Source organism: Eretmochelys imbricata, chromosome 11, assembly GCF_965152235.1.
Source record: "Eretmochelys imbricata isolate rEreImb1 chromosome 11, rEreImb1.hap1, whole genome shotgun sequence".
Taxonomy (NCBI): domain Eukaryota; kingdom Metazoa; phylum Chordata; order Testudines; family Cheloniidae; genus Eretmochelys; species Eretmochelys imbricata.
The window spans coordinates 80,672,685-80,816,863 of NC_135582.1; the positions used below are offsets into that span (position 1 = coordinate 80,672,685).

At 47.9% G+C, this 144,179-nt stretch overlaps 1 protein-coding gene across 8 annotated transcripts; it reads left to right on the forward strand.

The window, feature by feature from the left end:
* The first annotated feature begins 33,859 nt into the window (after window positions 1-33,859).
* On the forward strand, window positions 33,860-94,643 carry PCBP3 (poly(rC) binding protein 3). Of its 8 annotated transcripts, none has more exons than XM_077829868.1 (13): window positions 33,860-33,928; window positions 37,437-37,460; window positions 38,652-38,684; window positions 39,321-39,437; window positions 47,322-47,453; window positions 47,965-48,093; window positions 50,909-51,052; window positions 60,065-60,106; window positions 73,557-73,635; window positions 74,554-74,613; window positions 80,103-80,155; window positions 91,215-91,384; window positions 94,607-94,643. In XM_077829868.1, exons 1-13 carry the CDS (start codon window positions 33,860-33,862, stop codon window positions 94,641-94,643), a joined length of 1,089 nt encoding a protein of 362 aa, XP_077685994.1. The 8 variants fall into 8 exon arrangements, with proteins under 8 accessions (XP_077685994.1, XP_077685995.1, XP_077685998.1 ...); XM_077829869.1 differs by having other exon boundaries at window positions 73,560-73,635; XM_077829872.1 differs by having other exon boundaries at window positions 50,909-50,983.
* The last annotated feature ends 49,536 nt before the right edge of the window (window positions 94,644-144,179 follow it).

Sequence of the window (144,179 nt, forward strand, 5' to 3'; positions counted from 1 at the left end):
GGCTAAAGACCCTCGCCTCTTCGAGACGGATTGGGAGAACCAGTTTCTGGTCACTCTGTCTAGCTAAACCGTTGTTCCCGTAGGGAAGAGTCATTCAAATGTGGTGGCCCCTTGACAGCACTCTCCTTTGGGGCAGATACCCAGGCACCAGGTCCCCTAACACCAGAGGGATGTTACAATCCTGCATGGCACTTACGGGATATAGTGAAGGTCACCATCTAAGCAGCACTCAAAATGAAGGCTGAAATACAACATGGCTTTCAAAGACCCAGACTGGGGACACAGATATAAACCTTGACTTGTCAAGTGAACAAACAGTACTTTGGCAACTGTTGCAAGATGTTCAGCGGCATGAGGAATGGGATGGTGAATAATACAGAGACTATTACCATAGCATTGTACAGAGCAATGGTGCAGCCTCGCCTGGCATACTGGTCACGCCATCTCGCAATGGGTAGCGCAGAACTAGCGGGGTTCAGAGAAGGGCAACAGGAAGCATCAAGGGCCTGAAGAAACTCTCCTATGGAGAGAAATGGAAAAGCTGGATTGCTACATTAAATAACAGAAGTATCCAGAGTTATCACAGTTAGTACGAAGAAAGAGAGGTTGGGAAGGGATAAAACCCTTGTGCTTCAGGGTTTAAGCCAATGCCTAACTAGTAGAAACCAGGGCGAGAGCGAATGTGGGGGCTAAAGTGCTGCAGCAGGTTCTTACATGTTCCTCCAAGGCCCCGGGTTCTGACCACTGTCAGAGACAGGCCGTGGGATTATATGGACCTTGGATCTGATCCTGTCCGGTAATTCCTAGGATCCAGTGGAAAATGAATTTCTCTTATGGATCTTTTCATGTGGAGAAACTGGCCCCTTTCAAAACCCATAATCCAGTGAGTCTCGGCACAGGGTTGGAATAGTTTTTGATTGTGTCTCAGACATCTCTAGCTAAGGGCAGGTGAGCACCTTCCACGGAATCAGTTTCCTGCTAAGTAACCTGCTGAGGGGAGCTGTGGGATGTCGTCTTTTTTTATTTTCCTAAATTCCCCAACGCAGAAACCCCTCCCCACAATCCCCATTTTCTGAGTCCCCATGTGAATTTTCTTTTTTCTTTCTGTCCCTGCTTATTCCGTAAACATTTGCTCTCCTGGGAGAGATAAAATGAGAAGATCCAACTCGACGTGCACTGTCTTCTGGGTGTGATTGCTCCACCATTGTTCGCCTGGGGCAGGCCCTGGCTCTATGGCTAATCCCACAGGTTCCAGGGGGGCTCCTTGTACAATCCGGCATGAGAAAGGGCGGCAGACGTGGGCCCAGCACCAGCTCAGCGCTCTTGGCAGGTAGAGTTTGGTCAGCTCAGGCTTTGCTTGGTTCTTGTGCTAGTTTCCTGGTCGATGTAGGAGCAGTAACAGCCTTCCAGAAATTCAGGCTTGTTGGTTAGAGGAAGATTTGGTGTATGCTCATGATGGGCATTAGTGAGAGGAAGACAGCAAGTGAGCTGCATATGGAGGGATTCTGCTAAGCATAGCAAAGATTTTTAAAAGTGAAAAACCAGCAATGCACTTTTAAACTGTGGTTATGGTCTGTATCCAGCTCGGTTGGCGCTTGTCATCTTCCATGGTATTAATAACGGTAAGCCAATGTGCGCATTGTGTCCCCTCCATGACACAAGCACAGGGCACGTTCTTGGGATGGAGCCCTCCATAGCTCCTGCTATCCCTGCTAGTGTGGGGGAGCTGGAGGGCCACAGCATCAGTGCTGGGTGAGATCTGAGGCTGGGGTATCTGGTGCATCAGTGAATTAGCCACGGTCCATGGAATCATCTCTTCCAGAGCCAAGAGATTTCCCAACAGAAATCCATGTGGAGATCTGTTAGTTCCCTCTGGGTTCCCTCCGTGAGTCTGGTGCACAGTTAGCATGCAACCCAGCCCACAGCTGCACAGCTCCTGCAAGTGTCGAGGGAAGGGAAGTGGAGCTATGCAGAAGACACCAGCCATGCAGGGCTGCTCCTGCTTCAGTGGTTCTAGGGAATTCCCAGCTTCCAGGGAGGCTTTCCCTGCCTGTCTAGCCCTGCCTTCTCCAATGGTTTTCTTGGCACAAGGTGACAATAGCCCAATATTATTCTAGGAATATCCCTCATACAGTAGTGTTTTGTGGCTTGACTTCAGTTGGACAATAGCAAATGTTTGTTTTCATTAAAATTTTTAGTGGAAAATGTTTATTTTTCATAAAAAAAACCCTGAACATGTGACAAAAACGTGTGATCTTTGACTATTAGGAGTAAATAGGCCCAATGGCCTGTGATGGGATGTTAGATGGGGTGGGATCTGAGTTACTACAGAGAATTCTTTCCTGGGTGTCTGGCTGGTGAGTCTTGCCCACATGCTCAGGGTTTAGCTAATCACCATATTTGGGGTCGGGAAGGAATTTTCCTCCTGGGCAGATTGGCAGAGGCCCTGGGGGTTTTTCGCTTTCCCCTGTAGCGTGGGACACGGGTCACTTGCTGGAGGATTCTCTGCACCTTGAAGTCTTTAACCCACAATTTGAGGACTTCAATAGCTCAGACATAGGTTAGGGTTTGTTACAGGAGGAGGTGGCTGAGATTCTGTGGCCTGCATTGTGCAGGAGGTCAGACTAGACGATCATAATGGTCCCTTCTGACCTTAAAGTCTATGATTCTAGGATTCTAAAAACTAAAAAAAATACAGAGGAAAATCAGACACTTTCCGTGAAAAATTTCATTTAGTCAAAACCCCAATTTTCCATCAGAAAACCAGATTACTGGTTCTGTGGATGAAGGGAAAGCAGTGGATGTATTGTTTCTTGACTTTAGCAAAGCTTTTGACACGGTCTCCCACAGTATTCTTGTCAGCAAGTTAAGGAAGTATGGGCTGGATGAATGCACTATAGGGTGGGTAGAAAGCTGGCTAGATTGTCGGGCTCAACGGGTAGTGATCAATGGCTCCATGTCTAGTTGGCAGCCGGTGTCAAGTGGAGTGCCCCAGGGGTCGGTCCTGGGGCCGGTTTTGTTCAATATCTTCATAAATGATCTGGAGGATGGTGTGGATTGCACTCTCAGCAAATTTGCGGACGATACTAAACTGGGAGGAGTGGTAGATACGCTGGAGGGGAGGGATAGGATACAGAAGGACCTAGACAAATTGGAGGATTGGGCCAAAAGAAATCTGATGAGGTTCAATAAGGATAAGTGCAGGGTCCTGCACTTAGGACGGAAGAATCCCATGCACAGCTACAGACTAGGGACCGAATGGCTAGGCAGCAGTTCTGCGGAAAAGGACCTAGGGGTGACAGTGGACGAGAAGCTGGATATGAGTCAGCAGTGTGCCCTTGTTGCCAAGAAGGCCAATGGCATTTTGGGATGTATACGTAGGGGCATAGCGAGCAGATCGAGGGACGTGATCGTCCCCCTCTATTCGACATTGGTGAGGCCTCATCTGGAGTACTGTGTCCAGTTTTGGGCCCCACACTACAAGAAGGATGTGGATAAATTGGAGAGAGTCCAGCGAAGGGCAACAAAAATGATTAGGGGTCTAGAACACATGACTTATGAGGAGAGGCTGAGGGAGCTGGGATTGTTTAGCCTGCAGAAGAGAAGAATGAGGGGGGATTTGATAGCTGCTTTCAACTACCTGAAAGGGGGTTCCAAAGAGGATGGCTCTAGACTGTTCTCAATGGTAGCAGATGACAGAACGAGGAGTAATGGTCTCAAGTTGCAGTGGGGGAGGTTTAGATTGGATATTAGGAAAAACTTTTTCACTAAGAGGGTGGTGAAACACTGGAATGCGTTGCCTAGGGAGGTGGTGGAATCTCCTTCCTTGGAAGTTTTTAAGGTCAGGCTTGACAAAGCCCTGGCTGGGATGATTTAACTGGGAATTGGTCCTGCTTCAAGCAGGGGGTTGGACTAGATGACCTTCAGGGGTCCCTTCCAACCCTGATATTCTATGATTCTATGATGATTCTATGAGAAAAAGAAATCTTGATGGAAAATTTTCTCCCAGTCCCACTCTCAGTGCAACTGTAAGTCCCTGGAAAGCACTGAGATCCATCCTATGGAGATAGGTGCTGTGGGAAGGGATTCGCAGAAGTGGGAATGATAGCTGGAAACCATCTTTGAAGCATGAAGATGGCTAGTGTTTCATTTTTTCAAACCTTCCAAATGAATTGAGTATGAGGATTTGGAAATAGGCCCCCAATGGACCTCAGGTTAGTCATCCTGATGGGGAGGAGGCAGGGCCAGGATAGATACCCACTGCTCATGTAAATGAATCCCACATCTCCAAAACCACCTTTGCTCTGAGCACCTGGGTATCTCCTGTCTCCAAGCTGCATGCAGATTCATGCAATCCTGGGTCTGCAGTGAGAGCTGGGCAGCTTCCATGGGAGCAGAGAAGATTCTTGGGTCCCTGGCATATATGTTTATAAAAACAAACAAATGTTTGGGGGCAGGGGTTGATGGGAGCCTGAGACCCACTGTCTCCCTCCCCTACTGCCCTGGGGTGGTTTCTTTGGCATGATGGGACCTGTCATTTCCTGGCTGACAATCCTGTGTCAGAGCTGCAACCAAGGGCACCATCTTGCATGGCCCTTGCTCTTCAGTGGATGGTGCTCAGCTGTGGAGAGCGCTGGCCCCGGAGGAACCACACTGTCCTTCGGTGTCTGTGCCCTACACAGCAGTCAGGAGAGGTGAGGAGCCAAAATGACTGCTCTAGGGAGGGGGCAAGATTACAGTGGCCATCTTCAAGAGGAGATCACCCCATGCTGTCAGCACAGGTAAGGCCAGGATTTGTCTCTGTGATATTTAGATGCTATATTGATGATGATGATGATGATGATGATGATGATGATGATTGATGGTATATACCCTGGTAGCAGGTTGCTACCGTGTGCACAGCTATGCTGCTTATTTTCCTAGCACCCTGAATACTGATTATAAAACTATTGTTTTCCTCTTGATAGATTCCCTGCAGAATTCACTCTCCCTTTTTAACCTGGGAGTTATTTTGTCCCTTGCAGTATTGTTTCCAGGGCTGCTTGTGGGATTGAAAAGGCAAATACGATCCCAAGGAATTATCTCTACATTAGGCACAATATACAAGCCTTGTAGAGGCAGGATACATACACGCTGAACAGTCAAAAGCCCTGCCCAAGCAGGTGACCATGGGTGGCTGTGTTCTGTCCCCACCTCTGGTTCCTTGCTAACCCAAAGAGAAACCACTGCACCAGGTCCCCTATAACTGCAGGCTGGGGTTTATGGGTCAGGCTGTAGTCCGGGCACCCTGCATTGTAACCTACATACATCCTGCCCTCCTTCTCCCCAGCCCCCATGCAGATAATGTGTGTCCTTGCAGGAACAGTCTGGACAAGAGAGGATGGGGATGAAGTGTAGCACTGGGGCTAGGGTGGCCAGACAGTGGGCATCCAGTGGGCCAGATCTCGGTCCCATTGACGTCAATGTCAGCTTTGTTACTGACTTCCTTGGGCCAGGTTTTGGCCCATGAAAACTGCTTTTATAATGTGAATGGGCATCTCTCCAAACTCAGCCTGGGCCCGGATCTAGCCCATTTATATTCACTGTAAATTGGAGCTGATGGCTGGGCACCACTCCCCACTACCTTGCAAGACACAAACAGGCTGAGCACTGGGACCCCTTTCTAAATGCAGCCACTGGAAGCCTGCTCTGATTTCACACAAAAGGGCATTCCCGGCTGTGACCAGAGAAATACTGCCTTTATCAGACGGATGCTCTGTCTCTGACTGTGCTGCACTGAGGATGGCAGTAGATTTACGCTGCTTTACACAGCTGGGCTTCGCGTTCAAGAGTCTCTGCAAGGGAACACTGCCTGCCAGGAGGAGATGGAGAAGAGCCAAGAGGGCTGCTCAGTCACGGCAGCATGGGATGGGCATCAGTGTTCTGCGGAGATGGCTGGATCCAGTGCGAGGAGACGGCAAAGTACATCAGGCTTTAGTGTCTGTTGCAAGCTAAACCCCAAAGAAGGCCTTAAGGCAAGGTGTGACTCTAGGCTGTGCACATGTATAATGAAGATGGGCTAGAGTTTTGTACCAGTGAAACCCACTCGGTCCTGTTAACGAAGGACTGTGCCTTCCTCCCAGTGCTGCGCTTGGAGTTATGCCCCCGAGGATACAATTTATCACGAGGTCCTGTAGGAAAGTACAACCTCTAATAAACTCTGTCAGTTTCTGCTAGCCTGGCCCACACACACGCCGATGTGGGTACCGAGCTGTTAAACGCAATACGTCAAAGTGGCCGTGTCCCTTCCCAAGCCTTTCCTCGGATGGTCGCATTCGGGGAGGCAGCGGCAGCTGCAGCTGGCTCGCTCTGCTGCCATCGTGCTGTCTCTGAAAGGAGACTCCTGAGGAGCACCTGCCACTCACGCTGGAATCCACTGCAGGGGTGTTGTGCCATTGAGGCAAAAGCATAAATAATTACAGCACTGCAGGGCTCCTGCACCAGCCTCGCCGGGCCCAAGCAGCCCTATTGGACTGATCTCATCCTCTCTCAGTTCCGTCCTTTCAAAGGACACCAGGGGCTTGTTTGCTTAAATAGCTTTTAATATATTTTCACTTTTAAAGTTCTAGACCTTTGTGTCTCCAATGGACCCTGTCCATTTCACATTGCAAGGACATGAGGCTTTTCCTTCCCTGCATTTCTTATAGCGCTGCCCGCCACCCAGTTATTTTTGTTTACTTCTTTTTGGGGGCCCCAGTGTCACTTTGGATCAGGGAGCACGTGCAGTGCTCTGGCAATAGTGTTTTCATAAGTGTTAGGGCCAGTGGGGGCCATTCTGATCCTCCAGTCTGACCCTCTGTGATCCTGCATCCATCCCGCTGCCCGGGCTCTGTGTGTGTGTGTGTGTATTTGTTGCTAAAGGGAGGTATCTCCTGAAAAGTGACTTGTAACAATGGCATGGTAGGGCCCCATGTTTGCCCCTCCGTGACGTCCTCTCCAGGGAAACGAAAAGCTGTTTTTTCACTTCTGGCCCCGCAAAGCCAGCCTGGGATCCGCTGCTTACCCATGTCCCCGGTGCCTGGCACGCCGTCACCAGCGACCAGGGTTCTGCCACGTGAATGGCGTTGGCTATTCTCTGCTGCTGGACGTGCCCCACACCTCTCCGCAGCGGTGGTGGCTTGGCTGTGCCAGAGAGCATGCCGAGTTCTTTCAGCCGGGAGAGGCAGCAGACGTGACCAGGTTCCGCTCCGGTCACGGAGGGACGTACCAGTGGCACAGTGCTGGGGTGTGCCGTTGTGGCCCAGCATGTGGGAAGAGGTGGTGTGGCACTGCACTATCCCGCAGGAGCTCGGAGGGACAGGACGCCCTGGCACACATGGACAGCCTGATGCCCCTGCGGATAGCTCCTCCCTCATGGCCTGGTGCAGGGGGAAGGCAGGGCCATGCATCACTCCCTGCCTGGGCATCTGCCCCACCCTCTTAAGGGGGCTTGCACCCCAGGGAGCAGCAAGGGGTAGTCCCTTGAGCACAGGGGCCGTAATTCATTATTCTCACTTCGCAGTGCCATAAAGGCCAGGGGAACCCAGCACACAATGAATGTTTTTACTATAACTGGACTCTAGGAGCCTCTTGTTTGTGTAAAAAATCCCTTTGTTCCCCACCAGAGTCGCACGCTGGCAGCTGCCACACTAGGCAGCTCAGGATTACGTGTGCCCATTGAACCGAGACAACAAGGACGTCTGAACAGAGTACGGCATAGGCACGTGGCATTGGCATTAGGCAGAACAAGATCACTTGGGGTAGCTCAGCAGGGCCACATTCTGGCTTACAAGCAGGAGTGGCATAATGACTTTCCCTCAATGGAAAACACCATAAGAAATGTGTGCTGTGCTCTGTAAGACAGCATGGAAAGGAGAGCCCACCCCTAGGCCCTGCGGGATGGGTGCAGAGAGGAGACCCTGGCCCTAGGTTCTGAGGGACGGATGTGGAGAGGAGACGGTGGCCCTAGGCCCTGCAAGATGCATATGGAGAGGGGACCCCGGCCCTAAGTTCCGAGGGACGGGCATGGAAAGTAGACTGCAGCCATAGGGCCTGCGGGAAGCATGTGCTGGGGGCTACCCCAGCCCTAGGCCCTACAGCTGTTTGGATTTTATCTCACCAGTGACACAGAAAGATTCTATGTGGAGGCTGATAGCTGGTCCATACTGAGAGATACTGGGTTTATGTGGTCAGTGTCTTCCAGCATCAGTGGTTTGCCCATCTCCTGTGGGGCTGTAGGCAGTGGTTCATGCAGGCACCTTTTCTTAACTCTGACCCCACAACTCAACCGTCTTTCATGCTGGCAAGACACCTTTGCTGGGCTGCTGCTGAGAGGGGTCTTGCTGTCCTCGAGAATAGACCTGAGCTAGAGCAGCTGTCCCTCGGAGCAGCGCACTGCTGTACCCTGGCTCTGCTCCCTCTGCCCTTGAGCTGACCTGGGCCCCTTCTCCTTGACCGACACCAGCCCCCGATTGTGGTGCAGCAAGGTCTCTCCAGGCTCTCCTGCTTTGTGCCCCCATTGGGACGGGGTGAGGAGAGCCCTCAGACCCCAGCAGGAAGGGAGCAGAGCCTTTCCTCATTCCCCATGAGGGGAGGGATAGAGCTGTTCCCATCTCCTGCCTTCCCCAGCAGGCATCCTCAGTGGACCCCGGGCTGCCTCTCCCTGACTTTGGGGCTCTTTGGGGAACAATGCCCGGCCCCCTCTTGAGCCCCCTGCAAGAGGGAAGGACAGTCTCCTCTGCCCCAGAAGGCAACCCAGGGAAGGGGCATTGGCCACTGGGCTCCCCAGGAAGACTTCACTTGTAAGAGGGGGTGCCAGGATCTGCCAGGGCCGGGGGCTGGGGAGCTGGCATAGCCGCTCTCCCCTCTCCTCCTTGCCCTGGCTACAGAGCAAGCTCTTCCCCTAGCCCTGACAGGCCAAGCCTTACACCACAGCTCTCAGCACAAACGTCGCACTTCACCCAGAGCCCATTCATTTTACAACCCCCAGGATACTCGAAAGCTAATGGGAAAGGCTCGTAAAACCTCCGGTTCCAGGAGGCTCCTCCCTCTGCACAGCATCCCCTAGTCGGGGCCAACAGGCCAGTCCCAGGGCTGGTCACTTTCTTGATTAAATGAATGTTACATCAAAACAAAATAAGGATGGGGGATCTGCCCACCTTCCTCCCTTCTCCTCCTCTGTCCTATGCACTGTCCTCTAGTTAAGGTTGCATCAAGCCATCTGTTTGAATGCTGACTTTTCTAAGTCCTCTACAATTGACATGTTTTTGGGATTGCTTTGAAATGAGGTATGCCTCAGGAGGGCGCCAGGTTGGGGAAGTGAGCCAAATGGGGAGTCACCTGAGCCAGGACTTCTGGAGATACAAGACAGTTCAAAAAAAGTTTCTAGGTGGGGTGCTTTTTTTTTTTTGGTGAAGAGCCGGAGATCAAACTGTTGATATGATGCCTTTCCAGATGGTCTCAATCGGTCGCGTTTTAACCAAGGTAGTGTATGGCACCCATTAAACCTTTGAGAGACCCAAACTGAGAACGGTGTCAGAAAATGTACATGTTTACATTGTAAATACGTCAATGTAGAAAAATAGCTAGAAGATTTCCAGTCCCACCATTTTATATGCTCTTTGTGCTCTGTGTGACAAAGATGGCAATTTCCTGCAATATCCTTGGGAGAATTTACTGAATTAAGTTTAAATATCATTGGGTCCACTGTATTAAATGAATTGTTTGTGTTATTGTGGGCTGGGATTGTGTGTAACCTCTGGAAGGGGGAGATGTTATGTGACAGATGTGAGACCTGGGAGTTCAAATGACTGTACTGAACATTGTGCCGGACAAGAATGGACTCTTCGAACAAGATGTGGGAAGTGGTTTTCCTGGGGAATATCTAGCGACAGGTGAAATGCAAATTCTCCACCTGTGGCTATGCCAAAACCCAGCCTTTTGAAGCTATGCCCTGAGGAGAGGGGCATTGTCTGCTGATCGCCTGTTACATGAGGCCAAAATCAAAGGCCCAAGTTGAATAGGAAAGACTGAACTATTTGTAGTTGTTGGTGTCAGTTATGAACTTGTAGCCATGGGAGTTGCTGCAGAGCCCAAGGTTGGAGTTGGGGGTGACCTCTGGTATGCTTTGTCGCATGCACGTTGGTTCTTTTCTTGTGTTTTGTTTTCTCTGTAATGCTTTCACTTTAAGAATAAATGTGCTTGCTCATAAAGAGCTGTGTGGTAACTTATAACTGCTGGCAGTCATGCTGTTCATAGCCACCGGAGAAAAACCAAAGTGTAGATGCTGGCATTTTAGGCAATCTAGCTTGCTGGGAATATCACAATGTAGGTAGGGAACTGTGCAGCCCAGAAAACCATGTGTCAGAAAGGAGAGAGATGCAAGTCTCTGCCCAAGAGCGGTGATGGCTGAGGAGGCGGAAACCTTTAGGCGCGTGCCCTGGGTGGACCATGAGGGGAAATGCAGGTGCTGTTCCCCATAACTGTGACACTCTGAACTCTGACGATTATTCAGAGTACTTGGTGTGCTGCCTGAGGGTGTGATGATGCTACTAGCCAGGATGGGCCGGGACGGTGTCCCTAGCCGCTGTTTGCCAGAAGCTGGGAATCTGCGACAGGAAATGGATCACTTGAGGATGACCTGTTCTGTTCATTCCCTTTGGGGCACCTGCCATTGGCCACTGTCGGTAGAGAGGATACTGGGCCAGATGGACCTTTGGTCTGACCCAGTCTGGCCGTTCTTATGTTCTTATTTCCGATCTTTCGTAAGCCTGCTGCATGATCCTTAGAGTTGTTTCCTACTGTCTTGTTTTCTGATTGGCATTGTTAGGGAGATGGCACACCTTTTCCCCAAGTTACAGGGAAGCAACCATTGCTGCTCTTCGTCTCTTGCCTGTTCCCTGAGCGTATGAGTTCTGAAGTGCCTCTGTCCTGTGCTGAATGCTGTCCCTGAGAAGGAACTGAGATCACTCACATAACTCTGCAGGAGTCCCAATGCGTCAGTATTGACACTTGCTTTCATTTGCTGAGGAATTGCACAGTTAATTACTTCTACTAAGCCTGACTGCTAAGGCCCTGAAAGTGAAAGAGAGATCAGAAGCTGGCATTTTGTTTCTAGTGGTGTCTACGTGTGAGATACTTGCAATCAATCCTCCAAAACCTTAATGCGTAGATAAACATTTCTTCATAGTTTTAATAAATTATCTACTAAGGAGGACTTAAATGCATTCATTGTTGTGTGACTGGTTAAAACTTGGCAGTGGATTTAATGAATGACTGGAGCTCTGTGATCTGCCGAGTGTCCCGTCAGACCTTCCTAACCAGTTAGCACTACATAGGGCAGTGGCTTGTAAACCAAGTTATTAAGATGTGCGGAGCAGTTGTAGCCATGCGGGTGCCAGGATATTAGAGAGGCAAGGAGGGTGAGGTAATTGCTTTTATTGGACCAGTTTCCCCTGGTGAGAGGAACAAGCATTCAAGCCACACAGACCTGAAGAAGAACTCTCTAAATTAATAAAATGATATTCCTGAAAATGCTAGAATTATCAGTATTCCCCAGCTTCTTACACACATGAGAAAACTGGAAAAATGAATGGATACAAATAATGCTTGCTTGCAGTTTACTCTTTTAGTCAGATTAAGTTATTGTTCTGCCCTAATTACATTCTCCATCCAATAATTAGCATGAATAGTTGCAGCTCCATTCAGATTCGTTAGCATGAAAGATCAGTACTATGGGACAATTATTTTAACTCAGTTGGATGTTCCAGTCACACTGTGGGCTGTTTTTGATAAAAGGGGCTATTAATACCAGGTGACATAGAGGGCTTGATGATGGTTTCATTGGCGCCGGTTTAACATTTCTCATCAGAATCAGGCCCAGTATTTGGCAAACCTCCGTGCTGGTAGAAATCCATCGATGCCCGGGAGGGAGCATTTACTTGCAAAATGATGACTGGAACGTTGACATTTTTCAGGATCACTTCCAATACTGTTGTCCCCTAGACTAGACAATGTAATCACAGCAAATAGACCCAAAGGATCTGGGGTAATGGAGACCAGTAAAGCAGTAAAGTACATGGCATAAAGCACTGTCTATCCACCTGCTAAGAAATGCTTCCATTCCTTTAGCTACACATAGTAGGTTATATTCTGCTGTCCCAATTGCTATGGTAATCAGTGTATTTCAGATGTCTTGCAGTATTCTGAGGCATGGTACCACAGTACTCAGACTGTTGGGGATGGCTAACTAGGATTTTCTACGGCTGTCCAGTTCTCTGTAGCTGAGCTGAGATTGTTGCTTGATCCACCCAGTGTATCTTCACTGTTCACAACAGCAAGCAGAAGGTTGTGTTGCCTCCTATCATTTCTGCTCTCGAGAGGTGAAATCTGTCATTATTTACATGAGTAAATAATGGTGAAGCTGCACAAAATGGTATTTCTGCCCTTTGCTTCAGTCTTTATCGGTCAGGCTACATTCAAGTTACAAAAGTAGGGAGGGGCTCTTTGAAACTTGTGAAATTTAGAATAAAGGTTACTGCAAAAAAAAAAAAAAAAAGAGAAAGAAAAAGGCTGAAGATCCCAAAAGGAGGGTTGTGAATTGCTTAAACCAAACTGATGCTTGCATGTTATAGTCTTCTGGAAAAAAAATCCGTGGGCCAAATTCAGTCCCCAGGTGTACACACAAAACACCCAGTGAAACAGCTGAAGATGTCCTACATCGAAGGGCAAAGCTTTATCCCAGATGTGACTGTCTGAGGTAGCTTTGGCGGCATGATTTACATTATAAGCGCTCCCCCTGTCTATCCTCTTTCCCTCTCCCTGCTCCCACGTACACCTCAGGCAAGGGAACTTTCAGCTGCCTTAAAGCTGGCAGTGCCAGCTTCTGCCCCAACTTCCCACCCCCCACATCCTTGTAAGGGGTGTGTCAGGGCTAGGAGACAGCAGGGCAGAGCTCCACTCTGCCAGCCTCAGCGGACATGAGCTGGAGCAGCCTTTTAGATCATGTCAGGGCCAGGGCCTGTGAAGACCGGCCCATAGAATGAGGGCGTTATAACTGGCCCCCTGGTGGCCTGCTCGAGTTCCTATACTACGCAGGTCTTGATCACGGGACAGACTCTTGTTCTCAGAATGCAGTCAGACTAAAGCCAGGTGAACCACAAAAGGTTCAGAGATCTGGTTTATAAAGAAACCCGAAAGCGTAGATGCCAGGTGGAGCAAAGATCTTATGGGAATTGGTTTTTAATGTGATTTCCAGAACTTACTGCTTTGGGTCAGGCTAACAAAATAATAATGGGGCTATAAAAGATAGATAGAAACACTATTTCTGGGACTAGATAATAAAGTCAGGCTGACTTTGAATAACTGTAGGAAAATATTATTTGGTTCTAGAAAACAAAGAAAAAGAGAGCATTCCCAATAGTTGGGACGAGCAAGGAAAAGGCATAATGTTAAAGGAGAGGAAGAGAAGAAGGATAAGAAGATTTTAAGACAAGGAACCAAGGGAGCAAACACGAGAGTGGCAGAGTAGTGGTAAGAGGGGAAAGGTAGAGAGGACTGGTTCAGATGATGGCATTAAACATCAAGTACAGTTGAAGAAGTAGATGGTAAAGTGAAGAAAAGAAGGTGGGGGGGGGGAAGGGAGAGAGAGAAATGCAAACTGTGAAGGAGAGCAGTATTAGACACACTGCATGAATTTGAACCGACTGAAGTGTCTGAAGAGAGGATTTCAGATCGCCATTGTAGAAATTGAAGTAATTGGCTTTCATCCAAAAGGACATGGAGATGAGATAGGCTGAAACAGCGTTACGGCTATACAAGAGTGAGGGAGGAAAGGTGGGATGTAATTGCTTGTCAGCAGAGATACAGTGCCAAGAGGGAAGTACAAAGAGACAAGAGTTGGTGACTGAGACGAGAGCCTTCGGAGACACCCACCAAAGGAGCAAGGAAGATTCTCATTGCAGGATACTTTAAATGATCAATCAGATGAGAAGCAGGAAAATCACTGGCATGCAGAACCCAGAAAAACGTTGTGTGTGCTGAGGCAATGAAGAGGTGGGGTGTAATGAATGCCACAGTGGCTGATGGGCCAAGCAACAAAATGGAGAGAAGTGAGGCCTTTGGATTTTGCTCCATGATGTCTTGAATAACTGTAGTGAGGGCTGTGTGGATGACGTGAGTGAAGTATGGGTTTGAAAGGCCCAGGCCACCAAGCCATGGAGGATGGAATCGGACCAGTGAACAGCCTATTCCGAGATCTGAGAATGGAAGAGAGGAAGGCAATTGGGTAAGCATTGGAATAAGGATTTGTAAGGAGAGAATAATGGAGCTAGAAGGACTGGAGTTGAGGGAACAAGTATGTTCCTGTGTTCTTGCTCCAAACTGTAGTGATGAAGAGCTCTTAAAAAAATCAGCAAGATTAACGTTGGTAAAATAAACTGTTTTTCTTAAAAACCACTGCACCTTTTCGCTCACACTTCCCAACCTGAATCAGAGACCAACTATAGGAAATGTCAGCCTGAATAGTTAAAGTTTGCCAAGATCAGAAATAATTGAAAACACAGAGTTATAATGGGAAGTGTTTGGCAACTTTTAGATAGGTCTTGCTACCTCTCTGCCTAGAGCATAGCACATTCTAACAACATAATTTTGTTAATTGTGGATATATTTCTATGCACAGAGTCCCTATTACAGGGATTAATAGATGTTTATCTTTTGTCACAGCAATCTTTTCTTCCTGCTCCTTCCATCTCCAGCCTGATCATGATATTCTGTATTGACGTCATAATCCTGAAATTTCTGCATCTAGTCCTTCCCAGCTGCTAACAGGCATTGCTGAAAATTACAGGATTAGGTCTTAATGGCAGGCTCAAGCTTCAGGGAGAAATGAGGAGAGAGCAAGAGAGAAAGCTCTTACTTAAGCCCCCAAAATCCCCAGTCAAGAGGAGAACTGGAGTATGTAAAATGCAGAAAAAACAAAAGCTATCCTCTCTCCACCTTATTTTTCTGAACACTTGGTTAGATGCCCAAAAAGCCGCAATGCCATGACTGAGGAAGAAGGCCGAACTGGTTTAGAGGGGAAATGAACGCAGCTATAAAAATGATACATATTATTATAATATAATTATATATACTACATATAATTATTAATAATGCAATAAAGGCAGACATGATAAATACAGGTTTCAGAGTAGCAGCCATGTTAGTCTGTATTCCCAAAAAGAAAAGGAGTACTTGTGGCACCTTAGAGACTAACAAATTTATTTGAGCATGAGCTTTCGTGAGCTACAGCTCGCTTCATCGGATGCATTCAGTGGAAAATACAGTGGGGAGATTTATATACATAGAGAACACCCATTGTTTTATATATAGAGAGAACACCCATTGTTTCATGTTCTCTATGTATATAAGTCTCCCCACTGTATTTTCCACTGAATGCATCCGATGAAGTGGGCTGTAGCTCACGAAAGCTTATGCTCAAATAAATTTGTTAGTCTCTAAGGTGGCAGAAGTACTCTTTTTCTTTTCATGATAAATACATATTTCTCTTATGTATTTGGTAATAAACAGATGGTATAATCCTATCACATGATAACAGTCTTTCCTTTCCACTGTATCTCAGGAGGATGTTAAACCACACCTGCTAAAGTTAGACATTTTAAAATCAGCAGGTGCATATAACTTGCGTCAAAGAGTTTTTAAGAAGCTGGCTCAGGAGCTCGCTGGACCATTAATGTTGATTTTCAATGGGTCTTGGAGCACCGGGGAAGTTCCAGAAGACTGGAAGAAAGCTAATGTGCCAATATTTATAAGGGTCAATGGGATGACCAGATAATTATAGGCCAGTCAGCTTGACATCAATCCTAGGCAAAATAATGAAGTGGCTGATATGGGACTGGATTCATGACGAATTAAAGGAGAGTAATATAACGAATGCAAATCAACATGGGTGTATAGAAAATAGAGCCTCTCAAACTAACTTGATATCTTTTTTGATGAGATTATGAGTTTGGTTGGTAAAGGTAATAGTGCTGATGTAATACACTTAGACTTTTGTAAGGCGTTTGATTTGGTACCTCGTGACACTTTGATTAAAAAAACTAGACAGATATAAACGAACATGGCACACATTAAGTGGATTAAATGCTTGCTAACTGATAGGTCTCAAAATGTAACTGTAAATGGTGAGTTGTCATTGAGAAGGCATGTTGTCAGTGGGGTTTCCAGGGGGGTTCCACAGGGTTTAGTTTTTGGCCCTTTGCTAATTAATGTTCTTATTAATGACCTGGAAGAAAACATAAAATCATCACTGATAAAGTTTTCAGAGGACGCAAAATTAGGAGGAGTGGTAAATAACGAAGAGGTCAGGTCATTGATAAGAGCAAGCTGGATCTCTTGGTATGCTGGATGCAAGCAAACAATGTGTTTTAATATGGCTAAATTGAAATGTAAAGTGTCATAGAGTTTAAGGCCAGAAGGGATCACCCGATCATCTAGTCTGACCTCCGTCCCCAACAACTGAAATGAAACCGAAGTATCACAGCCCACAGGAGACTAGACTGTGCTGGGCCGCAGGCAGAGAATAGGAAGGACCAACATGCGCTGGTAGTTATTTTTTCAAACAAGGAACATGTAAGAACAAAGAATGTAGGCCACACTTACATAATCAGGGACTCTACCCTGGAAAGCAGTGACTCTGAAAAGATTTGGGGGTTATGGTGGATAATCAGCTGAACATGAGTTTCCAGTACGATGCTGTAGCCAAAGGGGCTAGTGCAATCCTTGGCTGCATAAACAGGGGAATCTCAAGTAGGAATTGAGATTATTTTACGTCTCTGTCAGCTCTGTTGTGACCACTGCTGGCATATTGTGTCCAGTTGTAGTGCCCAAAATTCAAGAGGATGTTGATAAATTGGAGAGGAGTCAGAGCAGAGCCATAAGAATGATTAAAGGACTAGAAAATGTCTTATAGTGATAGACTCGAGGAGCACTGTCTATTTAGTTTAACAAAGAGAAGGTTAAGGGATGACTTTATCACAGTCTGTAAGTACCTACATGGGGAAGAAATATTTGATAATGGGCTCTTAAACCTAGCAGGCAAAAATATAAAGTAATCCAATGCCTGGAAGTTGAAGCTAGACAAATTCAGACTGGAAATAAGGTGGAATCTTTTAACAGTGAAGGTAATTAACCATTGGAACAATTTACCAAGGATCATGATGGATTCTCTACCACTGGCAATGTTTAAATAAAGACAGGATTTTTTTCTAAAAGATCTGCTCTTGGAATTGTTTTGGGGAAGTTCTCTGGCCTGGGCTATACAGCAGGTCAGACTAGATGATCACAATGGTCCCTTCTGGCCTTGGAATCTATGACGCTGAGTCTCTGGGAGATATCAGGTTTCAGAGTAGCAGCCGTGTTAGTCTGTATTCGCAGAAAGACTGAATGCATCCGATGAAGTGAGCTGTAGCTCACAAAAGCTTATGCTCAAATAAATTTGTCAGTCTCTAAGGTGCCACAAGTCCTCCTTTTCCTTTTGGGAGATATCAAGATTTTGGTCTTAATAACACTGAGGATGTGCTAAATAGTTGGAAGTATTTAAACATTCTTTCCTGCCTTTCCCCCTCACCACCAAAAATGCAATCTTGAGCAGTGAATTTGCCTGGTGTGAGACTATTTCCGCCAAATGAAATTGAGAGACAGTTTGCAGCCAGCCCTGCCACACACATTGTGGTGCACAGAATGGCTGAGGCAGTGGGAGTCGAGCACGCTCATCCAGAGGAAGCTATTGGCCAGCATTTTCCAACTTGCCTGACCCACAGTGGGGATTTAAACCCAGGCCTCCCACATGAGTACACTAACTGTGGGGCTTTTGGGGTATTGCAGGCGAGAACCCCGCCCTCCTCAGTTTTGTGAATGGTGCGTAAGTCCCCTTGTGAATCTAGCCTGAAAAATTGAAATGATTCATTTTGACATTTCCAAATGATTTATTCTTTTTTATTCAACTGCAACAATTTGCCTAAATCGACATAATTTTGGCAAATGTTTTGGGTTGACCTGAATCTGCATTTTTTGGAGAAAAAAGGTTTTGGATGAAAATTTTGCCCAGCTCTAGGTTAAAGGCCTAATTTTAAGCAACCAAGTTTGATATTTTTGGCCTGTAGTACCGAATCCTGGTCTGTTGAAGTATATAGGAATTTTGCCATTGGTTTTGGCCAAGGATTGGGCCCACTGTGTCCACCTTTCGTAGCTTAACTCCACAGTTCTGAAATGCTGAGGAGCCTATGAAGTTTACAAGATGTTTTCATAGGGTTTTGGTTTTGGGGACCTTTTTAAGCTGCACTCAGGAAATTGCAGTTTGAGTTTTCTTTAGGATTGATAAAAGCTACCAACATTTATCATGTTATGGCAGATGTGACGAGACCACTCCTTCTTGGTAAAATTTGACTAAGGGCTGGTTGAAAATTTTCCATCACAACTTTTTGTCAATGGAAAATTGAGTTTTTAATGAAACAAAATGTTTGCATTAAATGTGTCTGCTTTCTGCAGAAAATTCCATCTGAAAAAGTAAAAAAAATTCAGCAGAAAAGGAAAAAATTTGATTAAAACCTGAAAACATTTGACTGAAAATCATCTTTTTTAAAATTTGAAAATGCCATCACAATAGCTTATAGGAGTTGTACTTCAGATTCCTCATGACCCCTTTCCCTCTATAGGCTGGGTGCCCTGGCTGGACTACAGTTCCCATGATACATTGCAGCTGGGGACTCCCATGATGCACCATGACAGCTCTGCAAGGAGGGACCATAGTGCTTTATGAGAGATGTCATCCAGCCAGAGACCTCAGCCCAAAGAGGAGAATGGAGACCTGAGGCACCCAAAGTGCAACTCCCATCAGGCACTTTGGTAAAATTTCTGAATGGAATTTTTTAATTTTAGCTAAAATTGTTTGGTTTTCTTCTAAAAATTTTCATTTTTTGATTTTTTGCCAAGAACCTGAAATTTTTCACATAAAAACCTTCCATTTTCTGACCTATTCTAGTTCTAATCGTGAGAAAGTATTTCTGCTTTGGATCTGAGGAAATGAGCAAGATTTTGAACACTGTACAGGTCTGAAAAATGTTGTCAGCTCACTGCAATGGTAAAGAACTGGGATTTTTATTGATATTTTCACAAATCTCTGCACCGCAGTGGATGACTTTATTCCCACAAAGAAGGATCTGAGGAAAGAAATGTCTCTCAGCTCTGCTTGCCGACAAGAAGGGAGCGGTAATGCTGAGGGATTCTTTTCACCTCACTGGTTTCACCACGACAATGCACCCTGACAAGGACCGTCAGACCTAGTTAATCCAGCTCAGTGTGTGCTTTCAATATAAACTCCTCCAAACTCTGTAGCTGAATGAATCAATGGACCATGCATGTTCCGGGAGGTAGTGTCGTCCAGTGGTAAGTGTGGGCAAGTAGGGTTCAGAACTCCTGGCTTCTGCTTCTCACAGCTCTGGGGCAGACTGTAGCCTCCTGTGGCAGGGGCCCCGGCTGAGGAAAACTCCATGAGATTACCATTGTCATGTTTTCTCCAAATTATTCCATTGGGGCAGGGGGGTTGTCTCACCAAAGAAGGAGCAGAGGTTCAGACCCTGAGACCCGCAGCTCCCCTGACATATAGGAGATAAAGGACCAAACATGCAGAGCCCCCATGCCACGGCCTTGGCTCTGGGGTCCATGCTCTTCTTCCAGCTGCCTGGTTCCAAAGGAGGAAGGTGCTTTCAGAGCGCCATGCAGTGCCTTCTCCATGGTGTGATAAGTCAGCTCGCTCCCTTCCTGGGATTCGGTTTGATGGGCCAACATAAACTGACTGCATCTCTCTATCGGGCCTCTTGCCATCGTCTCCCGCGCTCTGCTCCTCACCCCGCAGCGCGTGGGAGCAGGGTGGTGAATCTATTCCTCTGCAGAATGTGACTTAATGGGGGCTGCACGTAGGTGGAAAGGAAACTACAGGCCAAGTCTTGCACAGTCGTACCTGCACGAACTGATGGGGTCTACTTCTGGTCTCAGGGCTGTGGTCCATGCAGGGATGTCCCGTTCCCCACTAGAAATAGTGGTGGCGAGGCTAGTCCCCTCCTGGGTCGGCACTCCCCCCTTTCCTGGGACCCTGTGGAGGGCTTTCGAAAGAGAGCTGGCCAAGCTGAGCTGCTGGTGGAGAGGCAGCGAGGGGGACATGTGACTTACCGGGGTACAATCCAGACTAATGAGTGCTATGATATACCTGTACCCTGGTATATCATGGGGGACCTACCCATCTTTGTCCAAGGGGCTCTGTCAGAGCTCCCCAGGCTAACAACAGTGCACACCAAGGCCTGGGATAGGCCTGGTGCCTGGGTGAAGTTTTAAACATAACTTTAGGCCTGGGGATGGCCAGGGGATGGGGCTAGGTCTGTGGCTGACAGGGACAGGGACGTGGCAGCTGGAGCCACAGCAGGTGTGGGGTAAGGCTAGGACTGAGGGTGATAAGTAGAAGTCATGGCTTTGGGACGTGAGTGGGGCCTGGCGCCCCGGGGCAGGGAAAGGCCAATGAGAGCCTGTGCTGTGCGGGGAGGGTGGGGGGCTAGGGGTGCCCCACCTGGGGCTGGGCGTGGGAGGATCATGCCCGGAAACGGCAGTACCAGATGTGCACGGAGAGGGAGTGCTGCCTGCAAACTGTGGCTAGGGGTATGGCCGAAGCATGACAGCGTGTGGCTGGAGGAGGGGGTATGTGTGTGTGGGGGGGGGAATAACACAAAGCCACCATCTGCTGTAACAACAGGTTAAAATAGCTCTAATTCTGAAAAACTAAATGGCAGCCTTTCTCCCGAAGCTGTATGGGAACCGATGGCACCCAGCACTCCTCTCTTCAGTAGTATAGTGATGTAAGCTGAGGTCCAGGCCTGCCCTGCACTGTGCGTTTACCTTCTGTATGGTGTTAGCACACGATGTGCTTCTGGGGCAGGGGCTGGCTACAGCAGCCTGCACCGAACTCCACTATCATGGGTGTGCAGAGGACCACGTTCTGCAGGGTATCTCAAGAGTACAACAGGGCTCCAAATTGGTTCAGCTGGGTTTGAAGCCTGAGGACTCATTGCGTCCTGACTTACACTGTGTGGTTCATTTCATTTTTAAGGCCTGAGATGTCCGAGGATTTGCTAGCGTGCAACTAATGCACCCAGTGACTCAAAATGAGCGTGCCAAAGGAGATGGGCTGGTGCAGTTGTACATATAGGGAGCATGGGAGAGTGCTGGTAGGTACCGAATCTGTTCAGCACTTCCATGCAGAGCCTTTATAAGTGTTGACAAAAGATCAAACACAAGAGCAAGACACGCTCGCCTAGAGGGCTCTCCGCAGTCTCCTAGTGGCTGCACTCTGAATGCCGGAAATGTGGCCCTAATGCTGGTTTTGCTAGCCAAGGTGCTGGAGCAATCGAGGCGAGCCTCAAACACAGTGTCCAGCCCTGCAAAACCTTGCTCACATTAACAGCCCTCCTGGACTCATGTAATTTCCTGTGGTAGAAGGTCACAGACTGCAGGGATGGTCCCTGCTTAAGGGCCTGATCCAAAGCCCACTGGAGTCACTAATAATCTCCTCGACTTCAATAGAGATGTACTTAAAATTAGAGCTGGTAACACAGAATGGCCATTTGCTTTCACAATTTTGAAGGAAACAAAACAATTTTCATTTCATTTGATTTTTTGTGTGTGTGGATTTTCCAAATGTTCGTTTAAGTGAGTTGAAGCCAACGCACAGAAAATGGCCTGGAATCATTTAATCAAACATGAGAAAATTTTGAACCACACAAACATTTTTCATAAAAACAACCCACGTGGTTCTAACAAGCATTTTTTAAAAGTAACAATCCAAAAATCATAAAACCCTTTTCAAGGAGAAATCTGCAACCAGCTGCAGTTAAAATAGGCAATGCCCTTTCCGAGTCAGGTTGCTGTCAAGCCTTTGTGCTCCAAAATAAAGATGGTGTTCAGTGCAGGCTAAGGCTAAACCCGGGCAGTGACCAATGCAGATTCAGACACCCGTAGCGTGACTCAGAACCCTGCCTTCACTTTGCCATTCAGCTGACTATGCAAATAGACACATCCGTGCCCAACAGGAAACTACTTCTGCAAGTTAGGGGGGGAAATTGTACCAATCAGACGCTCTCTGCTCCCTTCCAATGTATATCTTGTTCCTGTACTAGACACGGTAGCTTTGTTGCACGTCTGACATGTGAACCAAACGGAATGATGTTTTGTGGAGCGCAGATCAAAATGCTTCATTTTGCGCCTCCTTCTGTCCCCTGTGTCTTCCCAATGGAGAGGGTGGCGGGGAATCCTGAACATTGGTTTGGTTTTATATCAGAATAGGTTTTCACTTTCATTTCAATTGATTTTTAATGTAATTTACTTATATTTATAATTCTTTTAATAGAATGTTTCATTACAAAAACTAATTTCCCCAATACTAATTTCCCCCTACTGTTACTCACACCTTCTTGTCAGCAGCCTGAAATGGGCTACCCTCATTACTACTACAAAAGTGATTTTCCCTCCCTGTTAATTGAATTGTCTCGTTAGCACTGACTCCTCACTTAGTAAGGCAACTCCCATCTTTTCATGTACTATGTATATATATATACCTGTATTTTCCACTCCATGCATCTGATGAAGTGGGTTCTAGCTTATGCCCAAATAAATGTGCTAGTCTCTAAGGTGCCACAAGGACTCCTTATTGTTTTTGCTGATACAGACTAACACGGCTCCCCCTCGGAAACCTTTGTTTGTCATGTTTTATTTCCAAACATGATTTTTGAAATTTTGAAATAATCAAAAATTAAAAAAAATCACCCAAAGAAATTCCACCTCTAATGAAGCCAGTCAATCCAAAGTTGCAATGAAAGTGCAGAGAGAAGGGGGAGGGGAAATGCTTTCACTGTTTGGTTTTCTCTGTTCTCCCCTCTTTTCCTTCTGCTATGTCACTTTGCTGATCAGCTTTTCACAGGGTGGTCTTCTGTATATGTTTTTAAAAGAACACCTCCTTTTGGCAGTTTTTCTATCTGAAAAACAAGAAATGGATTTAAAACATGGATATTCTTTAACAAGAAGAAGAAAAGTGTGCCCAGCTCTCTGCCAGGGGCCATATTTGCTGCTCACTAGAGAAATGCATGCCGGGAACATGCCAAGTAAAAGCAAAAAAAAAAGAAAAAAAAAGAAAAAGATGTGGCTTTATTTTAACATGCATGAAGAGGTTCCTTATGTTTTGTCTGTGTCATTGGCAGAGGGAGGAACCACACCCTGGACTGCAAGGTTGTAATCATTTTTAGTAATGAGGCTCCCGCATGCCGTGCTCTGGTGGAACTAAGGGCTCCTCATGCGTGTGAAAGCACTGCCCCAGATTGCTTCCAGCATCCCTGCCCCACAGCGATGGATTGTGGCTCACACCGGGCCCAACCACCACCGCCCGATGGCCTCCAGCAGGACATGGGGGTACTGCCAGGGCCTTTCCCTCCTCCCCGCAGGAGTGATCCATATTCTCATTGGTGGATGCTGGATGCTTGCCCCAGGAGAGCCCTCTCTGGTGCCCAATGTTCAGTCAGCTGGGGAAAATCCCAATCTATGGTTGGCCATTGTAGGAAGGAGCTCATTCCCAGTGCCATTCCCAGCACACTCAGAAATTCCTTTATTGGGGAATTAGGTGGTTCAGGGTGCCAAGGAGCCAAGGAACAGTGCCTCCAACAGGAATGAGCCTTTGTGACTGATGGGCCCGCAGAACTTTCATAGCCAATCTACAGCAGAGGAAAACTTCAGCTAGATATGGCTCTTCAGTCTTTGGGCCGGATTTTGCCCCTCTGTAAACTGATGCAATGCCATTGACGTCAATGGAGGTGTACCTGCTTACCCGGGTCTGAATCTGGCCCCTTATCTTTTTGATCCATTGGACTGGACGTAATGGTATCTTTGGGGCCTTCAAGCAGAAAGACAAAGAAGCAATTTCAAGGCTTCTTTGAAATAAGCAGAAGATGATGGCCACTGAAGAGGAGGAGCTTTAAATGCCTCTCGCTCTTTTTGGGCAGGACATAGAATGCATTGTTTGGAATCACACAAAATAGCGTGTTGGGAAAATTGTTTTTAAGCCCTTTGTCTCTGGGGATAATTCCCAAATGGCGAAAGGCAGATAGATGAAGTTATTGCCTCGGCTGTACTATCCCCCACGTTTTTCAGGGAGTTTATGAACTCAGATATAAAGACTTACCTTTCACCAGAATGATTAAGAAAAGGCCAGTGTAGCTTTGCTGCTCATTGAAGCATGAAGCGTGTTTAATTTAATAACGCTGATAAGTCTTAAAGCCAGGAGCATTTGGCTAACACATGACCCACTTTTTCAATCAATTGGAAACATTTACATAACCGACTGATTCAGGGTTCTGCGTTTGTTGGCTATGGAGGAAGGAATAAAAAAACACCGTTAAAAAAAACAAATTGGTTACAGCTCAGATAAGTATCTCTGATAAGGATTTGCTAAACCATCCCTTGCATATGCAGTTCATACATTATGGTGTATATCTTGCAACTGAAAGATGGCAGATTCAATCAAACCTTTAAATCATAGAATCATAGACTATCAGGGTTAGAAGGGACCTCAGCAGGTCATCTAGTCCAACCGCCTTGCTCAAAGCAGGACCAATCAAGGATTGAACTCACAACCCTGGGTTTAGCAGGCCAATGCTCAAACCACTGAGCAATCCCTCCCCCCATGCGAATTGTGAACCAGACGTTCAGGGCTACATTGTGTTTTTCCTCTTGCCCTGTGCAAGGGTCGGCACATTGATGTTTTCCTGTTGTTGTAGGGGTATTTATCTGCTGAGCCTTCCATGCCAGCCCCTTTCTGCTGGCTGTTACATTGTGGGGTGCAGCCAAAGGTATACCCACTCCCCGCCCCTCCTGCCCACCTGCTTTGCGAGGGAGTGAGCTTGTCCCTGCATGCCTCCAGCCAAGGGCTGGGGAGGCCATGCAGGAGTGCAGTGGGAGGCCTCGCAATCTCTTTTGGGGAGCCCACCTCCCAAGATAGCCTTAAGAGTGTGGCCCAGCATGCTGGAGCATCTTGACAAGTGGCTATTTGTAATATTGGAAAGCTGTCCTATGCTGCGGGAGGTGTTTTCTCGTGCTGAGTGTGCAATGCGTTTCCCCCACAGCCCCACTCTGCTGCACCGCCTGAGGGGCGCCAGGCTCTGCCACCAGTACTGCTGGGGCTAGGCAGGCCTTCCCGTGGATTTCGGCAAGAAGGCCGGAATCGGTGCTGCATGGCCACGGCTGCAGGGAGAAGCAATATTTTCCCTGGTCAGGCTTTGAAGTGGCTGCAAAGTCATTCCATTCTTTGTGTTTCATTGTTTATATTCTTTTCTAGTCTCTTTCCTGGTGTTCTTAATGCAGGGCGCTGTTGCTAACCTGGCCTTTCAGAGGTACATTGTTAGAGTGGGAGGAGGGGAGGGCTGGCACCAGAGGTGAAAGTAAGCCGGTACACCCCGGTACAGCGTACCGGTAAGAGCCGGTGCTCCGTACTGGGGCAGCCCAGCTTCCCCAGGGGGCAATTTAAAGGGCCTGGGGCTCCCAGCAGTGCCTGGAGCCCCAGGCTCTTTAAATTGCCTCCAGAGCCCCGCTGCTGGAGCCCTGGGGTAGCGGCTGCAGGGCTCCGGCAGCTATTTAAAGGGCCTGGGGCTCCCCTGCTTCTACTGCCCGGGCCCTTTAAAGAGCCACTGGGGCCCCGCCGCCGCTACTCCAGGGCTCCGGCGGCTATTTAAAGGGCAGGGCGGTAGAAGAGGGGAGCCCCGGGCCCTTTAAATAGCCCCCGGAGCCCCAGGCTGCTGCTGCTACCCCGGTGGGGGGGGCACTTACCTTACAGGGTGGGCTGGGGCTGGCTCTGACCCCCTCAACCCCGTCCCTTCCGCCCTAGGCCCCGCCCCATTCCGGGGGCCAAAGCTGGCCCCAGAGTACCGGTAAGTCACTCGACTTACTTTCACCCCTGGCTGGCACACCATTTATAGACTGAAGCTTCCAGGCCATGGTGCGGCCAGCCTGCCACTTGGACCCACTTACACTCATGAAATGAGGGCAGCTGAACCCTTGGGCTGCACTAAGAACATACCTGTCAGGCGCTGCCTGCCTTCTCCCCCCAGCTCCCCAAACAATGCTTTTCTCCTTGACATCCTTGACTCCCCCTCCTGGATCTTTGAGCACCCGTGTCCCTTTGTCTCCTTTTCCTACTGCTCTGGAAGGCTCAGTGTCATGCTGACCCCACAGTCTGGGTGCGGGGTGCAGCTCCCTCCAGAGAGGCCAGAGCTCCCTGCCCTGGGTGGCTGAGCTGTCCTAATTAGGACCGTCCCTCCTGGAAATGTATTTTCTCTGTGTGCAGCAGTTGTGGCTAAGATGCTCTATAGCCTGGGGACAGCGAGACCCTGTGGCCCGATTACTGCAGGGCCGGCAGAGCTGGCAGCTAATTGAGGGCACTCCTGACAGCATGCCAAGAGCCCTGGGACTCTGCACCATCAGATTTGGGAAGGCGACTGCTGCTATGAATTTGGAAAGAATCAGGATTCACCAATGAGAGGCTTTCCCCTGTTAATTTGGAGAGAGGACTAGAGTCATTTATAAAGTGCAGTAAACAGGCAGGGATTAGGCTGCCACTGAAATCAGCTCTGATGGATTTTGCCCTTCTGAGGATAAACAGAGCTTTAATTTTCACTCCGTGGGTGAGAGACCCGACTGACTGGGGACCTGTTTCAAGCTGTGACATGCAGCGAGCAAGCAAAACACACTTTGAGTTACTAATTACTGATTCACCCTCCCTCCCCCGGCTCTCTCCATCGCATCTATACTACTGCCCACAGCCATCAGACTGGTCTTTAATGGTTGGCTATCATTAGACATTGTAAAAATAAATTATGACTAACAGATGCTCGTAAGCTGCCTGAAATGCCCTGTTGAGGTTACAGGGACAAACCATCCCGATGTGTCAAAAGAATAGTAAGTATGGCAGGCGACCAGCTTGGCTTAATGGTGAAATCCTAGCAGATCTTAAGCATAAAAAAGAAGCTTACAAGAAGTGGAAGGTTGGACATATGACCAGGGAACAGTATAAAAATATTGCTCGGGCATGTAGGAATGAAATTAGGAGGGCCAAATCGCACCTGGAGCTGCAGCTAGCGAGAGATGTTAAGAGTAACAAGAAGGGTTTCTTCAGGTATGTTAGCAACAAGAAGAAAGCCAAGGAAAGTGTGGGCCCCTTAATGAATGAGGGAGGCAACCTAGTGACGGAGGATGTGGAAAAAGCTAATGTACTCAATGATTTTTTTGCCTCTGTCTTCACGAACAAGGTCAGCTCCCAGACTGCTGTGCTGGGCATCACAACATGGGGAATAGATGGCCAGCCCTCTGTGGAGAAAGAGGTGGTTAGGGACTATTTAGAAAAACTGGACGTGCACAAGTCCATGGGGCCGGATGAGTTGCATCCGAGAGTGCTAAAGGAACTGGTGGCTGTGATTGCAGAGCCATTGGCCATTATCTTTGAAAACTCGTGGCGAACGGGGAAGTCCCGGATGACTGGAAAAAGGCTAATGTAGTGCCAATCTTTAAAAAAGGGAAGAAGGAGGATCCTGGGAACTACAGGCCAGTAAGCCTCACTTCAGTCCCCGAAAAAATCATGGAGCAGGTCCTCAAAGAATCAATCCTGAAGCACTTACATGAGAGGAAAGTGATCAGGAACAGTCAGCATGGATTCACCAAGGGAAGGTCATGCCTGACTAATCTAATCGCCTTCTATGATGAGATTACTGGTTCTGTGGATGAAGGGAAAGCAGTGGATGTATTGTATCTTGACTTTAGCAAAGCTTTTGACACGGTCTCCCACAGTATTCTTGTCAGCAAGTTAAGGAAGGATGGGCTGGATGAATGCACTATAAGGTGGGTAGAAAGCTGGCTAGATTGTCGGGCTCAACGGGTAGTGATCAATGGCTCCATGTCTAGTTGGCAGCTGGTATCAAGTGGAGTGCCCCAGGGGTCGGTCCTGGGGCCGGTTTTGTTCAATATCTTCATAAATGATCTGGAGGATGGTGTGGATTGCACTCTCAGCAAATTTGCGGATGATACTAAACTGGGAGGAGTGGTAGATACACTGGAGGGCAGGGATAGGATACAGGGGGACCTAGACAAATTGGAGGATTGGGCCAAAAGAAATCTGATGAGGTTCAATAAGGATAAGTGCAGGGTCCTGCACTTAGGACGGAAGAACCCAATGCACAGCTACAGACTAGGGACCGAATGGCTAGGCAGCAGTTCTGCGGAAAAGGACCTAGGGGTGACAGTGGACGAGAAGCTGGATATGAGCCAGCAGTGTGCTCTTGTTGCCAAGAAGGCCAATGGCATTTTGGGATGTATAAGTAGGGGCATAGCGAGCAGATCGAGGGACGTGATCGTCCCCCTCTATTTAACATTGGTGAGGCTTCATCTGGAGTACTGTGTCCAGTTTTGGGCCCCACACTACAAGAAGGATGTGGATAAATTGGGAGAGAGTCCAGCGAAGGGCAACAAAAATGATTAGGGGTCTGGAACACATGAGTTATGAGGAGAGGCTGAGGGAACTGGGATTGTTTAGTCTGCAGAAGAGAAGAATGAGGGGGGATTTGATAGCTGCTTTCAACTACCTGAGAGGTGGTTCCAGAGAGGATGGTTCTAGACTATTCTCAGTGGTGGAAGAGGACAGGACAAGGAGTAATGGTCTCAAGTTGCAGTGGGGGAGGTTTAGGTTGGATATTAGAAAAAACTTTTTCACTAGGAGGGTGGTGAAACACTGGAATGCGTTGCCTAGGGAGGTGGTAGAATCTCCTTCCTTAGAAGTTTTTAAGGTCAGACTTGACAAAGCCCTGGCTGGGATGATTTAATTGGATATGGGTCCTGCTTTTGAGCAGGGGGTTGGACTAGATGACCTCCTGAGGTCCCTTCCAACCCTGATATTCTATGATTCTATGATTCTAAATACTCTGTGACTAGCTAGCAGAGCTCACCTTCCTCCTGGACTGCCCAGGGTACAACTGTATCGTACAGGCTGCTGGATAATCAACTCTTACTGAAAGGATCCCTCATTAACTGCCCCTCAAGCTGTCCCCTTGGTCCTGCCTGGAGCTGCAACCCCTGCACACGCCTAATGCAGAGGATTAAAGGGTCCGAACATCTTTGCTGTTGCCGTCCCAGTGTAAATTGTGGCATGGCTCTGCAGGCTGTGACAGGCCTTATTTTCCCTGCTGGACCGAGCTCAGAAGAGTGATAAATGGTGTGAGAGGGTGGCAGGTGCAATGTCTCATCCCTTTCCATCCCGGTAGGTATTTCAGCACCGTCTGAAACAGAGGACGTTGTTCCACAGAACACACCGAGACTAGACACCGTGATGGAAGCCTTTTGCCCGTGGCGATGGAGAACCTGGGGAGAGGTTAGAAAGGAGACAATGAGATTCATTTTCCCTTCCTCTCTGGTAACATAAAGGGGTAGAAATTGCCCCCAGGGTTATCCCAGGTGTTAGGGGATTGTCAGGACAGATGGCACAGAGCTGCCTTAACATCTCTGCACTGCCCCCTCTCCCAACCCAACCCTCAGGGACCATGACAGCAGAGTGTCAGAGAGAACTACCCTCAGGATGCTGTAATTCATGTCAGGGCCAGCCAGACCCCTAGCCGCCTGGCCAGTTTTTCTCCTGCCTTGCTGGTTGCTCGTTGCTATGTGCTGAGATTTTTTCACTCATAACTCTTGGCACACTCCAACCGGTGATCTTGCTGCGTGCACGTGTGGGACCATCAGTGGCTGCATCCACTGTGGCATGCAGGTCAGGTGGCTGCTGGAAGTGCTGTTAGCATGGCACCCGGGTCTCACTCTGCGTGTGGGGCCCTCGACCTCCCGATGTGGCGGCTGAGGCTCCTGCTTCCTACCGCACCAGAAAGCAGGACCCCACCAAAGAGGGGTAAGGAGTGGGAACCAGGGTGGGGGAGACAGGGGCTCCTGAGAGGGGACATGGAGGGGCTCCCTGGGCTGAGGGTCCAGGGAGGGGGCAGGAGGTCAGGCCAGGGAGGGGGACACCTGGGAGGGGAAGAGGAGGATCAGGCTAGTGGGGCAGGGAGTGCGGGTGGCAACTGTTTCTGCCTCTCAGAAAGCCTAAGAAAGGGGAGGTGCAAAGAGGGCTTAGAGCATTAGATACCGTGATGGGCACAGTGGGCTGGAGAGGACAGCAACCAGAGTGGAAAGGCTCAGGGGAGGGTGTGGACAGGACTCTAGTAGATAGTACCAAGGTGACTCTAGTTGATAGTACAGTCAATGTGTTTAGAGATAAAAGGAGATGGGGAGGTGGTAGGAGAGTGAGGCAGGGTCGAGGGTCACAGGGAGGTAATAGGGGAGGGAGTCAGGGTCAAAGATGGTTGGAGAACCGCACTCAGAGAGTAGTTATCAGTGGTTCACAGTCAAACTGGAAGGATCTGTCCTGGGTCTGGATCTATTCAATATCTTCATCAATGATTTAGATAATGGCATAGAGAGTACATTGATAAAGTTTGCAGATGATACCAAGCTGGGAGGGTTTGCAAGCGCTTTGGAGGACAGAATTAAAATTCAAAGTGATCTGGACAAACTGGAGAAATGGTCTGAAGTAAATAGGATAAAATTCAATAAGGACAAATGCAAAGTATTCCACTTAGGAAGGAACGATCAGTTGCACAAATGCAAAATGGGAAATGACTGCCAAGGAAGGAGTACTGCGGAAAGGGATCTGGGAGTTTTAGTGGATCACAAGCTAAATATGAGTCAACAGTGCGCTGTCACAAAACAATCAAACATCACTCTCGAATGTATTAGCAGGAGTGTTGTAAGCAAGACACGAGAAGTCATTCTTCCGCTCTGCTCCGTGCTGATAAGGCCTCAGCTGGAATAATGTGTTCAGTTCTGGGCACCATGCTTAGGGAAAGACGTGGACTAAATAGAGAAAGTCGAAAGTCCAGAAGAGAGCAACAAAATGATGAAAGGTCTAGAAAACATGACCTGTGAGGAAAGATTTGAAAAAATTGGGTTTGCTTAGTCTGAAGAGAAGACTGAGGGGGGACATGAGAACAGTCTTCAAGTACATAAAAGGTACATAAATAGGAGGAGAATAAATTGTTCTCCTTAACCTCTGAGGATAGGGCTTAAATTGCAGCAAGGGAGGTTTAGGTTGGACATTAGGAAGTCAGGGTGGTGAAGCACCGGAACAAATTGCCTAGGGAGGTTGTGGAATCTCCATCATTGGAGTATTTAGGAGCAGGTTAGATAAATACCTGTCAAGGATGGTCTAGATAATACATAGTCCTGCCTTAGCGCAGGGAACTGGACTAGACGACCTCTCGAGGTCTCTTCCAGTCCTACATTGCTCTGATTCTGCAGGGTTTTATGGTTGGGAGACAATGCTTATATTGTGAGGGGAAGAAAGTAGATGAGAGTGATAGGCAGTGAAAAGTGAAAGAGAGCAGTAAAGACAGGAAGGAAAGTGGGGATAAGGGAGGTCATGAAACTGTATGGGATGGGGTTGCTGGGGTGAATGGAGAGGTTACAGGAAGAGAGTGGGGAGACATCTCCATCAGTGACAAGACTGAAGGAGAAGAAAGTGATGGGGAAGGAGAAGGGAAGGGGGGGCCCACAGAAGGGCCTTGATCCATGAGGCATGGTGCTGCCAGGGCTACTACAATACAAATAACAATAGAATGGTGTCCTCCTGAATGTGAAATGTTACAGATGGAGTTTGGTCATTCCAGTCTCTCCCAACCCTAGCTTAATCAGCCATGTACTCTAGTGCTGCGTGGCTTTCTCCCATCTCCTCTCTCCCCAAGAAAGCTCCTTCTACTATAGGAGTATGTGCCAGGGGACATTTCTTCCATCATGTAACGTTGCCGTGTGGAAACGAAGAGCAATTGCAGATGGCTGTAATGAAGGTAGTACGGTGGTCTTCTGCTGGCTGTCATGGTCCCACAAGGCAACTCACGGGTCCAGCGGAGAGAGGGAGGGTTTTCCATTGCCTTAAGGGCATGTGTTTTGTGGGTTAGATGGATGAAATGATTGGTCCATTAAGTCCTGTATTCTGCTTCTGGTTGTGGTCAGCGCCTGATGTTTCAGAGGCAAATGGAAGGAACTGAGATGTGTAAGGACCTCAAGAAGAAAAATACCAGGTACTACAGGGCTCTTGAATCTAGTGGAGAAAAATGTAACAAGCACCAATGGCTGGAAGCTGAAGCCACCCGAATTCAAATTCCAAGTCAGGCACGGATTGTTAACAGTGATGGGGAATTATCCATTGGGCCAGCCTCCAAGGGAAGTGGTGCATTCTCCATCTCTGGATATCTTCAGACTGGATGCCTTTCTGGACGATATGCCGATGCAAATACAAATGCCTGGGCTCAGGACAGGGTAACTGGGTGAATTGTAATGGGCTGTGCTACACAGGAGGTCAGACTAGTTGATCTGGTGATCCCTTCTGGGCCATGGATTCATGAATGTCTTTAGCTCACCTATAACCAAGCGGGAAAAGCCTCACCGGTTGTGGCTGCCAGTGAGTGTAGAAGCCCACTGGATGCGTTTGGTTCCAGCTGCAGTTGTAGAGGATACACATCTGGCCCAGGTTCTCTGGTGCACCCAGGTGTGCTTGGCACAGGACCGGAGGGAATTTAGCACATGCCACCTTTGTGTTTCTCTAATCTTTGGGCCATCCAGAGAATGCTTTGGCCCTTGGTGCATGTCAGGCTCCCTGTGACCCAAGGCACACTTCCCTCTTCCCCATTCCCGCTACTTTGCCTGAAGTGTGGGTAGCACTGAGCCGGCTCTCGACAAGCAGGGATTCCCCTTGCAGAATTCCTTGGCAGCTGGTAAAGCTGGAGATCCGCAAGCCGAGGAGCTGACCCGACAAGAAAACCACAAATAGAAGTTCAGCAGGACATGAGCAGAGCTAGACTCTGGGAAGAATAGCTCCCTAAGTAGGTTCTAGTCTTGCTTATAAGCAAGATGAAAAATGTGTATTACAAAGAATTGTCCCACTCTTTGGGTGTGTTTACGCTGTGATTAAAAACCCATGGCTGGCCTGTACCAGCTGACTCAGGCTCGGGTTCCAGGGTTGTCTAATGGCAGTGTGGAGGTTCAGGTTTGGGCTGGAGCCTGGGATCTAGGAGCCTGCAAGTTGGGAGGGGAACCTGTAAACAGCCCCTTTGCCTGAGCCCTGCAAGCCTGAGTCAGCTGGCACGGGCCAGCCGCAGATGTCTGATTGCAGTATAGACATACCCTTTGTCTGTCCCAGATGAGGCTGAGCCCCTACCTCACTCTTCTGGTTTTGATGTGCCCCATGAAACAAGCTCTTACCATGTCGCACAAGCAATGTACTGTGTGTCACATACATGCACCCACATCCTTCTACTGTAACAAAAACAAAGAAGCAAACCCATGAGTATTCAGGAGCCCTGACCATGGGAGTTGTGCAGGACAAGGGCAGAGCAAACAGTCAGTGAACAGAACCTTACAAATGTCCCTTGTCTCCAAGCCGTGTGGGAGCACTCAGCTTGTTCGTGTTCTGCTGAAGGCCAAGTCCAAGTCCCCGGCCATTGGCAGCAGGTGTTGTGGAAAGAGTGAAATCAGCTGGTAGACTTCATTGATTCAAAAGCAGGGAGCACTAAGCAGCTCTTCCTCTGTCTCCTTACAGGTGATTGTTTTAGGGCTGTCTTGTCCTTCCTTGGGGGCTCTCCGTTCCTTACCACACATCTCCCGTACTCAGTAGGAAATGGAATCAAAAGTCTCGGAAGGTGGCCTGAATGTTACTCTCACCATCCGGCTGCTCATGCATGGAAAGGTAAGGAGTGGATGCACGTTTTGTTGTCTTCATTTCAGCTCCATTGCCCGTAACAATGAAATGATCAGTGTTTACCAAATGGAGAATGAAAGGCTAGATGGAGCCGTTCGGCCCTGCCCCGAGCAAGGGTCAGCATGTCACTGCGCTGCTCCAGGAGAAGCCTAGGAGGGAACTGGGACTCCGAGAGGTGCAATTCCTGCTCCCTGCTCGGGCCAGCCCTGACAGGGGTGCAGCTGCCTTCCCCCATTGCACAGGTTCTGCGCTGTCACAGCTCTTCCTCTTCCTCTCCCGCTTTCAAAGGCAAGGAGCTCTTTGCAGAGCTCAGTGAAGGATGAGACCTGAGGGAGCATTACTAGACGCTTGAAGTCGCATGAATTTAGCACCATTCCACGGCTTTAGAGCAGCGTTTCTCAACCGGCTCAGGTTGGCATTGACTTGGTATTTAAAGGCAAAAATGTTTGCGGTCCCCTTACATTTCTCAAAAGAGTAAGAGCAAAATACATTTCAGTGACAAGCCTGTGTTACGGATTTGTGGGTGTCTTTGGAGAGGCTGACAGAGGATCCTTGGTCTTGAAGCAGAAGGGTTTTGGGGAGTGGGGGAATGAGATTTCCTTTGCTTTAGACTGTAAGAGAAGTTTCAACACCTCTCAGCCCTTCCCCCCTCTTGGCCTCTCATGACCCCCCAGGGGTCCCAAATCCTTTGGCTGAGAAATGAGGCTCCAGAGCAGGGGTGGGCACCCTACGGCACGTGAGCCGATTTTCAATGGCTCCCTGCTGCCTGCCGGGTCCCAGCCGCCGGCCCCGCTCAGCCCGCTGCCAAACCCGGGCCGGGATCCCGGCAGGCTGCAGTGAGCCATGCAAAATCCTGCCCGACCCGCCCGCTCTTCTCCGCCCCCCCACCCCCCAGGCAGGGTGAAGAAGCTTGGTCCTGCCGGGTGCTGCTGCAGGGCAGGCAAGGTCCCCCCTCCCCAGCCTCTTCCCCCGCCGTGCGGGGGTCCTGTCCCTCCCCCCTCCCTCTTCCCCCCCCCCCGCTGTGCTGGGCCCTGCCCCTCTCCCTCCCTGCCACCGCTCAGCTGGTGCTCTGGGGCAGGGGGGGAAGCGGAGCCGCTGCTCTGGGGAGGAGGCGGAGATGAGGTGGGGCCGGGGGTGTGGAGATGGGGGGTGGAATCAGGGCATGTCCCCCTCCCAGCTCCCTGCCCTGTCCCCTGCAGACCCCCACACCCCCAGCCCCCTGCCCTGAACTGTGCACCCCCCCCACACCTCCAGTCCCCTGCCCTGACCTATGCACCTCCCCTCCCACCCTCCCAGTCCCCTGCCCTGACCCCTGCCCCCCCCACAACCCGCCAGCCCTCTGCTCTCACCCCTGCCCCCCCTCACGCACCCCCAGCCCCCTGCCCCCCACGACCCCCAGCCCCCTGCCCTGACCCCTGCACCCCCCACACACCCCCAGCCCCCTGCCCCCCACGACCCCCCAGCCCCCTGCCCTGACCCCTGCACCCCCTCACAAACCCCAGCCCCCTGCCCTGAGCCCTGATCCCCCCCACGACCCCCCAGCCCTCTGCCCTGACCCCTGCACCCCCTCACACACTCCCAGCCCTCTGCCCTGACCCCTATACCCCCCCACACTCCCCCAGCCCCCTGCCTTGACCCCTGCACCCCCCCACAACCCCCCAGCCCCCTGCCTTGACCCCTGCACCCCACACACACCCCCAGTCCCGACCCCTGCACCCCCCTACATTCCCACCAGCCCCCTGCCCTGACCTCTGCACCCCCCCACAACCCCACAGCCCTGATCCCTGCACCCCCCACGACTCCCCAGCCCTCTGCTCTCACCCCTGCACCCCCCCACACCCCCAGTCCTTTGCCCTGACCCCTGCACCCCCCATGACCGCAGCCCCCTGCCCTGATCCCTGCACCCCCCCACGACCCCAGCCCCCTGCCCTGAGCCCTACACCCCCCACACACCCCAGCCCTCTGCCCTGAGCCCTGCACCCTCCACACACCCCAGCCCTCTGCCCTGACCCCTACACCCCCCACACACACCGCCGCCCTCTGCCCTGAGCCCTGCACCCCCCCACGACCCCAGCCCTCTGCCCTGAGCCCTGCACCCCCCCACGACCCCAGCCCCCTGCCCTGATCCCTACACCCCCCCCACACACACCCGAGCCCTCTGCCCTGATCCCCCCAGCCCTCTGCCCTGATCCCGCACCCCCCACACACACTGCAGCCCTCTACCCTGAGCCCTGCACCCCCACACACCCCAGCCCTCTGCCTTGAGCCCTGCACCCTCCACACCCTGCCGGCCCCACTCAGCCCGCTGCCGGTGTGGGGTCCCAGCCGCTGGCCCCGCTCAGCCCCCTGCCAGTCTGGGGTCCCGGCCTCTGGCCCCACTCAGCCTGCTGCCGGCCTAGGTGAACAGAACCCCAGGCTGGCAGCGGGCCGAGCGGGCCGGCGACGTAAGATCAGCATTTTAATTTAATTTTAAATGAAACTTCTTAAACATTTTGAAAACCTTGTTTACTTTACAAATGACAATAGTTTAGTTCTATAATATAGAGACTTATAGAGAGAGACCTTCTAAAAACGTTAAAATCTATGACTGGCACGCGAAACCTTAAACTAAAGTGAATCAGTGAAGACTCGGCACGCCGCTTTGGAAAGGCTGCCGACCCCTGCTCTAGAGGAAGGTCCAGTTCTCCGACCGATGGCATTTGGGAAGGTGTGAGCCTCTTCCCCCATGTGTCAGTAGTGGTCTGAGTGACAGACATTCCTCTCTCTTGCTCACTGTGGGGATGGCTGTGCTAATCAGCCACCACACAAACCGCTTCTGAACTCGCCGGGAAGTCGCGTGGCGTAATACAGCCTAGCTGGGAATGTGCAGCCAGCTGCTCTGCTTGGCTGGCTGACCGTGCCAGAAGACAGGCATGCCCATGTGCTGGAGGAGGGCCGTGTACCATGGAACTGAAACACAACCGATGGCTCCGTTCTGAGAGTCCTGTGTAGGAGACATCTTTTCTTATAAAAAAATTAACCCCCCTTTAATTCATAGGTATTGGTTTTTGCACATGATGCCACGAGAGTGCGAGAGCTGTGTTCTAGGCTGCCTCGCAGCCAGCTTGTCCAGGAGATCATGCAACCACTCGGCTTCACTTTGCAGACATCCAGGCCCCATTCAGGAAAGCATGTTCTTACGTGCAGGTGATCTCTTGAACGGGGGCCATAGTTCAGAACCAACATGGTCTATGAGGCACCTCAGAAAGAAAACAGAGTTTATACCCTCCTCAGGGCAGAGCAGCATGTACCTTTGGAAAACATGTGACCACCCCCCTCTGAAATAAAGAAGTAATTCCCTTTCTGCTCTGTGTTTTTGGGGCTATTTGAAAATTGCTCTGGTGGCTCATAATTCATTGAGCTCAGTGCGTGCACCAGCTCCTGTACGTCACTAGGAGATTTTATTGGAGTTTCGTAAATTCTGTAATTTCTGTCTTTGTTTTTGGGTCTTTTTTAGGAAGTTGGAAGCATCATTGGGAAGGTAAATATTTCTTCAGATTCCATCATTCTACATGTTAGTTACATAATAGTTATAACCTGTATTTTTACAGCTGTTAATTATTACATTATACACCTCTGACAATTGGCATCATGTGGATCTATTGCTCTGATTGCAGGAGAGATTATTCAGGTATCCGAAGAAGAAATCAAATGATGTTCTCCTTTCCAAATGCATCTAAAATACTGTCAGTTTTCGAGTCTTAATGTTGCTGCATCACTCTGGCTAATAATATGTATCTTCATTCTGGGATGGTGATAATTTTGTTCCCACTGATACATTAAGAAAAAAGATGAATCTCATCACAAGAGTAGCAAGATGTCAGTAAATAAGTTGGTCTTCACAACCTTGGTAGACTAGCATAACAACAAAGAAATTCCTCCAATTCCTCTACAGCAGAGTACTGAGTTATAGGTGACCTGTTTACACAACTGCGCCAATTACAATTACAACCTTCCTGAAAAGTGGACAGGTGCTTATGTGTTAAAGTTCAAAATTGGATGGCGCTTACAGTAAAGAGCATAGACTATCATTGGCCCCAGTGGACCTTCATGAAAAGTGCCATGATACTCCATGGCACTGCCCCCAAAGAACAGTGATATTACTACAGCGTTATGGAGGACCATTGCTGGAGTGTTTTTACAGGTTGGTAGGTCGGTAGAAGACGGGGTCATTACAATGACTGGTAAGAGGGAGGATGCCTGTCCCTCCACACATGGCCCTTATTTTTTCCATTATTTTCTTATCAAACTCAGATTGTTTAGTCAACTTTTTGATGGATATGAATGTCTTTGAGCTTCTTCCATGGAGAAGGACATTTGGAAAGGAAGAAACTCGTTGTGAATCTCTATCAGAATGATCTGAATGCTGTTTTGTCAGTGAAGTGAGCAGACTTGATTCCAATACACGCAGGGATAAAATCTGTAGAGTATGAAAAGGAAATTGTTAATAGCCCATTCTCAGAGTACAAATACACTTCAAAGCTCTAGCAGGGCGGGACTGAGGAGCGGGAGCAGGGGGTGAACTCTTCTCCCAGCTTTCTAAACTGTATTGTATGTATTTGTATTTTATGAAAATGTATTAGAAACTTTCTGAAGTTTCAGTATCGGGACAGGTGTTTGGATGAAGCTATTGATGATATTCTAATGGTTGTGTTTCTGCATCTTATTTCAGAAAGGAGAGACGGTGAAAAAGATGCGGGAGGAGGTGAGCTACCCAGACATTTGAAATGATTTCTAATGAAAGTGACATGGAGACTAATGGAAAGGCCTTGCTCCTATGGCCCAGTTCGTGGAAGCTTCAGTGAATAGTTGCCTAGAGCTTTGCAGACATTTGATTTTAGCTGTGAGAAAATGTGCAATTAGTCACTTACTCAGTTTTAAAGACCATTGACCCATTATTCAAGAAATTTAAGCAAGCTGCAGAATAATAAAAGTAGTCTATGGCCAGAGACCCTTTGTCAGTTTTTATTCATGCTGTACTCAGGAAAGCTCCCATTAACTTCAGTGGAGATTTGCCTGAACCAGTAATTTGCCTTACAAGTTCATGGTCTGAGCACTTTGAGCTTTTGTGCACTGCTTGGCTCTCATAGTGAATAAAAGGTTTGTTTGTTTTATAAATGAACCTGACCCCTGCCAGCGCACCTTTACATTAGAGGGGAGCCACCAGCAGTCACAGGGGTGCAGGGCTCTGCCTACACACTGGTCAGATTGCAGGAGCTGAGGTCACTGGTGAACCTCTAGCCTGTTTCTCTAGGTCAGTAGCCAGCTCTGGTTCAATGTGCGGCTGTCAGGTTGATGGGCTTTTTAATGGGATGAGAAGATTTTTTTCTTTCCTTTCTAGAGTGGAGCAAGAATCAACATCTCAGAGGGAAACTGTCCGGAAAGAATTGTGACCATCACAGGCCCCACTGATGCCATCTTCAAGGCTTTTGCCATGATTGCTTACAAATTTGAGGAGGTAAGGAAATACACACACTCCTTTGCAGATGGAGAACTGGTGACCTGCTTTTTGGTCAGGTCATTAAGAATGGTCCCCCAGTTCCATTAAACCATTAAAGACCATTAAAGTCTGGTGGAAATAATTGTGGGTCAGCGCACATGTTTATCATGCTGCCGTGGCTACAGCTCACTATTATGATGTAGCATTACCTGGCATTGTCATAGCGCAGTGTTAGAAGGTTGCGATGTAATGTCAGGACACAGCTGTCACCTCAGGCTGGGGAGGGGGGTAACAGGACAAAGTTTCTAGGCCTGAGCATCAGGTAGTGAGGCGGGGTGGGAATGCTTTCTGAGGCGGCTGCAGCCCTCTCTTGCTGTGCACCCTCTGGCTGCTGCGGTGAGGAGCCAATGGGTGTGATGTCGGTGGCAGAGCTGTATCAGGGAATACTACCAGACGGACCTGGTAAGAGGGCCCGGGAGCTTGGGAAGCAGGGGAGACGGAAAGCTGAGGCAGAAGGGGAAGGGGAGAGCTGGGGGGAGCGTGCATGGGTGAGTGTGCATGTGTGCACAAGTGTGTGGGGGACAGGGGTGGTGGAGAGGGTGGGAGGGAGGAAAATCACTGAGGGATGAAGAGGTGACGCACTGGCCAGAAGCTGGAGTGAACAAGTCCACACAGAGCCACCTCGTGCTGGGAGATACAGAGTGGCCCTGTTTCCATTCTTGTTTTGGAGCCTGTCATCCTGGCAACAGATTCATTCCAGCCCTGAGAGTGAGATCCGTCCGTTTCTTAGTGGAGAAGGAGGTAGCCCTCTCGCAACAGGAAGGTCACTACCTGGCATCGTTTCCGGTAGTCTCAGCAGAGAGGCCAAGAACCAAAATAGGCAGTATTAGAACCAGAAGTACTTATTTTTAGAGCTCGTGCCTGCTGGCTAAGGTTGAGCTGCCCGGATGGGGTAGTATGGGATAGGCCAGCATGGGCGCTGCACCTGTTCCTGAGTGGGGAAAGTCCGTTTCTGCACCTCAAAAGTACAGTACTTTTCAGAATACCCAGCACTTTTCATCGGTAGATCTCACAGCACATTACAAAGGAGGTCAGTATCATTAGCCCCACTCTACATATGGGGAAACTGAGGCATGGGGCAGTACAATAACTTGCCCAAAGTCAACCAGTGGCAGAGCCAGGGCTAGGAATCCCAGGACAGGGCACTCTCCACTAGACCACACCCCTTCACTACATTTGTGCTCAACAGATGAAAAATACAGCCACCGAAATCCCTCTGCAGTAGAGGGCTTTGTGCATTACACTGAAAGTGGATTAGCCATTATACGGTGTTGTGAGCATTGATGGCACAAGGAGCAGTCTCTTCCAGGGAGGGCGAGAAAAGCAAAAGCTTTACTCCTAGGTAAAACTGTGAGGAGATATAGTTCACAGGTGGTGTGTGCTGGGGCAGATACCATCCCTGTACATTACATGGTCGCTGTCTCTAATTTTGCCAGCAGGTGATCTCCTTCAGGTTTTGCCTCACGTTTAATTCAGTCTTTGCCCATTGTCTTTCTGCCAAGTGTAAGGGTTCCATGTAGTCTTGTGGGAATAGAGGCAAATTCAGCCCCTTAATTGGTTCCCTCGTGCTTCCTGGTTGCATCCTCTCAAGACAGCCCTTCTTATGCTGATGGGAATAGGAAGGAGGTATCTGTAAACTTGATACAGGTAGTTCCATTGAGGTTCACTTACTCAACAGATAGATCTAACAAATATTTATTAAGGGAAAACACTCAGCAAACAGTGATCAATAACTTACAAGTAGGAAGCTCATTAGGACGATCTCATCACAATCACCGCCAGCACTGACAATACAGCTTCAACTTCCCTTTGTTACCCAAATTATTTATACCTTTTTGTTATCTTGTCTTATACATATGTATTAGTCTCTCATTTCCATGTCAGCTCTCCTCCCCCATCAGTACAGGTGTCATGTTAGTTCAAACCGATCCTTTCTATCTTTTTAGTGATTTTACCTGTTCTTGTTCTCACAAACATGAGGGCTCTGTAATTTCTCACACATGCACGGTTCTACTTACGCTTATACCATTAAATGTTATAAGCACAGACTCTTAAAATCTCCAGCAGGCTTCTGTCAGGCCTACATACGCCTTCGCTCCCAACACTCTCCACTGTGAAGCCATAGAATCCTTTCTAAGGCTTCATCTAAGCCTGTATTTTCTATACATCTCTTCTCTTTCCCAGCTGCCTCCTACCCTTCCAGATCAAAGCAATTAACACCCCTACGAGTAAGGCTTGCGCAATTGCGAAGTCCATTGATATCATACGTATCCATGGATGTTCCCCAATATTATATACTAACTCCCACCATGGGGCATTTCCCAGAGTATCTATGTCACTTTGAATATTTCAACTCTCTTGTCTTAAGGTCAACAAATGTTCTGGGCATCTGGTCATTGAGGCCTGCACATTTCAATGCAGTGGTGGTATGACTCAGCTTAGCTTTATCACACAGTCTAGGGCAGCACCAATCAGATGAGCATCAGCTGATACACATGCACATCCACCAATGTGATATATGCTATCATGTGCCAGCAATGCCCCTCTGCCATGTACATTGGTCAAACTGGACAGTCTCTACGTAAAAGAATAAATGGACACAAATCAGATGTCAAGAATTATAACATTCATAAACCAGTCGGAGAACACTTCAATCTCTCTGGTCACGCGATTTCAGACATGAAAGTTGCAATATTACAACAAAAAAACTTCAAATCCAGACTCCAGCAAGAAACTATTGAATTGGAATTCATTCGCAAATTGGATACAATTAACTTAGGCTTGAATAGAGACTGGGAGTGGCTAAGTCATTATGCAAGGTAACCTATTTCCCCTTGTTTTTTCCTACCTCTCCCCCCCCCCCGACGTTCTTGTTAAACCTTGGATTTGTGCTGGAAATGGCCCACCTTGATTATCATACACATTATAAGGAGAGTGGTCACTTTAGATAAGCTATTACCAGCAGGAGAGTAGGGTGGGAGGAGGTATTTTTTCATGCTTTGTGTGTATATAAAAAGATCTTCTACACTTTCCACAGTATGCATCCGATGAAGTGAGCTGTAGCTCACGAAAGCTTATGCTCAAATAAATTGGTTAGTCTCTAAGGTGCCACAAGTACTCCTTTTCTTTTTGTGAATACAGACTAACACAGCTGTTACTCTGGAAGCTGGTACACTGTGGCTCTCATGCTGGGGAACTGAAAAAATTACCTTGTCCCCTAGTCAGGTAACATTTCTTGGCAGAAGACTGGCCAGTCATAACAGCATGTTTGTGTCCCATACTGGAAGTATCTGGCCCAAGAGCTTATATAATATTTGCCTTCTCCAGCCCTTGCAACCTTGGCTGACCTTGCCTCAGCCATACTGTGCAATTCCAGGTTTCTTCATCCAAAATGAAACCCCATGCCAGCAATGCACTCTGCAGTACATCACAAAAACACAACCAGGTACGAGGCCTCTTGGAACAATATGAGGTATCTGGGGCTTTCCAGACTCCCACACCCATCCTCTCCAGCGTCTGAGGATGAGTGCCATGTTCCTTTGAGATGTGATCTGTCACGGAAGTTTCCAACGTATCTATGGACTGGACACTATACACTCTTAATGCCTCACTTAGTCCTGTGGCCACTGCCGCTGCTAGTACCATAGAAAGGATCCATGTTTCATCAAGTTTTCACCTTTCCTCAGCATAACAGACCCTTGAATAGCACCTAACCTTGCACCAATCTACTCCCCTTATTTCTGTCTAGCATCTTATTTGTTCTGAACCCAGGCACTTCTCCACCTCGAGTTTCCTTTACTCCTACCTGTAGTTCCAGTATTAGGAAGCTGCCTTACCTTATGCCATACTATACCATGCCTTTGATACATGTGGATGGTTCATAATTTTTCCCATTTCATTGATTGCTGCTTCCACTTCCCTAAACAGCTGTCCTGTTATCCTAGCATCCCGGACAGCCTTTAAATGCTCCCCATACCCCCATGCTGTTGTTGACAGGTTTTGTAATTGAAGTCTCATTTACTGGTTTTCCTCCCACAATACTGTGATATCTATATGATTCCATAGGGAAGTTCCCAACACCCCAACTCCTAATACTGGTCCTAAATCTCTTTCTTTTATCTTTCTTCCTCTTTCTCTTTCCCTTCTCAAGCCACCAAATTTCCTCCTCTTCCACCCCATCCATTGACTGTCTGAAATTCGGTACCACTTTCGCTGGCATTTGCGTATAGAAATGCACGTATTTTTCATGACAGAGCTTCTGTGCTAATGTAAAAATGGTTCAGTTCAACACTACGGGTATCACTTGGTACTGTACATTATTATACATAATCTGGTGTTCACGATTTATCACTAGTCCATTGTCAGGTCTCACTTCTGTTTCGGGCATGTTTCATCACCTTGCTTCAGTTCTGGAGTAGGAGGCATTGTTACTCCAGCGTGTTCAGGAGTGGTGTGGTACTCTGCCAGTCCCTCATCGCATACTGAGAGAGGGTCAACGTCTCGGTCACTTTGCTGGCATGATAGGTGGTAGTCCAGCAATCTGCCGAAGTCACTGTATTAGATCCCACGTGTCTTACCTGTGCCCTATGAATGGTTAGGTTATCCATTACCATCCCATGTAATGCACTGCCCCGTTTAAGTCCCCCAGTCCAAGTACCTGCTCCCGAGAGTCACTTGTGCTGCAGGATCCGCCACCTTGGCTGTGGTCCAGTCTGCACCAGGATAGGGCAGGCTCTCCTGCATGATTACCTGGGAGCCATAAGGCTAAAGTGGCATTCTCCCCCTCGTGCGTTGTCATGGCCTTGTTCCTCTGCTGGATCACGAATTCCACAGACCCCAAGGCAGTGCATGTTATGCCTCCCACGATGGACAACACCTGAAAAAGAAAACAATTCTCACTTCCCTCTACTTACATCAGTGGATTCCCTTCTGTCCTGCTGTCTGTACAGTTTCAGCTGCATAGCATGCAACCACCGATACACCATCGATACCTGAACCAGGTGTACTGATGGACTAGTCTGGTCCATTACATAGCAGTGACCCTCCCAAATGGCTTTTGGAAGTGGCCTTTTATCTAAGACATGCTGCACAAGTACCTGATCTCGCACTTCATTCTCCTCACCAGAAGCTTGGTCATCAGAATATCTTTTCATTTTTCGTTGGGCTTCCCCTAGGTTTCCTGCCACCATCTTGTGTCTATCTTGTATATGCCATACCAATGCCTTGGCCCACTGATCTGTTACAATGCCCTACTGCATTACATCTGACACTGAGGTAATGAATAAGCATTCCCAGAGTCTCATCTCCCTTCCAGTGATAGCCTCTGTCCGGGTTCCTTCCCCACTCTGAACTCTGGGCTACAGATGTGGGGACCTGCATGAAAGACCCCCTAAGCTTATTCTTACCAGCTTAGGTTAAAACTTCCCAAGGCACAGATTCCTTTCTTGCCTTGGGATTGCTGCCACCACCAAGTGATTTAACAAACAATCAGGGAAAAAGAAAAGAAGGACTTGTGGCACCCTAGAGACTAACAAATTTATTTGAGCATAAGCTTTCGTGAGCTACAGCTCACTTCATCGGATGCATGCAGTGGAAAATACAGTGGGGAGATTTTATATACACAGAGAACATGAAACAATGCGTGTTATCATACACACTATAATGAGAGTGATCAGGTAAGGTGAGCTATTACCAGCAGGCGAGTGGGGGTGGGGTGAGGGGGAAGAAAACTTTTGTAGTGATAATCAAGATGGGCCATTTCCAGCAGTTGACAAGAATGTGTGAGGAACAGTGGGGTGGTGGTGGGGGGGGGGGGGAATAAACATAGGGAAATAGTTTTACTTTGTGTAATGACCCATCCACTCCCAGTCTTTATTCAAGCCTAAGTTAATTGTGTCCAGTTTGCAAATTAATTCCAATTCAGCAGTCTCTTGTTGGAGTCTGTTTTTGAAGCTTTTTTTGTTGAAGAATTGCCACTTTTAGGTCTGTAATCGAGTGTCCAAAGAGATTGAAGTGTTCTCCGACTGGTTTTTGAATGTTATAATTTTGATGTCTGATTTCAACAAAAAAACTTCAAAAACAGACTCCAACGAGAGACTGCTGAATTGGAATTAATTTGCAAACTGGACACAATTAACTTAGGCTTGAATAAAGACTGGGAGTGGATGGGTCATTACACAAAGTAAAACTATTTCCCCATGTTTATTCCCCACAGCCACCCTACTGTTCCTCACACGTCCTTGTCAACTGCTGGAAATGGCCCACCTTGATTATCACTACAAAAAGTCCCCCTCTCCCCGCTCTCCTGCTGGTAATAGCTCACCTTATCCGATCACTCTGGTTACAGTGTGTATGGTAACACCCACTGTTTCATGTTCTCTGTGTATATAAATCTCCCCACTGTATTTTCCACTACACGCATCCGATGAAGTGAGCTGTAGCTCACGAAAGCTTATGCTCAAATAAATTTGTTAGTCTCTCAGGTGCCACAAGTCATCCTTTTTCTTTTTGCGGATACAGACTAACACAGCTGCTACTCTGAAACCAATCAGGGAAAGGACCACTTGGAGTCCTGTTCCCCCAAAATATCCCCCCAAGCCTATACCCCCTTTCCAGGGGAAGGCTTGAGCACATATCCTCACCAATTGGTTACAAAGGGATGACAGACCCAACCCCACGGGTCTTAGAACAATGGAAAAAATCATTCAGGTTCTTAAAAAGAAGGATTTTATTTAAAGAGAAAAAGGTAAAAGAGTTCCCTCTGTACTTAGGCTGGTAGTTAACCTTACAGAGTAACAGAAAATCCAAAGAGCACAGAGGAACCCCCTCTAGCCCTAGTTTCAAAGTTACAACAAAACAGGAATAAACCTCCCTCTAGCAAAGGGAAAATTCACAAGTTGAGAAAACAAAGATAAACTAATACGCCTTGCTTAGATGTTACTTACGAGTTTGAAACAAGAGAGACTTGTTCAGAAAGGTCTGGAGAACATGTATTGATGTCCGGTCCCTCTTAGTCCCAAGAGCGAACAGCCACACAAACAAAGAACCCAAAACAAAACCTCTCCCCACCCGATTTGAAAGTATCTTTTGTCCCCATTGGTTCCTTTGGTCAGGTGCCAACCAGGTTACTTGAGCTTCTTAACCCCCGACAGGTAAGGAGGAATTTAGGCTACCCCTATGGTTATGACAGCCTCAAAAGGAGCAATCCCTGTACCCTTCACCACACTTCCTTTGTGGGCATTAAAACACCTTCTTCAACATGGTTTTGTCAGTCCAGTTGGCTCATACCACCAATCCCCAGCGTTGCAGGTGGTATCGTATATGGAATTTTGGATCAAGTTCTAGTAACTCACAAACCTCCCTCATCACCTTTCCCACAAATCCATTATCACGATCCACAGCCTTTGGAAAACCTCACCTAGAGAACATCTTTTCTGTTAGCACCTTAGCTGTCGGGGTGGCTGTACAGCCTTGAGTCGGGGTAGCTTCTGTCCACCTAATAAAATATCTACAATTACCAAAATATACTTGTTCCCTCTAGTGGCTGTAGGTAATTCTCCAGTATAGTCCATTTGGATTCCTTCCCAAGTACTGGGAGGTACGGTCTGTGGACAGCTACGGGTGTAGAGCAGTGACTGGAACCAGACAGACACCTAAGAGAGATAATTATGAGCTATGGAAATAGTTGACTGACAGTGCTTTTGGTTTCTGACCGCACGCTATGGTCCTATGTGCAGTTTAAGGCAAGATTAAGCTGTCCCCTTCTGTGTATATTTTCACCGGTTGGGATAGGGTGTGTATGGCAGAATAATAGAGCCTATTTTCATTTTTCCCCTTCCCAAGGACATAATCAACTCAATGAGTAACAGCACTGCTACCAGTAAACCACCAGTAACACTGAGGTTGGTCGTGCCTGCTAGCCAGTGTGGGTCACTGATTGGCAAAGGAGGCTCCAAGATTAAGGAAATCAGGGAGGTAAGGCAGACCTTTTTCTTAAACCTCCCTTGTAAGTGCACTGTTTAAAAGCTACATTTAACTCAAGTGAGAATGGAAGCTGACTCTGCAGCCTCTGCAGTGGGTATCCACATGCAGCCAGCTTCACAAATAGCGTCGCCTCCAGCAAAACGCCTGCCACCAGAAGCTGACTCGGAAATGCTAAACCGGGACTTTTGATTTCCTAAGGATCCCAGCATGTAACTGACATGGGCTCCTGCCAGCACCGGCATGACACTGCATTTGACTTCTACAGGCCTTGGAGACTGACATATGCACTGTGTGCATGGCGTGGCAAGAGGAGGGAGGGTGATTGTCATGTCATGTTTGCAAAGCAATTCTTAACCAGGGTCTAACGCACCGAAAAACGAGCACATTGAAGTTACAGCTGACTACAAAAAGGAAGGGAAGGTGTTTTCGTTCTTGCAGCTGCTGTGCATTCAACTTTGCTATTCTTCCTCTCTCTCTCTCTCTCCCTTCCTGCTTTCTCCAGTCAACAGGTGCTCAGGTTCAAGTGGCGGGGGACATGCTGCCCAACTCCACAGAACGGGCAGTGACAATTTCGGGGACCCCCGATGCAATTATCCAGTGTGTCAAACAGATCTGTGTGGTGATGCTGGAGGTACAGTCTGTAACAATGGGGGTAAAGTATATAGGAAAAGCTATCAACAACCAAACTACAGTGAAAACCCTGGAATAGCTATTGATGTTATTGTTCACCCTCACTTACTGGTACCATTAGTTTAAAATCCTCACCATGTGTTTTTGCCCAGCCATGCACTCTGTTAATTTACTAGGTATGGAGTCTGGGGCTGAACTCTAACTTAACTGAGAAGTGAAATATGATGTTTTCTCTTTAGATTTGAAATGAGATGGAGGGGCAGTTAGCAGTAGAGTCACAAGAAGGTTGCTTTTGAAATTAGGAGGCCATAGGCTCTCTCCCTTAGACTGGAGAGTTTGTGCGGTGGGACAGAAACGGCTTAGTGCGAGAAAAGCAAGGGGAGTAGGAAGGGTATAGAGAGAAATAAGATCTGTGACGTGAGCTGGAGCTAGTCCATGGAGCATTTGAAAAACTAGGAAGATCATTTTGAACTGGATCCTGAACTGAAGGGGGCAGTGGTATTGTCTGAGGACCGGAGCGATATGGTCACTGCATTGAGTGTGTGAGAGAAGGCAGGAATCAGCCTTCTGCACACTGGAGTCTGGGGAGTTCTTAGCAAAGGAAGTTGGGAGAGGGAGGAGGATTTCGGCAGAGGTGGGTTTGGAGCAGTAGTAATCACAGGCCAGGCTGCACTGGTGGTGGACAGGTTTGCAGCACCAGGTACCTGTTTGGAGATGCAGAATTCAGTGCGCATTATGGCAGTAGAGGCAAATGGGAAGCCTGCGTCAGAATGGGAGATAGGTCTACGAGCTGAAGTATCGATAATTATTGTAATGCTTTACAATGACTTTCGCTACAATCCTGTCACCTTTCTAGTACTTAACCAGTGAAATTCTCATTTTCCCTGTGTTGTTAATGCAGTATGAGAGAAAGCAGACTTGTGACTATCGAGCCCTGAAATTCTGTAGCTCATTTGGGGGGTTTGATTGCACAGGTTTCTGTGTGTTAATATTTATTGTGAGGTTCTTAAAACTCATATTGATTTTATATGCCATGCGTTCTGCAGATAGTAGTTGTGTGTGTAATTACAATTATAGATATAAACTATAATGACCTATAAATACGTACTGTATATAATATAAACAATAATGGATACGAATCCAAACATTTTGGTCTGAAATCTCATAGGAAGAGGCTTTCGCAAGATTTCTTTCGTGCATTAACAATGATTTGGTTATCAGACAGAACTCGGCATACACCTCTCACAAACACCAGTAAGAGCAATAGTCACAGAATACAGCTCGTGCATTGCCTTCACAACAGACAGGTCAGGCTGAAGCAGGAGACTGAATTGGCAAACGGTATTGACTTGTGGCAGGATGAAAAGACAGAGGGTGTGTGTCGAGGAGAACCCTCCCAATGGCATATGGCTACATGGTGGCTCTTCGGTCACTGCTCACTCGCTCCACCAGCACACTGTTGGGGTTTGTGTGTGTGTGCAGCTTACACAATTGCTGCTTGTGCTGTCCCTGTTCTGTGGATAAGCAGAGGACTTGAATCTCCCATGCCCCCAGGGTGATCCCTTTCATAAGTATAGTAACATCACGGAAAGGGGTCTCAAGAGCTGTATGCTATTTCCTCTTTAAACCAGGAAGCGAGGAAATCACTTTCCATGGAGTGTAATAAACATAATTTCTTATTTGCAGATTTATAATAAAATGCTTTTCTTCTAAAATATAGAGACCACGGGAGAGGCGGGGTAATTTCCCAGCCTTTGTTTGTGAGCTGCCCTGTGTGTGTATATTACAGTCACCAGTTCATTATTACCGTTATTGATACTACTGCACCACATAGCAGGCCCCATTCCACTAAAGCCCTGCAGTGTCCTGTATGGATACCTAGTAACCAGATAGTCTCTGCCCCAAAGACCTTCCAATAGTAGCTGTACAACCAGGCACAGAACCGTTCATAAGATTAGAAGTGGGCCCAGCAGCACGGGTGGCCTATCTGCGTTGGAGAAAACTAAAAAGGATTTTTTTAAGTGGAGAAGACAAAGATGGTCAATGTGTTGTACAACCTTCTCACTCTTTCTAATTTCCCCCAACACACTGATGGTTGCTGTGCTCTACAACAGTGCCCCAGCATCGTATCCAACACCTGACACCACCGATGCGATGCTGTAATCAGGTGTTGAGATGTACACCGTAGCTTGATGATGGTAACAAAGGCCATGCTATGAAGACAACTTCCCTGTATGTACGCCTAACGAGTTATCTCCCTCGCAACCCTGCTGCGTGTCCCATAGGCAGCACATCATGCTATTGCCACGTGTCTCTGGGTACATGTGTTCTTCAATGAGAGTTTGAGGGGTGCTGTTCAGATGTTCTCTCATGCACAAAAGCCTGGTAAATTATGAATGTAGATTAACTGAGAAATCAGTCTATACAGTGTGTGTGGGGATGAGTGCTGGAGAGGGAAATAGATTATGCTGAGAAGGTGCACTGGTGTAACGCCCGTAGGAAAGGGAATTGCTGAGAAGCCTCACCTCATTTAATTTAAGGACTTCTCTCCCCACCCCCGCCCCCCGCTCACATGACTATTTCCCTTGTCTCCTCTCATTTGGAAACCATATTCACCCAGTCCCAACAGCAATGTTTCTGTTAAAGGTATTGAAGGAATCTCTGTGGGGCAAGGACAGTGTGATAGAATTCATGGGCCTTGTGATGTCGATGTCCATGACCTGGGTTGGGTTGGTTGCTTTCTAACTTTCTTTTTACTGATGTTTCAGGAAAGCTGTTCTAATGTTCTCTCTCCCTCTCCTTGTCCCTTTTCCTAGTCCCCACCGAAAGGTGCCACCATTCCCTATCGCCCAAAGCCCGCCTCCACCCCTGTCATTTTTGCAGGTGGTCAGGTAAGAGCCGACCCGCTTGCGGCCTCCACTGCCAACCTCAGCCTCTTACTGCAGCACCAGCCGCTGCCTGTTAGTGCACTCAGGTTTTCTCGCCTTCTCACTTGCATGGTTTCATCCCATTCATATTGTGCCAAAGCAGATGGACTGAAAGCTCTTTGCTAAACTGCTCTTGGTTAATTTGCCTGAATACCTGGCTTAGTTGCCCCATCCATGGGGCGCAAGTATGAAAAATTCTTCCTCTGGCCAAATTGCTGGGAATAGAAGTGAATTTTACAGTCCGCTTCCATGCTGTCTTGCATTCTAGGAAACAACTGAACATTTGTAGCAGGCAGACAGGCAGCACTCAGGGTGGAATGTGCTCTTCCCCACATTTACGGCTTGAGTCTGCAAAGGAAGATGCTGGGCGCGCTAGTCCTGATCCAGGAAAGAACCTTAGCCTGTGCATATTCAGCACACGATGAAGGGCTGTGCTGCGTTTGTCTCAGAGAACCGAGCACCTTGCAGGATTGCTCCCTTCGTGCTGTGAGACAAGGGCCGTGAGGAACGGGAACGCTTTCCACTGGTTGGTTTGGGATGCTTACACGCAGTGAAAATACCACTTGTGATGTAAAACATCACGCTTTGGCATGGGTTTGCTACAGCTTCATCTTTGCTGGAACCTTAGCTTTATTTTTCATATATTCTGCTCAGTTTTGAGCAACATTTCACCTTTAGATGCACAGAAATGAAGGCGTTTTCACTGACATTTTCCCATTTTCTAGTGAAAATTAGCTTTTCATATGAAGATAGGCCAGCTAATATTTTCTCAGAGGAATCCAAAAGCTTTCTAACTTCTAGTATTTTCAGTTTCACTTGGAAAGTTTCACACAGCTCCGATTAAACATCACTTTGGTAGCAGTAGGACTGGACTTGGAGCTCAGCGCTTCCCAGGGAAAACTCAGCCCCTTGGGTCCTAATGGGTCCTAAGTCCTTATTTACACAAACCTCGCATTAAAGTTTTGCCTGAATTGGGCCTTTTATTAAAGCCTACAATACAGGGCAGTGTTGCACGTTTTTTGCACAGTTAGCGGAAGGTAATGTGGTACCAGTAACGCGTGCTACGGCATAATCACCATTGTTTTTAATGGAGGGACTGAAAAATAACAGGGAATATTGCACTGGCTTCAGTGCCTGTAAATCAGGGCAGAGTTTGGCCCACAATTAGGGAACTTTGAATGTGTTTATAATAACCCTTTGAAAGTGAATCTGCACCTTCTTTTCCATAGACACTCGTGCCTTTCATGGCACTCGCCCACATTGGCTTGCCAGAAATTTGCAGAGAGTCTGAACTCTTGGCTGCTGGCATTGCTTTTTGCTTCAGATAATCAATGCACATTTTAAAAAATCAGACACGGATCAAGAATTACATGGATTTTAAAAGCTGATCTACACTATGAAGTAAACGTTAGCATCCCCACCTCTTCTGTAGCTTTGTGATTTCTCATTACTTCTCAAGCATGGAAGTGATGGTCAGCGAGTCCCCCATGAGACCTGCATTGCCATATTTATTACCCATCATTCCTTAGGGCTGGAGCTGGCTGCTCTAAACACCTCGTTGCACCAGTTTAACTGAAGTCACTTTAAAAAATCAGTTTAGTTAAAGCAATGCAAACCTCTGGGTGGAAACCCTGAAACTGCCTTCTAAAACCAATCTGAATTAAACCCAGGCAACATTGTAGAGAGAGGGTTTAAGTGCTCAGGGCATTTTCAGATGTGTAGGTAGCCATATTCTGAAGTTCGGGGTCCAGCGTGCAATGACATTAATGACACTTATGTCATCTGTCTAATCTAATTGTCTCTGATCAATCTCGGTTTTCTATAGGACTCATCATTGTTGCATCTAAGAAACAAATTAGGATCGGAATTCTCCCAGGCTCCAGTAATTTCCCTTCAAGCCAGAATGATAGCAAACAGAAACATATGTGGCCAAAAATCCCCAAATCATCCTTTTGGGTGCCTCAGTGAGTGGGAGCCCAATTGGAAACACTCAAGGCTGATTTTCAGAAGGGACGAGCACCTGCGGGTGCCATTGACTTTCAGGGGAGTCCTGGGAGTCAGGCCCCAGTTCTCTCCATGTAGATGCTCAAAAATGGAGCCACTCCAATGTGTGCCCTTGGGAAAATGGGCATTAGTAGCCAATTTATATCTTTGTGGTAGCTCAACCTCTGTGTGCCTTCCAAGACAGCCCTGTTTAAAGCATGTTGTTCCCCCAGCCCATAATTGCTAGCGGAAGTGCAAACCAGGTATGGGAGCACATGACAAGGGGACACAGCAGAACGCATCCTAACCAGTTGCCAAAAGCATCACCACCCTCTGAGCAGCAGTCCTGCAGACGAGCTTTGGGTCCAGCTGTGGAGTGAACTGTATCTTCTCAAAAGGGAGAGTAAGATGGAAGGAACTTCCCCCTGCTGTTAAATTGTTGGTGTCTTGAGCAGAGGTTTATTTCAAGGGAAGAAGTGGGGCTCTAGGGGTCGGAAATCCTCACTGGCTGTATAAAAGAAAACTCCTTAGCTACTCTGCATAGGAAGCTATTAGTTGTAAGGGCTCTGCCTCAGAAGGGGTAAGTGCCCTGTCCTGTGATTGGAGGAACAAATGTATGGGGGAAAATGCCCCCAGCTGCCTCAGATCTCCCCATGTATACAGCAGGGCTGAGGAGTGTCAGGCGTTCAGTGCCACACTCCCACGTAACCTCACCCCCACAGGCAGGCTCCAGCTCACCATCCTCAGCTACAGTTCCTGGCACAGGTACTGCCCCCCATCGCTTCCCCCAACAATCCCCCCAACAGCCTCAGGCTCTGCCACACCCCACCCACCTCAGGCTGTTCCATCCCCCCAACCAACCCCCCAACGGCCTCAGGCTCTGCCACACCCCACCCACCTCAGGCTGTTCCATCCCCCCAACCAACCCCCCAACGGCCTCAGGCTCTGCCACACCCCACCCACCTCAGGCTGTTCCATCCCCCCAACCAACCCCCCAACAGCTTCAGGCTCTGCCACACCCCACCCACCTCAGGCTGTTCCATCCCCACAACAACCCCCCAACAGTCTCAGGCTCTGCCACACCCCACCCACCTCAGGCTGTTCCATCCCCACAACAGCCTCAGGCTCTGCCACACCCCACCCACCTCAGGCTGTTCCATCCCCCCAACCAACCCCCCAATGGCCTCAGGCTCTGCCACACCCCACCCACCTCAGGCTGTTCCATCCCCCCAACAGCCTCAGGCTCTGCCACACCCCACCCACCTCAGGCTGTTCCATCCCCACAACAACCCCCCAACAGTCTCAGGCTCTGCCACACCCCACCCACCTCAGGCTGTTCCATCCCCCCAACAGCCTCAGGCTCTGCCACACCCCACCCACCTCAGGCTGTTCCATCCCCACAACATCCCCTCAACAGCCTCAGGCTCTGCCGCACCCCACCCATCTCAGGCTGTTCCATCCCCCCAACAGCCTCAGGCTCTGCCACACCCCACGCACCTCAGGCTGTTCCACCCCCACAGCAGCCCTCCAACGGCCTCAGGCTCTGCCACACCCCACCCACCTCAGGCTGTTCCACCCCCACAGCAGCCCTCCAACGGCCTCAGGCTCTCCCCCACCAGCGATCCTGCCAACTGCTAAGGCTCTTCCCCCGTCCCCACTTCAGGCTGTTCCATCCCCAACATCCCCCCACAGTCTCAGGGTCTCCCATCCCCTCAGCAACCCCCACCAGCCTCAGGCTCCACCAGCGCTTTCTCTCCACCCCACCCCACCCGCAATGACTCAGTGAACCCAGTCCGCCACGCTCTGAGCCCGACTCCCTGAGATGCTCTGGCCCCCACTGACTTTTGCAGGCTCCCCAGTCACTGCTGACTTCCCATTCCCCAGCTGCTCGTGCATCTGCCCGACCCAACCTCCTGTGCAGAGAGGGAGTGCGCCTGGGGCACCCTGAGGGGAGTCGGGGACGGTTCCTGGTGACACATGGCACCCCCGGAGCTGGGCAGGACTCGGCAGCTCTGATCTTGGAAGAGGGGAGTGCCACTTCCGCAGTGTGCTCCAGATCCGTTGGGAGCCCCTCTGTAGGGGCTGTGCAAGGGAAGGCTCTGCGGGTTAGCAGGGCGCAGGGCTAGGGGCTGGCTGGGCACTGCAGATTCCACTGCTGCCCAGCACCGAGGTCCTACAGGTTAGAGCACACTGCGCCTTCAGCAACTCGTTACAGCTTTCCCCTCCATGCTTCCAAGAGCCCCCCCCACCTCGGAGCCCTGGCAGCGTGGCTCTTTCAGGAGCCACCCACAGATCCCGGCCCTCGGTGCGGATGGCACAGTTTAGGCCCCACAAGCCCTGTCTCTCCAGGGAGGGAAGGCCCCACACCTGACGGATTCCATGGGACCTCCTGCGTCAAAGCAACTTGTCCCTTTGGGTCACTGGTATGCCACATAGCAGCAGCAGGGAGGTGTTTGAGAAAACTCCAGGGTGGACCAGGTCCATGGGGGAATGGGAAGTTGCATGTAGATCAGCTCAAGGTGCATTTTGACCTGTAGTAAAACTCCAGTATTTTCAAATATATTTACAGTGGTTCCCATTAAAATGTCAGTGTTTTCTGACAATTAGCACTCTATGGTTTTTCCATGTGCTTTGGACTGGCAATATCTCTGGGGTTTCTGTTGGGAAATGTTGACCTTTTAGAAACAACTACTGTTCCCGGTTTATTTTTGAAGAAAGTTGATTTGCATCTGTCCGAGACACCGTCCTATCTGTGGCTAACTCTGTATGTGATCATAAGATATCACAGAATAGCCTAAAGAGGTTGGACTGTTTATTTTGGACATTATTTAATGTTGTGCTTATTGGACCATTTTTCATTTCTACATCTCTAGTTACTGAGTCCCCAGTAGAAATAAGTATGTATATTACTGATACTTTTGGAGCTGATTTGTAATTCGGAGCTGACCAATGAACTATGTTCAGAGCCTGGTCATTTAAACAAAATTAAAGCAAAATATCAAATGGAAATTTAAAGGAAAAATTGAACAATTTAGAGAACATCCTCAGTCTGTTTTCCTTCCTATTACTATACCCTGTGTGAATACAGCCTAGGGAGTGAAAGATTTAGCGATGGGAATTTAACCCTTTGGAGACCGTGGACATGTATAATGCCAGTAAAATATGTTACCTCACCCACCTTATCTTTGTCAATGTTCTAAGAATCAGATAATAGAATTTTTGATGGCAAGAAACCACTGAATTGGCTTTTGTGTCCAATTTCTCTACACTTGTTATTGATCTTCACCCCACCAAGCTGAGGATGTTACTGAGCCAAACAGCTTGTTGTTTGCAACGAGTGATGTAACTTTTCAAAGGTTACCAGACTTTCCTCTTCTTTGCTGTCTTTACTCTCCCTTTACAAAGTGTTATCCATCCTTTATGCCATTTATTTTGGAATCATCTGAAAAATGTTTTAATTAATCAGATATGTTTTATTACCCAGTAAACTCCTTAGCAATAAGGCGTCTACAGCTGTTGGCAGACAATAATGCTTATTTTCAAAGTGATAAAAAGAGTATGTTAAAGGATTGTTGCAAAACTTTGCTGAAGATACCTAGGAAACACCCTGAACTACAGAGGGTGAAATTCACCACAATGCAGAGAGCCACCACAAGGCCTACATGCCACTTAAATGCCACTTGCGCTCTATTTTGAGGACATAAGTGAGACGTAAATGGCGAACTGGACTTCTGCTGCATCTCTGCTCAGGGTTTCATTTCACCCTAATGTAGTAACATAATGTATGTACAGATTAAAAGTGTATAAATACTGGACATTTTATAATTTTAAACAAAATATTTCTCACTTTCTAAGACCCGAGAGCAGGATTTTGTGTTACCCCTACAAAAGCTAACGATGACATCACAAACACCTAAATAACTGAAGGGTTTAGAGTCTGATTCTGAGCTCACTTACACCATCAATGACGTAAAACAGAATTGGACCTTTCATTGCTAATTCTACACATTACAGGCCATTCTGTCACCGATTTGAGTGTTTCTTTCTAAACAAACTCTTCCAGGATGCTGAGCTGCAGGGCTGAGCAAACCTTTTGTCAGACCTGAGAAGCAAATCACACTCACTCTGCACAAGGTTGCTGTTTCGGTGATCTTTGCTATGTCCCTTTTGGACAGTGGATAGAGACAATTCATCTGCAGTGGCCAGGACGGGGAAATTGCAGTCTGTTGAAGTCAGTACCAAGGACAGAGACATTTCCTTCGCCCCCTTTTCCCTACACCAGCCACAGACCCTGGACTGACGTCTATGGGTGAAATTTTCAAAGCCACATGTGGGATTTGGATGTCCAGTTCCTGCTAACTGTAAGGGAAACTGGGTGTCCTAATCTCTTACCTGGCTTTGCAAATCCCAGCCATAATGTTTTGCAGGGTAGATGACTAAAGGATTCAGTTCTGCCAGTGGAAACCTTCCTCTGGCTACACTCCCACTGACAGGTGGAAGTTCTGTCTGGAGGAAGGACACTATAGCTGCACTGTTAGGCTGTCGTTTCAGAATGATCTATCCTGGGTAGGACTATAGGCCATGTACAGGGGGGAAAGGGAAGTAGTTGGTGCCCTTTGCAGTTGGTACGTTCTGTGCGCATCATTTGCTTTTTCATGCTCCGGCCATAAGTGTAGCAGCAAGCTGGCAAATTCAGAGCCCTGGTTAATACCGACTTTCCAAATATCTGCTGTATATTAAGTTTGTGGGATGTCACTTTTCATCCCCCCCTCCCCCAGTACAAAGCTATTTAGCTCTATCAATTATGGTGCAAGCTACTAGAAAGCTAGGGCCCAGCCCTGACTTGAGGTTGCTGAGCTCCTGTCAGATGGCCAGTCCCTGAGGGATCAGGCTGGTCATTAGAGGTGACTCAGGCTTGCAGGTGCGTTGTCTGTTCAGCTGTGCAACTTCTAAATTCAAGCTGGACTATCATGAAAGGATGGTCTCTAGATAAAAGAAAAAGGTTCTCAGAAATAAATTCAAACCCGCAGCCCACCCTCTCTCTAAGGATTGGTCTCTGCAGCATGGTGTGATTTACGGCTCTGGCAGAAGTACCCGCACTCGCTTTCATCTGGCTCGCACGCTAAAAAGGATGCAGTGATGGGAGCTTCAGGGGAGGCTAGCAATGACAACACGGACCCTGGGAGGCCAAGCGGGCTTGTACAGCCCATGCTGCCATGTCTTTACTACTATTTTTAGTGAGCTAGCTACATTAAAGCTAGCGCGGGTATGTCTACCTTCCCCCTCCACCATTGCAGCATAGATGTGGCCTAAATGCCTCCTGCCTGACTTGTAATGGTCTCAGTTCCACAGCATGTAGAATGCCCATCAGCTCCTAGAAGGAACTTCCATGATACACAGAGGGAACAGGTGGTCAGTGTAACCCCTAAGAACCACATGTGATATGTGTTTCATGGCACAGCATGGAATCCAGGGATGAATACATTCATTTGCTTTCCACTCAAATGTTTCCATAGTTGTGACCTCCCAGCCCTGGTCTACACTGCAAGCTTATGTCGGTATAACGACATTGCTCAGGGGGTTGGAAAACCAGTGACACAGCTCCTGCCTCTCGGGGAGGTGGAGTACTTGCACCGACCGGAGAAGCTCTCCCATCAGCATAGGTAGCGTCATGACTAAGCGCTGCTGTGTAGACAAGCCCTCAGTCTCAGCCCCTATGATACAATAGTGCCGACTACATAGCTCCTCTTCAGTACAAACACAGCAGCAATCTGATCACCCAACATGGCGCCCTTTCCTGCAACCTCGTAACTAGGGTCCTACCAATTTCATGGCCCTGAAAAATGTGTCACAGACTGTGAAATAAGTCCTTCTCCGTGAAATCTGATCTCCCCCTTACTGCTGGGACCGCCTCAGTCAGGGGGCTCCTAGCTGCAAGTCCTGGATGGGCTGGGGAGGGAGAGGACTTGTCCTTCCCCTGCACGGCCACTCTCGTTCTCAGGGGGAGATCAGACCCACCTTGGAGTGCCTCCCCTGCTGCAGGAAGCTCCAGCCCCAGAGGTTCCTGCAGCTGGAGGAGACTTGTAGAGGTGGGTCCAATATCCCCCTGCTCCTGGGAGCGCCTCAGCTCGGGGGGCTCCTAGCTGTGAGTCCCTGCTAGTCTGGGAAGGGTCAGGACTTGTCCTTCCCTTGCGTGGCAGCTCTGGAATGGCAGGATCAGACCCACTTCCTGGTACCTTGTGGGTTGGGACCCCATGATTACAACACTGTGAAATTTCAGATGTAAACAACAAAAAACATTAAATTGACCAATTTAAAAACCCTCTGGCCATGAAATTGATCAAAATGGACCCTGAATTTGATAGGGCCCTACTCATAACCTTAGAGTTATTTAACCAGATTCACACTCGAGAGATTGGAAGTCGTCACATGACAAGGGATTTTCCAAGCTAGCCCGCTGCCACTATGTATTTATACAGCTTCCCAAGTGTGCCGCTGTTCAAAAACCTTCAGGGCAATTTGTGCATTGGGTGTAAGGACTGTGTAGCAATTCTGCGGTGACATCCCAGTGCTTACCTCTAAATGAGGATCCTGTAATCCAAAGAGCGGCACTTGGGGACTCATACGTACCTTTGCTATAATTGTGTATTGTTAAGGGACGGCTCTGGAGTGGGCATTTGTAGTGGGCAGCGCTGCTCTCTGTGACAGAAATCATTTCAAGCCGAGAGGCAGGCTCATTGCGTAATGCGAAGGTTAACAGTGTGCCGTCAGCCTGGGGGGCTGAGTGCTTTATAGTGGCCAGTCCAAAAAACCAGTGCTGACACCCGTTGTGAGAGGAGCGGTTTTAAGAGTGATGATAGGGTTCTTTATGGGGAGGAGGTGGACGCCTGGTCTGGCTTCATTTATACATAAAAATACTTTCCCAAAAATCATAGGGGGCTTCTCCCCCTTCCCAGATTGGCTATTAAAGGGGAAAGGGATTTAGATGAAAGCTGCAGCTGAGGCATAGGGCTTAAATAGACCCGACAACCAAGTCTAATGACATATCTTTTCCTTTCACAGGCCTATACAATTCAGGGACAATATGCAATTCCACACCCGGATGTGAGTTTTACCCTAATTTTTCTTATACCCATTTTGCTCTTTTATGTCACCTGCATGATACTGTTAATTACTACGAATATTAATATTAGACAATAATATTAATAGCATATTCTCAAAGTAACAGTCTCTGTGTAGTATCTGTAATACCTTGAATAGCCTTTTAACCTATTAGCACTAAACTTTATTAATATTGAGGACTTGGCCTGATGTTAAATTCTTTGTATTGTTCAGTGCTATCCCTTTACTAAGACAAACCCTATATGCATTTTGTGCCCCAGAGAATGGTCAAAAATAGTCTTTTCCCTCTGTGTCCCTCCCTCCATAAAATGTTGCTAATGAAATGCGTACACTGGCTTATCCGGGTGCTCTTGTGAGGGGGTAGGTATATTTGAAAGCTTAGAGACTTATGGCTGTCTCATAGACTTTGCTTTCTAAAAGCGGTGCCTTCCCACAGGTTGGTCTGTCTTTGGGTATGTTGTCAGTTGTATTGCAAAGGAAGTCTGGGCATCTGGTGCTGCTGAATTCTCTCCCCACTATTATTTTAGACTGAGGATTGATTTTGCAGTCAAACTGATCAGTCACCTAAGCATAGATGCACCCATTCCTTGTGTTTTGGCAGAAGGGACGAAATGTCCCAAGCTCTCTCTTTGACATGGCTTACAAGCAACATGCAAAAGTTCCCTAGAAATGAAGGGCAGTACAGGTTGCTGTGTTGAGTTCAATTCCCAGTCAGGGCTGTATAGGAAGGCCCTTGGTGCTCTCTGTCTTTTCTGGTAAGGGTGAGGATTTTTTTCTGTTGATCTTAATGTTAGTCAATGGGGGAGGCGACAGACGGAGGAGAGAAAGAAAAGGAGGTTCTGTGCCAAATTCATTCCTGGTTAATGCTTATTTCTAGTGAGAAAAGCTGGGCACAGGTGAGCAAGGAGTAAACACATCCCCTCTGCAGCTTTCACCCATGTGGCTCATATGCAGCCTCCAGCAGAAATTTAAAATTATCCTTCTTGACAGGTCCCCCAAGGGAAGGCGGGATGGATACAGACGCCACCATCTCCAGGAGACAACTCTCTCTTGGGGTGTAGGCCTGTTCCGTATCTTCCCTTGCTGGCCCGGTCTTTGTCATTTTGCAGCATTCCCTCCTTAGTGGGAGGAGACACAGGGAAGAAGGCAAAACCATATGTTTTATAATAGTGGGTGTGAACGAAGGCACGTGCACTGAGGCGGGGTGAAAAGAGGCAGTCTCTTAGCCTTCTATAGGTGGAAGGAAGAACTCCCAGCTACACTGCTCTCGGTGAGTGCTCGAGTAAGAGTGAGTCTAGTAAGACCTCAAGGTTGGGGACCACTTTTACAACAGGTGTGCTTATTCAGGTGGGTGGTTTAAGCCAATTGGCTTCTATCCAGGACCCCATCCATCTCTAGGAAAGCAAGGACATGGTCCCGCCCAGAGTCAAAGAGGAGGCGAGACAGAGCTGGGTGTCCTCTGCCTATTGGTGACACTTTGGCCCTGAGGTCTTTATGACCTTCCGCAGTGGCTTCACACAGGTGCTGAAGAGGAGTGACAGAGACACCATAGCAGGCAGCCAAAACAGCCCTTTGCACTCCCCTAAAATAAGTGGAGCTACTTTTAAGGACTACAGCCCTGACCTGCCAGGGGCCACAGCTGGATCAGCAGCACCTGGTAGTCACTAGTACCTAAAGCCACTGACCAACCTAGCAGAGTGAGCCCAGATGTCCCACCTCTGTTCGTTGTCGCGAGAAGACCAGTGACTGCCAAGATCATGCTATTGCCATGCCCTGGCCCAGCTGGAAGCCTGATTGAATGACACTGTGACAACTTGCTCAACTCACCCAGATCTGTGAGCCACGGCGTTACTACTGTGCGTTAGCGGGAGGGCGCTTTGCTGCGGCTAAGCTGGGAATCTGTCCCTGACACGCCAGCCTGCCTGCCTTGCCAACAAACCCTGCAGCATCTGCCAGTCCAGCCTTGCCCCGCAGCGATCCCCACTCCCGGAGCTCCCAGGGACGCCTCCCTGCAGCGTCCAGCCCCTCTCCCTGGGACCCGCTGCCTCCAGAGAGAGCGAGCACACAGCACCCTGCTAGGCTGGCTGAGGACTCCCCCTCCCCTGCTAACACACAGCACTGGGATGGGTGTGTAACAAAACAAGCCTGAGTTTATTAACAAAGGACATAGGCTTAAGTGATTTCAAGTACGGGTGAAAGCGATCTGAGAGGTGTGACAAAGTCAAGTGTTGCAGCTTCAAGAGGGTGGTCCTCTTGGGTTGCAGGAGGTGGGCGGGTGTGTTAGCCCTAGAAAGATAAAGGCCCTTTTCCCTATAATGGGGGTCAGCAATCTTCGGCACGTGGCCCATCAGGGTAATCCACTGGTGGGCCACGAGACATTTCGTTTATGTTGACTGGCCGCAGGCACGGCCCCCCCCCGCAGCTCCCAGTGGCCATGGTTCCCCGTTCCTGGCCAATGGGAGCTGCAGGAAGTGGCTCGAGCCACAGGGACATGCTGGCCTCCGCTTCCCGCAGCTCCCATTGCCTGGGAACAACGAACCGCAGCCACTGGGAGCTGCTGGGGTCCATGCCTGAAGACGGTCAACGTAAACAAAATGTCTCGCAGCCCGCCAGCGGATTAACCTGATGGGTCGCGTGCCAAAGGTTGCCAACCCCTGCCCTATAAGTTGAGAAGGGGCTACCTCAGGTCAACTAGGGACACCTGAATCCAATTAAGGGCTGCCTGAGGCTTTTAAAAACCCCTCCTCAGGGAGCGGGGAGGGAAAGAGACAGGCTTCTCCAGGGTGAGAGGCTGCTCTCATCTCTACAGGGGAAACAACCAAGCTGACTGCCTGTTTAGGGGAAGGACCTGCACCCTGGGGCCAGCAACAGGACAACCCCCCTCCAGAGAGGGGGTCAGGAAAAGGAATCCCCCTTTATTTTGTGTTTGTGAATTTGTTTCTTTTGTTTGGTGGAGGAGCCCTTGTTGGGCCTGCCCCGAGGCCTACCTCGAAAACATTGATAAATAAACCCCGAGTGGGAAGACAAACACTGTCCAGAGTGGACTGATTTACCCCAGGCACCGCCAGAGAGGGAAGTGGTACGCCCAGTGAGACAGAGACAGTGTCTTACCACAAAGGTTATAAACAAAATGAACAAAAGACACTTTCCAGTGACTAAACTGTAACTTCAGCAAGTTACTATCTTTCTCTGAGCAGGTTTCTTATCTATAGTCCGTTCCTAGAGACTACAGGCTCCTTGGTTGAAGGAATGACCCCTGAAATCCACCCCCCTCTTTTTTTGCTTTTTGAAACCCAAAATGGAACTTTTTCATTATTTCATGTTTACCTTTTTCTACCACCGCCTATTTCAGAGGCAAAAAGGAAGGGAAGAAAAGGGGAAAACATAAAAACTAAAATAGTGCAAAGTGCAAGGTCATGCACTTAGTAACTAAAACAAGAATTTTTGGTATAAGCTGGGAACGTAACAGAGGAGGAGAAAGAAAGAGAGAAACATGGGTGTATTACTCTCTCTAAATACGTCAAAGGGATAAACACCAGGGAGGGAGAGAAGTTATTTAAGTTAAGCGCCAATGTTGACATGAACAAATGGATATAAACTGACCATTAACAAGTTTTCTAACCATCAGAGGAGTGAAGTCCTGGAACAGCCTCCCAAAGGGAGCAGTAGGGGGCAAAAAACTAGCTTGTTTCAAGACTGAGCTTGAAATTTATGGAGGGGATGGTATGAAAAGATTACCTACAGTGGCATGTGGCTCATCTGACTGCTAGTAGCAAAAATCCCCAACAGCTGGAGATGGGACACTGGGTGGGGAGGGCTCTGAGTTACTACAGACAATTCTTTCCCAAGTGTCTGACTGGTGGGTCTTGCCCACATGCTCAGGGTCGAACTGATGGCCATATTTGGGGTCGGGAAGAAATTTCCCCCTGGGTCAGACTGGCAGAGACCCTGGGGGATTTTTGCCTTCCTCTGCAGCATGGGGCATGGGTCACTTGCTGGTTTGAACTAGTGTCAATGGTGGATTATCTGTAACTTGAAGACTTTAAATCATGATTTGAGGGTTCAGTAACTCAGCCAGAGGTTCGGGTCTTTTAGAGAAGGGGTTCTCAACCTTTTCTTTCTGAGGCCCCCCCAGACATACTATAAAAACTCCATGGCCCACCTGTGCCCCAAGAACTGGTTTTCTGCATCTAAAAGTGAGTGCCGGCGTTAGGGGGTAGCAAGCAGGTCAGTTGCCCAGGACCCCATGCCACAAGCGGCACCGTGAAGCTAAGTTGCTCAGGCTTCTGCTTCAGCCCCAGGTGGTGAGGCTCAGGGCCCCACACTTCAGCCCCATGCAGTAGGACTCTGGCTTTCTGCCCTGGGCCCCAGCAAATCTAACACTGGTCCTGCTTGGCGAACCCTGGAACCTGCTTGCGCCCCAGACCCCTGGTTGAGAACTACTGTTTTAGAAGATGGGGTGGGTGAGATTCTGTGGCCTACAATGTGCGGGAGGTCAGACTAGACGATCACGATGGTCCCTTCTGGCCTTAAAGTCCATGAGTCATGGAGACCAGACTCTTAGAGCTGGTCCATTGCCGCATTAGCATAGTGGAAGGACCCTCCTGCAGGAAGTGGTGATTAGACCATGATGAAGGCATATTCCTCAGCGTACTGTGGTCAGGCTGTTGCCTAAGATGAGCTCCATTGTGTCTGTTTGCATGCACAGCCTCAGAGACAGTTCAGGATATGATAAACCCGTGAGGGTCATGAATACTGATCCTAGTGATTTAATGGAATATCAAGCTCATATTCTGTTAGTCTGTTTGCAAATGCATTCTGTGGGCCTCATGACGTGATTTTGTCGGATCTTCTAAGCTATGAAGGTTGGCCATAATCAGTACTTGGATGTGAGCCTTGCAGCTACGACACATACCGGCAGGTGCTTTAGAAAGTAATATTGGAGAGTCGGTAGGTGGGTCTCTTCCCTCGGAGGCAGCGCTGAGGTCGGACATCAGATGGGCTAGTAGCTTTGTGCTGCTAGAACCCCAACTTTTACACAAAGTGTAAAGCGGAGGTCCTGATCAGTTGTGTTCAGTAGAAATGCCTTTGCACTTTCCACAAAAATGAGTGCCATGGTGAAATTCTACTCCCTGAAATCTGTGGCATTTCCATTGGTTACGATATTCTTCCCTTCCTGGACTCCTTTGTTGTATATTTTTTCTGTGCACAGTTTGAAAGCTGCCAGCTTCTACTTAGGTTGCATTTCAGCGGTGGGTGAGAAGGTCACTTTCTCTATAGTTGGCAATCATTTTATGAAATTTGTGGAGTGTGTTGATTGAAGAGCCAGTCGCTGGATGAGTGATAGACAGGAGCTGTGTTGCTATTAATATACTTCAGTGTCCTGATGCTTGTATTTAAATACTAAGCAGATATGGGCCTGGTTAGTACTTAGATGGGAAACCAGGGCAAGGTGAGGTCTGTGGAATACATGTATCCTTTGTGTACCAGGCAGACGCTTACTGACCTCAGCTCTTGCTAGCTACTAACAGGATACCAGAGTCTCCTTTTGTTTGATAGGTAACCTTATTGGTTTTGATTTACTATGTCCCTAGAATATGTTAATCACAAATAAAGACAATACCTTATTGGACAGAGAGCTGCATGGATATTTCGCATAAGCCTGCACAGTCCACATCAAGTTTTGCAATTTTTATTCATTCTTGCCAGTATTCACATTTGTTGCTGCTTTTATTATTCTGTAGTGGTGATGGGGATGAAGGGAATACAGAAGATTTTTGAGGAGAAAGTATACAGATGACTATTGGGACATATTTTTTTGACAAAATACTGATAAAAATAGAAAACATGATTTATTTTAAATGTTTGTCCTTTTTTATAAACAATAAAGAAATAAGATGCAAAAGGCTGCTTTACTGCAACGTGAAGACAGAGATTTAATTGCGTGCTGCCAGGAAGCCAGATGCTCCCCTGGTGTAAACTGGCATAGCTTCAGTGGACAGTCTGGCCCAGAGCATTTAGAATTAAGGTTCCATGGGCAACTTCCGTTGTGTCCCCTTCACTTATGCTTCACAACAGCATCTCTTATAACATGATCATACAACTCTAGGCTATGTGACATGTTGGACTGGATCACCCCATCCCTGTGACACACGTGCGTAGCACTTCATATCACTTATGCAACAGATGTCATTACAAAAACAAAATATGCCACGGTGGCCTCTCAGTTCAGCATGAGGGCAAACAATGGCAACCTCTTGACAGCACTCTTTGTGAACCATTGGCAGATGCTGTTGGCAAAGGAGCCAAAGGGAATTAGGTGCTCAACTCCCAATGAGCATCAATGAGATGTGGGCACCTAATTCTCCTAGACCCCTCTGAAAATCTTAGCTGTCACCCCCATCACTCTGTGTTGTGAAATCTGCTGTTGAACAACCCCTTGCAAATCTCATGTTGTTCAATAATCAGTATGGTTTAACATTTGTATTTCTGGCAGGCGGGTTTAAAACACACTACTTCTTGCATAACAACGTACAAATAAAAGCTTTTATGGTGACACAAATGACACTTCAGAAAATGGGAACTACTGAAATGATGTTTACTATGCAGCCAAATGTAGTGGTAATAACACACAGACTGGGCCAAATTCTGTTAGAGGCACTGTTTTAGTCAAGTCTAACAAAGATCAGTGTTACCCATCCCTTTTAACACAGCATTGTCTATTTTTTCTAAGAAGTTTTTGTTTTATATATTTCAAGTTCTCTCCTTAAATAGACTGTGAATATGATGAGTCTACTTTGCTAGTCAGATCAACATGCCCTTTCTCCTAATTGTCCTTCTCAATACACCCAGCATTGACTCAGGCTATACTTCTTCTTGTTATGATGCAGCTCTCTGGCAGAGGAACAAAGCACATTATGGTGTATACTGCATTGTGGAAGCATTTGCGCTCTGGTCAGTAACAGGCAAATAATATTTGTGATTTGTTCAATACTCTGTGGCCAAATCCTGCAGAATTTACAGAGACCTCATTCAATGCCTGAGTAATGTAGTTGTATCTCTTTCAAGGCTTTAGTATTTAAAACAATGCTCAGTTAGTTAGTTAATGGAAATATGAAAACAATTTTACTAAGTAATTCGCTCTTTCACTTGCTGCAACACACATTTGTCTTTGAGCTTTCCCTTTTTATTGATACCTCAGCAATGTTGTTATCCTGGGGATTTGGAACTATCTGTAAGGAATGAATGAATATGGACATCCTGGGACAAACCCCAAATTCCTTGCTCAGTTTTCCTGTGGATAAATTGGTCACTCGAGTGAATGGGAGTTTTGTCTCAGTAAGGACGGCCCTTGGGCATTCACGTACAGACCGAGACAGGTAGTCTCCATTTGGAATTTGCAATGGAAGGGAAGCCAGTGGTGACTGGGAGGCTAGGGGTTCTTTGGATATGATGAGCATAGGAACTGTTTTAGCATAGTGGGATCTCAGCCCTGAGCCATGCGCCAGAGCCATGCACGAGATTGCCCAGTTACCCGTAATAGGGTATAAGCAGACATTTTGCCAGTACGTAGTGATATTCTGCATCACTGCACATTGGTAGAAGCTAGTGCTCTCCCATCGTGGCAGCTTGGTTACCTGGATATGTCGTCATAGTTCTATACTGTGAACCTGAGTAAAGCAGAGGAGGGGACGGGTGGTGGTGGTTGGGGACTCCCTCCTAAGGGGGATGGAGTCATCCATCTGCTGTCCAGACCGGGAGACTCGAAGTGTGCTGCTTGCCTGGAGCTAGAATTCACGATGTGACGGAGAGACTGCCAAGACTGATCAAGTCCTTGGACCGCTACCCCTTCCTGTTTCTCCATGTGGGCACCAATGATAGTGCCAAGAATGACCTTGAGTGGGTTATTGCAGACTACGTGGCTCTGGGAAGAAGGATAAAGGAGTTTGAGGCACAAGTCGTGTTCTCGTCCATCCTCCCTGTTGAAGGAAAAGGCCCAGGTAGGGACCATTGAATTGTGGAGGTAAATGCATGGTTGCGCAGGTGGTGTCGGAGAGAGGGCTTTGGATTCTTCAACCATGGGATGTTGTTCCGGGAAGAAGGATTGCTAGGAAGAGACGGAATCCACCTAACAAAGAGAGGGAAGAGCATCTTCGCAGGCAGGCTTGCTAACCTAGTGAGGAGGGCTTTAAACTAGGTTTGTTAGGGGACGGTGACCTAAGCCTGGAGGTAAGTGGGGAAGTGGGATACAGGGAGGAAACATAACAGGGGAGGCCTCCTGATTCATACTCAGAAAGTAGGGCAACCGGCTAGTTATCTTAGGTGCCTGTACACAAATGCAAGTAGCCTGGGAAACAAGCAGGAAGAATTGGAAGTCCTGACACAGTCAAGGAACTATGATGCGATTGGAATAACAGAGATTTGGTGGGGTAACTCACATGACAGGAGCACTGTCATGGATGGGTATACACTGTTCAGGAAGGACAGGCCAGGGAGAAAAGGTGGGGGAGTTGCATTGTATGTAAGAGAGCGGTATGATTGCTCAGAGCTCCAGTATGAAACTGGAGAAAAGCCTGTTGAGAGTCTTTGGGTTAAATTTAGAGGCGAGAGCAACAAGGGTGATGTCCTGGTAGGTGTCTGCTATAGGCCACCAGACCAGGGGGATGAGGTAGATGAGGCTTTCTTCGGACAACTAACAGAAGTCTCCAGATCACAGGCCCTGGTTCTCATCGGGGACTTCAATCACCCTGACATCTGCTAGGAGAGCAATACAGCAGTGCAGAGACAATCCAGGAAGTTTTTGGAGAGTGCTGGGGACAACTTCCTGGTGCAAGAGCTGGAGGAACCAGCTAGGGGCCATGCTTCTCTTCACCTGCTGCTTACAAACAGAGAAGAATTGATAGGGGAAGTAGAAGTGGGTGGCAACCTGCGTAGCAGTGACCATGAGATGATCGAGTTCAGGATCCTGACAAAAGGAAGAAAGGAGAGCAGCGGAATAAGAACCCTGGACTTCAGAAAAGCAGACTTTGACTCCCTCAGGGCAGGATCCCCTGGGAGAATAACATGAGGGGAAAAGAAGTCCAGGAGAGCTGGCTGTATTTTAAAGAGGCCTTATTGAGGGCGCAGGAACAAACCATCCCAATGTGCAGAAAGAATCGCAAATATGGCAGACGACCAGCTTGACTTAACAGAGAAGCCTTCGGTGAGCCTAAACACAAAAAGGAAGCTTACAAGAAGTGGAAACTTGGACAGATAACTAGGGAGGGGTATCAAAATATTGCTTGAGCATGCAGGGGTGCAATCAGGAAGGCCAAAACACAACTGGAGTTGCAGCTAACAAGGGATGTGAAGGGTAACAAGAAGGGTTTCTACAGATATGTTAGCAACAAGAATAGAGTCAGGGAAAGTGTGGGCCCCTTACTGAATGGGGGAGGCAACCTAGTGACAGATGATGTGGAAAAAGCAGAAGTTCTCAATGCTTTTTTTTGCCTCGGTCTTCACAGACAAGGTCAGCTCCCAGACTGCTGCACTGGGCAGCACAGCATGGGGAGGAGATGAGCAGCCCTCAGTGGTGAATGAACAGGTTAAGGACTATTTAGAAAAGCTGGACATGTACAAGTCCATGGATCTGGATCTAATGCACCCGAGGGTGCTGAGGGAGTTGGCTGATGTGATTGCAGAGCCATTAGCCATTATCTTTGAAAACTTGTGGTGATCGGGGGAGATCCCGGATGATTGGAAAAAGGCAAATATAGTGCCCACCTTTAAAAATGGGAAGAAGGAGAATCCAGGGACTATGTACTGTTCATCCTCACCTCAGTCCCTGGCAAAATCATGGAGCAGGTCCTCAAGAAATCCATTTTGAAGCACTTGGAGAAGAGAAAGGTGATCAGGAACAGTTAACATGGATTCACCAAGGGCAAGTCATGCCTGACCAACCTGATTGCCTTCTATGATGAGATAACTGGCTCTGTGGATATGGGGAAAGTAGTGGACGTGATATATCTTGACTTTAGCAAAGCTTTTGATACAGTCTCCCGCAGTATTCTTGCCAGCACGTTAAAAAAGTATGGATTGGATGAATGGACTATAAGGTGGATAGAAAGCTGGCTAGATCATCAAGCTTAGTGGGTAGTGATCAACAGCTCGATGTCTAGTTGGCAGCCGGTATCAAGCGGAGTGCCCCAAGGGTCTCTCCTGGGGCCGGTTTTGCTCAACATCTTCATTAATGATCTGGATAATGGGATGGATTGCACCCTCAGCAAGTTCGTGGATGACACTAAGCTGGGGGGAGAGGTAGATACGCTAGAGGGTAGGGATAGGGTCCAGAGTGATCTCGACAAATTGGAGGACTGGGCTAAAAGAAATCTGATGAGGTTCAACAAGGACAAGTGCAGAGTCCTGCACTTATGTCAGAAGAATCCCATGCACCGCTACAGGCTGGGGACTGACTGGCTAAGCAGAAAAGGACCTAGGGGTGACAGTGGACAAGAAGCTGGATATGAGTCAGCAGTGTGCCCTTGTTGCCAAGAAGGCTAATGGCATACTGGGCTGCATTAGTAGGAGCATTGCCAGCAGATTGAGGGAAGTGATTATTCCCCTCTATTCGGCACTGGTAAGGCCACATCTGGAGTATTGCGTCCAGTTTTAGAATCCCCACTACAAGAAGGATGTGGAAAAATTGGAAAGAGTCCAGCAGAGGGCAACAAAAATGATTAGGGGGCTGGGGCACATGACTTATAAGGAGTGGCTGAGGGAACTCGGGTTATTTAGTCTGCAGAACAGAAGAGTGAGGGGGGATTTGATAGCAGCCTTCAGCTACCTGAAGGGGGGATTCAAAAAGGATGGAGCTCGGCTCTTCTCAGTGGTGACAGATGACAGAACAAGGAGCAATGGTCTCAAGTTGCAATGTGGGAGGTTTACGTTGGATATTAGGAAACACTATTTCACTCGGAGGGTGGCAAAGCACTGCAATGTGTTACCTAGGGAAGTGGTGGAATCTCTGTCCTTAGACGTTTTCCAGGCCCAGCTTGACAAAGCCCTGACTGGGATGATTTAGCTGGGTTTGGTCCTGCTGAGCAGAGGGTTGGACTAGATGACCTCCTGAGGTCTCTTCCAGTCCTAATCTTCTATGGTTCTGTGAAATGCTGGCTCACAACACTTTCCTCACAACTCTTGCCAGCTCGTCAGAGTACAGAAATTAGAAATATAGGAGATGTTGTAAGCTGTTTAGGCATTGATTCAAACAACTGCTTTACCTTACTGCCTGGCTGTGGAGTCCCCTAAGTCTTTTGAGTTTTTTCATTACACTCATATGCTTTTGTTACATATCCACATGAAAAATATTTTCATTCAATAATAGAAACAGAAAGGGTTTCACTGTTTCCCCTGGCCCTGAGCAGCTCCAATGAATGGTCTGTGGCTCCCAAAGTCGTTCCATTCGGCAAAACATCATCTCTTCACACTGACGTAGTTAGGAATGCTCAGGTTAATGAGCAGTCTGGTTGGCTTTACTCCGGTTTCCATTTTACAGCCCAAACAGCAGTGGGCAGGGGTTGTGTCGTTCAGGGCAGGAAGGATGGGAAAGCTAGGCTGGTAATGGTGGCAGTGAGGAAAGAGCTCTTGTAAGATACTGCACAGCAGCTGTCCTTGGATGGCAGCGATGAGAGGCTTCAGCAGGGAGATGCAAATTTTAAAAGAGAAACGTGAAGGGCTAAAGAACCATTGAAAATTTTATCATTATCTTTGGAATGAACCCAAGGAGACTGTTTTGGTCTCCATTTTAGTGTAAAGCAGGATAAGGTCTGTTTTTTAAAAAATAATCCTGTTCTTTTTTTGTTTCAGTTAGAGAGTTGTCATGCCCAGTGGACTAACACGTCTTATCCCCGGGTTTCCATGTTGGTTTGCTGGAATCATACTGCATGTGACATTAGGGGTTATTCTCATTTTGATTCATTGGGACTTATACACAAAACTCTCTGTGCACCGGCATGACACTGTGCCCCCTTGATCAGTAAAGCCTTGGGAGAGTTTAAAAGCTGATACTCCATGTCTGTTGTTGTACTAGAACACCTGATGCAAGCTCGCCCACTCGGGTTGGTTGGAATCTGGCCTACTCTTTTCCACTAGTTTGTTTAAAAGTTGACCACTTGCATGCCAAATGCTTCTGATGTTCTTACTTGCCAGCTCTCTGGTAACTGACTGTTAGATACCATTTCCAAAACTCCTCTCCACCTTCCCACCTGTTTTCTTCTGCCTCCAGTGCTTCACCCTCACCACTGCTGATGTCAGATTCCCCTCCACTCCCTCCCTCAGATGTGCTGCAGGAGTCAGGACTTTTAGGATGTCGTTTCACATGCAAATTTAAATGACAACTCCCCCACTTACCTGCAGGGGACTGGACTAATTGACCTAACAGGTCTTTTCCATTTCTGATGTCTATGATTTTGTTAAACCTCCTAGGCCGCCCAAGCTCTCGAAGATTATTGAAGGGGGTGTGATACAGGACACTCCTTCCTGCATACACAGCAAAATCTCAAAGGGGGCCTTATCAGGATGAAATTTCTATCTCTTCAGTTTTCTTAAATTTGAAGCAATAAAACGGAGCACAAAATGTATTCCAAACATATTCTTCTTCCGAGGTCTCTTTTTAAGGGGCCAGGAAAAGACTCCGAGCACAACAAGGGATTTGCAGGCTCTGAAATACTTACCTGTTTTAGCTGAAGCCCATGTTTTGCCAACTGCTGGGTAGTTTGTGTCGATAAAGTGACGACTTTAAGAGCTACGACTGGTTTGGCAACTAGATAAATTTCCCTTTCAATGTGCAGTATTCAAGTCAAGCAAGGGGAACATCCAGTGGGTAATGAAACAAAATGGCCAATTACTGTACACTTCTGATAGCTATCCCAGGGACTATCTGTGCTTTTTAAATATTGGAATTTGATTGTTATGGACCTGGCAGCATATTTGACACTGTTCAGATATTTTTACTCCTATTCTTCACTAGCAGCAGTCAGTGACAGTGGGTTACAAAGTCTGATCAGCCAAGTTGCATCTGGAATTGCTGTGCTTTGATACCCTTCTACCGGCTTTGACAGCTCCCTGTTCCATCAGGGCACGTGATGCTATCTGTGGGCTGGCAGGATCAGGAGAGATCTGCACTGACAAAGTTAAATGATTTCAGTTAGAGACCAAAACTGGGCTTGCTGCTGGTATTGTACTTCAGACCCTGATCAAGCACTTCTGCTAAAGATTTGGGCTTTACTGTATCTACCCAGGCCAAGTCCTTCTGTTAATGTCATGTTTGCCATGTCTTAACATGGCGTCCTGCTTTGGTTTTTTTATTATAATTTTGTTCTTAATTTTTTTGGTGTGACTTGTTGTATTCTATAACAATAACCTTCTTAGTTCTAATGTCCCTCCTACCCCTCAGCAGTTGACCAAGCTCCACCAGTTGGCTATGCAGCAAACCCCCTTTACTCCCCTTGGACAGACCACCCCCGCTTTCCCTGGTACGTACCCAGATGCCCTTTACAGATTTCCTTCTCTTCTTACCTGTAGAGTTTCTCTCTCTTTCTAAGCTTGTTTTATTTAATGGAAATAAATAGGACAAGTAAAGTGAAGTTGCAAATGTCAATGGTGAAAAGTTAACAAAGATTAGTATTTCAAAGTGCTTTTCCTTATGGCTCAGTTTGCTGTAATTGTGCGTGTACAGTCTGCTCTTGGGAAGCCATGTTTATCTGCTTCCTGCTTTGCTAGCTTGAATAGAGGTGAATCAACTTTGGGATAAAACAAATGCTTGTGGGCCCTTTCTAGCACAGAGGACTGGGTATTCATTGCCACGGGTTGGTATGTCCTTTGGGAGACATCCATACACTCTGACAATGCTTCATTTGTTGAGCATTGTCTGCAGATTCAGAAATCTGTAAAGGCTGTGTAAATTCCTTTCAGCTCTTCCTATTGATCTCAGTCACTGTCCATCCAGGATGTTCTCTTCATATGCACAAAGTAGCTGTAGAATGTCAACAGAAACATACTGTACGTGAAGCCTCTTTGTTTTGTGCTTCATGAGAAGTGGTGGGAATTAGCCATACTTTTAGGGGGGAATCCTGTCCTCTGGTGAAGGAGGCCTTTGAAGCAATATGCTATAATGGAGGACCCGCAGAACTCTAGTTAGGGCTATATGTCTCAAAATTTGCTAGCAGAATTGATTATACAGTTTACATTTTTCATTGTGAACTAGGGTGGCAACTATAGAGTCGGGAATGAAAATACTTAAAATACCTTCATTCCTCTCGATGGTCAAAATGCCAACTGGAAATTCCTTTTCTGCCATTTTGTCCATCATATTTTGAGCTTCCTAGATGAAGTGACATTGCTTATCTCCTTGAAGGCAAAAGCATTAAATCTGTTTCTTCTTTGCTCTTCAGGAGAAAAGCTGCCCTTACATTCCTCCGAAGAAGCTCAAAATCTGATGGGCCAGTCATCAGGTAAAATAAAAGCTATAGGGAAATTAGTAGGCTTCTGTTGCAATATTTCTTGAATAGGACCCCATCAGTGTTGATAATCATACATAAATTGTCTTATTGTGTTGACAAGACAGTACGACTTCCAATGGGCAAGAACCGATGGCGTAAGACAGTACCTGCCATTTTCTTTCTACAGTATGTCTAAGGAAGGGAATAAATTTACCCGTACTGTACTGTACTTCAATAGTCCATTAATATAGTCTCTTGATATAGGTGTATAATCGCCATTCATGCTAATGGGAATTATGCATGGTCAAGAAAATTATAGAATTATGACCTGTATTATTGTATTTGAGTTTTATACAGTTCTCCATGAGATAACAGAAGAATACCCATGGGAGGCAAGAGACAGCAATCCTACGTTAGTGTAGCTTTATTAATCCATCCAAAGGAAGGTAGCTTTCTAAGCTGTGCAAGGCATTCATGTATCTGAGTAAAGCTGTCATTTTTGATAAATTCCTATTTCAAATTTTCTGCGCTGACAATTGGCTAAGAAGCTAACACGTGTCAGTGCAGACTTTCTTTAATAATAATTGTTTATATCTTAAATGCAGTCAAAACAAGGTGTTTTAGCACTTGAGAGTAAATGATAGAAGAAATTAACCACTTGAAAAATATTGTTGACATTCACAACACTCAAAATACCTTTAATTTAAACATACATTTGGAAAATAATCATTTCATAATATGGCCTAGTGCTAATAAGTTAATGTATTTTCCGGTGAAAAATATTTTATTCTTCATGCCATTGAAAGGAATTTTGGGGATCTTATTGTACTATAATATCTCTTGCTGGGGAATGGAAGTACATTTCGTTAAAGCAGTATGGGTATATTTTATGGGCTATAGCCTCAGCTCATGGAAATCAGCTTAGTTCCAACGAAGCCAATGGAGTCACGTCTATTTATATCAGCTGAAGATCTGGCCTTATGTTTAAATCATAACCTTACGTATAGTCCCGGGTATTTTTAGTAAAAATCATGGACAGGTCACAGGCAATAAACAAAAATTCATGGCTCGTGACCTGTCCATGACTTATATTAAAAATACCTGTGATTAAATCTTGGAAGGGGGGTGCATCTCGGAGGGTATCGGGGGGGATTCCACTCGGGTGGCATCCGGGGCCAGCGGCACCAGCTGTCCGGGCCAGCAAACTGCAGCTGCTGCAGCCGGCCAGCCAGCCGGCCGGGGACCGCTGCCCGCAGCTGCCGGAGAAGGGGCTGGTGTGGCTATGCCCCAGGCCACTCCAGCAGTGGCTGGCGTGGCTGTCCTGAGGGCCACCTGAGCAGCTGGCCCCATCGCCAGCCGCTTGGGCAGCCCTGGGGTCAGCCACACTGGCCCCTGCAGAGTCACAGAGGTCACGGAAAATCGCAGAATCCGTGACTTCCACAACCTCCATGACGGACACAGAGCCCTATTTATAAATACATAAAAATGCCAACATAAATGTGCTGGTGACATCATACACATAGATCAGGCACACTGCAAAATGTTCTGACGACATTACTTAACCAAAAAGGCAAACTTTGACCACTGAAATGGATTCTGCAAGACTTAATCCCCGCCCCCCAAAGTATAACATGACACGCAAAAACTTACATTTTTCTGCATGTGTTGGTTTAGTATTTTTGTAATAGTTGGACAAATTTTGACCGTTGTTTTGTGCATATGACTACAACTCACTTTCTTGCTCTGGCATTCTTCAGTGCTCATGTCACACTAGTGTCATCCTAGCTCTGACACATGGAGCTAGGTTCTCAGCTGGATTAATTCAGCCCAGCCCTTCGGAAGTCAGTAGGGATATGCTGATTCACACCAGCTGACGATCTGGTTCATGACCTTTCATTAGATAGCGGCCCCTCGCCTCACTCCCAGGAGATGTTATAAATTGTAACTGTGTAACATATTGATTCAGAAAATGTCTCCTGTGGAATTCCAAGCGGTTACAAAATTGAACCTCATAATGCACGTGAGAACCCCCTGAGAGAGTTCAAGGTCGCGCACTCTGGGATTTTCCATCACTGCAGCGTGGTGCACTGTAAGGTGCAAGTAACAGGGACAACCCCAACTCCAGTACATGGGACGCGATAGTTAGGGTGGCACCCAGCAAGGAAGCCAGAAGACCTGCTGGACCTTACAATGTTCAGTGGGGGAGAGGATGTTGAGATGGGCTCATCTAGGGGAATGAGGAGTAGGTTCTAGACAGACATAATGAAGAAGGATCCATGGGGTCAGGACTGGATCAGAACTGGGAGCAAGGGGGAGATGGAATGGTGGAGAGGAGGGAATTTGTCCAGACCGGAGAAGAGTTTCCAGTCCCATCTGAGTATGGGCAAATATTAGGACCGGCTATTATTTTGCCTCAATGATTTGCCCTTCCCATTAACACTGTGGGGGTGGATTTGTTAACCCAGAAAGGGAGTATTAGTGACAATGTGGAGTAATATAAAAGAAGGCTGCATCTATTTCAGTGAGTGTGTTACTCTGCAAGCCTGACTGGTGAGAAGTGCTTTTCACTAAGTCTTGGCACTTAGGAGCCTACTGCTGACCAGTAAAGTCCTTCCTCTGCTGTAAAACCAATATTAAATGCAGGGGAGAGCTAGTGGTGACAGTCTCTTGAGCTGGTGTCCCAGCCAAGGGCTAATGCTGCTTTGTGCCCACAACAGAGGGCTGCACGGCAGGATGAGTGTTCTTATGGTTAAGGCACTTGATTGGCAGTTGAAAGTCCTGGCTTGTATTCCCAGCTCTGCCACTCCCGTCTTGTGTCCTTAGACTATTCATTTAGGCCAAAATACTTAAACTTCGGCGCCTAAGATTACGCAACTAAATCTATATTTAGATATTTAAATAAGTGCCCAGATTTTCAGAGGTTCTTAACAAATCCCTTGGAAATTTCTGGGACTAGTGAGAGCTCATCAGTTCTGAAAATCTGGACCCTTCGGTGTCTAACCTTGAGCAGCCAAGTTTGAAAATTGTGGCCTTACCTTTCCTTCAGTTTCTTCTTCTGGGAGATGGGTACAACACTTACCTGGCCTCCTGGGATGGTCGTGAGGCTAAATTCAGTAATGTATGGGAAGTGCTATATCTTCCAGCAAAGCAAAGCAATTTGATATAGTTATTTCCAGGAGTAGTCTCCGAAATGCCTATTTAAACTTTTTTTCAATGTGTTCATAGATTTCAGTCTTAGTGAGAAGTACTTTGTATCATGTCAACTCTGGCATGCTAAGGACAAAGGCAACACATCACATTTCTTTTAAGGATTTTTCCATATATTCACTCTTCACTGTATTATTAATGCAACATCAATCTTCCTTATGGACTTAATACTGTAAAATATGGTTGTTCTGATTTGAATTCTTAAAACACAATGATACCAACAGAAATGGAGCTCATTGGTTCCAGGGGTGCTGGAACAATTTGTACAGCGGGGGTGCTGAGAGCCATTGAACCAAACTGGAGTCAAAAATGGAAACCACTTCAAGCCAGGTGGTGCGGCAGTCCCCACAGCCCACCCCCAGCACTCCTAGTTCCAGTATCTATGATTGGTTCGTTCATTTTCTAAATGTACTCTGTTGTTATCAGCAAAATTAGTTGGGAAATCCTCTTTAGCAGTACAGAAAACGTTGGCGGAACTGAAGGATAGCAACACTAGATCATTGCTTGTATTGTTTGTATATTCCTTTTGGAGCAACTACAAAATACCACATGGCATGCAGCAGCAATTCTGGGGTAATTTCATTTCGTGACTTGCATGATAGAGTTCAATAATGCCGCTGTGTTATTTCATAGAGACACTGTAAGTAACTGGCTTCATCGCTGTTAATTGGGGGAAATGATAAAACATGAGGCATTTTAGGAGCCGTGAAGGCCATCTGGCCTTAACGTACCTGCCTTTTCTTTTCTTTTTCTTTTGTTTCATTTTAATCCTACATTCTGTGTGCTTTTTCTCCATGCTCTTACTCCCCTATTTCTCCAGACACAAACCTTGGTGTCTCTTGAACTCATTTATATTCTTTGCCTCAAATTCCTTCCCTTGTCATTTATTCTATATACTGATTAAAGTTTTTGCGAGTAACTGTAAATTTATGTTGGCTACTAGACAGCTTCACTCTCCCAGTGCTGCAAATAGGGATATGAATGTCACTATTTCGGCAATGAATGAAGATCTAATAATCTTATTTATAGAAACTACTGGTGACATATGCTTGGTCCTGTACTAAGAACAGTATGAAATGCTGATTGATTACATTTCAAGCTGCATAGATTTGTCCCCTGACACCTCCACTTTCATATTAATGGAAAGTGTTCTTTATCTCTTCAGGGAAACTGAAAGGAAATATATGTCTCTATACATATCAATCACTAGGTACAGCATGTTTCTATCTGGTTAAACAATAATTCAGGCTCTAAAACTGGATGTCTTGATTTTCCTGTGGTGGAAGAGCAGGATGGGTATTGAATTCAGTTAGTCAGTTCCTGTTTTGTATTTTGTGTCTTTGATTCATTGCTGAGTGTAAATCTGTAGTGCCTGGACTCCCAGCGTTGCATCGCAGAACACAAACGAGTCAACATGAAGAACTTCCTCTCTCAGCCTGTGTTATCTGATGCATTGTGACACAGTATTCCACTTTCACTACCATTTGTAAACCACTTGTGAAGACTGCTGCCAGAGGGACATGCAGAAATATATCATCTAATGTAGCAATGCCACATGTCCTAACAAAGACCATTCTTGATCCATCTTGTACCTCCTCTCCATGACTGTTTCTTAAGCATATTTTGCTGTATCATGTGATCAGAGAGGTTTGTAGTGTGTATACTACTTACCCCTTGATGCCATCATCATGATGATAAAGCATTCATCCTATAAGGCATTTACTACCTCTAATTTGTTGTGGGCCATGTGATTTCTCACTCTCCAGTGCTTACTTACAGACTTCCCCACACAAAATGCACCTCTTATTTCTCATTGGTAGACTTCAAGCAATACAGGATGTTGCTTGCTTAACCTATTTCAGCTTTTCCCAGGTGGGTCTGTAATTTTGCACAATGGTTTTCAGTAATCTAGGGATTGTTTGAGTGTTAAAATAAAAGAAAGGAAGCATGGACTAGCTGGCAGTAGCAAGGAGCTCTTCCTCCTTGTTTCTTGGAAGGAAGACAAAGTGATGGAAAGGCACCTACAGTCACTGGCTTTTAGTCTGGAAGCTGTGAACCTCCTAATGAGAACCAACTGGGAGGGTTCAGGGTCCCAGAAGAACAGTGGTAACCAGTTGTAGGAGTGTTGGTAGTAATTTTGTTCCTTGTTATTATACCAGAATGTGTTGTCCGCTTACCCTCCTGGCCCTGAGGGAGTATGGAACATTTGTAATGTCTGCTATTTTGGTTAAATACCAGGCAATACACAGTGCTTTCTCTGCAAGCTATAATCATTTTCCCTTGCATATGCTCAGGTTTGGATGCCAGTCCCCCGGCCAGTACTCATGAACTCACCATTCCCAATGATGTGAGTATAGCACCTTTGAATGCTCTCTGTACCAGGATATATATGAAAGCTACAGATAAATCAGTTAAATAGCTATGTAGCAGCCAGTTCATTGAGCCCAGCCATGTTGTTTGGCAATGTTGTGTCAAAACATTTAGTATGATTGCTAGACTTAATGCACAGAATAAAACAAAGAAAGTTAAGAATGGGTCAGTCTGGCTCTCCCCTTTTTTTTCTTTGCTAATTTAAAATCTATGACTATGTCTTTTCTTTAAAGTGAATTTAATGCTCATGAAATATGTCTGGTTGACAGCTCTAGAGAATGAGGTCATCTAATATTCCATGACCGGTACAGCACGAGGAGACTCTTTTCATGGTCCCACCAATGTGCTTTAGCTATGTGGACCCCTGTGATGTAACTGCCCACTCAACCCTTGTTCTCTCTGCTGACTGCCAGTTTACTATGTTTAATTTATTGTAAATGGATCTGGAAAGGGATTAACTATAATTTAATCTTGTTGGACAGAGAAAGGGAAATCCCAATTTAGGAAAAAAAATTGGCGGTTATGTGAAGGAAGAGTCTGAGACGATCGAGGTTCCTCAGCAGGGGAAGGGAAATAGAATGTATATTTTTGTAAATATTCATGCAGATTGCCTACGGGTGCACGTGCCCATGGTTGGTCTGACAGCGTCTGAGCTGTTGAGTGTTACTGGTGTGTTAGTATACAGTAAATGTCAAACTCACATGCTCAAATTTTCATAGAAATGAAGCATTTAAGGGCTAAACTCAGCCCCAGCTGAGGCACGGAGCTGTCCCAATGGAAAATCCAAGGATTCCAAGGGTCATTTCTCAGGTGGAGCTGCATGGGCATAGCCAGCTCTATGCTACTGGCTCCTCCCACCCGAAAAGTTGAAGAGTGTTAGGGACAGGGATGAAAGAGGCAGAGTACAGGACACTTCACTGATCCTGGATTGCCACACTGGTTTCCCCAGGACCACTGCAGGCATCATATTTTAAAGCAGCCCTGAGGCTGCTCTACATGCCATCCAGGGGCATTTTGGTCTCCAGGCAGCCCAGGGTCAGGGAAACCGAAAATTCTCAAAACCTTCTGCACCTTGGCAAGCTTCAGCTGCAAGTAGGAGGGAAGGTAGCATAGATAACATAGCTAGTCACAGGACATTTTCCAAACCTATTCTTATTCCTCTGGTTCATAGGCGCTGACTCCCCTGTTTTCCCATGGGTGCTTGACCCCTGCACTGCTCCCGGCCCCGCCCTGATGCTATCCCTTCCATGCAGCCCCGCCCCTGCCCCGCCTCTTCCCAACCCCGCCCCTATTCCAACCCCTTCCCCAAAGTCCTCTCCTCAACTCCGCCCCCTCCCTGCCCCTATTCCAACTCCTTCCCCAATCCCTGCCCCAGCCCCGCCTCTTCCTCGCCTCCTCCCCTGAGCATGCCACGTTCCCGCTCCTCCCCCTCCCTCCCAGCATGCTGCCAAACAGCTGTTTGGCGGCAGCTGGGGGGAAGTGCTGGGAGATATGTGGAGGAGCGGGGACATGGCGCGCTCAGGGGGAGGGGAGGAGGAGGTGCGGTGGGGGATGAGGGGAACTTGGCTGCCATTGGGTGCAGAGCACCCACTAATTTTTCCCCATGGGTGTTCCAGCCCTGGAGCATCCACGGAGTCGGCACCTATGTTCTGTTCATCTCTGGAAAAAGGGGCAAAGAGTGATGTGGCAAATTTTCAGATGGTACAAAATTATTCTAGATAGCGAAGTCCAAAGCAGACTGTGAAAAGTTACAAAAGGATCTGACAAAACCAGTGACTGGGCGATAAAATGGCAGATGAAATTCAATGTTGATAAATGCAAAGTCATGCACATTGGAAAACATCCCAACTCTACATATAAAATGATGGGGTCTAAATTAGCTGTTACCACTCAAGAAAGAGATCTTGGAGTCATTGTGGATAGATCTCTGAAAACATCCACTCAGTGTGCAGCGGCAGCCAAAAAAGCGAACAGAACGTTAGGTGCCATTAGGAAAGGGATGGATAAGACAGATAATATCATAATGCCACTATGAAAATCCCTGGTGCGCTCACACCTTAAATACTGCAGGCAGTTCTGGTCACCCCATCTCAAAAAGCATGCATCAGAAATGGAAAAGGTACAGAGAAGAGTAACACGATAATTGAGGGGCAGGGAACGGCTTCCCTATAAGGGGAGATAAACAGTCTGAGTCTTTTTAATCTTAGAAAAGAGACAACTAAGGGGGGATATGGTCAAAGTCTACAAAATCATGAATGGTGGGGAGGAAGTGAATAGGGAAATGTTATTTACCCCTTCATATAACACATACATTAATAGGCAGAGGGATTAACACTACCATAGGGCAGTACTATTTCACACAACGCACAGTCAGCCTGTGGAACTAGTTGTCAGGGGATGCTGTGAAGGCCAAATAACTGGGTTAAAAAAAGAACTGGATAAGTTCATGGAGGATGAGTCCATTGATGGCTATTAGCCAAGATGGTCAGGGATTCAACCCCGTGCTCTGGATGTCCCTACACCTCTAACTGCCAGAAGCTGGGACTGGATGACAGGGGATGGATCACCCAATAATTTCCCTATTTTGTTCGTTCCCTCTGAAGCACCTGGCCCTGATCACTGTCGGAAGACGGGATACTGGGCTAGATGGACCTTCGGTCTGACCCAGTCTGGCTGGTCTTATGTTCTTAGGAAAATCCTCTTGGGGAAATACCTGGTGCTTTCCTGTGCCTTGATTCCCAAAGGTTCAGGTAGTTGCGTCATCTCAGGATTGGAAACATGAATGCAGAGATGGTTAAAGCATTTTTGTGAAGATTGGAGCAACTATTTGCAGAAGGATCTAGTCTCTGATAAATTATAGCTCTCTGTGAAGGTGATGTACAAATGTAAGTGGGGGAATAGTCCCGCTATTGTGGGGAACTTTCCTGGCTTCTGCACTACCCCGGTGAAGTGGGCTAGTGAAAGGATCTGAGTCCTCACTCCCACTTCCTTTACCCAGTGGCCTCCCTGCCCTTAAGGACTCCCCTTCCACTCTCCTGTCTGGCAGAGTCCTCGTAACCCCAACAAGGCTGGGCCCAGGAGTCCTGAGGGGCTCGACCCCCAACCTTGCTGTGGTCACCTAGGACAGGGGCTAGGGTGTCCTCACTCCGGGGTACTCTCTCTGCACTGGGCACGTCTCTGACCCACTAACCATTACATACAATTTAAAGCAAATGCAAGTTATTTAATCAACAATTTTAAACAATTTTAAAAAGAGTAAGGAAAAATGGGAAAGGTGAAAGGAAACACATCACCTCGCTCTGTGGCAGGGAACATCACAAACAGTGTCCCTGGAACGTCCGGGCAGTTCACAGTCTGTTCCTTGTAAGTCCCAGGCCCCTTCTCAGGCCCTGACTGTGCTGCAGGGATGCTGCGGGTTGGACACTTGCTCTGGTGGAGGCCACACGCTCTCAGGCTCTAAGCGGTAGGACCCTTCTTCCCAGTGTCACCCCCGCCCTGTCGGGGTTACGATCCAACCCTGGCCTGCAGAGCCTCTTGGCTGAGGCGTCTCCCTGGCTGGGCCTGCTGCCCAGGGTCCCTCTCGGTCTCCCCAGCTGCTCACCGCACCCAGCTCTGGACTGCTCCAGCCCCAGCTCCACCACTCGGTCTCTGCACGGCTGCTGCTCTGCCCCCAGCTCCCTGGGCTGCTTCTCTGGCCCCTCTGGCTCCGGTTGCTACAGCTCTGCTCCCGGGACAGGTCTGTTCTCTCTGGCCTGTGCCTCTGGCTTTGGGGCTGCAGCTCTGCTCCCAGAACAGGGTCTGCTCTCTATGGATCTTGCCCAGCTCTGCTCCCCAGCTCAGCTTGGGCCCCTGCTTTCTCCTTAGCTCGGACCCGCTCTGTCTGACCCAGGCAAATCCAGCTCACACGGAGGAGGGGACCTCCCTGGCCTCCTGACTCCCTGGTTAGCCTGCCCGCCCTGTCATTCAGGCTGTCGTGGAGCATTGGCCTCTCCCCATTGTTCCTGGGGACTGTCAGTCTCAGGGTCCTGATTCCCCATCAACCCTTCCCCCTTTTTAGTACTGGGAGCTAGCAACTAAAACACCCCCACTGAATGTTAGTAAGGGGGCACCAGTCCCCTTACACAAACTACTATATATTACTTCAATGACTTGGGACTTGCAGTCACTAGAAACTAAACTTGTTCTAACACAGCTTTTGTCAGACATTGACAGCGTGCTGAATATCTACAGCTGCTTTCTCATCCAGTGTGCTAGAATATCCTTTTTTCTTTACCTCTTGGTGACCAGAATAATTTTGAGCAAGAAAATAGAGAAGTCTGTTTTGAAAGCTTTCAAATCCACTAATTTATCTTTGCTTGGAGAAAAAGGGCTCACATGCCCTTCCATATCGTAAGGCAAATAGCCTAACAACTCTTTTTAGCAGAGGTAGAATAGCTTTCCTTGTATTACAGAAGAAATCAGTGCCAGAAGTCAAAGGATGAATGCCCTAGGGTTTGGAAATTCTGTTTGACTAATGATGATTTAATACATGCATTAACGCTCCTTGTCAATTGTGTTAGGCAGGGTGGAGAGAGTCGAGGGAGTGCAAGGGAGTGTAACGGAGTGAAGTATTTTCTTTGATCCTAGAAGGTTAATTTCAGAACTGCTCTGCTTATCAAAATATTATTTTAAAATCAAAACATTTTGGAATCCCCAAATCAGAAGGCTTCCATCTCAATTCGATTCTTTGCAGGCAAAAAACACAGGAAATCTTGAGTTGTGGCAGAACAGAGAGCCCAGAAGCAATCAACAAACACTCCCCATCACCTCCTGGGTTTTTGCAAAAGCGTTTAATATACCAGACCTGAACGAAAGAAACACCATTGTCCTTGGTGCTTCCTGGTTAGCTGATAACTGTTCTAACATGAAAGCAAGCTACACTTTGCAGCCACATATGCAAAAGACCTCTTTCATGCATACTTCAACTTCACTAGCCTAAAAAATCAGCCCTGAAACTTGGTCTCTGAATTAGGGTTCTTTGTTCCTGTAGCACATGTAGGTGAGGTCAATCCTGAATTTCTTCTGGATAGCATCAGTCAGTAGTGAGACAGAAGCTTCAAGGTTCATGACAAATATGTTGGAGGAGCAGAATACCTTTAAAGTATTCCTGAGGGACACCAAAAGCATCACTTGGTCCCCAGCAGGGAAATCTCCGTTTCCAGTTTGGGAAGTTTCATCGCCAATAGTTCAGCATTACCACAGGAATTGTAGTCCTGCATCTGGTGAACATCTGGTGAACAAAACCATGCTTATAAAACAGATAACACAATGGCAGTCTAAGCAAACTGGGCAGTGCAAGACACAAGACCTACCTCACAGAGATGTTGTGAGGCTCGATTCATTAATAAATAACTGTTGTTAATAGTTGCATAATTCATAGATTCCAAGGCCAGAAGGGACTGTTATTATCACCTAGTCTGACCTCGTGTATAGCACAGATCAGAGACCCTCCCCAATATAATTCCTAGGACAGACCTTTGAGAAAAACCGTCAATCTTGATTTTAAAATGGTCTGTGACAGAAAATCCACCATGACCCTTAGTAAGTTGTTCCAATGGTCAAAACCCTTGCAGTCAAAACTTTATGCTTTATTTGCAGTCTGAATTTGTCTGGCTTCAGCTTCCTGCCATTGGATCGTGTTAGACCTTTTCTCTGCTAGATTGAAGAGCCCATTACTAAATATTTTCCCCCATGTGGATACTTGTAGACTGTGATCAAGTCACCCCTTAACCTTCTCTTTGTTAAGCTAAATAGATTAAGCTCCTCGAGTTTGTCACTAAAAGGAACATTTCTTAATCATTTCATCATTCTCGCGGCTCTTCTCTGAACCCTCTCCAATTTATCATCATCCTTCTTGAATTGTGGGCACCAGAACCAGACACAGGATTCCAGCACTGTTCGCACCAGTGCCAAATACAGAGGCAAAATATCCTCTGTACTCCCACTCAAGAGTCCCCTGTTTATGCATCCCAGGATTGCATTAGTCCTTTGGGCCACAGCATCACATTAGAAGCTCATGTTCAGCTGATTATCTACCACGACCCCCATATCCTTTTCAGAGTCTCTGCTTCCCAGGATAGTCTCCCATCCTGTAAGTCTGGCCTACATTCTTTGTTCCTAGATGTACACATTTACATTTAGCCATATTAAAACACACAGTGTTTGCTTGCGCCCAGTTTACCAAGCGATCCAGTTCACTCTGTATCAGTGACCTGTCCTCGTCATTATTTACCCCTCCCCCAGTTTTGGTGTCATCTGCAAACTTTATCAGTGGTGATTCTATGTTTTCTTCCAGTTGCTTGATAAAGAGGTTAAATAGCACAGGGCCAAGAACTGATCTCTGTGGGATCCCGCTGGAAACAGCCCTGCTCAATGACTACAGTAACCAGCTTTTAGTCCATTTTATGCATGCCATATTCATTTTATACTAATCAAAATGTCATGTCATACCAAGCCAAATGCCTGACAGAAGTCAAAATGTCTCACATTAACACTATTACCTTTATCTACCAAACTTGTAATCTCATAAAAAAAGATATGAAGTTAGTCTGACAGGATCTATTTTCCATAAACCCATGTTGATTTGCATTAATTACAGGGTTACAAGGGTGAAAGTAACATAAAAAGCTTACCGGTACAGAGGCCCGGCCTCAGGTGGAAGGGGCGGGGTCTAGGGCAGAAGGGGCGGGGTTGGGGGGTCAGCCTCCCTTAGCCATGTGCTTAAGTCCTGTTGAAATCAATGAAGCTAGGTCAGTTTACACTAGCTGAGGATCTAGCCCCATATTTCTTGAGAATTGTATTGGAGAGTCTATTGGGTTGCTCAGTGTCATAGTCTGGTTCTGATCCCCATACAGTTAGAGAGAGAGGAAATTGGGGAAGGAGTAGGAGTAACAAAGGGGTAGGAGTAATTATTGAGAACTACTGAAAATGTGTCAGCTCACCTCCTGATGGGACACTTGTCCTAAGGATCCACCTGAGGAGAGGAAGGGACTCCAGTGGTAAGTGACCTATCCGTTTTCTTCTAATTAGATGACTCTGCTGAGCGGTTTCAGGTTGGCTGGGTCTGGAGGGAAGCTGTGAGCGGATACAATTCAGGAGCTCCGTTCAGTTCTAACTTCAGGTCCTAACTGGAATGAGGGGGGAGAACTTTGTTCCATCATTAGTTGATCAAGACTCATTTTACCAAGCCAGTGTACACACGATTGACATCTTCAGCACGATTGTCAGTGTTGGTCCTGAAGAGGCTCAGGGGTTGAATGTGCTTTGAGCAGATACTCCTGGACTGAGAAATGATGACATTTACAACAGCAGCATACGGAGGAACGATCACTCCCCGGAGAGGCATTGTATATCTCCACCCACCCAGTAACAGGGGACTTCTCTTACCTCTGAACTTACTGGACTCTACATCTGAGGCAATTGACTCTGAATTTGACTCCAAATTTCCAACAGGAAAAAATGTGGGTGCTGTTAGTGAGAAATGTATTAGTCCCGTTCATCTGGAAATGAGCCAGACCCTGCCCTATCGGGTGACCATGAGGGGGATATTTGCATTTTTCTTCAAATACTGCAAATTCCAAGCTGCATGATAACACATCACAGCTTTGTGTTCATAACTTTGTGGCTGACCTGGTAATTGCATGCAGCACTGGATTCTTTATACAGGCTCTAGTCTGCCAGAGTGGGGTTATGTTGTAAGGGAAATCCTTTCATTCTGTGGAAAGCCGTGCAACCTCTACCTCAACTGCTGATCTCCCTTCCTGCAGGCGCAGTGAACCACCTCCAGGCTAGAATTAACTTTGCTGTCAATGAATGATTCAGAGTTCAGGTGGAGCTGAGACTTGGGCTGTCTGTTAATCACAGTTAACTCACGTGGTTAACTGCAAAAAATTAATCTCACCATTAAACCGTAGAATATCAACTGAAATTTATTAAATATTTTTAGATTTTTTCTACATTTTCAAATTCCAACACAGAATACAAAGTGTATAGCGCTCACTTTATATTATTATTTGCACTGTAAAAATGATAAACAAAAGAAATAGCATTTTTCAATTCACATCATACAAGTACTGTAGTGGGATCTCTTTAACATGAAAGTGCAACTTACAAATGTAGAATTGGTTTTGGTTATATAACTGCACTCAAAAATGAAACAATGTAAAACTTTAGAGCCTACAAGTCCACTCAGTCCTACTTCTTGTTCAGCCAATCACTCAGACAAACAAGTCTGTTTACATTTACAGGCGATAGTGCTGCCTGTTTCTTATTTACGTCACCTGAAAGTGAGAACAGGCATTTTCATGGCACTTTTTTAGCCAGCATTGCAAGGTATTTACGAGCCAGGTATGCTAAACATTTGTATGCCCCTTCATGCTTTGACCACCATACCAGAGGACATGCTTCCATGCTGATGATGCTCATTAAAAAAAAAATTCATTCATTAAATTTGTGACTAAACTCCTTGGGGGAGAATTGTATGTCTCCTGCTCTGTTTTACCTGCAGTCTGCCAGATATTTCATGTTATAGCGGTTTGGGATGTTCGTTTCAAGAACTTTTACTGCAGATTTGACAAAACGCCAGGAAGGTACCAATGTGAGATTTCTAAAAATAGCTACAGCACTCGACCCAAGGTTTAAGAATCTGAAGTGCTGTCCAAAATCTGAGAGGGATGAAGTGTGGAGCATGCTGTCAGAAGTCTTAAAAGAGCAACACTCCGATGCGGAAACTATAGATCCTGAACCACCAAAAAAGAAAATCAACCTTTCTGCTGGTGGCATCTGACTCAGATTATGAAAATGAACATGCGTCTATATGCACTGCTTTCTATCATTATCAAGCAGAACCCGTCAACAGCATGGACACATCTTCTGGAATGGTGGTTGATGCATGAATCTTTAGCACACCTGGCACGTAAATATCTTGCAACACCGGCTACAACAGTGCCATGCAAATGCCGGTTCTCACTTTCAGGTGACGTTGTAAACAAGAAACGGGCAGCATTATCTTCTGCAAATTGTAATCAACCTTGTTTGTCTGAGCGATTGACTGAACAAGAAATAGGACTGAGTGGACTTGTAGGCTCTAAAGTTTTACACTGTTTTATTTTTGAATGCAGAGGTTTTTTGTACATAATTCTACATTTCTAAGTTCAATTTTCATGATAAAGAGATTGCACTACAGTACTTGTATTAGGTGAATTGAAAAATACAATTTATTTTCTTTTTTACAGTGCAAATATTTGTAATAAAAATAAATATAAAGTGAGCACTGTACACTTTATATTCCATGTTGTAATTGAAATCAATATATTTGAAAATGTAGAAAACATCCAAAAATATTTAAATAAATGGTATTCTATTATTGTTTAAAAGTGTGATTAGTCGCAATTAATTTTTTTAATCGCTTGAGAGCTCTAATGAATTTACACCCTGTCGTCCTGTGAAATCTAAGGTAGGCTATGGCAATCACTTTACCAGGTGTGAACAATGCCTAATTAGCTCAATGATGCATTAGCTGTGAAGCCCAATGAGGCCATTAACTGTTTCTGCTAAAATGTTCAACCCTTGAAACAATGAAATTCAGTACTGTAGGACTGTGAGCAGAGCTTAAGTAAAGTGTCACCATTTGGAGTTTCCTAATCTTGCCCTCTGTCTGTTTCTCATGTCATTCACTGTGTCTGAGGGAATGCCATTGATGAAAGGCAGAAAAACTGAATATTTAATGTGGACAGGTCACTGCAAATCTCCTTAGCATACCTCACCACCACTTCTCAGGCCCGAAGTTAGCTAGCTCCCTTTGACTGCTTCGAACACAGTGGGGAAGCTCTGGAGACAGACACACTTTCCTTACTTCCATGTACCTTAACGTAGCCACTCTGGCAGTGTTTGATTTTCTTTAAAAATACCCAGGCAACATTCAGAAATCCTCCTCTCACTTTCCTGGTTCCCAGTTTCCCCTCTCACTTTCTTTATCTATTCTTTCCTCTTACTGTTGATAAATTTATCCGTTGGGGGCCTATGCAAAGGAAGTTTGTGATCTCACTGCTGTCATAAGTAGACTGGCATTCCTTCTGTAAACACCTAACCCTTGAGGGCGAGCAGACGTTATCAAGTGCATGGGAATGGAGACCTGACCGACTCTCTCAGCCCGATAGCTGACCTTTCCAGAAAAGGGCTGAGGAAATGTCTGTAATGCATCTTCTCTGGGAATAGAGAACGTTAGTCTCTAGTGCTGTCAACCTGCTACCTTCCACTAGCACAAAAATAAATACCACCACCTTCTCTCTGATGCTCACCTTTGTGAGCTCAGGCCACTTCAAACCTGGTTAGATGGAGACCTCTAGGATCTGCTTAGCAAGGGATTGATTCAATGTGGAGAGGCACACTGACCCAGGAGGGTGTCAGGGACAGAACAGACCCATTCATGCCGATTCAAAGTGTAGCTGCTGTTATTAAAAGAAAGTGAAGGAGAAGGCAGAAGCAGATGATGTCTTTGGTGATTTGGCAGAAGTTCAGTAACCCCCCATTTTAAACTCCGTAACTCTCCCACACATTAAAATCACAATGCAGATAGATAGCCTTTCACCTCTGGTACATTCCAACCAGCTGAGGACACAACTGAAAATGAGTTTGGTGACCTAGTTTTATGTCTGTATCTTAGCCCTCAGCACTAGCTGGCATAATCTCTGTACAATTAGCAGTCTCTGCTCAAGAGAACCAAAAGACTGAAAGAGAACCAAAAGACCAGGCTACTGCAGGTCAGGATGAATTTACAATGGCAGAGCTTTGGGCAGGAAATTGCTCATATTACCTATGGCTTAAACCAGTGCTTTCAGTCTCCTGCCTTCATGAGCATTAAAGTCACTCACATCCTTTCACAGAAATGATGAGTTGTCTGACAACCCCTGTGAGCTTCACCGTGTGATCATGCTTGCATCCTGCAAGTTACTGTCTGAGGATCTGCTTTAAGAAATTCCCTCCATACTTTTTTCTAGCTAATAGGCTGCATAATCGGACGCCAAGGGACCAAAATCAATGAAATTCGACAGATGTCTGGAGCGCAGATCAAAATCGCCAATGCCACAGAAGGCTCATCGGAACGTCAAATTACCATCACAGGAACCCCAGCTAACATCAGCCTTGCCCAGTACCTCATCAACGCCAGGTGAGATGTGCTAATCAAGGCCACGTTCATCCACCGCAGTCTCATGACCGCCCTGTAAAGAGAGAGGCCAACTGAATAAGTCATACAAAACTCAGACAGTAACATATACTCCAAGCATTACTTTCATGGGACTGATTTCATTAGGTTCCAGGGCACTGCACGAAGTGAACACACCGGTGATTTTATTGGTTGTTGATGTTCAAAGTGAGTGGGAATATTATATCATCGATGTGGGCCTTTCTCCCAGGAAAGCCTTCCTAATGACAACTCAGCCATTTCCTCAGGGTTAGAAGTCAGGCCACAACTTACGTGTTGCTCGAGTGATGGGTCTGTTAACATCTCTGTAGTTGAACCCTTGTTAGCAGGAGTTTATAATGAGGCTGTAATATTACGTTCCCTCAAAAGCAGGGTGAGTTCTCAGCCGGGGTGTGGGAATTTGCTTGTTTTGGGGGAGAGGGCAAAATTTGAAAACAGTTCATTTAGCCACTTTGTCCACGTGGCAAAAATATAAAGAACAGCAAATGCTGAATGTGAAGTCCCAGGTGCCTCTGTTATGTGTTTCCAAGACTCAGAAATGTCTTCCTCCTTCAAACTAATTAGACCAATAAATAACAAAATGGAACAGCCTGTTTATTTTCTTTTAATAATAGCACACCTGCGATACATTTGAAACAGAAGATTTCATGGAGGTAATTAGTAGCTGAACTTATGGTGAATGTTCACCATCAACATTGGCCCCAACTGGAGTCATAACAGTGTCTGTGGTTCACTGGGGCAAGGATGCACTGAGCAAAGCCCAGTTGTGCAAACATGAAAGTGCAAGTTTGGACTACTGAGTAAAACACGCTTTTTAAGAGGGCTGTAATTGGGTGTGGTTGGCTGAGTTTATCCCCGAGTGCAAGCTGTAACTGAGTCTCGAGGAGGAAAAGGGGTGGAGGTTGGATTTAGTCAGACTTTTTGTGTCTGAGCACAAATGCACAGGTGGTGAGATGGGGAGGGTAGACCAGACCTCAGAGGAAATGTGATAGTTTTCTATTTAGGAGCCCCTTGAACAATGCATCACATTAACATTAGAAAGAGACCAGTTGCAGAAAGGGTTCATACAGCTAGATTGACTATCAAATCTTTCCACACAGGGCAGAGTCTGTATCATGCCAGCCAATCATGAGAGGTCATTGGGATTTTAGCATTTAACCATCACATTTATTACCTTCTGATAGTGTTTCTCCACCTGCCCCATCACACTGTCAGGATGAAACTGCAGTAAGAATGCCCCCCGAGGAGTGCTCTTCTCCTGGTCACTTCATGACTTTGGTGCTCATTCAGGCGAGGGACTGATCACACTGGGTAGATCAAGTATCGTGCAAGCAGGGTCGGTGTGAGCTTTCTTGCCATAATGGAGGCTGTGCTAACTAACCGCAATTCTGACCTGTCCCAACCTCTGCCTTTCTGTCCTAAACGTCTTCTTCCCACTCTGATGTGCTTCAGCACCTGCATTTTTCTGACCTGTAGCCCCTCTGTGGGTCAAGCCCTGGGTCTCCCTTGAGCAGAGACTAGCACATGGCCTAAAGTGTGAAATGTCTGTCCTTCCCTAGCTGCAAAGCCACATTTGAAAACCATGTCTGAGCTGCTGGCATAGAACTTTCTTTTAACTTTAAGTGCCTCTTTAAACAAACTCTCCTTTCTTTGCAGGTGGGGCTGTTATTAATAATAACTATTAGGCAATCTGAATTCCAGCTGTGAATAGCACAGAGGAAGAGATGGAGTTGGGATGTAGCAAATAAATCATTGTTAAATGATTAATAAATGTTGATAAATCATTTTCTCCCAACTTTTTAAAATCTATGGCAACATGAACAGACCAAAAGGAACTTTAATATATAAACCCCTTTGTTATGATGCAGTTAGGGTTGCTACGAACACACTACACCTGACACAAACTCACAAAAGCAAGGAAATGAAAAGTTAAGCCACCTAACAGATCTGTACTTCACAGGCCACATCCACAACCTTAATTCTGCCCCCTCCTTTTGCCCTTCTACACACACTCTTTACCAGATTATTTTCCCCCCAACACTAGTAGTTGTGGCTGGAGGTTTTGGGGCATAGTAGTTGTTTGCGTTGTGAGAGGAAGTTTGGCAAAGGGTCATGTGCAAAAGCGGGTGCTGGAAGGCTAGCATCCTGTGGGCAGAGTTAAGGTTGTGGGGTCTGTGGTGTACAAGATGTGATAGTGGCAAGGTATGCACCTTGAAGGAAGAGTAGAGGGTATGTACTGTTAGGTGACTCAACTTTTCATCTCCATGTTGTTGTGGGCTTATGTCAAGTGTGCTGTGTGGGTGGCAACCTTCACTGCTTCGCCATGGAGACTGTGTGTTCATTTCCAAGGATTGTAATGCATCATTGGGGTGGAGGTGTGGGGGGTGCAGGCCTGTGTGACACTACAAGTGCAGCTGCTGAAGGAAGATATTTTATCTGTCAGCATCTGTGCATGAGTTCTCGTGCACTGTGGGATAAACGCTGATAATTCCAGACAGGAAGTGATTTTTGTGTGCCCAGCCAATCAATCAGGCCTGGGTGAGCTCAAGGTCCCGCCTCACAACTAATCAGGCTTGCATGTGCCCAGGCTCATGTATATCAGGCTTGTATGCACAGTGCCATTAACTCCAATTCATTATGTGAATTATGTCGAAAAATCACCCGAGGCCAACCTTGCTCTTTTTTTTTTTTTAGAATTTTTTTTTGGAAAAAACCCTCTCCCCATTGGACGAGATCTCTGGGGTCACCTTTCTACTGAGAGAGATTGACCATCTTTTTAAAGAGATGTCAGTCAACAATGAAACCAGGGGTGCTGAGGAAAGCAGCCATCTGGAGTCCCAGTTCAGAGACTTCCCATTAAAAGTTTATGGAAAGAGACCAAAGAGGCTCCCTCGACATTTCAACGGGCATAAAACTAACCTTGTGGGAAATTTCACTGATTGGCCACCTGCTCTTAGAGACCGGCAGACATTATTCCCTCCAGTTCAGACCCATTTTAAAATGCAGTCTTGACTATGGTGTCACTTCCAGGCTGATAAATGAACACTTTAGCTGGCGGAAAGGGAAGAGTGAATAGGAGACAGCGGAAAAGAGGACTTGCCACAAAATCTTCGTTTTCTTTTCTAATCCTGCTGTTTGTTTTTATCTCTTCCCTTTCCCCTTTCTCTTTACCTTTGTCTATTCTAGGCTGACGTCTGAGGTCACTGGAATGGGGACACTCTAATTTCTACCCGTCACCCTTCATTCTGCATCACCTGACCCTCTCAAGCCAATGACACTCCACCCGGCTTGAACAATCTGTATTTTTACTTCCTTCCCTTTACCTCCATAGATACTTTTTTCTTTACTAACACACACACACACACACACACAGTTTCTTTATATGGTCCATACTGTGCTCCTGATATTGCTCCTGAACGCTTTTTTTATGGTCCCAGGCCTGTCCATGGTTTCAAAGTACAGTGTTAATTATTTTAACTACCTTTTGGGGGTTTCCACTGGTGAGACTTCAGAAGAAGGCTTGGTCTCTGGTGTCAGCTTAGCTTAGCTATTTTAATGTTTTATTTTGACATTTTAACAGCACTTACTGTAGTGTATGATTTATGATGCCAGCTAGAGCTGTGCTTGCTTTGAAATACTCTGCTCATAATTATCCCATTGAAAGGTCCATTTTTCATTTTGCTTGTCCTGGCTCACCTTTTAAACCTGGAATCCATGTCCGGAGAATGTGGCATGGTTTACCCCGTGTCACTTTGGAAGCAGGATGTGCAGGAGCCAATGAATACACCTCTGAGTCCCTGTTGGTTCCCACACACAGTATATTCTTTCCAACATGGCAGTGTCCAAACAAGCCATTTTTCTTACTAAAGAAAGAAGAAAAACAGTCAGTCTTATTTTTTAACTAGGAAGTACTTGGGAGTGGGGTGGGTGGGGGATTTAGGGATCTGGAATCCAAAGCCACAGGGACCTCTCCAAGTATTCTTAAGACAGTAGCCCATAGTGAATTTTGGACTTAGCTCAGGAAGCTCAAATCTCTGTGAGCCTGCTGTGTTTGCCATTGTTTGTATTCAATAAATATCTGTGCAGCTCTGCTACCAACGAGCTCTGACTTCTGACTCTGGTTTTCTCCCGGGGTTCTCCGAATGAGCTTCTAGGCTGAGCCTGGGCTTTTCCTCCCCTTCCACTCTTTCCATTTTGTCTCAATAATCTGGGCTCATCCACAAAACCTTCCGATCTGTTTTTTTTAAAGGTCCCCATTGATCGATGCATTGCTTGAGAGGTTTTGAATTCCCCAATGTTTTTTATAAAAGGAAGGTATTCCTGTTGCAAAATGATTCCATTTCCCCCTCAGATTAATTGACCTCTTGTGATATGAAAAAAAAAAACCCCTACATCTCCAGCCCACTTGTCTGGACAAATCTGCCATGGGTGGGTTCTGTGCTCTCACCTATTGTTCTTCAACCCCAGCCCTGCTTTCTGCTTCCACAAGTTTGTCCTTGTATCGCTATCCTTATTTCCCATGTGGGGAAAATGATATATTTTCCATAAATAACAATACATTTATACTGTATAGAATGTATAGAACATATTTAATGTATTACACGTGTGTAAAATACCATGATAAGAACTAGCTACAGTATCTGTGCAATACGTTAGCATTGTAACACATGGGAAATGGTATTTTTCCATATGAGCTCCATGATCTCCTGCTCTTCCCCACTCTCTGTGTCTCTCACAAACGCACACCTATAAACACACGTGTGCCAGGTCTCCTTTATTCTGCCCCAGGAGCCGTGCTACTGGGCGAGCGCCCACTGGTCAACCAGTCTGCTTGGAATGCTCCTGGGTGTGGTCAGCGTTGCTCCGGATGGCACAGATGTGTCCGCTGGCTCTGTCCATGGTTTCCCTGCAGTGCTGCACATGGCATCCACTGCAGGTTGATACGCTCAGCTGGGGAGGAATGAACATGGAGGCATTTCTCTTTCTCTAGCAGCTACAACGCCTCATGGTCTAGCTATTTAAGCCACCGCCGTAGCCAGGTGTGTGCGTGCATGTGACGAGAAGGTTTGTTCCTGCAGATAACGGACAGCCTGTGGGCTGGTGGGGAAGCTCATGCCAAAGCGACACTCCTTAGTTGAAAGGATGCAGTGTGTGCTTCCCCCAGCACAGGCCTCCGTCTGTGAGCGAGCCTGGAAGAGGGTGGGGCAGTGGCCCAGCTCCTCCCATCACATCTCCATTTGGTGCACAGCACGGCTGGTACAGTAAGATTACCCCACACCTGGTGCTGTGGGCAGGCAAGCAGCAGGATTCTGGCTGCCTCCTGCAAAGGTGTGAAAAACAGGCAGGGGTCCCTGCGCCTGCCGTGGAGTCTGTCCCATAAAAGAGTCGGAACCTCAGGGGCTAGATTCCCAAAGAAAGGTGGGCATGGCAGCACTCAGCATCACACTGCCTAACTTTAGGGGCCCGCAAAATGCCCTGGGATTCACAAAGGCTGAGCTGGGCATGTAGGCTCCCAAGTCAAAGATCAGGGATGGAGAGGCACCTTAGATGGGTCCACAAAAGCCAGCACGCTAGGCATGGACCCACCCAACCTGACCTGGGAGATGCTGATCAGAAAGGGGTGCAATAGGCCCTGCCCCCTCAGGGAGAGGGGCCTCTAGGCCTGGTCTCAGAGAGCCATTGGACCAGATAGAGCGCCATCTATCATCCCCTGGGAGATCCTGCCTGTTCCCAATGACTTCTCCAGTTATTTATCCACACTTCCGCGGGCGAGCCAGAAGGAGTCCGCCATCAGAATACCCCCCAGCCCACTGATGAGCACTCGCACCTGAGAGGTAGGAAACTCCTGTTCAAATCCCATCTTCCCCTCAGGCTGAGCGGGGACTTGAACCAGGGTCTCTCCCACTAGGCCAATGGTTATGGGGGTGCGCCTTCTCGCCCTACCCTTCAGTGTAAGCTCACCTAGAGGGCACGTTCAGCCCACAGGCTGGACTGGGCTGTGCAGGTGAGCTAGACAGAGGAATGACAATTTGGGTAGTGCTCTGGGACTCGGGCACCTGGACACCTGGCCTGGGGCAGCCGCAAGTGAGATCAGAGGCTGCTATGGAAACATAGGTGCCACGTGAGCGTGGCCACCCACAGGTTTGGGGGCAGCTGCCCAGGGTTTGGGGCACCTAAAGTGGCAGTTAAGCACCTAAGTCCTTTTGTGACTCTAGCCTCAAGCATTTTGAGTTCACTGAGGAATTTCAAGGCCAAACGTTTAAACGAGCGTCAAACTCCTTAAAATGCATTGTCCCATTCCTCCCTTGCCGCCAGAGTGACTTGGAATCCACTCCCGTTTGTATTTCCCTGTGCACATGATCCAGCACCCAAGCGCACTACAAAGAGTCTCATTACGTACAGGTAGTGGGGTGGCTGCGTGCTCCAAACAGGGCCAGCAGCCATGTGGCCAGGAGACAGTGATCGCAGGCCCATCTGTGCTGACATCTGGGCAAAAGAATCCACGAGCGCAGGCTCCTGGCTGACAGCTGTCCCCTCATTTAAAAACAGACCAAACACCTGTAGGGTGGGCTTTTCATTTCACTCTGTCGCACACACCACATTTTGGTTTAATAGCTTAGCCAGAGACCGGCTCCTCCAGTATCAGAACTCCTTGGAGCCTTCACGTTTCTAACTCAACTACAAGAAACGCCCGTACGTGAGCCCTACGTACCCTGACAACAAACGAACATATGGTCCGTGGAAGAATGCCACCCAGCAGTCGTTCACGCCAGCATAAGCTAACACACCAGCCAGTAAGAAGAGCAGCAAAATGTCCCCCATCACACTGCACCTCGGGTTTGAAAGCATGCTCCGGAGGTCAGGCCCGGTGTCTGGGGAGAATGTTCCAGAGCCAAGGGGTCTTTGTGGAGACAGCCCCACCAGCAAACCTTTCTCCCAGCGACGAAGGCCACGATGGTGCCCCTCCCCTCAGCTGATCTCAGCAGTAGTGCAGCAAGGGGAGAGAGGGTTTTCTCCAGCTCCCAGGCTTCATAAGTCCAAACTAGCACCATCAACTCCACCGAGAAACAACCAGGTGACATGAATCAAATTTCTTAATTGCTAGGAATTGTTAGCTCATGTTGGTAGGAGCGTGACTAGCTTTTTCTGAGCCTAGAGGGGCTCCGAGAAAGGCCCAGGACCGCCCTGGAGGGAGAGAAGGTGGACAGCTGCCTGATGCTTTGCCCCATCGGGCAATGATCTTCAGCCATGCCCTGTCCTCATAGCTAACACGCCCCCTGCACCACAGGGTAAAGGAGGGCACAAGAACCAGCTATCCCAGCCCTGCTCTAGCTGGAGATTTGAGGGAGGGTCCTGCTGCATGAGAGGCACAAAGGGAATGAAATAGGGTCGAGAACCTGCCATAATATGCGTCAACAGTGTTACACTGTTGCAAAAAAAGCGAACATCATTCTGGAATATATTAGCAGGACTGTTGTAGGCAAGACGCAAGAAGTAATTCTGCCGCTCTACTCTGCACTGATTAGGCCTCAACTGGAGTATTGTGTCCAGTTCTGGGCACCATGTTTCAGGAAAGATGTGGATAAATTGGAGAGAGTCCAGAGAAGAGCAACAAAAATGATTAAAGGTCTAGAAAACATGACCTATGAGGGAAGATTGAAAAAACTGGGTTTGTTTAGTCTGGAAAAGAGAAGACTGGGGAGGGACATGATAACAGTTTTCAGGGACATTAAAGGTTGTTACGAGGAGGAGGGAGAAGAATTGTTCTTCTTAACCTCTGAGGACAGAGCAGGAAGCAATGGGCTTAAATTGCAGCAAGGGCGGTTTAGGTTGGCCATTAGGAAAAACTTCCTGTCAGGGTGGTTAAGCACCGGAATAAATTGCCTAGGGAGGTTGTGGAATCTCCATCATTGGGGATTTTTAAGAGCAGGTTGGACAAACACCTGTGAGGGCTGGTCTAGATAACATTTAGTCCTGCTGGGAGTGCAGGAGACTGGACTAGACGACCTCTCGAGGCCCCTTCCAGTCCAGTGATTCTATAAAATACTGCTTTAGCGAGACAAGGCGAGGGAGGTCAGATCTTTCACTGGATCAGCTTCTTTGGTGAAGCAGACAAGCTTTCCAGCTTACACAGCGCGAGCTCCGGGGGAGGCCCCCCCTCTGTCCCCCGGCATCACACTTGCCTCGCACCACTGTCACTGCACATGCTCCTAGGGCCCCTCTCAGGTCCAGGAAGCCCCCTCGCTTCCCCCGTGGTGGGTGCGAGAGGGGGCTGCCACCACGTGTGCACCTCCTCCCCTGCTGCTGCCCCTCATTGTAGCTTCACAGGGGTGGGGATGCGGCTGCCCCTTGCCCAGCGTGGGGCAGGAGCGGTGACTGTGGGAGGGGATGGGGCTGTGCTGGTGGAGGGTCCCGCCGGAAGAGGGAATGGTCCATCGGTCCGAGGCTGACGGCAGGGTCAGGGTCAGCCTGCCCGGGCACGAGCGGTTGGGGGGTGCTAGGATCCTGCGGCGGCTGCTGATGCCAGGAGCCAGCAGAGCAGAGCTCAGAGCAGAGCTGCAGGAGGCAGCCACCCACTGCCCCGGGCAGGAAGGGACACTTCGGGGAGGCGCGGGGTGGGCAGCAGGCGGGGCTGCGGCAGAGACCCAGCCCTGAGCATTGGTGGAGCCGGGCCCCCGGGCCCTGAATCTTGCTGGAGCATGGCACCATGGGCCCATATAACTCGCCGCCCCTGCCCGTGTGCAGCCAAGCTTTCCAGAGATTTGTGCTGAGTAAACACATTCTGAATCTTTGCACCTGACGGTGAGCACCAGTTCCTCTCCGTGGCTCAGCCTCGGTGTAACGGCTGGTGGTCTCTGCCATTTTTAGTTTTCATCGTAATTAGGGGGATAGATGAATGTCTTGGTGCCTCACACTGAGAAGGCCCCACTCCTGCCTTGAAAGGGTTAATGAGAGCAAGATCAAGTGGATTTACTCAAGCTAGGCCCTTATGAATGCAACCTCAGATGATAAAAACGGGTGAGTTTTGCAGATTAATGGAGGTGCACAGCGGAGCTTGGCAGCGTTTGCTTCTAGCCACAGCTGCTGGGGCAGCAAAAGCCGAGACTGCGGGACACTTGGAGAACTTCCTGCAGTTTGACTGGACGATCTCTGCCCTGTGCTGATTGGCTGGTTGCTCCCATGCGCCGACTGGCTCTTCATTCAGCTTTGCTCTGTACCGGCCCCGCCCCCTCACCCCGTGTCTTTCCAGGGAGCAGATCCCCTCCTAACTAAGCCCACCCGAAGTCAATGCACCGGGGCCCTAACACGCCATTCACTGTTCCCTCTGCTGGTGTGTGCTACCCTTCCCCCACCCTGCCTCTCTGCCTGGTCTAGTTCCATTGCCAGCTCCTCGGGGCAGGGGCCAGCTGCTGTTTGCACAGTGCCCGGGCCCCATCCTTGGCTGGGCCTCAAGCCCTACCGTAATAACCACGATTAACCGGGCTAACGATGAATGTTAGGGGCGGTGGTCACAGACTCTAGTAAAACAGCACTCCTGCCTTTCGGTTTTCCGCTACTATCCTGGCTGTTTCTTTCACAGGACCACAATGGTTGTTAATCGCGCAGCTGCAACCAGTGGAAGGAGGGTGCGCCAGTGTAGAGCGTCCGTACAAGGGCCCGTGAAACATTAGAGCCCTCGGGGTGGCATTCACCCTTGGGCAGGGCCCTGTTGGGAGGGGCTACGAGGGACGGACGTGGTGAACAGACCGGGCGTGGATCTGCACCCAGGTGGATTTCACCATCTATAGGGGGTTGGAGGAGCTGGCAGACCCTCTGCACAGGGGTGAATGGCTGTAAGAAAGGCCAAATCACCCAGGTTTGAATGTTGTAGCAATGTGAAGGGGTGTGAAGCCCTCCCAAACAATGCAGTCATAATGGGACAAATTCATCACAGGATAACGGTGGGGTATGGTTCTCCTTTGGAATTGACCGAGACCAGGGTTCCTGTCTGGAAATGTTTGGCAGCCAGTAAATACCATTACCTAGCTCGTAGGCCTCAAAGTGCTTTACAAAGGAGGTCAGTAGGAATGCCTCATTTTACAGATGGGGAAACTAAGGCATGGTGGAGGGGAGTGACTGCACCTGGCACAGCTGGGAAAAGAACCCAGGTTTCTTGAGTTCCAGGCCACTGGGCTAGCCACTAGGCCACACTGCCAGTGCTAGCAACTGAATGTCTGGTGTTAGCAGATGAGTATCGGTCCGCTGATGTTTAGACATTTGCTATTCATACGTTGCCAGGTTTACAGGAATAGTGTAAGTTTGTTTATTATTTATTGTTTGTATTGTGGGGTCTATGAGCCCCCACCATGGACAGGTGCCCTTTGTGCAAGGTGCAGTACAAACAGAACAAAAAACGGTCCCTGCCTCCCAGTAGCTTATAGGCTACAGCAGCTGGAGACAGACAGATGAGGGAGCACAAGGAAATAATGAGGTATTTTACCCTGGGTCAGTTTTAACAAATAAGTGACTTTCTTAGTTGTAGTTGATAATAATAATAATAATAGAGCATACCGTGGCTAGTTTAAAATTTAGTTGTTTAAATTGTCCAAAATCTCATTTCCCCAAGTGAACCCAGCCCCTTTAGCAGCTGTAAATGGATGTTCTGCTTCTAGGGACCTACCTTCAAAATCAAGCCTTCACCGAAAAGGGGGCTGGTGGCCTCATCCCACAGTCTGAGTGCCATACCAGCGAATCCCCGGCCAGTATGGTGGGCAGCCTCTGCTCACAAGAGGTCCAGGGCAGGACTGGCGCGTGGGCACTGCTGCGTGAGGTACGTCAGCAGAAGCTTGCCCAGTACCCATTTGCCCTAGGCCAGGGGCTAGCCCAGAGCTATGAGACACTCACGTTCGTAGCCACCGCATGGACATACAAGTGGTAAACCAATAATAATATCATTTGGCTTATTTCAGGAGCCAAACAGATTGCGTGTTACGGTAGAGTCTTAGAGACACTAGTTTCCCCCTGTCCACAGGGCGTTCTCTGCCTTCAGGTTGAAGTCCCTGAGCAGCACTCGTTTTCTGTTATTTCTCTGCTGCAGGACTGGTGGAGTTTTAAGGCTCCATGGTTGTATTACTAACACCCAGAGACATACCGATTTCTTCTATTTCTCACGTCCCACCCTGCTGTGATCTGTCAGTAGGCTCGGCAGGCCCAGGTCCGCTTGCAGATGAGGCCACAAAGGAGAATGCAGTTGCTGCAGAAAGTGATGCTAGAGATTCGCTTCCGTATGGCCTCCCGGCTCCCCATTGCAGTGCGGACGCTGTGCAGCAGGAAGTGTCGTGTTTCGGGAGAGGTAAGACCGCACAGACACATGGCTGGTTACCTGGAAGCACGCAGGAGAAAGACAGGAAAGACATGGTTGTCACTGTGGACAGCTCAATGAAAACATCTGTACGGTGACAGTTAAAACAAAGCAAAGAGTAAGTTAGGATGCATACAGGGGTGAAAGTAAGTTGACTGACTCACTGGTACTCTGGGGCCAGCTCTGGCCCCCGGAAGGGGCGGGGCTGAGGGGGTCAGAGCCAGCCCCAGCTCACCCTGTAAAGCAAGTGCCCCCCTTTCTTCTCCCCCCCTCCCCCACCGGGGTAGCAGCAGCAGCCCAGGGCTCCCGGGGCTATTTAAAGGGCCCGGGCAGTAGAAGCAGGGGAGCCCCAGGCCCTTTAAATAGCCTCTGGAGCCCCGCAGCTGCTACCCCAGGGCTCCAGCAGCGGGGCTCTGGAGGCAATTTAAAGGGCCTGGGGCTCCAGCCACTGCTGGGAGCCCCAGGCCCTTTAAATTGCCCCCTGGGGAAGCCAGGCTGCCCCAGTACGGTGCACCGGCTCTTGCCGGTACGCGTACCGGCGCCTACCGGCTTACTTTCACCTCTGGATGCATAAGGAATGAAAAAGAGAACATGAAAAGTATTATGCAGGTACACACTCACCTGTCTACTGGTGTCAGTTCAGGGGTCCCTATTTATGAGTTTATGGTAAAGCCAGGATTAGAACATTCTAACTTCTAATTCAGCGCTTGTTCCCCCAGAATGCACTGCTTTACGGCTAGCAGCATTGAACAGGCAAGCTCCCATTGATAGCAGTTGTAGTTGTGTGCTCTCAGCACTTCTGCAAACCAAAACAGGCCAGAGCATTCTCAGAAAATGAAGAACACATAGTTAGTGGTCACTTGCTTAAACGAAAATGTTGGTGAAGAGCCTAGCATCACATAGAAACTCTGTGTCAGAGGCAGGTATGGAATCCAGTTCTTCTGGATTACAGTCAACAGCCTTCACCATGAGATCAGCCTTTCTCCTGCATCAGATCCCTGTCTCATTCTCAGCACAGCATCATAGCAATGTAGGGCTGGAAGGGACCTTGAGAAGTCATCAAGTCCAGCCCCCTGCTGTGAGGCAGGACCAAGTGAACCTAGACCATCCCTGGCCGGTGTATTCATATTCAAGAACACATTTCTTTAACCAAACATAAGATAACTTTAATTCTCTAATTTTACATTTATTCTGCAAGGGGTGGGGGAGATATTCTACTTGCACTAGGGTTCACTGGCTGAACCAGCTGGGGAGGCCTTGGGGATTAACTGTGATGCTGATGCACCTCCTCGTCCTCTCCCTGAAACCAAACAATACAGACAGCAGCTAAGAGAAGAAGAGGCTGGCAGAGAGAGTAGGTCCCTGATCACAGCTGGATTTAGGGGAAGGCAACCCAGGAGACAGCCTGGGGTGCCAGGTTTGGGGAGGTGCCAGGCTTGGGGTGCTGTTTTTGTTGTTAGTGACAAAAGAGAAAATCAGATGTTTGAAGTGAAATGGTTTTGGTATTCCGTATGTGGATCACGGTTGCCAACTTTCACGCCGGAAATAAGCACCCCAACTTTCACAATAAGCCAAAAATCAAACTAATCCCATTTCAAAACAAGGCCAAAACAAGCCAATCCCTAAGAACCCCAACACCCTATGTGACTAGATCCCCCCGGCGTGCAGTCTGGGACTGTGGTGGGCCCGCTGTGCACCCCGGACTCTCTCCCTCCCTTGCCCCTGCTTGCCCCTTGCTCCTGCTTGCCCCCCTTGCCCCTGCTTGCCGGGAGCTGATCAAAAAAAGAAGCAACAAGCTACAACAAGGAACAAGCTACAAGCCAAACAAGATACAAGCCAAAAACTAGCCAACAAGCAACTCACAAGCCAATTAAGTCAAAAACAAGCCCAATTTCTGCGTTTTTTTCACAGGTTTGGCATGTCTGATGTGGATTCATTTTGCACTTATGTCCTAGAATGTTCTGGACTTTTGTAGAATCTCATGGAACCTTCCAGACTTTCTGAGAAAACGTTTTCCTTGAACCTCCTAGAATGTTGTCAGCCAGGCCCTCGCGGGTATATGAGGGGTGGGGCATCGCTAGTGAATCAGTGAGATATAAGAACAAAATGAGAGTCCAGCTGCAATATTGTGAACCTTGTTTTACTGTGTAATTGTGAAAGTGTACTTACGTTTTAAGAGTTGAAGAGTATAAGTAGCGACTAATGAAGGACATATTTAATGAGATGCCAGAGATATCTATTGAATCCCTATATATGCAACAATATAAAACAAATACTGTTACTTCTTTTGCCATGTTTAACAGGTAATATCTGATGACTTTCTCAGACTGTGGAATATAGACTTTTGCTCTCCCTAATGCTGTCTGTTTTCCCCTGGAGAAAATAAAAGACACCCCCAAAGAAGCATTCAGGAGCTCAGTGTAGGAAGCAAAGAGCTCAAATGCAATATAGCTTTCAGCAAGGGGCAAAGTTGATGGGAAAATATCTGAAACAGAATAACACAGACCGGGATTTAGGTAGCAGCAATCGTCCCAGGGCAGAAGACATTGTGGAGTGAAGCGTAAATGATGGAAGTCCTCTTACTAAGGAATTAGCAGATTTGCCTGAAGATAAGGAATGGAAATGTGTGGAAAATGATGGAGAATCATCCAGTTTTCCTGGTGGAGTAAAGGAGAGTGATGATAAAGAAGAAAGTGGCTCACAGGAAAAGGGGAGTAATGACAAAGGAAAATCTGGTTTACATGAAAAAGAGAGAAACGATAAAGAAGAATCAGCCTCGCATGATGACAGAAACAGCAGTGAGAAAAATTGCACATCACAAATCAATACATCAGAGCCTGCTTTATGGCCAGCGATCTTAAACTCTGCCATTATTGATCGTACAATTTTGAATGGGCTGGGCAAAATTGAGGATATGACCATTTCCAGTAAATGAGCAAAAGCGACACTTCTCAAGGTCACACTGCAAAAGAGTGCTTGAGAATGATGAGAAACTGAATTGGCATTGCCTAGTTTACTCGAAATCAACTGACAAAGTGTTGTGGTTTTGTTGCAAAATATTTGACAAGAATGCCAAATCCTTGCTTGCGCGTTCCGGGTACAATTACTGACATAACTTAGCCGGTGCTCTGAAGCAACATGAAAAGTCACCTGGCCATTTTACAGCCTACTCCAAATGGATGGAGATCGAGTCCAGGCTCAAGATGAATAAATGTATAGATGCAGAAACAAGTGCATTATTAATGTAGCAACCCAGCACTGGTGAAACGTGCTCATACATCTGAGCTCAATTACCCTGTTCCTGCCAAAGAATAATTTGGCTTTCCGGGGCTCGTCGGATAAGTTGTTCACTGAACATAATGGTAATTTCCTTGGTTTGGTAGAGCTCCTTGGGAAATATGATGATGTCATGAGTGAGCACATACATCGAGTGGTTTGTAAGGAACCTATGGACCATTTCTGCAGAAAAGCAATTCAAAACAAATTGATTGACCTTATGGCAAGGAAGGTGCTTGAGAACCTATTGGTGTGGCATGGCAAAGCAAAGTAGTATATCGTAATAATGGACTGCACTCCCAACATTAGTCACGGTGAAAAGATGTCATTTACAGTAAGAGTTGTTGATGACAAGGATGGCTGTATCCAAGCAAAGGAACGCTTTATCTGTTTCTGGTCTGTGGATGACTCTACTGGAAAAGGCTAATAGAACTGAATGAGAATAAAATAAAATTCAGGACTGACACGGACATGGCTATGACAACAGCACTGATATGAAGGGCAGAAACAGTAGTGTTGAGGCCAGCATCCTTGCACTGAATCCAAGAGCCTTCTTCGTGCCTTGTGGCTGCCATTCCCTCAACCTGGTTATGTCAGATGCAGCATCATCTTCTTTAGATTCAGTATCTCTCTTCGGAGTACTGCAAAGGAGATATGTCCTGTTTGCAGCATCAGCTATCAGGTGGAAGATCCTCACGGACAATGTTACAAATCTGACCATGAAGCCGCTAAGTGACACTCACTGAGAGAGCTACATTGACAGCAGAAGGCCAGTGAGGTACCAAGTGACTGAGGTTTATGGCACCCTGATGGAACTAGCGCAGTCAAGTAAAGCTGAGGCCAGAATCCAACACGAGGTGCAAAGCCTGGCAAAGCAGATCACTGACTTCAAATTTCTGGTCTCACTTGTGGTTTGGCATGATATCCTGTTCCAATGTTGTAAGCACGGCATTACAAACTCAGTCAATAGACATCACGACCACTGCTACTTGGATGAGAAGCTGCCTTGACTTCATTGTGGCCTACAGAGACAACAGATTTGCAGATGCCATCACTGCTGCCAAAGAAATGGTGGAAAATTTAGGAGTTGAGCCTGTCTTCAAGGAAACTCGTATTCATCAGAAGAAGAGACAGTGTGGTTACAAGGGAAGAAATGCGGTGATGGGGAGCTCAGAAGAAAAAATTCAAGAGGCATTTTTTTTGCTCTCTTGTTGACACTGCTTGCATGTCCATCAAAGAAAGGTTTGGACAAATGAAGTACCACAAAAAGACCTGGGGGTTGTTGTTGGGACCTTAGCTGCAGGCAGACAGGAAAACGCTCTTGAACAATTGTACAGACCCTCACCGGATGCTGACACATGGGGAATGTTCGGATGTCAATGATAATCTATATCGAATTGGACAATGTCTGTCACATTTTGCGACATGGGAAGCACTCTCCCCACCAAGTTCTCCAATTCATTCATGATGCAGAGCTGAAGGACCCTTTTCCTAAGGTGTGGATAGCTTTGAGGTTTTTGCTCACGCTGCCGGTCATAGTCATGAGTGATGAGCACAACCTTTTGGAGCTCTGGCTCATTAAAACACATCTTCAGTCGATGATGGCCAAGGAGAGATGGACATCACTTGCTATTTTATTGCTTGAAAGTGCCATTGGCTAGTCTTTGGATGTCTCCGACGCTGGGCTTCAGTTTGCGAGGGCAGAGGCAAGAAAAGCGACCTTTTGAACTAAAGGACGAGGGTTAACTCTCCAAGGCTGTCACCAGCTGTAACCCTATTTAATACTTGTCCACCCAATGCTGGTGACAGTTCAATTTCTCGACGTTAGTATATTTCAGTTATTGTTATGTAACCCTTCTGCCCGTCAGAGTTGGGTTCAATATCTAGGGGATCCATTCCAATAACACAATGCAAACCGGCTCGAGCCCCCACCCAGTGACCTGGGACAAATATATATCACCTCCGCTGGGTGCCTCCAAGAGGCAATACTTCCCCTCTCGCAAGCACATAGTCTGAGTGTAGCAAAAGCCTTTTAATAACAGAGAGAAACAATGTGGCATTATGTTGGGGAAACACCACCAACAGGATTCATAACACAACCCATGAGCAAAAAAATACCCCACCCCAGGCAAATTGGGGCATGCCCTTTTCCCTTTGGTTCTTGAGTCCAGCAACCCCAAATCACCCAAAGTCCCAAAAGTCCAATGCCCCAAAAGTCTCTGTCCCTGGTCAGGGCAGCCCCAGAGTTCGAAAGTTTATCTGCGGAGCTTTACCTCCCAACCTGGGTGGAAATAGGACAGGGGTAAGAGGCACCTTACATGATCTGAAGCTGACCGCTCCATAGCGGCGCTCCGCTCCGCCAGCCGCCCCACAAACTCCTTCGCTCAGCTGCACTCCGCTCCGCCAGCTGCCCCACGAACTCCTTCGCTCAGCTGCACTCCGCTCCGCCAGCCGCCCCACGAACTCCTTCGCTCAGCTGCGCTCCGCTCCGCCAGCCGCCCCACGAACTCCTTCGCTCAGCTGCACTCCGCTCCGCCAGCCGCCCCACGAACTCCTTCGCTCAGCTGCACTCCGCTCCGCCAGCCGCCCCACGAACTCCTTCGCTCTGCTCCGCCAGCCGCCCCATGAACTCCTTCGCTCAGCTCCACGGCCCACAAGCAGCTCCTGCCATCCACACGCTGCTCCGCGTCGAACTGCTTCACCAGCCGTCCCGCAAACTGCTCCACAATATATCTTCAGGCTCCCCCACTACTTAACACAACACTCAGTGATTTCAGCTCTTAGGTGAATTCAGCTTGTAGTAGGGGAGCCCCAGTGCTGGTGCACTGTCAGCCCAAAGTGAGCTCAGCAGCCTATAACTAGACTTCTAATGAAATCAAAATTAGCTCTGATATTCCACAGTGGAGAGAGGAGGAAGTGCAATTAGCATGTAAGGCCCTCACCAAGGGGCCCATGCCACCAAGTATTAATACTTGTCCCCAACCTCTCTCCATTCACACAGTTTTGGAACCCATGACCCTTGCCTAGCGAGTGCTACTTAGTTGATGGTGAATCCCTCCATCATAACAAAAGGCCACGTACAGTTCCAAGCACAGTTCCCATAATCAGGGTAATAACAATTTATTCTTCCTGTCCCAATAACAGAGACACTGGGGATCCCACAGCAGCCAAAGCGACCATTTGGGCAGCTATGGTCTCATTCTAGGCGTGGTGGGTGTGCCTATGCAAATGAGATCGGTCCCTGAAGTTCTTTTCCACAACTTGCCACACCTCACCACCAGATGTCAGGGTGGAGCTCATCCTGACACTGCTTACATCCTCCCCCCAGCCGAGACTTTGTCGTCCCGACAAATCACACTCCCTTTATACCGACTCATTGGTTTCCTCCAAAGGGCCTCAGGAAGCCCACTTTGGCTTCCACAATCCTGTGTGCTAAATGTATTGGCTCCTCACTAGTCACCCCAGGTGCATCATAAGTTAACCGTTTCACTGGTCTTATCACCCTGTCTCGTCTATTGAGAATCTCTGTTGCCGAGGTAGGGGGAACATCCTCTTGAGTGACGGATGGAGAGGCTTCCCTGGAGGGTCCCTCGGCTACTGGCGTAGGCCCCTGCACTCCTAGTTCTAAAGCAGGAGGGTCCAAGGTGCCCAGGACATCCTCTACCTGTCTGTCCCCATTGTCCAGTAACCTGTGTGTGTCATCACAGGGGGGTCTCATCAGCAGCACCGGGGTATCAGAAAGGGGCCTAAATAGTTCCGCCATTGGGTTTAGGGCGGAAGAGGGAAAACTCTTGTTTGGTTCAGCTGATCGAGACTGAAATCTTGTCTCCATCCCAGGATACACCAGGGTTGTGTCTTCCTCCTCAGACTCACTCTCAGATGTGCAGAATAGGGGTAAGTTAGCTGCAGGGGGCCCACTGTCGGTGTTGGATGGCAGCTTTGGTCTAGCACCTCTGTTCTGCCCGGCGGCCCTGCCGTGGCCCATCTCATAAGGGGTGCTTACAAATTCCCCCACAGGGAGCAAAAGGTTTCTATGCACCGTCTTTATTTGCCCTGGACCGTCTTCAGGTTTGATCTTGTAGACCGGCAGATCTCCCAGCTTTTCCATCACCAGGTAAGGTATTGCCTTCCATCTGTCAGCTATCTTGTGTTTGCCAGCAATACCCAAATTTCGCAGCAGGACTCTGTCCCCCGGCTGGAGCTCCTGCGAACGCACTCTAGCATCATATCGATGTTTGTTGCGGTCTGCGTTCTTCCGAGCCGCAGCGGTAGCTAAGCGATAAGCATCCCGCAGCTTTTCTCTTAGTCGGGATACATATTGCTGATGAGTTTCATAGCTATCTCCATCCTCTGATACACCAAAGCACAAGTCTATGGGTAATCTTGGTTCTCGCCCAAACATCAAGAGATATGGGGTGACTCCCGTAGCATCGTTCTTTGTGGCATTGTAGGCATGCACCAGAAATGCGACATGCTGGCTCCAGGTTGCCTTCTGCTCTGGTCGCAAAGTTCCCAACATATCTAATATGGTTCGATTGAACCTCTCTGGCTGAGGATCACCTTGGGGGTGATAAGGCGTTGTCCTAGACTTTTTAATTCCTGCTATCTTCAGCACCTCCTTCAGAAGGTGACTCTCAAAATCCCGCCCCTGATCAGAGTGTATCCGAGCCGGGAATCCATAGACTCAGAAATATTTGTCCCACAATACTCGAGCAACGGTGGTGGCCCTCTGATCACGTGTGGGATATGCTTGTGCATATCGTGTAAAATGGTCAGTCACTACTAGAATGTTTCCAACATTCCTCTTGTCTACCTCTACAGACAAGAAATCAATGCATACCAACTCCAAAGGTTTGTTGCTGGTGATGTTCTTGAGATATGCAGCCCTCGTGGGCAGAGTTTTCCTTTGAACACATCGAGCTCAAGTCTCACATTTCCTGCGAACATCTTCAGCCATTCGGGGCCAATAGAACCTACTACGAATAAGTTCCAGGGTCCTCTCCATCCCTAAATGCCCAAAGTCATCATGCAGGGCCCTCATGGCCAGGGCTCTGTACTTTTTTGGCAGTACTAGTGGTGCTCGTTGTTTTTGTAAAGGGTCAGTGGCCATTCGGTGTAGCACTCCCTGAATCAGTTTTAGTTTGGTCCATTCTCTCAATAGTAGTTTACCCTCCGGGTTAGGTGGGACAACCGCAGCTGGGCTTCTCCCCTCCCTTTTGGCAAGTAGTATATCACGAATGTCAATATCTTGCCCCTGGGCTTCTTGCCAGTCAGCCGCATTGAGCATGGGCAAAGGAGATTGGTCTAATGCAATATAGTTCACTGAAGCAGAAGGCATGCATTCAGGGGGCAGGCCCAAAGCTTCTGCAACACATCCCTGAAAGCCCTCACGGGCCTCTGGCTCTCTGCGACTCACACTGCAAATAGCTCTCACTCCATCTGTGGGTATCACAGCAACTTCTGGAGCCTGCGGACGCCTGGACAATGCATCTGCATCTACATTGCTTCTCCCTGATCGGTACTGAATGCTGAACTCATAGCTAGCCAAGGCGGCCACCCATCTCTGCCCTGTAGCATCCAGCTTAGCACTTGTTAACACATAAGTCAGTGGATTGTTGTCTGTCCACACCTGGAACTGAGCACCATACAAGTAGTCTCGAAATTTCTCAGTGATGGCCCATGTCAAGGCCAAAAATTCCAGCTTGTGGGTGGGATAGCGAGTTTCACTATCAGACAATCCTCGGCTGGCAAAGGCTACAGGTTTACATTTGCCTTCCACTTCCTGGTACAGGACTGCTCCCAGACCCTCCAAACTGGCATCAGTATGCAGGATAAATGGTTTGCTTGGGTCAGCAAAAACTAGGACTGGAGCATGAGTTAGGCAAGTAATGATTTCTCGAAAAGCCCTTTCACATCTCTCATCCCACCGTGGCCCAAATGGTGCAAAGGGGCCATTGTGTCTCTGCACAGGAGGCTTTGGGGACCTCCATTTATTCTTGGACTTAGATTTGTTCTTGCTGGACTGATGTCCCCTGGTAAGATCATTCAGAGGCTTTACAATCGTAGCACGGTTTTTCACAAATCTGCGGTAGTAGCCACTAAATCCAAGAAAGGTCTTGAGTTCTCTGTAGTTACTTGGACGTGGCCATGTAGTGAGTGCTTCTATTTTATCAGGATCAGTACTCACACCTTCTTGGGACACAATGTGACACACATACTTCACTGAGGTTCTGCAGAACTGGCATTTGTCAATTGAAAGCTTCAGACCATAATCCTCCAACCTATCAAGCACTTTAAGAAGTCTTTCTTCATGCTCCTCTAAGGTTCTTCCAAACACAATCAGGTCATCCAAATAAACTAACACTTGCAGTAAATTCATGTCTCCCACAACTTTCTCCATGAGACGTTGAAAGGTGGCAGGTGCTCCAGAAATCCCTTGGGGCATGCGTTCAAACTGATAAAACCCTAATGGGCAGATGAAGGCTGTCTTCTCCTTATCTTCTTCTCCCAGAGGGATCTGGTAGTATCCACTTCGAAGATCCAACACAGAGAACCACTGGCTTCCCAGCAAACAGTCTAAGGCATCTTGCACTCGAGGCATAGTGTACTGGTCGACCACAGTACGGCTGTTTAGGGTGCGGTAGTCAATACACATCCGGATTTTCCCATTCTTTTTGCAGACTACCACAATGGGTGAGGCGTATGGGCTGCGGGACTCTGTAATGATGCCATTCGCAGCCAGCTCCTGAAGATGATGTCGCACATCTTCCATCTCAGAGAGAGCAATCTTCCTAGATCTCTCCCTGAAAGGTCGAGAGTCATGTAGTCTGATATTGTGCTCTACTCCTTTTGCACATCCCACATCCCACTCATGCAGTGAGAACACCTTGGATCTTTCACAAAGTTTCTTCCTCAGGCGATCTTTCCAGTCCTCGGACACTGGTGAATCTCCAAAGTCAAACTTTGCTGGGTCTATTGTCGGAACTTGAGTTTCACACTGGGGTTTTACAATCGACTCAGGCTCAAAGAGGTCTGCTATCTTTTGTCCTTGCTTCACAACAACATCACGACTCGTTTCATTAGCAATCAGTATAGTCACCCTTTCCTGGGCTTCAGCAGGTAGGGTTATGACTCCACTGGGGACCAACACTCCTTCAGGGAGCTCTCCTCCCATCGGCTGCTCTATCATTGCTAACGTCCGTTTACTGCCTTTCAGACAGGCACTCATGACAAGCACTTCTTGCTCCGTCCTTGCAGGCACTACTAAGGGGGTTGTGCCCGCGTACTTCAGTGCCCCAAGCGGTAGCTCAGATGTGTCTCTTTTAGCGCTCTCAATTTTCCTATAGGCTTCAGCACAAAGCGTATGGATCATCAGGGTATTCAGGTATTGGTCCCCAGCCCGCCTTCTGCAGTAATCCGCGAGTACCTTGAAGAGACTGGAGTTGGTCCCTATCAGCACAGACACATCAGAAGTCCCTTTAGGGTCAGGGCATATTAAGGCAGCTGTGTCTACCTCTTCTCTTACCCCAGCAACCTCCTCTGGGAATTCCAGGTGCACTATGACATACCCTTGGTAGGGGTATTCATCCATGCTGAGGCCACACAGGCCAAGGCCAGTCAGTGGCTGTATAGGCAGGTGCCTAAGCATCTGTTGGTAGAATGACTGAAATATAATAGTCACTTGAGATCCAGTGTCAAGCACTGCTTTACACTCCACCCCTTCAACCCTCACCGTGACCTCTGCTCGAGGCCCTATCAGTCCTGCGGGGATCCCAGCTGGACAGTCTTTTCTGGGGGAATCTTCAAATCCTGCAGACCTGGGGGGTCCCCGTCCCCAGACCCTCTGGCAGCTACCGGATCTCTCCCAACTGATCCTCAGCTTTCCATACACTAAGGAGGGGTTTTCTTCATTACGGCACTTGGCAGCACTGTGTCCATCCTGACCACATCGGTAGCAGAAGAATTGACCTTTCCCCCTTCGCCTGGGGGGGATGGTGGCTCTAAGTGCGGGCTTCTCAATCGCCACAGTTTGAGGCTTCTTATTCCTGGAAGTCTTAACTCGGTCAACGGTACTTTGCAGCTCAGCTATCCGTTCCGTCAGGACCTGCAGTTGTTGGGCAAGTTCCTCTCTGGTGCTCACCATCAGTACACTGGCCGTTTGCAGTGGTGTTGTGCTGCCTGGCTCTGATGTTTGGGCTTCCCAAAACTCACTGGCAGCCTGCCTTTCTTCCTCCTCTCGGACCTCTTTTATCAGCTGGGAGTAACTTGGGGGATGTTCCTGTCGTTCTCTTAGCTGGAGATGAAGTAGAATCGGGTTCTGGTACTGAGTTCCTCTTACAATTTGAGCCAGTCTGGTCTGATCCATCTGCTCAGCAGTCACTGCTCCCCTCACGACAACTCTCTGAAGCAGTCTCTCCAGTCTCTGTATGTAGGCTGAAGCCTTCTCACCCTTTTGTTGTCGGGAATTAAGGAACTTACAGTAGCTGTCTTCAGGGCCCTCTACGCTCCCAAAGTTGTGTTCAAGGGCCTCTAGGCAGTCCTTCACACTGACCCCAGGGTCAATGAGCTTCAGGGTGCGAATCACATCTAATGCTGGGCCGCCAAGGCTCTCTATAAGGCATCTTCGCTTTTCTGCATCTGGTACGGCCCACTCTTGCAGCATTTCAGTGGTATGCTCTAACCAGGGTTCAAACTCCTCCTCCCCAGCAAATAATCTTAACTTACGACAAGAGTCTGACTCAGCATGGGGCAGCACAACCTTTTCCAATATTTGCCCCAGAGCTTTTGTCCAATCATCAGCCGAGGCTGCAGCCTCTGAGCTAGAAGCTGCTGAGCCAGGGCCCAACAAACCTGACATATAAGCCATTATACAAACAGTAATTTCCTCAAAATATAAGCACAAACAAAAAAAAATATAAATTGTTTCCCAATGTAGTGGATCACTCAACAGGTGCTTGCGAGGGGTACTGACCCAGGCGATCCCGGATGAGCCCCCAAAAATGTAACCCTTCTGCCCGTCAGAGTTGGCAGCAACAAGGGCCGGGTTCAATATCTAGGGGATCCATTCCAATAACACAATGCAAACCGGCTCGAGCCCCCACCCAGTGACCTGGGACAAATATATATCACCTCCGCTGGGTGCCTCCAAGAGGCAATACTTCCCCTCTCGCAAGCACATAGTCTGAGTGTAGCAAAAGCCTTTTAATAACAGAGAGAAACAATGTGGCATTATGTTGGGGAAACACCACCAACAGGATTCATAACACAACCCATGAGCAAAAAAAAACCCCACCCCAGGCAAATTGGGGCATGCCCTTTTCCCTTTGGTTCTTGAGTCCAGCAACCCCAAATCACCCAAAGTCCCAAAAGTCCAATGCCCCAAAAGTCTCTGTCCCTGGTCAGGGCAGCCCCAGAGTTCGAAAGTTTATCTGCGGAGCTTTACCTCCCAACCTGGGTGGAAATAGGACAGGGGTAAGAGGCACCTTACATGATCTGAAGCTGACCGCCCCATAGCTCCATAGCGGCGCTCCGCTCCGCCAGCCGCCCCACAAACTCCTTCGCTCTGCTGCACTCCGCTCCGCCAGCCGCCCCACGAACTCCTTCGCTCAGCTGCGCTCCGCTCCGCCAGCCGCCCCACGAACTCCTTCGCTCAGCTGCGCTCCGCTCCGCCAGCCGCCCCACGAACTCCTTCGCTCAGCTCCATGACCCACAAGCAGCTCCTGCCATCCACACGCTGCTCCACGTCGAACTGCTTCACCAGCCGTCCCGCAAACTGCTCTACAATATATCTTCAGGCTCCCCCACTACTTAACACAACACTCAGTGATTTCAGCTCTTAGGTGAATTCAGCTTGTAGTAGGGGAGCCCCAGTGCTGGTGCACTGTCAGCCCAAAGTGAGCTCAGCAGCCTATAACTAGACTTCTAATGAAATCAAAATTAGCTCTGATATTCCACAGTGGAGAGAGGAGGAAGTGCAATTAGCATGTAAGGCCCTCACCAAGGGGCCCATGCCACCAAGTATTAATACTTATCCCCAACCTCTCTCCATTCACACAGTTTTGGAACCCATGACCCTTGCCTAGCGAGTGCTACTTAGTTGATGGTGAATCCCTCCATCATAACAAAAGGCCACGTACAGTTCCAAGCACAGTTCCCATAATCAGGGTAATAACAATTTATTCTTCCTGTCCCAATAACAGAGACACTGGGGATCCCACAGCAGCCAAAGTGACCATTTGGGCAGCTATGGTCTCATTCTAGGCGTGGTGGGTGTGCCTATGCAAATGAGATTGGTCCCTGAAGTTCTTTTCCACAACTTGCCACACCTCACCACCAGATGTCAGGGTGGAGCTCATCCTGACACTGCTTACAGTTAAAATTAAAAAGCTTCTATAATCTTAGATAAAAGAACAGGAGGACTAGTGGCACCTTAGAGACTAACCAATTTATTTGAGCATGAGCTTTCGTGAGCTACAGCTCACTTCATCGGATGCGTGTAGTGGAAATTACAGTGGGGAGATTTATATACACAGAGAACATGAAACAATGGGTGTTACCATACACACTGTAAGGAGAGTGATCAGGTAAGGTGAGCTATTACCAGCAGGAGAGCGGGGGGGACGGGACCTTTTGTAGTGATAATCAAGCTGGGCCATTTCCAGCAGTTGATAAGAACATCTGAGGAACAGTGGGGTGGGGAGGGAGGGGAATAAACAAGGGGAAATCGTTTTACTTTGTGTAATGACCCATCCAATCCCAGTCTCTATTCAAGCCTACGTTAATTGTATCCAGTTTGCAAATTAATTCCAATTCAGCAGTCTCTCCTTGGAGTCTGTTTTTGAAGTCTTTTTGTTGAAGAATTGCCACTTTTAGGTCTGTAATTGAGTGATCAGAGAGACTGAAGTGTTCTCCGACTGGTTTTTGAATGTTATAATTCTTGACAACTGATTTGTGTCCATTTATTCTTTTACGTAGAGACTGTCCAGTTTGGCCAATGTACATGGCAGAGGGGCATTGCTGGCACATGATGGCATATATCACATTGGTAGATGTGCAGGTGAACGAGCCTCTGATCGTGTGGCTGATGTGATTAGGCCCTATGATGGTGTCCCCTGCTGGAAATGGCCCACCTTGATTATCACTACAAAAGGTTCCACCCCAACCCCCGCTCTCCTGTTGGTAATAGCTCACCTTAAGTGATCACTCTCATTACAGTGTGTATGGTAACACCCATTGTTTCATGTTCTCTGTGTGTATAAATCTCCCCACTGTATTTTCCACTGAATGCATCCGATGAAGTGAGCTGTAGCTCACAAAAGCTTATGCTCAAATAAATTGGTTAGTCTCTAAGGTGCCACAAGTCCTCCTGTTCTTTTTGCGGATACAGACTAACGTGGCTGTTACTCTGAAACCTATAATCTTAGAGGAAACTTTTTCTTTTTTTTTTTTTTTGCTTATCTATGGCAGGAATAAATACAGATTTATGGATCCTAACACACAAATTTATCATCTTATATGACAGGGATAAATCATGCACGCAAATCATTCACCAAATTCATGAAATGGGCTACAAAGGCAATAAAAAATAAGGTATTCAACAGTTTAACAAATGAGGGGGGGAGTGCTGAAGACACACCTTGCCTGGGGTGCCATTTGGTCTAGGGCCAGCCCTGTCCCTGATCCCCTTCCCTCCCCACCCCCAAACTGGGCACTACCAAGAGCAAGTGGCTCCAAAGCAGAGTCATGCAGGTTTCAAGAAGCAAATTGCCAGCCATTAAAACCTCTGTGCAAGTGTGTCTGCTCTGGTCCTACATGCAAGGAGATGAAAGCTGGGGTAGATCAGGCATAAGCATCACATGGGCCAGGCTGTGGGGGAAAACTGAAACCTGCAGAAGTCATTGAGGTTCTGGCACTTTAGGGGTCTTATAGACAATTCACTACACAGCTGGGCACCATGTGCTGAGCGCCAGCTATCCTGTGCACTGATGGAGGCAGAGAGTCTGTGGAAAAGGGAGTATCATCATGTCTATGTACAAGGGGGGCCCATTAATTGGTTTAGGTAGTCTTAATTGTGTCATTTCCTAACTTCCGACTTTGTAACATTAATCATGTGGTTTTCATTTAGCTTTTCGTATGCAATTTCCTCGTTTATTTCACAAAGGAAAATGGAAAACCAAACCGAATTCCATTTGGAGAGACTGCAGCATGCCCCCACCTACATCCTCACCAGGTTTTGAAGTAGAGCTGGCCAAGACAATTCGGTGGAACAGGTTTCCACTGCAGAGTGCAGTTGTCTCAAAATTGGAACATCTCACTGGAGTGTGTCGCTTGTGATCATTTTGGAGCAGAGCTGGCTCAGGCTAGACAGAAAGTGGCCAGGGCAGCTGAATTCGAGTGACAGCCATTCCAGGAACTTGTCAGGGCCACAACCCAGGTGTGCTGCAGGAAGCAGAGCTGCTGGCCCTTGTCTCTGTTCCAGCCAGCTAATGGGAGGGACTGCATACCTCCCCTAGCTACCCCCTCTCCAGGGTGCTTGAGAAAAAGACCCACCTCAGAGGACCCTGCTGGCTATGTCCCCGACACTGCCCATGAGAGAGCACGCCTTTTGTGTGCACGCAGAAACCTCCCTGGTCACGCAGCAGATAGCAGCCTTGTTGCTGCTCCTTGCAGCTTCCCTCTCCTGTTCCTTTGGGATACCCCTTGAACTGCTGCCTCTCGGGGGAGCGTCCTGCAGAGGCAGGACTATCTGTGCTGTAATTCTGCATCTCTGCAGCCGTGGCATGGCAGGATGCTCCATCCCCCATGCATGGGTGCTTTCCCCCAGCTGTGGTGTCCCTGTGCTGTCTCTCAGGAGAGGCGTTGAGCTTCTGTTAGCTATCTGGAGCTGGCTTTGTTTTCTGGGAGCATCCCCTCTGCGCACTCAAACAAACATTTGCAGGGCAGCTTTTGGGCATGGCCTGGTCTGTGCTTTGCCCCGCTACTGCTGCCTGGGCAGGGGAGTTCCAGCAGCGTCATAGAATCACAGAATATCAGAGTCGGAAGGGACCTCAGGAGGTCATCTAGTCCGGTCCCCTGCTCAATGCAGGACCAATCCCCAACTACAGCAGCATCCTGCTAGGTAGCTCAGCCCCAGGAGCGAGAGCCCTGCAAGGTGGTGCGGAATGACAGGTCAGTGCCCCAGTAATGGTCAGAGAGCTCCAAAGAGGCACAAGGCTGAGTGTCCCATCTCCAGCTGCCAAGAGCAGCCCCTGCCAGCAGGGGGCAGATGACCCCATCTGCATGGTCGCGGGTCTGAGAGAACGTTAATTTTATCCAGTGGCTGGACTTTCCATGTGTGAAAAGAATCAGAGGGTGTCTTTAGTTTTCAGAATAGCAGCCGTGTTAGTCTGTATCCGCACAAAGAAAAGGAGGACTTAGAGACTAACACATTTATTTGAGCATAAGCTTTCGTGGGCTACAGGTTAGTCTCTAAGGTTTCTTTAGTGTAAATCTTAACGGCTTGACACACCCCAAAGCCAAGCCCAGTGTTTAGGGGGTGAACGTAAACAGTAAACGTGCCAGCTATGTATCTAGAGTTGGTGCACGGCTGGAACGCTTTCTTGCTTCGCCGTGAAGACCTGAACTCACACCTGTGGTGTTGGAGGGCTTCCTCCGTCAGTGAAGGAATCTGCCACTTGAGTCCACCCTAAAATATCGCTGACTGACTCTCTGATCATTTTGGTCTGAGGCTGGACTGGCAAGCTCTGCTTTCTTGGGAAAGGTTTCTCCTTTGGTTTGAGGAGTTTAAGAAGAGACAGGAAGAGGTAAAAACCTTGGCTATTTAAAGCACTTAACTAAAGAAAACTCCATATCTTGAAATTGACAGTAAGTGGAAAATGTGCTTCTGGCTTTTACGTTTGGGCACTAAACAAAAATTAGGCCAAGTATTTCATGTATTGTTACATATAGTTTCATATACTACATGTGCAATATACTTTAGAAAACACAATATAGAACTGGTAATGGGTTTGGAAAAATAGATAATTTTCCCTACGGGAAAGTGACTTTCACCAGTGAGACATTTTACATTTAAATGCTTCTGCTTTAGCTGTAATTCAGCTTTTTGTGTATTCACACTAGTCACTTTTAATTATTCTAATTTTCAACATGCAGTCCATTAGAAAATGTAACCCCCCCCCCCCTGCCCCAGTGCCTCTGGAATTAGGGCTGCAGGATTCCTCTGCACATGGAGATGTGGGATAGATAGAGTCTTAATCATTTTTATCCAGGGTCACAGAGGTGGAAGGATGGTTTTGGTTCTGTATAAAATATTTTTGACAGCTTTTCTCATTGCATTTGCAAGAAATGGAACCTGAGAAGTCCACCTCCTACTAAATCTGATCAGTTACAGCTGTAGTTGAGTCTATTCCAGATACCTAGTCCATGGATCAGTTAAATTCCAAAAGAAATATAACCCTCCCTGTTCCAAAGGCAGGGCTCAGCCCTGGGGTTAACTGGCTCAGTGGTGTAGCATGCTGTCTTTATATATGATAAGATCTGAATTTTAATCCTGGTTTGGGTCAGAAATGAAAACTGGTTGGTGGGCTCTTCCTACTTACCCCCATCACAAAACTAGCATGCAGTTTGCCAGTGCTAATAGCCCTGGTTCAGATGAAGCCCAGAACAAATGAAGCCAGATGTGGGCCTGTTTTAGAAACTTGTGCATTTGGCCTGATGGTGGATTTAGCAGATCAGGGCTGAGGTAAATTAGCAGATTAGGAGTCGGAAGCATTCACCTCTTTGCATCCTCTCCAGCTGGCACTAGTCACCCCTGACTTTCTTAGGACCAGAGCCAGGCCCCTTTGAATCATAGAATCATAGAAGATTAGGGTTGGAAGAGACCTCAGGAGGTCATCTAGTCCAACCCTTTGCTCAAAGCGGGGCCAACACCAACTAAATCATCCCAGCCAGGGCGCTGTCAAGCTGGGCCCTAAAAACCTCTAAGGATGGAGATTCCACCACCACCCCAGGGAACCCATTCCAGTGCTTCACCACCCTCCTAGTGAAATAGTGTTTCCTAATATCCAACCTAGACCTCCCCTACTGCAACTTGAGACCAGTGCTCCTTGTTCTGTCATCTGCCACCACTGAGAACAACCGAGCTCCATCCTCTCTGGAACCCCCCCTTGAAGGCTGCTATCAAATCTCCTCTCACTCTTCTCTTCTGCAGACTTAATAAGCCCAGTTCCCTCAGCCTCTCCTCATAGATTCATAGATTCATAGAGATTAAGGTCAGAAGGGACCATTATGATCATCTAGTCTGACCTCCTGCACAATGCAGGCCACAGAATCTCACCCACCCACTCCTGCAATAAACCTCTCACCTATGTCTGAGCTATTGAAGTTCTCAAATCGTAGTTTAAAGACTTCAAGGAGCAGGTTTCAGAGTAGCAGCCATGTTAGTCTGTATTCGCAAAAAGAAAAGGAGTACTTGTGGCACCTTAGAGACTAACCAATTTATTTGAGCATAAGCTTTCGTGAGCTACAGCTCACTTCATCGGATGCATCGGATGCATCGGATGCTGTAGCTCACGAAAGCTTATGCTCAAATAAATTGGTTAGTCTCTAAGGTGCCACAAGTACTCCTTTTCTTCAAGAAGCAGAGAATCCTCCAGCAAGTGACCCGTGCCCCATGCTACTGAGGAAGGCGAAAAATCTCCAGGGTGTCTTCCAATCTCCCCTGGAGGAAAATTCCTTCCTGACCCCAAATATGGCGATCAGCTAAACCCTGAGCATATGGGCAAGATTCACCAGCCAGACCCTACAGAAAATTCTTTCCTGGGTAACTCGGATCCCACCCCATCTAACATCCCATCACAGGCCATTGGGCCTATTTACCATGAATAGTTAAAGATCAATTCATTGCCAAAATCATATTATGCCATTATACCATCTTCTCCATAAAATTATTGAGTTTAATCTTAAAGCCAGATAGATCTTTTGCCCCCACTGCTTCCCTTGGAAGGCTGTTCCAGAATTCCACTCCTCTGATGGTTAGGAGCCTTGGTCTAATTTCAAGTCTAAACTTCCTGATGGCCAGTTTATATCCATTTGTTCTTGTGTCCACATTGGTACTGATCTTAAATAATTCATCTCCATCTCTGGTATTTATCCATCTGATATATTTATAGAGAGCAATCATATCTCCCCTCAACCTTCTTTTAGTTAGGCTAAACAAGCCAAGCTCCTTGAGTCTCCTTTCATAAGACAGGTTTTCCATTCCTCGGATCATCCGAGTAGCCCTTCTCTGTACCTGTTCCAGTTTGAATTCATCCTTCTTAAACATGGGAGACCAGAACTGCACACAGTATTCCAGGTGAGGTCTCACCAGTGCCTTATATAATGGTACTAAAACCTCCTTATCTCTACTGGAAATACCTCACCTGATGCATCCCAAGACCGCATTAGCTTTTTTCACTGCCATATCACATTGGTGGCCCATAGTCATCCTATGATCAACCAATACTCCAAGGTCCTTCTCCTCCACTGTTACTTCTAATTGATGCATCCCCAGCTTATAACTAAAATTCTTGTTATTAATCCCTAAATGCATGACCTTACGCTTCTCACTATTAAATTTCATCCTATTACTATTACTCCAGTTTACAAGGTCATCCAGATCCTCCTGTAGGGTATCCCGGTCCTTCTCTAAATTGGCAATACCTCCCAGCTTTGTGTCATCCACAAACTTTATTAGCACACTCCCACTTTTTGTGCCGAGGTCAGTAATAAAAAGATTAAATAAGATTGGTCCCAAAACTGATCCCTGAGGAACTCCACTGGTAACCTCCCTCCAGCCTGATAATTCACCTTTCAGTAGGACCCGCTGTAGTCTCCCTGTTAACCAATTCCTTATCCACCTTTCAATATTCATATTGATCCCCATCTTTTCCAATTTAACTAATAATTCCCCATGTGGCACGGTATCAAACACCTTACTGAAATCTAGGTAAATTAGATCCACTGTGTTTCCTTTGTCTAAAAAATCTGTTACTTTCTCAAAGAAGGAGATCAGGTTGGTTTGGCACAATCTATCTTTTGTAAAACCATGTTGTATTTTGTCCCAGTGACCTCAATGTCCTTAACTACTTTCTCCTTCAAAATTTTTTCCAAGACCTTGCATACTACAGATGTCAAACTGACAGACCTGTAGTTACCCGGATCACTTTTTTTCCCTTTCTTAAAAATAGGAACTATGTTAGCAATTCTCCAATCATACGGTATAACCCCTGAGTTTAAGATTCATTAAAAATTCTTGCTCATGGTCTTGCAATTTCATGTGCCAATTCCTTTAATATTCTTGGATGAAGATTATCTGGGCCCCCTGATTTAGTCCCATTAAGCTGTTTGAGTTTCGCTTCTGCCTCAGATATGGTAATATCTACCTCCATATCCTCATTCCCATTTTTCATGCTACCATTATCCCATAGATCCTCATTAGCCTTATTAAAGACTGAGGCAAAGTATTTGTTTAGATATTAGGCCATGCCTAGATTATCCTTAACCTCCACTCCATCCTCAGTGCTTAGCGGTCCCACTTCTTCTTTCTTTGTTTTCTTCTTATTTATATGGCTATAGAACCTTTTACTATGGGTTTTAATTGTCTTTGCAAGGTCCAACTCTACTTGACTTTTAGCCTATCTCACTTTATCCCTACATGTTCTGACCTCCATAAGGTAGCTTTCCTTGCTGATCCCTCCCATCTTCCACTCCCTGTATGCTTTCTGCTTTTTTTTTTAACAAGTCATGTGCCCCAGCCCATTAATCATTTTTGTTGCCTTCCGCTGGACTCTCTCCAATTCGTCCACATCCCTTCTGTAGTGGGGGGCCCAAAACTGGATGCAATACCCCAGATGTGGCCTCACCAGTGCCGAATAGAGGGGAATAATCACTTCCCTCGATCTGCTGACAATGCCCCTACTAATGCAGCCCAATATGCTGTTAACCTTCCTGGCAACAAGGGCACACTGTTGACTCATATCCAGCTTCTCGTCCACTGTAACCCCCAAGTCCTTTTCTTCAGAACTGCTGCTTAGCCAGTCGGTCCCTTGTCTGTAGCGGTGCATGGGATTCATTCGTCCTAAGTGCAGGACTCTGCACTTGTCCTTGTGGAACCTCATCAGATTTCTTTTGGCCCAGTCCTCCAATTGTCCAGGTGACTCTGGACCCCATCCCTACCCTCTAGCATATCTACCTCTCCCCGCACCTTGGTGTCATCCGCGAACTTGCTGAGGGTGCAATTCATCCCATTATCCAGATAATTAATGAAGATGTTGAACAAAACTAGCCCCAAGACCGATCCCTGGGGCACTGCTCTTGATACCGGCTGCCAACTAGACATCGAGCCATTGATCACTGCCCACTGAGCCTGACGATCTAGCCAGCTTTCTATCCCCCTTATAGTCCATTCATCCAGCCCATACTTCTTTAACTTGCTGGCAAGAATACTGTGGGAGACCGTGTCAAAAGCTTTGCTAAAGTCAGGGTATATCATGTCCACTGATTTCTCCATAAACACAGAGCCAGTTATCTCACCATAGAAGGCAACCATGTTGGTCAGGCATGACTTGCCCTTGGTGAATTCATGCTGACTGTTCCGGATCAGCTTCCTCTCCTCCAAGTGCTTCAAAATGGATTTGAAGTCAGTAGAAAGACCCTCAGTCTCTTCAGCAGAGTTGGATCAGGCCTGGCGCCAGATGCTGCCACTCTCACTCACGAGCTGTACTTGATGTAAGCAGAGTCAGGATGAGCTCCATCCTGACATCTGGTGGTGAGCTGTGGCAAGTTGTGGAAAAGAACTTCAGGGGCTGATCTCATTTGCATAGGCACACCCACCCTGCCTAGCATGAGCCCAAAGCTGACCAAATGGTCACTTTGGCTGCTGTGGGGATCCCCAGTTTCTCTGTTATTGGGGCAGGAAGAATAAATTGTTATTATCCTGATTATGTGAATCAAGGACAGTGGAACTGTACTTGGCCTTTTGTTATGATGGAGGGACTCGCCATCAACTAAGTAGCACTCGCTAAGCAAGGGACATGGGTTCCAACTCTCAGTGAATGGAGAGAGGCTGAGGATAGGTATTAATGCTTGGTGGTATGGGTCCCATGTGCTGATTGTACTTCCTCCTTTCTCCACTGTGGAATATCAGAGCTAGTTTTGATTCCATTAGGAGACTAGTTACAGGCTGCTGAGCTGAATTCATTTTGGGCCAATGGTGCACCAGCACTGAGGCTCCCCTGCTACAAGCTGAAATCACTGAGTATTGTGTTAAGTAGTGGGGGAGCCTGAAGCAGCTTGCAGGATGGCTGGAACAGCTCATGGGATGGCTGGCAGAGCAGATCAATTTGTGGGATGGCTGGTGGAGTGGAGCCCCATGGAGAGGTGGGGCAATCAGCTTTGGACCACGTAAGGTGCTGCTTAAGCCCCCCCCCATCTCCACCCAGGTTGGGAGGTAAAACTGCAGATAAACTTTCGAACTCTGGCGCTGCACTGACCAGGGACAGAGACTTCTGGGTTTTTGGACTTTGGGTTGCTGGACTCAAGAACCAAAGGGAAAGGGGCATGCCCCAATTTGCTTGGGGTGGGTTTTTTGCTCATGGGTTGTGTTATGAATCCTGTTGGTGGTGTTTCCCCAACATAATGCCACATTGTTTCTCTCTGTTATTAAAAGGCTTTTGCTACACTCAGACTATGTGCTTGCGAGAGGGGAAGTATTGCCTCTTGGAGGCGCCCAGCGGGGGTGGTATATATTTGTCCCAGGTCACTGGGTGGGGGCTCAAGCCGGTTGTCCGCTGTGTTATTGGAATGGATCCCCTAGATACTGAACCCCGCCCTTGTTGCTGCCAACTCTGACGGGCAGAAGGGTGACATTTACTGCGCAAATACAGCCGCTGGCCCCAGGGGGGCACTCATGGCAGAAGGTGTTACTCAGTGAGGGTAGCAGAATCGGGCCCTGTCTTACTAAACTGACTCTCAGATTGGTATTGACATCGAAGAGGCTGCCAAGCGGCCTGAATAAATACAGAATCCTTCTCCTCTTGGGGATGGCTTTGTTATCGGCATAATTGTTCTGGTAAGTTTTCACATGTGCCTTAGGAGTCTGGTGGCAGGGCCAGAGGGTAATGATAGAATCATAGAATATCAGGGTTGGAAGGGACCTCAGGAGGTCATCTAGTCCAACCCCCTGCTCAAAGCAGGACCAATCCCCAACTAAATCAACCCAATTAATAACGCCCTGCAGCCTGAAGCTTCCTCACTCATCTGTCCCTCCTCCCTATTGCCAAGGTTGTAAGTATTAAGACCCAGGCTGGCCACCAGATGTCACCCTCCGCCTGTATTTTAAACAGCTCCTTGCGTTGGCAGCGGCCCCCGTGTCCCTCCCCTGGGCGGAACCCCGCAGCCGTGGGCTGGGTGCGGTGCCGCTTGTCTGCTGCTGTTGCAGGGAGCAGCCTCGCTTTCCCACCCTGTATCTTTCCACGCCGAGGGAAGACGAGAGACGAGCTCTGGTGCCTTCTGGTGGCTCACTGGAAAATGCAGTGAGCCCTTTGCTGGACCCGGTGGGGTGCTCATGCCCACAACCCAGGAGCTGCAATGACGGGGCAATAGACCTAGCCTCAGCTGGAGACAGCCATTGTCATTGGCGTGTACGCTGACTGGGCCGGAGAGCTTGCATGCAATGGTGGCTGACAATCAGCCAGAAGGGGTTTGCTGATGTAAGGGCCAGATCCTGAGAGTTGCTGAGTGCTTCTTCCTAAAGTATCGAACATTTGCAGCTCTCCTGGACCCCACGGGCAGTGGGGACACTGGGGGCCTGACCCAAAGCCCACTGAAGTCCATGGAAAGACTCCCTTTGACTTCACTGGGCTCTGGAGGAGGGCGCAAGCCAGTAGGTGTTAAGGGCTGGCATTAATGTCCTCGCCTCTGAAGACTCACGACACCCAGCATAGTGTGTGGCATTCCTTGTTTGGCAGACACGGTACCCTTTAAACCCTTTCAGGACACTGAGCGGAGTATCTGCACTCACACTCACTCTCCCTATATAACCATGGGGCCGCAGTCATGGCTCTGTAACGAAGGTTGGGAGACAGCTTCCATTATACGCCTCATTTTAATCCTCTGTCTCCAACGTTCTGAGCGTTCCTGTTTGTCTAAAATGACTCATCCTGGCTTTTAAGCCAGAGGAGAATTCTTTCCAGAACGCTGAAAGGGAATTGGACGAAACCCAGTTCTTCCAAAGCTTCTGTAGAAGCCGACCAATCTCCTCAGCAGTGGCTACTGCACCAGCCATTGTTGCTAGGGCTGAGGGGAAACTTCTGGAGATGTTACTCTGAGACGTGTGACCCTTTGGGATCTGCACCGAGAGCTCCTGGACTGTTGTAAGCTCTGTGGCTGTTACCGTCCTCTAAAGGCATCCCCAGCATTTCTGTGGGGTGATGGAAGGGCAGGGGGTTCGGCCTGTGGCGCCCACTGGTCCCATGGAACTGGGCCAAGGTCAGCATCATTCATGCAGCCCCTCCAAGCCCTCCCTCCCCTCCATGACAGCACTGCTCCCATGGAGCTGCATTCCTCTGGCCGCCATGGGCCAGGACTCATGGCCACCTCTCTCCCAGTCCCCTGGAGCTGCTAGGCTAAAAGGGGAGAGTGGCAGCAAGGCTGGCGGTGTCCTGTATGGCTGCTGCCTTGGCTTGCACCACAAGCCAGGATCTTGCTGTGGATTGGCAGCAGGAGGGACGAGCCAGAGGAGGCGTCTTAGTGTTGGTTGAAGAGTGGCTCAGCGCAGTTGGCAAGCCAAGGTGTTGTTCCAGAAAAGAGCCCCACGCATGTCCTGCCTTCTCCTTGGGGTGCTCCAGGAACGGCTGCCAGGCGCGAGTGCTGGCCCAGGGGTGTGTGCTTGGCAGCGGTGAAGAGTGACAAGACGTAGACTCTCAACACCTGCTGGGCTTGGGGGTCCAAAGCTACCGATTTCCCCCCTTTCCATTCGCATGAAACTTGCTACAAATATCCTGCCTGGGCCATGAGGTGCCCTTCCCCCAGCCCCCAGATCTTTACCTGCAGGTTTTCTTGGGGGGAGGGCTGAAAACGGGGCTTAAAAGGGTGACTGAGTTGCTGCCTGCACTGGGACGGCTGCAGAAGCCCCATAGCAACAGAAACGCAGCTACTCTCATAAATCCCATATAATAATCACAGGAGGCAGCGCCCCACTTTGAAAATCAATACACCTGCCGGGCACTGGCCAGTGGTCTGGCGCGTTAACTCCTAAGCAGTGCTGCTCAGGGAAGCCAGGGGCATCATTTGCTATTGGCAAGGAGGCGTTTTCCCTCCCCCAGGCTCTATGCGCCATTCATTGTGTCTTCCTCTTTTTGCCCTCTCCCTATCTCGCCCGTCTTGGCAGGACGCAGTATGATCACGTACAGCGTTCTACCTGCTGTCACGGGTCTGCCCCCCACTGTCTGAAATGACGCCCCAAAGGAAGCCGTGGTCTAGTTAGCATGTGGCCAACTCTGTGCGGGTGCACAAGGATGGGGACAGGGCATGTAGATCCTTGTTGGCTTGCACAGCAGGACCGCCGACCTTATGGCCCTTGATCCCACCAGATCAAGCTAGTGCTGGTGGTGGGCTGTCCATCGCCCAGGCCAGCAGAGCCTGTCGGTCTCAGAGGAGAGCAGACATGACAGCCTCTCGCCGGTGTGAAGCTCTGGGAAGTAGGGGGCCTTCTTCAGGCACAATGGTCCCTGGAGCTGCTGTTGGTGCCGAGGCACAGCCCAACCCAGAGCCTGTGCCCCCCGACAGCTCTTCCCCTCAGGGGAGGGACTGTTTCTCCGCGCAGCGGCCTTTGGCCTCACATTGTGCTCTCAGACATTTCACTTTGGGAATATCTGTGGTTGGCACAAGTACAACCGTAGAGCCAAGTACAGAGCTATTCACACAAAGATCAGTGACTCAGCCCCATCTGTTCCTGCTCCTTGCCCTACAGATGACGGGGACAAATGCTTTACTCCATGCAATTGTTTTCTTTTCCAAAAATACTGTATTGTTTCCTAATCCACTGCGTTATGTATCGAGCACGATAGCACCGTCCAAGGGTGCTCATCACAGGATAACACCTTAGGCAGAGCTTTGTGCAATTCCTTTGGTGGTGATTAGTAGCATCTGCTCCCCCTCTCCTGTAGTCCTGCAAAGAGAGACAGCAGTACAGAGAGAGGCATAGTCATTAAAAAAGAAAAAAAAATCCAGCACATTAACTCCGTCTGCTTGACTGTTTAATACACAGCTCACATGTATACAAATTCCCACACCACAGCTTATGCAACTTCATCACAGATGCACATTTGTTTTCAGGAGTTTGTAATTTTGTTGTTTCCCTACACGGAGAGCAAATGTAGTTGACTAAACAATTTAACAATATATATCCCTCAAAGAGGAATTAGTAAAGATGAAAGCTCACAGTGATTAATGTGAAAATTAACTATCTGGAGTATGATTTGAAGTTTTGTATCACACTGCTTAGGCTGGCTGATCTTCCCACATATGGTGTTTCTAGAATGAACGACTTTGATCTCTTCATGGAAGGCCATCTCCAGAATAAGCAGAGCTTGTTCAGGGATGGCAGATTGAGGCATATCTCAAAGAGGTCATTATAGAATTGTTAGACAGAAGGTTGATGGCGAACTGTCTATTCAGGTCTTGAGGAGGAGCACAGACACTTTTGTGATGGGCCTGAGGGACATCTGTTTTTGACAGGATCAGTTGGAAAGACGGAATTACCTTCTGTTCAGCTAAGGACCTTGGAGAAGCTGAATTGTTCCTGGAGGAAAAGAACATCCATGTGTAAATGGAAATCTTATAGTAGTGACCAAAGAAGGAGCTAATCTGAATGCAGACTTTTGGCAACTGGAGCCAGAACCGTCTGTGTGCCCCACTCCCTGGATTTTGAAAGTGTTACACCAAAGAAGAATTGGCCCTTGGATTTGAAATGCTCTAGTAGACCTCTAAGGGAAGGACCGTTGTAACATTGATATCAAAAGGCTTTCCTGGCAGGAACGGGTCACAGGGAGAAACAGTCGAGAACTCTCTCAAACTAGAGCCTAAAATTGGGTTTGTGGGTAGCCGTTTAGGGCGATTACTGTCTTGTGCATTCTAAGGAACAAGTTCTGACTAGCAGGTGAGCGGTCATTGGCACAGGGAAGGCTGAAATCTTGCCACCATTAGCAGAGCTGCTGCAGGACTGAGCACAGGAAGAGAAGAATCCTCCGACAGGCCCCACTGCCTGCACACAGCTGTCTGCCAAGGTTGGGGTGCTGGAGGTCGGGCAGGATTTGTTGTGTCTAAACCATCCAAGACAGATGGCCCTCCAGCCTCCTCTTGAAAACCACCAGGGAAGGAGCTTCTACAACCTCCTGCCACCCTTATGCATCCACGTGGGCGCACTGATTTACTTGCGGGTGTGCAAGTGACACTGAACAGCTCATCTGAGCAAAGGGGGAGGGTTGGGCCCTGATATTGTTAGTGAGAAAATGAATGGCTCCCTGCCTTACAAGGGGCTGTAAGGCTCAAATCTCTCCAGGATTGCGAGGCATACACATACCACAGTGGCAGGGCCATACCATATAGCACCAGCAGCCCTTGCAGTTTTCCAGAGAAGTCAGTGGGAGTTCAGGGTGCACAAAGATGGCAGCATCAAGCCCAGTGGAAACTGTTGGCAAATGTACTGTAAATGTACAGTTACATGACATATTCTGAACTCACCTCATAATTCATGATACCTTAATTGCCCAGGGAAAGTGTTTGTGGGTTAATAAATACAAGGTCTGGCTCTGAATGTATTTATGCCCAGTGCATCCCTGGTGACTCCCAAATAGTCATTCCTAAGCTTTCCATTCCTTTCAATAAGTGCATTTCCCCTCAATGTGATTCAGTCTGAAATAAAAGATAAGACACTTGCATACCTGTTGTATTCTCAACTTGGAAATGTTCCTCTCCCCATCACCATTTGACACTACAGTAATTAAACCGGCAAGCGTACTGCTTATAGGTGATCTGTGGATGTCCCATGCTTGGCTGAGTGTTTATCAAGTCTTATAACCTATTTCGGAAAATTTTGAGTAGGCAAAGGGTCGGGGGAGGGAGTGGCACTCTGCCTAAAATGAAGTCACTGATAACGCAGAAGAAAATGACCTAGAATGCTAATGGATCAATGTCCTAACAGATAAACCACAAGATGGGGTATTACTTAGCGTCTGCGAGAGCCCTCCAAATCGCACTAGGAACAGGAAGACCACTTCCATATGCACCTATTTGCAATGTGTAGGAAAAACAGCTGTGTGATCATAGGGGCCTTCCAACTGAGTGACACATGCTGGAGGGCTCATGCTTCCAGTAAGAGAACATCCTCACAATTTCTAAACATTGTCAATGACAATTTCCTAACTCAAAAAGGGTTGCCTCCAACATGGGGGAATTCTATATTAGACTTCATCTTGACAGATAAGGAGGAACTGATCACACAACTAAAAAAGAATGGCAACGTAGGTACAAGTGATCATGACTTGCTCACATTTATAATGTGCAAACAGAATAAAGTGCAGACCATTTAATCAGCTGATTGATTTCTCTGGAGTAAATACATCCTTCCCTGCCAGCACAGCACTCACTTGGGTTAGAGTAAAACAAGTTTAGTAACAAACGAGCCGGGATTAAGTGATACCAAGTAAAAGGATAAAGACGGAGATGGCTACAAGCAAATCAAAGTGAAAACATGCATCTAAAAGACTGAAATGTCATCTAGCAAGATACAGCCTTTGTTCAAGATGGTTTCTCTCACCCACAGCTCCCTTTCTAGTTTTTCACTGGCTGGCCTGGCCAGGGCCATCACAGAAACCAAATCACCTGGTTCCTTTCCCTCCCATGGTGAAGGGTAAAGATGGAGTCTCTCCGTTTCTTATATTCCCAAAGGGACTGTGTTTGTCTTACAAGTCAGGAAGGCCTCGCAGGGATTCAGTCGTCTGTGTCTCTCTGGCATGTTAATTCTCTGTCTCTTGAGTTCAGGCTCAGGATACCCCTCCCCCCTTGGTTTCGCTCAATGGCTTTTTTTGTGGTTAATATGTAAATTGAGATAAACCTACATTCCTTTGTGTGGAACAGATTTGTTTATCACTTTTCCTTGGGCGAAGCTGTCTGCTCTTAAACAGATTCTAGTCACATCATACAGAGGAAATTCATAACTTCACATGTGACGTTAACACCTGTTTTACAATGATTTTATTAACCCAGGTGTTATTAGTGGCCCTATAATAGTTTACAAGGCATGTTTTCTACAATTACGAGTGTATCGGTGTGTTGGGTGTGAATGCTAGCATGCCTACAGCCACTGGGTGGTCAATGGGGGAGGGGGGTGGTTCTGTATTGAAGTGGGTTGGCATTTGACTTGGTACCACACAACATTTTGATTAAAAAAGCTAGCCCGATATAATAACATGGCAAACAGTGACAGGGTCGGGGGACCCTGTCCAGTGCGGGGTGAGTTCACCCCATCCTTTGAGTTGCCCTCAGTCCCTAGGCAGTGAGACCTAAGGGTTAAAGTCAATTGAGTTGCCCTGATCTACAGGGCTGTAAGGCCTCGTGGCTGGAATCTATATAGTCACCCTGATCCACAGGGAAGTAGGGCCTCGTGGCTCAAGTCAGTGAGGTAGCCCTTCTCCACGGGGCAGTGGGGCCTAACCGTTGGAGTCCATAGATTTACCCTGGTTTACAAGGCAGAGAGGCCTGGTGTCCAATGTCACTAGACTTTGGGTTCGCAGAGCAGTGTGGCTTAGCGGCCAGAGTCAATAGAGTAGTCCTCCAGGGTGGGGCTGTATGGCCTACTGGCCGGTTGGGGTGTGTGGGCCACCCACCGAGGGGGTGGGTGGCTGCCAGGGTAGGGGGACCTGGGCCCCCTCTGCTCCACTGGGTCCCAGCCCAGGGACCTGTCAGTGGCATGTGTGTCCACCACTCAGTCAGTGAGGATCCGTCCACCACATGCTGACCATCACTGGGACAATGGTTAGTCCTCTCCTGGGCTGCTTTCTACTGTGATACTCATGGTACTGGTCTGTGCATCTTTGTAGTCTCTGGGTTCCTCGGCCAGTGCAACTCCCTGTGGCTCAGACCGCCCTGGGGCATCCACAGGTAGCTGGGCATCTGCTTAGGTCTCAGTGCCTCTGGCTCCCGTGGTCTGGGGCTCCGGTTGTTTCTGGGCAAGAGCCAGCAAGGAGTGTCCTTCCTCTCCGGCAGTCAGCCCATGCTGAGCTGGGCTGCTCCCCCTTATATTGGTGCTACACCTGGAGCATCCCCAGCAAGGACGTCGGAGGGTGGCTGCCTCCGCCCACAGTGAGGAGTTAACCCGTTCCCGTCCAGTGCAGGGTGAGTTCACCCCGTCACACACACATTAAATGGATGAAAAGGTGGCTGATGGATCTCAACAGGTAACTGTAATGTGTGAACTGATGTGTGTGTCAAGGGTTTAGGGGATTCTTCTGAGTAAAGGATAGTGCATGACGTATTTTATATTCCCCCCTCTTCTGCATATTGGAAGAGAGCTTGTATGCCCACACAGATAGCATTGGCAAGTCACAGTCACTGTCTGCTTTCCACTCCCACTAGCAGGTGTGTCTCTAGGGGTGTCCCGCAGGGATCAGTTCTCGAGCCTACACTATTTGACATTTTTATCAGTGACCTGGGAAAGAACATACAATCATCACTGATAAAGTCTACAGCTGACACACAAATTGGGGGAGTGGTAAAAACGATGAGGACTAGTCACTAATACAGAGTAATCAGGATCACCTGGTAAACTGGGTGTAAGCAAACATCATGCATTTTAATACGGTCCAATGTAAATGTATACATCTAGGAACAAAGAATGTTGGCCATACTTACAGGATCATAGGTTTCAGAGTAACAGCCGTGTTAGTCTGTATTCGCAAAAAGAAAAGGAGTACTTGCGGCACCTTAGAGACTAACCAATTTATTTGAGCATAAGCTTTCGTGAGCTACAGCTCACTTCATCGGATGCATACTGTGGAAAGTGTAGAAGATCTTTTTATACACACAAAGCATGAAAAAATGGGTGTTTACCACTACAAAAGGTTTTCTCTCCCCCCACCCCACTCTCCTGCTGGTAATAGCTTATCTAAAGTGATCACTCTCCTTACAATGTGTAGGATAATCAAGGTGGGCCATTTCCAGTACAAATCCAGGGTTTAACGAGAACGTCTGGGGGGGGGGGGGGGCGGTAGGAAAAAACAAGGGGAAATAGGTTACCTTGCCTAATGACGTAGCCACTCCCAGTCTCTATTCAAGCCTAAGTTAATTGTATCCAATTTGCAAATGAATTCCAATTCAACAGTCTCTCGCTGGAGTCTGGTTTTGAAGTTTTTTTGCTGTAATATCGCAACTTTCATGTCTGTAATTGTGTGACCAGAGAGATTGAAGTGTTCTCCGACTGGTTTATGAACGTTATAATTCTTGACGTCTGATTTGTGTCCATTTATTCTTTTATGTAGAGACTGTCCAGTTTGACCAATGTACATGGCAGAGGGGCATTGCTGGCACATGATGGCATGTATCACATTGGTGGATGTGCAGGTGAACGAGCCTCTGATAGTGTGGCTGATGTTATTAGGCCCTGTGATGGTGTCCCCTGAATAGATATGTGGGCACAGTTGGCAACGGGCTTTGTTGCAAAGATAGGTTCCTGGATTAGTGGTTCTGTTGTGTGGTATGTGGTTGCTGGTGAGTATTTGCTTCAGGTTGGGGGGCTGTCTGTAGGCAAGGACTGGCCTGTCTCCCAAGATTTGTGAGAGTGTTGGGTCATCCTTCAGGATAGGTTGTAGATCCTTAATAATGCGTTGGAGGGGTTTTAGTTGGGGGCTGAAGGTGACGGCTAGTGGCATTCTGTTATTTTCTTTGTTAGGCTTGTCCTGTAGTAGGTGACTTCTGGGAACTCTTCTGGCTCTATCAATCTGTTTCTTCACTTCCGCAGGTGGGTATTGTAGTTGTAAGAATGCTTGATAGAGATCTTGTAGGTGTTTGTCTCTGTCTGAGGGGTTGGAGCCAATGCGGTTGTATCGCAGAGGTTGGCTGTAGACAATGGATCGTGTGATGTGGTCAGGGTGAAAGCTGGAGGCATGTAGGTAGGAATAGCGGTCAGTAGGTTTCCGGTATAGAGTGGTGTTTATGTGACCATCGTTTATTAGCACTGTAGTGTCCAGGAAGTGGATCTCTTGTGTGGACTGGACCAGGCTGAGGTTGATGGTGGGATGGAAATTGTTGAAATCATGGTAGAATTCCTCCAGGGCTTCTTTTCCATGGGTCCAGATGATGAAGATGTCATCAATATAGCGCAAGTAGAGTAGGGGTGTTAGGGGACGAGAGCTGAGGAAGCGTTGTTCTAAGTCAGCCATAAAAATGTTGGCATACTGTGGGGCCATGCGGGTACCCATAGCAGTGCCGCTGATTTGAAGGTATACATTGTCCCCAAATGTAAAATAGTTATGGGTGAGGACAAAGTCACAAAGTTCAGCCACCAGGTTAGCCGTGACATTATCGGGGATAGTGTTCTTGACGGCTTGTAGTCCATCTTTGTGTGGAACGTTGATGTAGAGGGCTTCTACATCCATAGTGGCCAGGATGGTGTTATCAGGAAGATCACCGATGGATTGTAGTTTCCTCAGGAAGTCAGTGGTGTCTCGAAGGTAGCTGGGAGTGCTGGTAGCGTAGGGCCTGAGGAGGGAGTCTACATAGCCAGACAATCCTGCTGTCAGGGTGCCAATGCCTGAGATGACGGGGCGCCCAGGATTTCCAGGTTTATGGATCTTGGGTAGCAGATAGAATATCCCAGGTCAGGGTTCCAGGGGTGTGTCTGTGCGGATTTGATCTTGTGCTTTTTCAGGGAGTTTCTTGAGCAAATGCTGTAGTTTCTGTTGGTAACCCTCAGTGGGATCAGAGGGTAATGGCTTGTAGAAAGTGGTGTTGGAGAGCTGCCGAGCAGCCTCTTGTTCATATTCCGACCTATTCATAATGACAACAGCACCTCCTTTGTCAGCCTTTTTGATTATGATGTCAGAGTTGTTTCTGAGGCTGTGGATGGCATTGTGTTCCGCACGGCTGAGGTTATGGGGCAAGTGATGCTGCTTTTCCACAATTTCAGCCCGTGCACGTCGGCGGAAGCACTCTATGTAGAAGTCCAGTCTGCTGTCTCGACCTTCAGGAGGAGTCCACCTAGAATCCTTCTTTCTGTAGTGTTGGTAGGGAGGTCTCTGTGGGTTAGTCTGCTGTTCAGAGGTGTGTTGGGAATATTCCTTGAGTCAGAGACGTCGAAAATAGGATTCTAGGTCACCACAGAACTGTATCATGTTCGTGGGGGTGGAAGGGCAGAAGGAGAGGCCCCGAGATAGAACAGCTGCTTCTGCTGGGCTGAGAGTATAGTTGGATAGATTAACAATATTGCTGGGTGGGTTGAGGGAACCATTGCTGTGGCCCCTTGTGGCATGTAGTAGTTTAGAAAGTTTAGTGTCCTTTTTCTTTTGTAGAGAAGCAAAATGTGTGTTGTAAATGGCTTGTCTTGTTTTTGTAAAGTCCAGCCACAAGGAAGTTTGTGTGGAAGGTTGTTTTTTTATGAGAGTATCCATTTTTGAGAGCTCATTCTTAATCTTTCCCTGTTTGCTGTAGAGGATGTTGATCAGGTGGTTCCGCAGTTTCTTTGAGAGCGTGTGGCACAAGCTGTCAGCATAGTCTGTGTGGTATGTAGATTGTAATGGATTTTTTACCTTCAGTCCTTTTGGTACGATGTCCATCTGTTTGCATTTGGAAAGGAAGATGATGTCTGTCTGTATCTGTACAAGTTTTTTCATGCAGTTGATAGATTTCCACTCCATACGGCTAAATGCAGTGCCTTGCATAATGACAGGTTTCAGAGTAACAGCCGTGTTAGTCTGTATTCGCAAAAAGAAAAGGAGTTCTTGTGGCACCTTAGAGACTAACCAATTTATTTGAGCATGAGCTTTCATGAGCTACAGCTCACTTCATTGGATGCATACTGTGGAAAGTATAGAAGATCTTTTTATACACACAAAGCATGAATAGAATAGGCTTGGATAGAGACTGGGAGTGGCTAAGTCATTATGCAAGTAACCTATTTCCCCTTGTTTTTTCCTACCCCACCCCTCCCCAGACGTTCTTGTTAAACCCTGGATTTGTGCTGTAAATGGCCCACCTTGATTATAATACACATTGTAAGGAGAGTGATCACTTTAGATAAGCTATTACCAGCAGGAGAGTGGGGTGGGGGGAGAGAAAACCTTTTGTAGTGTTAAACACCCATTTTTTCATGCTTTGTGTGTATAAAAAGATCTTCTATACTTTCCACTGAATGCATCCGATGAAGTGAGCTGTAGCTCACGAAAGCTTATGCTCAAATAAATTGGTTAGTCTCTAAGGTGCCACAAGTACTCCTTTTCTTTTTACAGGATCATAGAATCACAGAATATTAGGGTTGGAAGGGACCTCAGGAGGTCATCTAGTCCAACCCCCTGCTCAAAGCAGGACCAATCCCCAACTAAATCATCCCAGCCAGGGCTTTGTCAAGTCTGACCTTAAAAACCTCTAAGGATGGAGATTCCACCACCTCCCTAGGGAACCCATTCCAGTGCTTCACCTCCCTCCTAGTGAAAAAGTTTTTCCTAATATCCAACCTAAACCTCCCCCACTGCAACTTGAGACCATTACTCCTTGTTCTGTCATCTGGTACCACTGAGAACAGTCTAGCTCATCCTCTTTGGAACCCCCTTTCAGGTAGTTGAAAGCAGCTATCAAATCCCCCCTCATTCTTCTCTTCTGCAGACTAAATAATCCCAGTTCCCTCAGCCTCTATCCATAAATCATGTGCTCCAGCCCCCTACTCATTTTTGTTGCCCTCCCCTGGACGCTTTCCAATTTATCCACATCCTTCTTGTAGCGTGGGGCCCAAAACTGGACACAGTACTCCAGATGAGGTCTCACCAGTGCCGAATAGAGGGGAGCGATCACGTCCCTCGATCTGCTGGCAGTGCCCCTACATATACATCCCAAAATGCCATTAGCCTTCTTGGCTACAAGGGCACACTGCTGACTCGTATCCAGCTTCTCGTCCACTGTAACCCCTCGGTCCTTTTCTGCAGAACTGCTGCCTAGCCATTCGGTCCCTAGTCTGTAGCGGTGCCTGGGATTCTTCCGTCCTAAGTGCAGGACTCTGCACTTGTCCTTGTTGAACCTCATCAGATGGGGGACTCTGTCCTGGGAAGCAGGGACTCTGAAAAAGATTTGGGGGTCATGGTGGATAATCAGCTGACCATGAGCTGGAGACTCACTCACAACACAGGAATCATCACCTCGTCTCTAGGTTTGGAAAAGGTACATGGAATCGTAATGGCCACAGAGAGATAAAAATATTCTCAAAATAATCTCATTCCAAAGGCAGCGCTTCCAGAGCCTCATATAAACATGCTGAGGTACTGGGGAGGCCTTGGGGATTAACTGTGACACTGATGCACCGCCTCCTCCTCTCCCTGAAACCAAACAATACAGACAGCAGCTAAGAGAAGAAGAGGCTGGCAGAGAGAGTAGGTCCCCGATCAGGGCTGGATTTAGGGGCAGGTCCTGTGGGTTTGAGATTTTTGGTGGGGAGGGAGCTCTTCAAGCGACTCACATGTATTCATTTGTGGTCAAGCAGTGTCAGCGTTTGCAGATGTGGATTCTGGTGTCTTTGATCTTTGCATTTACAAATCTTTCACTGGTTACGTTTGTGCCTGGAGCTACAGCTGGAGTTCTGGTGTAGCATTTCGTCCTTAACCTAGCCAAAGGGGGTATCTCTTCCTAATGCACAGTGACCTGTAAGGACAGGTATCATTGCCCTTTTGTGCCATGGGCTGCATTTTATTAGCATTACACTCCTCTCTGTAATTAGGCTTTCTATTGTATTTGAATGGCTATATCTGTTTATTTGTGGAAATACAATAAAGCATTAATTATTTAAAAAGCCCTTTCCGCACAGTCCAGAAAAGCAAAAGTGAGATTTATTTACACATGGGGGCTGCATTCACCTTCTCACAACAGAAAACCGCGAGGGCTCCTGATGCGTCAGGGTGTCTCCTTATGTGGGAGGACTAAGTGTGCAGCAAAAGGTTCCGTCTGCCTCCCTAGCAAGCATGGGGTAGCTTTGCTGTGGCCCTGCTGACAAGATGCTGCCCTTTTACTGTGCACAGGGCAATCTGTCTCAAGCTAAGATTATAAGAAGTCCGTTCGATGGCCATTGTCCTGGATCTACCATAGCAATGGCGCTGTGTGTGGAAGGTGCCCGGTGACAGGATATATTCAGTGACTCCTTCGAGTCAGATTTTAGGGAGGTGGCTCAGGACTGGATCCAGCTTTAAAAATCCTATTTAGAAGAGGTGAGAGGATGGGGACTGAGGCTAACTTCCCACATACCGCCTGTGGGGTGAAGGGCGGGGAGAGGGAGGGCTGGAGGCAAGGTCTGCTAGAGATGCCACTGTAGAGCATCTGTTTTAGGGTTTCCCCTGGGCCAGTGATGTGGTGCTCCCTGGGTTATGAGACGCCTCGCCACCGCCTGCCCTGAGCAGGAAGCTGTCTTGTCTGTGCCTGTGTAGCTCTGCTCCCTGACACCAGCAGCCTCTGGACCCACAAGCACTGACTTCCCGGTCTCCGCAGACTCGCCCTCCGGTGCAGGTTAGTGACAGACACACAGCAAGCCCCGAGTCCTTGGCGCACTCCCTGCAGCATCCAACCCATCACTGCCACACTCAGAAGTGACCAGGTAAGCTGTTCCCGGACAGACAGCGTGCACCCAGCTTGACTGGCACCGCTCAGGGTCGGGCCTTCAGAAGAACTCAGCACTGAGATCTAGTCAGAGTGAAACAATTAACGTTTATTATCAGAGTGAAGTTTAAGAGGGAGGCTAACAAGGTCACATGTAGAAAATAAAAAGTGTAACACATTTCTTAGAGTCTAAACTTAACTTTAACAGGATCAAATCCTTGTCCAAAGTGATTTCTCACTTGAAGCAAACTCTCAGAGTCACCAAAGCACATGGCTGGGATCCACCCTTTATGGATGCAAAAACTGCGGTTCGTTTTGCTCCCTAAGTGGTTGATCACAGTCCCTGTTCCTCAGTTAAGAGTCCAATAACCCTTGAAAGTGCCCCGCTAGGCAAAGCTGCCCTGCTGTTCTCTTCCTGCTGCCTTCCCATCCCCCTGTGCGTGAATGGGGCACCATTGCTTGGCTTACAATGCTTAATCTCCAGCTGACCCTCAGCAGACTGGTGACTAGACAGCCCTTCGTCTGGCAAAACCTGTCCGTTCACCCTACCTTATCAGTACTTACGCTCAGGCCATCCTTAAATACCAGCCATACAGACCCTTCGCAGTGATTATGACGAGCAGTATGACGCAAGTTGCTGTTTGACACCTTACATCATATTCTTTGTGGATAAATACCCTGAAAGCAGCATGCGAGGTGTACTGAGCTTGTCAGGCCTCTTAGGAGGTGTTGACACAGAGTAGTGAACCTTTTGCCAGCTGGCTCTGCTCACTGAGCAGAGCCATTCTAGGGCAGAGGCCTTATCCTGGGCTGACGCCAAGCGTTGCCTCTGGGGGACTGAGCGGAAACCACGAGGGCTGCAGAGGAAAAGTGGCCAGTTCCTGGGCTGGGTGCAGAGGCTCAGATGCTGACTGCTGCTAGCACTGAGCCTCATGCTCCTGCATCAGGCCTGTGATGATCATGTCGAGATAAAGGGATTGATGGTACGGAATGAGTAAAACCAGCCCAGAAAACACGGCTTTGTGCACCCAGCAGAGACCGTGCAACCCCAGCCTCCCCAGGCCATGGATTTTGAGGGGAGGTGGAAGAAAAGTCTTAAATAACCATTGAAAATGGGAAACTGTGCTCATAAAGTCCCAGCGGGAGCTAATGTTGCGGGGCATTTCCCCCCCGCCCCCCGCCCCGAGACAGGGAACACTAACATCCCTCTGACTCTATATGTGGCACCAGTGACCCCAGAAGGGTTAACACTGAAACTTGGAATAAACTAGAGTCTATAAATGGCCTGCTGGAAAAAGGGCCTCAGATTCCTGGCTCTGGTTTGTATCAGGAAATGATGGAACGCAGGAGCGGAGCCGCCAGAAGGCAAAGAGGGAGGGGGAAAGTGTCACAAAGAAAATCAAAAGGTTTTCCACATGGCAGCCCAGCCGGCAGGGCCTGGATTCATTATCCAACGGGAGGCTGTGTTTATAGCAATGTGAGTCACAGCCGGGCCCCAGGGCAGAACGCCCTCCAGCCACCCCACAACTGGGACACAGGTGGCTCCAGGAGGCGGGCAAGAGACAAGTCACTCCAGTCCCCAACTCAGCCTGAAATGTGTGATACAATAGCAGCTCTCAAAAAGACGCCAGTCAATGTACCCTTCTCCTGCAGCTCCTTCTCTCCTTCTCCTGTACCCTCCTCTGCTCCCCAGCGCAGAGGACAGCCCCAGCGAGCTGTAGGCTATTTCCGTCTCAATAGCCAATCGATTGCAGGTGCCTTTCACCCAGGAAACTCTCTTTTTACCAGCAAAATTCGTACACGTATAGAGACGTGACTCAGTGCACTGAGACCACCCAGCAGAGCCAGACGAGCTGGGATGGGATGCCCTCTCCTGCTGGGACTGTGCCCGACTCTACACAGCAATATATGTGATGGGAATTAAATTGCGAGTAATCTGAATTACTGCTAAAAAACGGTGCTACCAACCCAAACGCACATCAGAGCTGCTCAGCACACAAACGCACCGCACAGTCCCGCCACATACAGTCACACCTCACAGGCCTGCCTCACTGAATCACTCCTCACAATCCAGCTATACCAATCATGCCTCACAACCCTGCCACACCCCACCACACCTCACAATCCAGCCACACCCAAACACGCCTCACAGCCCTGCCACACCGAACCACACCTCACAATCCAGCCACACCCAAACATGCCTCACAACCCTGCCACACCTCACAATCCAGTCATACCCAAACACGCCTCACAACCTGCCACACCTCACAATCCAGTCATACCCAATCACAACTAGGGTTGCCAAGCCTCCCGGTTTGGCCGGGAGTCTGCCAGAATCGGGCTCGATCTCCCAGAGTCTACTGAAGCCAATCCAGGAGACTTTAGGCCACTAAAAATCTGGCGGTACAGCGAAGTGAAGGCAGGCTCCCTGCCTGCCCTGGCTCAGGCTCCCTGCCTGCCCTGGCTCCATGCTGCTCCCGGAAGTGGACGGCATGTCCGACAGCGGCTCCTAGGCTCAGGGGCGGCCAGGGGGCCTCTGCGCGCTGCTCCCGCCCCGAGCACCGACTCCACAGCTCCCATTAGCTGGGAACCACGGTCAACGGGAGCTGCAGGGGTGGTGCCTGCAGGCAGGGGCAGCGCGCAGAGACCCCCTGGCCACCACTGAGCCTAGGGGCCACTGCTGGACATGCCACCACTTCCAGGAGCTGCCTGAGGTAAACACCACCTGGCCGGAGCTTTCACCCCAAACCCCCCCCACACCCCAATCCCTGCCCCAGCCCGGAGCCCCCTCCTGCACCCAAACACCCTCCCAGAGCCCACACCCCCTTCTGCACCCCACCCCTCTGCCCCCGCCCTGAGCCCCCTCCCACACTCTAACCCCTTGACCCAGCCCTGAGCCCCCCCCCAACTCCCTCCTGGAGCCCACCCACACCTCCTCCTCCTTCTTCAGCTCTGAGCCCCCTCCGGCACCCAAACTCCCTCCCAGAGCCTGCACCCCGAATCCCCTCCCGTATCCCAACCCCCTGCCCCAGCCTGGTGCAAGTGAGTGAGGGTGGGGGAGAGCGAGCGATGGAGGGAAGGGGCCTGGAGTGAGCGGGGGGAGCGGCCTTGGAGAAGGGGCGGGGCGGGGGGAGGGCAAGGGTGTTTGGGTTTGTGCAATTAGGCGGTTGGCAACTCTAATCACTACTCAAAACCCCACCGCACCTAAATGCTCCTCCCAATCTTGCTGCACACAACCGTGCCTCACCACCCTGCCCCACCCGAAAACACCTCACAAGTCTGCCTGCACCTTCCAATCACAACTCACAATCCTGCCACACCCACACGGGACTCATGACCCAGCCACACCCAAACGGCCCTGCAGCCCCACGACAGCCAAGCATGCTTCTCAACCCCTCCTGAACCCCGGCATGCCTCGAAGCCTGGTTTTTTTGCTGGGCTTTTTTAATTTCTCCTCCATTTTGTGAGTGACGCGTGCTCCTGAGAGTGAGGTGATCGTGCTGGCCGGCACGCACCAATGCCTTGCTCAGACCTAGGCACTGCTGTGACACGCCCTGCTGTCCAAGCTTCTAGCTGCTCTTTGCCAGAGCCTGGCACTGGCAGAATGTGCCCAAGGGTGGCCAAAGAGCGGGTCCACCACTTCCATGACGTGGCACATTGGCAGAACTTTTATCTTGCTCTTCAAAGGTGAAAGGTCAGCGCCCTGGCCTCCTCCGTGCTTTACTGCACTGAGTCAGGAATCAGGACATCCCGTTTTTCTGCTGCATGTTTCTAAAATAAATACCAAGATTAGTTAGAGCCGCTCAGGATAATTCTTCTGCACGGCCAAGCCAATTGCTTTAAAGCCAGAGGATTCAAAGTGTCTGTGCAGAAGCCCAGCTGAAGGGGGGGTCTCATGCCATGCAGTGAGGTCGTTAAAGAACCTGGCATACCCAGCACACTGGAGACCTTTGTTTGATAGGGTGATGATGGCAGTATGTCCCTTTGGGCATTTTCCTTGGCAATTTCTTTACATGGCAGATTACTCCATTGAGGAGACTCAAGCCTTGCACTGACAGCATACACATTGCCACTTTCCCCCATTCTCGCTCCGTAATATTGACCCAGGCTGATCCCTTCAGGCCCGGAGCTGAAAGCCTGCCCTACTTTCCCTGTAAGCCAGCACAGTGGCAGCTATGCCTCTTTGGCTTTTAGGCTTTTTGTAAATTTGACGTGGGTGCCTGTTCTGATTGTTGCTCAAGTTGGTTTAGAACGTAG

What these genes read in the sequence shown, in the direction of transcription:
- PCBP3 (XM_077829868.1), top strand. Translation starts at nt 33,860, where the DNA reads ATGGAATCAAAAGTCTCGGAAGGTGGCCTGAATGTTACTCTCACCATC. An exon ending in GGCTGCTCATGCATGGAAAG is followed by an intron (nt 33,929 to 37,436) that starts GTAAGGAGTGGA and finishes GGTCTTTTTTAG; the next exon opens with GAAGTTGGAAGCATCATTGG. An exon ending in GACCACCCCCGCTTTCCCTG is followed by an intron (nt 73,636 to 74,553) that starts GTACGTACCCAG and finishes TTTGCTCTTCAG; the next exon opens with GAGAAAAGCTGCCCTTACAT.